The following is a 144,179-nucleotide window of genomic DNA, read 5'->3' on the forward strand; positions in this document are numbered from 1 at the left end:
AATCAACTATTCGTTTTTAGGAATTGAAATGATAACAAACATATCTCATGTGAATAGACGGAAGTAATATGATACATTAATAAGGCTACAAGACATGTTCTAATATGAGAACAAATGTTCCGTCTGCTGTTTCCTGTAGAACCCCAGTCTCACTGAGGTAACCGTTTTCAGGGAGAAAATATAGATTATGCGAAAATTATTCGAAAAGGACATTATACTAAAAAGGACACAACGAAGAAAATAAATGCGTTGTACTGTTTCATACAAGTAAATAAAAGACGGTTTAATCGTCTTAATTCCAAAACAATTATGTATAATTAGCGACAATTGACAAAAGGGTTATCTTCTACTACGGGAGTGTATAAGTTCTCGATTACCCTTAGAGGATCGCACGGCTAGTGGAGTTATCTCATTAACTATAAGTCGTTTATCTCGATACTCCTCAGTTGTTTAATTCAGGGCTTTGTCGTAAATATGATTAGACTGTACTCCGTACTATCATAAATATTCTGACTAAAGACACAAAGAACAGATCTGAGAGTACTTGTAGTTACTGAAAGCTATTCCACAGCCAATCACAATTTAATAGCTAAAAAAAATCATTTTGAACTTCCTGATACTAAATATCGAGGAAGTAGAATGAATTACATAACGCCTGTTCCATCATCTCCATTTTTTGTAAAGCATATCTATTTCCAAAAATGTGAATTTAATAGCAGCATACCCAGTCTAGAATACAGTTGCAACTTCATCATGCAATTAGCACTTACGGTAAGAAAGTAAAACAATTTGTTGATTAGAAAATTAAGTCAAGTTTTTATTGTAACCATCGTCTTCTTTTCGTCGACTATGACCTAATTGGAATTATCACCAAAGTAGTACTTTTTTTAGCAATACGACGGGTGCCACATTTGGAACAGGATATACTTACCTTTCCGGAGCACCTGAATTATATCCTGGTTTCTAGTGGGTTTCAAGTTCCGTTCAAGGTTTTTTGTTTGATATTGTAGTTAGAGAAACATTGTCTTTTGATTAGTTGATATTGAGCTTTGAACCAGTTTTTAGTAACTGAAAGAACTCCTTGGTCGATACTTTGAGCTGTTGTCCGTAAGTAACCTTGCTTGCGCTAAGGTGAATCTAGCCCTTACTCAACTCATGTTTACTGTTCTATTGTTATACAGTCCGGTAGTAGCAGGGTTGAACATTCAAAGGTATTTTGAATCAGCCAGACTCCGTATGTGCCTTTCCTAAGCCATGAACCTATAGTTCAGTAGGTATCGTTGGTTGCTGTCTGCCATTATCATTTTAGCAAACAACAACACGGTTGGTTAATTTCATATTTTGTCATCCCCGTGCTTCTTAGAGATTTATCAGATTGTATGGATTTTGCCTATTGTTTAAAAAAGAAATGTCACCTTTCTCGAATACATTATTCTGATTTATGTTGACAAAGTTTTAATATTTATCGCAATTGCAATGCATTTAGCTGATTTCTAGAAGAAAAACAAAGTTTAAAAGTCTTCGGTTTGAATAAACGGTGATCAAATGCAAGGAATTTCCTCGTAAATCAATATTTGTTGGATGTCAACTCGGTGAAGAATTCCCGAAAGAGTACTGGTTTGGTTTACATTCAAAAGTTTTGAACGTAAAACCAACCAGTACTTTTCGGGTCGTTCTAACAGAAGCCGGTTACTAGAGTGATTACCATTTGGTATTCGATACTCGGTACTACCGAGCGATACTCGAGTACTCGAATAATCGTTGACATCCTAATGTATATCATTTCACATTCTTAAGTAAAGTTTTACCAAATGATACGTCAACCGAATACAAGATATTTCTGGAATCGAACATTGAATAAATCATACAAACCTAGAAAAGGAACATCAAAGTAGTAACATGTATTCATATAAAATGCAAATCAATTTTTTTACTTATAATTTTTTGTTCATTAATATACGCTTTATAATCAAGGGTTTAAGTTAACGTTGAAGTGAATATTTTATTCTACTGATTTTAGCTTTTGATTCACCAATTCATTTTTCTTCAGCTGCTTCGTAGAATGAGTACGAAATTCGAATACGTATTTTTTCACACTTATCAATCATCTATGACATATTTAACAACCACAATTTCTTATTTAATAATGCAAATGGGAGTTCATTTTAGAATGTTTTATATATTTTTGTAGAATTAAAATTCCTAATTAACAGTAGGTGATTATAAAACACTGTGTATATCTTATGCGCATATTAGTATATTTTTATTGTTTATTATGTATTGATGATATTTTCTGATGCAGATAATCTTCTTGGTGTTAGTAGTACTAGTAACAAACTCCGCTAGTTGGTGGACTGGCAGCATAAAGCGTTACAAATGCAATGGTAATTATATATATATATATGGATATTTAGCTCAATACAAATCACACAATATTTCATTATTTTTCTGTATCATGAATTTGTCATCAGTACAATGACTTCAACTTGTTTATTGAAATGCATTAAACATCATCCAAAACGATCCACGCAATGTTATTCAGTAAAGAACAAATGCATCTAAATTGAATAAAATACTGTATGCATTTAACATTAACTGTTAATGTTTAATGTTACAAATAAATCGTCTATGTTCCGTTGAAATAAGTATGGCCTGTACTGTCAACCCAAAGAAACCACCTTGCCAATAAATTGTCACATGATCTCTAATTCCATAATTTGAAATGTTAGTAGCTAAACATTTGAAAGAGTTCTTTTTAATTTATATGCTCAATAAAATGTACAATTTTCATTATCTTTTTCAACATAAGCAAAAATAATTATATATTGTAAGCTTTCCAAATACAACTGCGTTTGAATATTTGTGATACCGACCAACTGCAACTCGAACATTCTTCGCATTTTTGGAAAGTAAACAATATTTAAACAAAATATTGCTTATAAACAAATTTAATTGATGCATGAATAGCAAGAAAAGACAGTGATATAGCCCATCAATAGTGTCTTAAATAAAGGCAACAGTAGTATACCGCTGTTTGAAATTTATAAATCGATTCAGAAAAAAAAACAAATCCGGGTTACAAACTAAAACTGAGGGAAACACATCAAATATAAGACACAACAGAAACACAACATTAAAATGAAACACACACAGAAACGAACTATAATATAACAGTGGCCATTTTCCTGACTTGGTACAGGACATGTTAAGAAAAAAATGGTGGGTTGAACCTGGTTTTGTGGCTAGCCAAACCTCCCGCTTTTATGGCAATGTTAAATATAACATTAAAATGACAACATTACATGACAGGACTACAATACAAATAAATGGGAGAACATGTAGGACAGAGAAACATACGAATAATAGCCAACAAAAGGTACCAGGTTTAAAATTTAAGACGCGCGTTTCGTCCACACTAGACTAACCAGTGACGCTCAGATAAAAAAAGTTCGAAAGCCAAAACAAGTACAAAGTTAAAGAGCATTGAGGACCAAAAGTTCCAAAAAGTTGTGCCAAATACGGCTAATGTTATATGTCTGGGATATGAACATCCTTAGTATTTAGAATAATTCATACTTTTGCAAACAGTAAATTTATACAAATGACTATATAATGGATATACATGATAACACCGAAGTGGTGACTAACTACAGAATATAAACAGATACATAAAACAACATAAACCAGCACATAAAAATTCACAGCCGAGTTAGCCAAAGAGATCAACGCCAACAAAAAGGTGACGTCACATTTGAATTTCTGAAATTTCCCCAAAATAGGATAGAATTAGGACAGAATTCAAGATTTGGTTTAAAATACTCATATAACATTTATTAATAACAATGAAAATTACAATACTAATTAATATAAAATGTGGTAGTATTTAAACGAGGAAATTATGTTAAGATGTTGGCTACGACAAATAAAACATATGTGCGGTAATCTCTGACAGGGATGTTTCACAACGATCATCCAAATTATGATTGCGTCCGTAAACCATTCGAAAGATTTACCCCCTGTTTACCATGCAGAGCCCTTTGTTTAATATCTTCTTTGCCAACAATCTGTTATCACTATTATAAAAGGAAATGACAACCCTGGAATATTTCGTCAATTGGGAGACACATACCCTATGAAGCTGGTGGTGGAGTTTTGGCAGACGAAAGTTCAAAATTGAAGTCATCTGTTTTGTTGTAAAATAATTTCTTAACCGATCCTAACAGCCAATTTAATATGAAAGCTACGATATGAAGCCAACTTATACTATATGTGATATCCTTTATTTCAAGGCGTCTAAATTTTTTTATGAGATATATGAGAATAATTAGATATTTATCTTTATAAAAAATATAGCAGACTCAACAAAATGTTGTTAAATTTGTGAATTACCGGTACTTAATGTGATCTAATATAACAAATGTCCATTCTTGTTACCGCTTTTTATGTGTTATTGAAGATCGTATACAAACCCGTATACATATGAATAAAAAAGATGGTATAAAAGTAAATATTACAACAATCAACCTACCTGAGAATGATACCATTAGGGATCATTCAAAGGTAAAAGTTTATATGACAGTACCTAACAAAAATAGTTCTTGGTTTGTTGAAATGCTCTTCAACTACAGTTCACCATTCATCTCTTTTGAATTCATATCTTTCTGACATACATTAATGTACCAATATCGCCTAACAGGAAAAAGCTAACACGAAAACGAAAATGTTATAAGGTGTAAGTGGTTACAGAATATACCCAAGATAATAAACAGTTTAAGAAAGGTATGATATTATGCAAGTTTACATGTTTACAATTGTCATGGTAGAGAAATAAAATGAATATAAATATACTTGTTAGAAACTTTTAGAAAACTAACGAAAGACATCTTTTATAACTTGTAGATCCTTCTATAGGAGAGCCATACTATTTTGGAACTACAGTTTTATCCTGCATGACGAACAATGGGAAGCGAAAGGCACCATCAAGAAGCACTAAATCTAATAAGCACAGGTGGATCCTATACAAGGGATATTACTTTGAAAGATTAAGCAAAAGCGATGTTTACAATCATGGATCCTTAACGGACTCTGACAAGTGTTCAACCAGGCGTGAAAGTAGACCAGCGGGATATAGTTCTCTAAGCGTTCGTTGTATCATAAAATGCACAAACAGTTATGAAAGAAAATACGGATCATATATAAGACGTAAAAACAACGGCCATCATTTTGCAAACCGTATCTCCGACATCTTGTGTACGAGAACAACATGCCCTTCATGGTGTTAAATTATGATCTGGCTTCAGCAATTCTCGACACTATTCCTGTATATTCTATGAAAATACAGACGCATGTTCTTTGTTGATTGTATATATGAAAACCCGACTCATGATTTATACATTGCTCATTACTTTGAAATAATACATCAATGATAAATATCACCCTTTAATGCTTCACGGTTTTGTGTAATGATTTTACATGCTGTTTGTGTAGAAACTCATTTAAGATAGTCGGCTTCTAAATAAGTTTGCCAGACACGCAATTTTTCTATAAATAAACTTATCACAGATACCAGGATTAAAATGTGTATGCCATACGCGTGTTTTGTCTTTAAAAGATTCGACAAATACGCTCGAATAAAAAATGTTAAAAGGTCAAAATAAAATTACGAAGTGGAAAGCATTTAAGACCTAAAATTACAAATGGTTTTACCACATTTAGCTAAGGTGATCTATTCCTGGGGTTTAAAATCCTTAGTATTTCGAAAAGTCTTGTAAACAGTTAACTTACAGTTTTTACAATATTAATGATAATTCAGTTGCTACCGAACCACAAAGTAACAACGACTAACCAGTTAACAAGTTGACAAGTATTAAATATTCAAAACCAAAATTACTAATGTTATGACTGAGTGTAACAAACCTTTTAAATGTTTCGAATGATTTTAACTATTTATGAACAGTAAATGTACCGGAAACGACTACATTGACCTGATGTCAGTGCGGGAACGCTAAGTACGCTTAAAGTGAGAATCCAACATGGTAGTACCTTGACAATATTAAGAGGACAAAGTCCACCAGTAGTAACAAGGGTGTTGATTGGTAAATCACCTGCGAATCATAGTAGAAATAAAACTTTGACGACTCTTGTGAAGAATGATAACGATTGACGCAGCTAATCGCAACTTGAAATAAAGCTTGCCAAAGGTCACTTGTTGCGTTTAGGTTAATTAAACATTTAAATACCCTTTAATAATAATGACTCGGTAAAAATGATTGCGTTTTATCATTATTTATCGTTATATTATTTAGGTGAATTGAGTTTTGTATAGCTTTAAAAATAATTTATCTGACATGCTGTTTTTATATGTGACAGCTGACTTTTATATTATATTCCATCTTTTTGAAACTGTTATACAAAGTATTTTAATCAATTATTTGAAAAGTTGGCTCGATGGTTTCTATGGTAATATAAATATAAAAAGATGTAATATGATTGACAATGATACATCTATAAACCAGAGACCAAATGACGTAGATGTAGGCAACTATAGGTCATCGTACAACCATCAATAATTAGCGAAACCTATACCGTATAATAAGCTACAAAAGGCCTCGACATGGCAATATGTAAAACATTTCAAACGAAAAAACCAAAACAGCTTGATCTTAAAATGTAATATACGAAAAACAAATGTTATTGACAGCGACCACAATAGCCAATGAATAGTAACTCCTGACTTTGGATATACACATACAAATATGGCAGGGTTAACCATATCAGTTGAGGGAGGTTTGACCAGATCGACACGAAACATAAAAAACAAATGACACAAATAGTAAAGACACAAGAACTTTTTCATAATGAAAATATTCCTTTCTTAATGTGGTGCTCTGAAGCGTTTGTATGAACTATATGACAAAAAAGAATTTAAAATAATAGACAGATCCATCTATGGACAACTTTCCCCCAGACAGTTTGAACCAAGATATCTTACTATTTTCTAAATGTGTCTATAAACAATTTGTACAAAGAATCCTCTACAGTCTGAGTAATACTTATAATTAGAACAAAAACTCATTTGCAACCAAGCAACACTTTTTGTTGGACTACAAATAATGGGCACTTTACCAAGATAAATACCATTGATAATTAAGGTGGTACATAACAATACAGGGAGATAACTCTGTAAAAATCAGCTGAACGTTTTAGTCAAGTTCTATTGTTAAGGAGGCCCAAGACCACAATTTATGACCCCGCTTTTCGTTGCCCACGAATATAGTTCCTTTTAATTAGAGTGTATATTTTCTTATTTTTTTTCTTTCCCTTCCTCTTTCATTTCTTAGTTTTTTTTGGTTGGAAAAGAAAGAAGAGAGGTGAAAAAAACTTTTGGATGTTGTATTTTAACTGATTTTGATATGGAAAGAGGGATTAGGCCAGGTGCAAAAAGGTCATATTTACAGTTTTCGGAACATCTCTTGACTTGTCTATAGGGGTATGGATGTGTATTTGCTAAATTTGTAAGAGTGATTGGTTCAATCTTTCTGAATTTTGGATATATTTTTGGACTAGTACTATACATTACACACACACATAAGATTTGACAAACAGTCATGTTGCAATCTTTTTAATGAGACAAAACGTTACAAAGAACTAATAGAGGAATTTAATTGTGGTCTGTGGCCAGGAAATATTAAGCTTCTCAATGACCAAAATTAGTGTTTGTCAAACTGCTATATATCCAATGAAATTTTTCCGATAAGTGTGTAGTTCAAGTTTTTTTTAAATTTTCATTTTTTTGTCAAAGGGTCAAAGTAAATATGTTGCTAAAATTTTATGAAAATTAAACGAACCAATTTAATTTTAGTCAAGGTGTTTGGTACAACCTTAATTCATCTGGTATAAAATATGATTGATCAATTAATTCATCAATTACCTGTTACATACTTTTTCATCAAACCTAATGGGCATTTATTTTAATAATTTTAGCAAAATTGAAATTCTGTATCAAAACGATACATTGCGAAATAAACATATTTCTTTAAAACCGGAATTCAAGTAACTTATTTTTGAAGATTAACGGAACTCGACGGACTATTGTTTTATCAGTGCATTTAAATGAAAAACAGCTTATAAATTACATTTGTTTTACTTCTTTGTTTAATGTTAATGATAGAATAAAAATAAATCAATACTAGTAGTTGAAATTGAAATTCAACATGGCTTTTTTATTTATATACAAAGAGTGACGGTAAGATGCTCATTCTGAAAAAATCGTCCAAGCAGGCTAAATACAAAAACGAAAAGAATCCCCCCCCCCCCCCCCCCCCCAATACAATGAGTAAATCCAAGGATGTTTCACTTCTCGTGTAATGTGCTATTTTATACGATATTTTCTTTACAGTTAATGGTAGATAATCTTATTTAAATCATTTTCAATAACCTAAATTATTATAAAGAAGTACGTATAAAGTATGTCGTAAGTCTAGACGTAAATAATATGAAATTACATTTTATAGAAAATAAAAATATTCAGATCAACACATATAAAAAATATCCAAAACCAATAATTATCATCATCATATAAGATCCAAAGAAAAACAATGAGTCCAATGCGTCAACTACGTCGTTCTTGGTAACATATATATTCTGCTCAGAATCAAACTTCTTATTCAATATCCATCCTGTCAGACCTTTCAGTGGTGACCAAATATCATCAGCTTTCTTTTTATAATGGTATTTAATAGTTACTGTTGTACCGTATAGAATTATTCCACTTACAGTGATAATGACAATCATAATAATAAGTAAAGCGCACATTGGATTCGATGTAGCTGGTACGGAGGCAGAAGCAAGGGTAAGAAAAATAGCATATGACAACAACAGTGTGATGGCTAGGCCTATACGTTCCCCTGTTTCAACAGGAACGATAAACACCAATGGGTTCAAAAATCCAAACAAAAATGTAGGAAAAACTACCATTATTGTATAATAAAGCGGTTGACGTTTAATTTGTACTGCTACGTAAAAAACACTGTGTTCTCTAGAATTGTCGACCTTTGGAGTGCACTCTTCCAAAGTCCAATCTGAATTGGGAATGAGGTGGATCAAATCACATACATTAAATAGTTGTGTGAATGAAAGATGTTTGTTTCCCATTCCCCATGGAACTATTTCCAGAGTACATATTTGTCTATCAAACGGAAATTTAGAAATATCTGGGGTACATTTGACATCTGCTACTACCCCTGGATTATATATGACTAATCCATTACTGTTCACAGATGCAGGAAATTTTGTACCGTCACCAATAATTTCCATTTTGTCAACTCGATTTATGAGAACCAACGGTGGCAGCCATAAATCTTTTGGGTCAATCATTAACAAACTCAAATTTCCATTTGAAGACGGAGTCCACTCCAGACGTTGATCACGCCAGGCTAGTATAACGCATCCTGTGAGAGATATGCTCTCTTCCACTTTTCTGAAATAATTAATAGATACAATAAGAAAACTTATACTTAGGTGCAATGTCTCTGTAAATGGTGTTGGCATCACCTCCTTTGTATAATTCACCACCAGATCTTTGTATAGTCTCTGAACATTCGTGATTGTTTGAGCATAAACATAAACTGATAGCATTAAATAGAAAAGTAAAATCCGCTTCATTCTGAATCAAGCGCAATACATATTATTCTCTCTCTAAATATCAACTGTTATTTCAACTAATATGACTGAGTCAATTCTGAAAGAATCGTATAAATCATTAGAATAGGAATTCACTGTCCATTACATGATCGAATCTATGCAACTGTATCAATTAATGGAATGAAATGTTTGTATATATAATTATGTTGGTCAATATTGAGTCATTAATACTAAAGCTAGATAACTTGTAATGTAAACAGTGACAATGATTTTTTATTTGTTTTGAACATATTTTGTTTATTGCATTCTAAGCCGTCTTTGATTTTAATAGGCTTAAACGTTCAAATGACAGGTTATGTAAACTAAAATTAACAAGACAATGGGTAAAATACTTTATGTTTGACAATGATAATGGACTTTTATTTTTATGAATATAAACGGTCATCCCTTCTAAAGAGTAACTAGAAAAAAACAGGATTTCGTTTGAATCGATGAATTCACTCACATTTGAAATAAAAGAAAAGGCAAGCATTGTTCGAATCTTACTATTATGAATACGCTGTCCATTACAAGATTGGATCTATACAAACTCGTCAATTAATGGAACAAAACGTTTGGATAGAAAATAATGTCAATAAAATAGCTAATTGTTTCTGCAATATAAACAATGATAAGGTGATGTCATTGTTTTCAGCCTTATGTTTTTTCTTTTGCATTCTAAGTCTTTAATCTTTTATCGGTTTAATGGAACATTAGCTGTCAAATCCATGTTAGACGAATCGATAAAAAATCGTCTTATTTTATTTATAACATACTATGAGTGACTTCATCGATTTTTCTGTTTAATCGTTTCTAGAGAATCGAATTAACCCCAAAAAAGCGAGATCGGGTGTGTCTACAGTGATACCATCTGCTGCTATGCATGAATTACCCGCCATGCAAATGTACATACAGTAAAATGTCGGACTGAGTTGAAATATTTCCTCGACTTGTTACACATGTTATAAAAAAAATAAGCTCTCAGGATTAATGTTGTCAAAGCTAAGGATACCAAACTCATAAGAAGAAGACAAACTGAAAACGCCTTGACAAAAATGATAATCGAGTAGAAGACAACAGTATCAAAACAAGCATATAATTATATTGAATGAGCTAAACGAACCCCCCAAAAAAAAAACCAATTGTACGCATGTTGAGTGATTACATAGATGTGCGATAGCTTTCGAAATAACAACTGAAATAATAAGATAATGTGGTTTGATTGCCAATTAGACAACCTTCCACCAGAGTCCAAATGACATAGAAGTTAACACTTATAGGTGTATATATTGACATAACGCATTAATTTGACACATTTTCTTCCGTTTCGAAAAATAATTGACTAACAATGACAAACCGGCAAAAATGATAATCGAGTTAAAGACAACAGTCTTCAAAACAAGCATATACTTATACTGAATGAGCTAAACGAACCCAATGTTGAGTGACTACATAGATGTGCGATAGCTTTCGAAATAACAACTGTAATAATAAGGTGATGTTGTATGATTGCCAATTTGACAAATCTCCACCAGAGACCAAATGACATAGCAGTTAACACTTATAGGTGTTTATGTTGACATAACACATTATTTTGACACATTTTCTTCCTTTTCGAAAATCAATTGACTAACAATGACATAATTTACAGAAATATTGTGCAGTACCACATGTTCATTATATGAATATATTACTATGCACGAAAAACACTGATCCTCAAAAAGATACCGTCTTGTGTAAGACGTACCGGTCAATCATGTTTAAAACACGAAACTATCCATCTTAGTCAACGTTTTCTTGAATTTGAGTTGTTTAGTCAGAAAGCATTCGTAATAAAATTATAAGCTGTTAATCAAAGATAATTAGATTACAAATGGATTTAGATAGAATATTAGAGGCAAAATATTAAAAATAATAAGTGAAAGAATCCAAGGCTTTAATCACTGTTCAAAACAGTTGTTTTATAACTTTTCGAATCATCATGATGAACTATAATCATTATCTACATAGCGAAAAGTGATCTTAAAGGATATTGCTAGCTTCTTTTCATATTTTCTAAGAAGATCCAGTATAAATTCAGACTCATATAAAATAAAGGAACAAGTTGGCAAGAAAACGGTCACTGTTGGTTCCCATGGGCATGCTTAATTTTTGTTTAAAAAGCGCGTCCTCTAAACGTAGCAAATATGTTGTCCATTCCGAAAACAAGATACGTGTATCTACATTGGCAGTTCTTTTTTGTGAAACAAAACAGGACCAACTACTAGTATGTCAATTTGTCTTATAGTTCGGAATAGGAAATACCTGTGTAAAAAGTAAAAAAGTCAAATGATTTAATACCATTGAAAGATGAAAGCTTAAGAGTCTTATATTGTATTTACTCTTACATACCTTTTGTATTTTTAGTATCCACATCTGATTTACGCAGCCTCCAGATTAGGTAGTATCAGATTCACTTCAAAACCTGGCATTGATTGCTGATCAAATTGATGTTGATATTTAAGAAGGAGGTTCGTTGAGCACTAGGAAGACACAGCAGGATAACGTTATTTTAAGGACACTTGTGTATTTAAGGTATCAAATACAGTGAAGGAAGATCATGTTCGTCATCTTTGGTTAAAATTCAAAAAGGAACATAGGACATACCTATGATTATCTTCGATTTCCTCCTTGGTAAGTGTCGTGGTGGTATATGTTGAGTTTCCAAGTCAATTGTCAATACCTAACTCCTTTAACAAGCAGTTTATGTAATGTAATGTACACATAAAAACAATGCAATTCGGGGCTTTATCTGCGCGGAAAACAACATATTTGTCATAGAGATAGAACAGGTACGTGCTATGCAACATTTGGGTCTATAAAGACTGATGTAGAATGTATTCATAGACCCATTAGATGTTTTAATTCTGATTTGTATCAACAACCTCACAGCCTTAATCTATTCCGAAAAAGTATCTTCGTCTTCTTTCGCGCGTTTAGCCCATTGCCTGGCATAATCTTTGACAGAATCCATCAGGTTTTTAAAGTTGTGTTTCCTTTTGATGTATAATAAATGTTACAATAATGATTTTGTTAATGTGTAATCTTGCTGATTTGGAATAAATTCGGCTATATATTTCAAATGTTTATTTGTAAATAGCATATTCAGTACCAAATATGCAATTACATTTGGTATGGAAATGTGAAATATTCAGATCAACACATGTAATAAATATCCAATACCAATAACTGTTATACGATATAAGGTCCATAGAAAACAATGGTTCTAATAAGTCTACTACTTCGTTCTGTGACATTGACAATTTGTTATACTGAAAATACTACAAATTGCACTGTTGTTATTCTTATAAAGTTTTTATATTTTAATGTTTAAACATGTTAAAATAGAGAGAAGATATAAACAATTAATGTGCCATACAAACCTTTTATCGATTGAAAAACAACACCATTGCCATAAAAAAAGAACGGCAAAAAGATGATCAGTGTCCGACGAAACACGGCAAATGTACACAGTTTCTGTAACACCATTATTATATTTTGGTAGAAAATCAATATATGCATGTTGCTTAATAATTGGTTTTCTGTTATTGTTGTGGAATGTTGATTCTTTTTTCGTAGTTTTCCCTCAGTTCTATGGTGGTGTTTGTTTTTTCTATATTGATTACAAGTGTCTCATTGAAAAGTCGATGATTATACTTAACATAATGTTTTTTTTAATGAAAAGGTAACCACAGTGTAATGAATTAAGTTCTTTTTTCACTTTTGTTTTATAACAAATCATCTTATGAATTAAGGTGTAATACCACAAAATCATAGTACGTCACATCCGGTTGCAAACGAAAAAGGATCGAAAAAAATATTCCCTTGAATTTGACAGTTGTAGGAAATAAATCCTACATTTCATTGCAGTAAATAAATTATGAGTCATAAACATATATCTTGGGTGTTTCAAAGCACCATTGTTTTTGTTTGGTGTTTCTATAGAATATTTTGGAAACTTTAGGTTACATGGTTACTAAAGCTTGTACACAGAAAAAAAGTGGTGAAAATTTTATTGGTTAACTTCCAGTGATGGTTATTTTATTATATGCAATGAAATGTTATGTGAAATTTTGTCTATAGTCCTGGACAGGATAAAATTTTACTCATGCCAAGAATTTCTTTATTTGAAACAAATATAAATTTTGCACAATTTCTTGAAAAGTGCACATTTAACAAAGACTTAATAGGGGAAAATCAATGGTGGTATTACACCTTAACCAATATAAATAACATTGTATATAAAAAAAAAAATATTCAGATCAACACATTTAAGAAATATCCAAAACCAATAACTATCATCATCAAATAAGACCCAAAGAAAAACAATAAGTCCAATGCGTCTACAACGTTGTTCTTTGTAACGTAAACTTTTTGTTCGGAGTCAGCTTGTTCTACATATCTTAACTTCTTGTTCAATATCAATCCTGTAAGACCTTTAATAGGTGACCAAATATCATCAGCTTTCTTTTTATCATGGTATTTAACAGTTACTGTTGTACCGTACAAAATCATTCCACTTACTGTGATAATAACAATCATAATAACAAGTTAAGTGCACATCTTATTCGAGATAGCTGGTACGAAGGCAGAAGCAAGAGTAAAAAAAATAGCATATGACAACAACAGTGTGATGGCTAGGCCTAAACGTTCCCCTGTTTCAACAGGAACAATAAACACCAATGGGTTCAAAAATCCAAACAAAAATGTAGAAAAAACAACCATTATTGTATAAAAAAGCGGTTGACGTTTAATTTCTACTGTTACGTAAAAAAACACTGTGTTCTTTAGAATTGTCGACTTTTGTAATGCACTTTTCCAAGGTCCAATCTGCATTGGGAATGAGGTGGATCAAACCGCATATATTGAATAGTTGTGTGAATGAAAGATGGTTTTTTTTTCATTCCCCATGGAACTATTTCCAGAGTACATATTTGTCTATCAAATGGAAATTTAGAAATATCTGGGGCACATTTGACATCCGCTACTACCCTGGGATGATAGATTACATGTCCATTACTGTTCACAGATACAGGAAATTTCGTACTGTCACCTATATTTTCCATTTTGTCAACCCGATTTATGAGAACCAACGGTGGTAGCCATATATCTTTTGGGTCAATCATTAACAAACTCAAATTTCCATTTGAAGACGGAGTCCACTCCAGACGTTGATCACGCCAGATTAGATTAAAACATCCTGTGAGAGATATGCTCTTACACTTCTCTGAAATAATTGATAGATACAATAAGAAAACTTATACTTAGGTGCAATGTCTCTGTAGATGGCGTTGGCATCACCTCCTTTGTATAACTCGACACAAGGTCTTTGTATAGTCTATGAACATCCGTGATTGTTTGAGCTTGAACATGACTGATAGCATAAAAGAGAAAAGAAGAATCCGCTTCATTCTGAATCAGACGCAATACATAGTATTCTCTCTCTAAATATTGATTGTTATTTCATCTAATATGAGTGTGCTAATTCTGAAAGAATCGTATGAATGCTTCGAATAGGAATTCACAGTCCATTACATGATCGAATCTTTGCAACTGTATCAATTAATGGAATGATATGTTTGTATATATAATTATGTTGGTCAATATTGAGTCATTAATACTAAAGCTAGATAACTTATAATGTAAACAGTGACAATGATTTTTTATTTGTTTTGAAAATATTTTGTTTATTGCACTCACGAATCTATACAAATGTATCGTATAATGGAACGAAGCGTTTGTATAGATAATTATGTTAGTCAATATCGAGTCAATAATACTAAAGCTAGATAACTTGTAATGTAAACACTGACAATGAAATTTTATTGTTTGAACATAATGCTTTTTTTCAATTCTAAATCTTTGATTTATAATCGGCTTAAATGATCAATGATAGTTGATGTAAACTAAAATTAACAAGACAATTGGCAAAGTACTATTTGTTTGACAATGATAATGGACTTTTATTTATATGAATATAAACGATCATCCCTTCTAAAGAGTAGCTAGAAAAAAAGAGGGTTTTGTTTAGAATCGATGAATTCACTCACATTTGAAATAAAAGAAAAGGTAAGCATTGTACGAATCCTTCTAATATGAATAGGCTGGCCATTAAAAGATTGGATCAACTCATCAATTAATGGAACAAAACGTTAGTATAGAAAACAATGTCAATAAAATCGCTATTTGTTTCTGCAATATAAACAATGATAATGGAATGTCAATGTTTTCAGCATACTTTTTTTTTTGGCATTCTAAATCTTTAATTTTTTCATCGGTTTCATGGAACATTAGCTGTCAAATCCATGTTCGACGATTTGATAAAAAAATCTTATTTTATTTATAACATACAATGAGTGAATTTATCGATTTTTATGTTACTCGTGTCTAGAGAATCGAATTAAACCCCAAAAAGCGAGACCGGGTAAGTCTACAGTGATACCATTTGCTGCTATGCATGAATTACCCGCCATGCAAATTTACACACAGTAAAATGTCGGACTGAGTTGAAAATAATAACTGAAAGAATGCAAGGTCATAATCACTGTTCAAAACAGTTGTTTTATAAGTTTTCGAATCATCATGATGAACAATAATATTGTTTTGGCAAGCGGTTTGATATGCTATATCTAGATTGTTATTTCTTTCATAAATTAATCTAATATATTTTTTTCAAATAAATGATGTCATTGTTTACTTTCATTAATGAATAATATATAAATTTACAAATTACATTAAACTTGTTGAAATGAATGATTTCTTCGTCCAAAAATATTTTGTTTGTTTACTTTTATTCAATATGTTTCTTCTATTTTGAAGAAAACTGGATTCCGATATACTGGTTTATTCTGTGAATGAATTAAGATGTGTCATGTTAGTAAGTAGAGAGTAAACCAACAACGAAAAACATCTTTTAATTTAACTTTTTATAATATTTTAACAGTAGTCTAATAGTTTAATTTGGTAAAACAATATATAAAAATAAAACTTGAAACATATGATTAAATTTAACTATTCAAGGCTTTTTGAATTTAACATTCCTTGTTTTCGGATCAAATTAGCTGAGAGTAAATTTGACATGGAGTTAGCTGAAAATTCCACTCATATTCATTTTCAGGTTTGTCAAATTACTCTATCTCCCTAGAAAATCAGATTATTATCGATTATAATGAAGGCTTGGTTTATTAACGTTTTAGTAAGAGCTGATCAAGTATGGTTAAGATTAGAGTCGTGTATGGTTCAGACTCCATAAATAGGTGAAAAATTGGCAGGGTAAAGATTACGTACAAAGTACGACTGTTTAATATGGTTACGACCACAGTCGAGTAACACTGAGTAAAATGCAGGTCAATTTAGAAAGATTGGATGAAAATCAAAACAGTCGAATACAAATAGTGTTCATTCCAGACGTAAACTTGTTTCTATCAGGTTTGTTTGCATAAAAATTAAAACGAGCGCTATGTCCAAAATAAAATTAATACTCTGTCTTGTGCATGTGAAAGGCATTTTGCTCCTTAAAAAAGTGAGACTGTCTTATTCTGAGAAATATTTTAACTGCGCTGTAAATGAGGTCACAAATTAAATGCAACGTTATTTTTATAGATTAAGATGTAGAAAGTCGAACATTGTATCATAGATACTGTATCTGCCCTGCCTTTTCGATAGCAAAACTTCATAACTATATATGTTATAAGAGCTCTTCTTCATTTACAATCGCAATACAATGTTAGGATGTCCAGCAAAACTGGATTATAACAGACAACAGATTATAAATACAAGTTATAAATTAGTATAAGCACCAATGATAATCCTATACAATAAGATCAGCAAGGCTGAATATGTGCTACAACTGCTTAATTGTTATCGTCCCAAAGTGGACTATAGGAAGTTTTATATGATTTCATACAGATCTTTTGAATTAAAATCAAACAATTTGTCAGTTTTCTCTGACTCTTGACTAAAACGAGTGAAAATAATAAAACAAAACTATCGTCCTTTGTTTGCGTGTAACAACGCTCCTTGTAGACTTATAAAAAGGGGCAATAGTAGTTTACCAATTTCAAAAACTTGTAAATCCATTTGTGATGTATGCAAATTAAGAAAAAAACTCAAGGAAACAGAGCGAAACAGGGTAAGCATGCATAAACCATCTTGTATATCCAAACTCAGTAAAACACAACAGTCGGGAGTATGACACGATTGCTATATTCACAGACAGAACAGTCGGGAGTATGACAGGATTGCTATATTCACAGACAGAACAGTTGGGAGTATGACACGATTGCTATATTCACAGATTAGACGACGATTCTAGTTTCTTATGTTTAAAAAAAGTAAATACAGTATCACCTGGGTTCCAAAATTCTTTTAAGATAAATTAAGGTCTAGCATTCTTCGAGTATTCAAGTATTTATAGATCCTCGGCTTTCATATTTTTGTTAAGGAACTCCTGATGAAGATAAATTAACAAAAGTGCTCAGAACGTATCAATCTATTCAGTGTTATTCTCATCAACGTAAGTTAAAACACATTGTTACACACAATTTATTCGCCAAAGTGACGTAAAACTTGTGAATTATCGATTTCAACCGCTCTTCTTCATGACCCATTATCAGGTCCAATTTGTCATTACCGACCGGTATATGATTTCTAAGTGCCATCACAGCTAGAATTTTTACTGTGCACTGTGACTTTGAGATGAAGAACAACAATAAAAGCACTAATCCTTTGCTTTTTGTGTGTTTTTTGCTGTGCATGGACTGATTTTGTGTCATGGATGGATACCACATATCCTTTGTTTGTCTTTTATAACAGTTTCCATAACGTCAACACATTTTCGGACTATCAAAATTAAACTTTTCTACTGATGCTATTTACATTTTAAAAGCCAAATGAAGGCTATTATTGTACTGTATCATATTGAATTTTCGGAAACTATAACGTGAAAGAGGAATTATAAAACGAACAGCGTTAAGTGGAATAATATCAGTTAGACATTGTGAAAACGGTTTTACTAGACCAGCAGCGTGAAAGAGGACTTACCAGACTTGCAGCGTGAATTGATGAATACAAAAAAGGCATGAGAAAAAAACCAGATACCAGATATGTAGTCTAAAACTGGAATACAATACAAACAGCTTAGAAGAGGTAATACCAGACATGTAGTGTAAAATCGATGAGTAGCAGTATATTACTACTGAAGGATAAAAGTATTAGAATCAGACTGTTGAACTGTAATATAACCACCTAAGGATATGAGTATCAGAATCATATTGTTGAGCGGGAATATTACCACTGAAGGGTAGGAGTATCAGAATCATATTAATGAACGGGAATATAACCACCTAAGGGTAGGAGTATCAGAATCATATTTGTTGAGCGGGAATATTACCACTGAGGGGTAGGAGTATCAGAATCATACTGTAAAAGGGAATATTACCGTAAACGCAAAATCTTTGAGAAAAGCTTTAACACGTTACTCCACCCTATCCAATGTTTCCACAAATCTAGACGTTAACACGGAAATATTATTAGTTCTTCGTTCTGCGAATGTCCATCGTCAATGGGATATGATTTTGACAGTAATGAAGGGATGAAGACTAGAGATACAATAAACGTAATTATTTCAATTCCCAATATTGAATCCCCCTTTTACATTTCTTTTTTCATTGATTTACTTTAAACAGTTTATTTCCTAGTGATATATTTTTTGGTGATCGCAATTTAATACTTTAATACTGAATTTTTGATTCATCACTTTAACATTACCTGGACACCTTGGATTAATTCTGTTATGAAACAGTGTAAACATTTGTCAATGCACTAGGATAGTTTAAACCGGTGATGTGATAATTTCTTTAGTGTTAAAGAGCTTATCATCATTTTGTCGAGACTTGTAACTCTGTGATTGGTATAACACAGTTGTTTTTTTGCTTTCACATTTACAATATTGTATATTTAAGGATATGTATCTTTAAAGCAGTGAACACGGTTAAAGATTATTTAAATAAATCTTGTATGCCAGTGAAGTGCATATACAACTGTTATTCAAAAAGGGTTTTTGAAACGTCTGTCATAATAAGTTTCACAACATATTTAGCTTGTACGCATGTCTTTCTTGATAAAAACGCGCGTGTGCCTTAGCAGAAAGTTTTTGTAATCTATTATCATTCAATACAAGTTCAAACGAAAGCAGTGAGTATATGATCTTAAAATACGACCGATCTTCCTATTTCTGATCATATATAGCAAAGGTGAAGGTTTACGAAGGGTCAAAATTGGCCCTTTGATTTTAATATTTTGAAACAAGTACCATTTTTAATAGAGCTAGTTATTATAACTTTAAATATAAAATGACTTCTTTTTGGCACATCGCATTATGAGATACAAAATGATAACATGTTAATAATGTAGAATTTGTGTTAAAACGTCAGGTTTAGTCCAATTTTACCATGATTCAAAACTGTTTTCAGAATATTCTGTTTTAGCCGTCACCCCTCATCCACACAATTGGAATCAATCTAAACATTCACAGCTTATGATGACAGAAAAGTTTGGATTATGGGTTGCTGCCAACGTTTTCTTAAAGCTTGTAGGTTTGAAAAATGCACAAAATCGTCGTATTATGACAATATCTTAAAAATGTGCTGACTTTACAGCCTATACAAGTGCTCTTGCGTAAGTTATGTTTAAGTATGACCGATCTGCATAGTTTTGATAATTTACATTAAATTTGATTGGTTTCACGTAAAAGTTACCAACTTCAGAATCTATAAGTATGCACTATCCTGTAAGTATATGTACTGGGAAAAATAGGTGCAAATACTATTGAAAGATATCACTTATAATGGATCCAGTTATCACCTAATGTTGCATAAACATCTTAAATGACAAACATGAAATAACTTTACATGTGCTAATTAGTTTACAGTACACTATATATATAATCAGATTCATGGTAGGTCATTTCATTATTGGAGATAGGGATCTCGACTCATTTCAGGTATTTTTAAATCCAGAGTAACTAATAATGATTTCAAATTTTCAACTGAACTCAGAATAACTGAAATAACAGAAATAACCTAATAACGTAAATTGCCTTAAGTTACACATATTCACGTTCTCTTTTCCTTCTGGCAAATCTGTCTTATTGGCAATCATATAATATGGCCTTAATTATCTTTATATTAAATGATATAAATGATATATAAATTCGAAAACTAGGATTTGAGACTTCTTTATTCTTTTTCTCAGTTTGAAAAGTGGGGCTTCATTTTAGAGGGAACCTAAATGTGCATGGATCACCCGCCAAATTCTTTTCTAACTTGTCTGTCATTATTCAGGAGTTTTCGATGGTAGTCATTGTTTATCAGCCGAATTTTATTTTTGTTTATTGTTTTTAGCGCAAATCATGTCGTTAACACCTTTTTTTGAAATGTGCAATCATTTGTAATTGCAAGACAACCAATAGATTACTATACAGTATGGCTCATTGTCTACATTCGTTCGATATTCTATTAATGTACTTACTCCCTTGTCTATTTATCCATGAAACAATTGAAATACACTGACCGAGTTAAGATTAAGTCGAGTATGGTTCATACATTTAAACAGTTTCAGAATTTGTTTTATACAGGCAGAGTACAGATTAAGTATTTGTTTAAAACAGGTAGAGTAGAGATTAAGTATTGTTTTTAGAACAAAAGGAGTGGAGATTCAGTATTTGTTTAGAAACAGGCTGCAAAGAGTTTAATATTTTTTACTTGTTTATAGTGAATGTAGACTGTTTTTTTTAAATGTAGACCGGTTACAAAGGAGACGTTATTGCAACTAATCGGAAAATTAAATCTATCTTTTTCAGCTTCTTGGAAGGCGTCAACGTCACTTCGACAGAAATAGTCAACGAGTCAGTAGCTATCAATATCTCAAGTAACGAAATATACCAGACAGAATGTTTATCTTAAGTAATGCAAACAGCAATAGGAATTGTTATTTCTTTGTTGTCCATATTAGGTGTACTATGTAGTATTATATTCATGAAAATAGTCTTATAAAAAAGAAAGTTTTTGAATACTTCGTCTATGTTCATCCCAGCACTGTTAGTTCTTAGTTTTATGGTTTCTGGATTGATAATGCCATTCAATGTAGCAACAGCCTTCGGCAAGAATGTTGTTATAGATGAAACTGAATGTAAGCTCTATGGCTTTGCTATAACCTGGATTGGATTTATGTCCATATCATTGATGTCAGCGTTGGCAGTCTAGTCATTCAAAATAATATGTGTTTCGCCGTTACCGGAAGTGGGATCTGAGATGAAGAGTTTTTACAAGTTGTTGATAGGATTAGTTTTACTTTGCGGGATTGCTTCGGGTACAGTATTATAACTTCATTTAATGTAGAAATAATTTTTCAGTAGTTATTTGAGTTTACTATCATTCATGGCAAAATATCCATTTTAATGGGAAAGCATAAAATGTTATGTATTCTCAACGAATATACCGAAAGAGGCTATAGTAACCTTGAATCAAACAAATATTATGTAATTGTACTATGCCTTCTGGTGGTAGTTCACTGATTTTGGCTAAATTGATTGACCGAATTCAAGATTATTTATTTATTATTAATATTTGCAAAAAAGTTTAAACGGCAGGATTCGTTTGGCCATTTATTCCCAGTTCATACACGGCCTTCTCGATAACAGATTCAGTAAAATTTACAACGTGCAAGAACAACAGTTGCGGCGTGTGCTCAAGGTACATATGTACGTATAAATTAATTGTTAAGATCTTTTTAAATCGAACCCAAATTAATTATTTCACGAGTATTTATTGGTGTCTGGTTTTAACACTTTTGACACAGATGCGTAGTAATAAACTTTAATGTATGTCAACTTAGTATAAATGTCCTTTTATATGTGTACGGTGCACTCTAGTATTACTTATGTTCAATTAAAAGTTTCTGATAGATTAATTTAGCTTTGTAAAATATGAAATTGAATTTGATCTCACAAAACGTGAACTGCGACAATGGGAAGTGCATTTGTTTAAATTCGTAAGCATTAACTATATCAGCGTCTGAATTAAAAAAAGAAGAAAGAAGCAATTGACATCCCGCCCCACTACTAGTCCAAGAGCCTGTTATGTAGTTGTTTTTGTACATGCAACTAAAATTGATCGTTGGTTACTCTTTAATGTTCGACAGATGTAAAAGTTTCATATTCAAATTGAAAACTGCATGTACATGTATGTAGTTTTTTTTTCGATAATAAATGTTAAAAGCTGTAAAAATAATTTGAAATAAAACTGTTGGAATTGATTATCAAAAACATTATTCAAGCTACTTCCGCTAAAGTGTTATGATCTGTTATTGAAACGACTTCTATGTTATGTATTTTATGAATGGCATTGTGTGTTAAAATTGGATATCCGCATGGCCTCTTCCGATACTAATAACGTTTTTTATCGATAGCCAATGAAAAAACGATAAAGGTTAGTCGTTCGATAATTTGATTGAAATATTTGATATTCAATTTTTCCTTCAAGTTCTGCCAACATTACCACGATAATGTTATGTATATTGAATGAATACAAAAGAAAGTAGCTGTTAAAAAGTAATATTCTAATAAATTACTTTGAAATTTGTAGCATTTCCGTTGTTTGGAATAGCAGAATATGAACCTTATGAAAGAACATCACTGTGTCATATGAGATGGGCATCAGTCAGCCTGATTGACAACGTGTATTATATTGTAATACTGATATTGTTCTTCGTGGCACCTTCAATTGTTGTTATAACTCTTTACGCCATTATATATATCAAGGAACGTTTCTAAATTGTGTTTTTGCCTCTGCAGGACTGTAAAGAATCACTATAATCGGAGTACAGTGATCCGCCTGTCTGCTTCTTACATATTACGGGTTTTTTATAACCTAGTGGAGATATATGTAGTTAAACAAATACATATAATGGGGGTATTGCTTCAATTGAGAGGAAATGTAGGAAATTTTTCAAACTGTTAGCAAGCTCACCAGGTTAACGGGCAAGTTTGCTTTTTAGCTATTGTCTAGTAGAAGTGTACAGCACGTTGAACAAACAATTCAGCATGACATAACTTAATAAAAGACTCGTTGCAGGACTCAGACGATTAATTACTATGTTTAACTTTTTGATTTACATTTATGGCAATCACATTGAAATCCAGCTTATAATTACATTGATCATGTTAAAAATAGCGATGACAAGAATAAATAATTAAAAACGACGAAAAGACAAACAAGTCCCAAAAGACTGTCATAAAACTAACGACTGAGCAACAAGAAGACACATAATAACCGTGGGTGCTCCGGAAGTGTAAGCAAGTGATATGTGACATTAATTGAAAAACACAACTTTGAGTTGATTTGAAATGTGTGCCTTGTTTTGTTGTTTATATTTAAAACGAAGATGCCATTTAATATATTTTAGGCGAAAGACTCGTTTGTGAAATGTAGCAATTTAAGAAATCGAGTAATGACCATGCTCAAGACCTTCGTTGTCACTAGCGGTAAGTGGTATTTGTGTATTTAACAACCTTGATTTTCAAAACATAGCAACAAAAAAGTCATATTACAAATTGTTTACATTAACAAACGGGGTGGGGGGGGGGGGGGGGGGGGGGGGTGGGGGGGGGGGGGGGGGGGGAGGTAATTGTCTACAAAATCAAGTGAATAACTGGAAATATTCATCTAAATTTAAAAAGCTGACTCCATGTGTTTTCCCTTAGTTTTCTTATGCCTACTGTTCCCATTTTCCTTTCCATCTAGAAGTTATAAACTCACCATTTCGTATCATATACTATTAACCTAAAAACGTGGTACATTAATATTGTTGTAGTTTATATAAAATAATAAAATAGTAACAAAATGATTAATTTGAATTTTCAGGCACTTTTATATTAGCATGGACCCCGTACATTGTATGTGTCATAATGGATTTATTTGGAATTGACTACCATTCTAATAACGTATATCTCATGCATGTCCTCGATGGTGGCAAACGTTTTTTTGACTGTGATTCCAATATTACCTTTGATGCAGCATAGGAAAATTGGAAATTGTCGCTACTTACGAGTTTGACAAAATCGAAAGAAGGACAACTTCATCAGGAGAGTATTCCGTAGACTGTACAAAAAGAAATGTGCATGATTACAAAACATTAACAGATAAGAAGGACGCAGGGCCAGTACAACTAATTTATGACATTCACGCAACAAAATGAACAATTTATCAATTTTTAACTAACTTCCCCAAATATGTTGAATGCTACCAAACTTCATTCATTATGGAATAATAAACCACTACTAAAATGAAAACAGAAGCAGTTTACGGAACATTTGTTGTTTAATTCTAATTGGTTCTTTAGAAAATATTTGTATAATTAGTACTGGCAATCTGAGCGTCTGCACTGGTGTAATTATATAATTTCTACCCTATATACCACTTTGTGTCATATTCGTATTAAGAAAAAGTTCACACATCTAAATAAATGGGTATTTAAAAAGTCAGAATGCGAATATATATGTTGAAACTCTTTTAGGTCATTTTTTAGTAACAACAAACAAAAGTACTATGTCAATTGGACATGCTTTGATACTATAACTGCCCTTGAATGTTTACTAAATAACAGTTTTGTTCGCTTTGGAGATTTCATATATCGTCAAGTTATCGGAATTCCAATGGGGAATAGCTGTGCACCACCTATTGCGAACCTGTTTACAATTTATGACTAAAAACAGCAAAGACCCATCGAAACAACATCTGATACAAAAATTTAATAATACTTTTAAATATTTGGATGATATATTGGCTCTCAATAATGACGACTTCAGTGTGTATACTAAAGAGATTTATCCTGTTGAACTAACTTTAAATAAAGCTAATACTATCAATGAACACTGCCCTTTCCTGGATTTTGATTTCTATATCATTAACGGGAAGCTTAATACCAAAATTTATGATAAAAGAGATGATTTTTCATTTCCTATTGTTAATTATCCATTTTTAGATGGTGACGTTCCCTTGTCACCATCTTATGGTGTTTATATATCTCAGCTTGTACGATTCGCTCGTGTATGTAACAACGTATTAGATTTTAGCGAGAGAAATCTATGTATTACTGAAAAATTATAACACTAGGGTTTTTGATATCACAAACTAGTCAAAACATTTACTAAATTTTATCATCGGTACAAGGACGTCATTCGTAAATATAAATCAACATGCAGACATCTTATACGTTCAGGTATTTCACATCCAATCTTTGATGGTAATATTCTTCACCTCAAAAGCTTACAAAACCTTTAAACAGACTTATTAAGAAGGGATATAGTTACGATACTGTTGTCAGGTCATTTAAGATGGCATATTTTGGATTTAATATTGATTCACTTATAGGGTCTTTGCATCGGAAATAAACACATCTGTTCTAAAACCAGTTGTTGGCATGATACGGTTTATGTTCTTCTCATATATTTTATGATGGTATGATACTAAACCCCTAACGGGAGGGATTGTGCTTGATATTCATATGATGAAGACATAATCTTTCAATCAGTTAAATTGAGGTCTTGAGCTAGCATATCAGTAACTGCTAGTAGTCCTTTGTTAATTTATGTTTATTGTCATTTTGTTTAGTTTCTTTTGTTACCTATTCTGACATCGGTCTCGGGCTTCTTTTAAACTGAGTTTTACTGTGCGTTTTGCTGTGTGTTTGTTTTTTCTACATTGACTAGAGTTATAGGGGGAGGTTTGAGATCGCAAAAAACATGTTCAACCCCGCCGCATTTTTGCGTCTGTCCCAAGTCAGGAGCCTCTGGCCTTTTTAGTCTGGTATGATTTTTAATTTTAGTTTCTTTTATATATTTTGGAGTTTAGTATGACGTCCATTATAACTGAACTAGTACATATTTTTGTTTAGGGGCCAGCTGAAGCACGCCTCCGGGTGGGGGAATTTCTAGCTGTATTAAAGACCTATTGGTGGCCTTCGGCTGTTTTCTGCTCTTTGGTCGGGTTGTTGTCTCTTTGACACATTCCCCATTTACATTCTCAATTTTAATTGAACTGAAACTTTAGTTATTTTTCTGTCAAATTTGTGCAGCATAATTTTTGACTTTCCTTTAAATGCCTTTTTTGGCTTTTCTGGTTTAAAATGGTTTGCATCTTTTGTTTTATTCAAACAGCCTCAAGAGCATGATTCATTATTAAAGAAAAATGAATGATTGTTGTTTATTAAACGTCAAGTAGCATATATTTCACAAACATTCAGGCCTAGGACGAGTGCAAACTAAATTCAAATGTTTATGTAGGTACGGTAAATTTGGTCGACAAGGATGAAGGAGAATAACATTACCTTCCAATAGTTAAAAGCTATGTTGGATGGGGTAGTAATTTAATCTTGCAACACGCCACACTAGGTTCCTCCATCCCTTCGTAGAGCTGTTACCAGGGTGGTTTAAGATAATATATAGAAGATTGGACATATACATAAACTAGGCTCATTCTTGATGTCGTTCAGAATAATTCAGTATCGAACATTAATATCTCCAACGGGAAACGTTGCGTATTACTGTCTTTATTATATTTCAGGTTAAAATGTCAGCTATCAAGTGTTAATACGTGGGTAACACTCTCTCTCCTTTAACACATATATATTGTAATCTTTCAAAACAATGTTATTATGTTTAAATGTTTTAACAACAAAAACAATGCATATGCACACAGCTGAAAAATGCTCATTAAACTCAAAGTAAGGGATTATTTAAAAAAAAAAGTCGAAAAAATAAAATTGAGAATGAAAATGGGGAATGTGTCAAAGAGACAACAACCCGACCATAGAGCAGACAACAGTCGAAGGCAACCAATGGGTCTTCAATGCAGCGAGAAACTCCCGCACCCGGAGGCGTCCTTCAGCTGGCCCCTAAACAAATATGTATACTAGTTCAGTGATAATGGACGTCATACTAAACTCCAAATTATACACAGGAAACTAAAATTAAAAATGATACAAGACTAACAAAGGCCAGAGACTCCTAACTTGGGACAGGCGCAAAAATGCGGCGGGGTTAAACATGTTTTTTTGAGATCTCAACCCTCCCCCTATACCTCTAGCCAATGTAGAAAAAACAAACGCACAACAGTTCGCACTAAAAAAGTATGTTTCACAGTACTTTGTGTATGATAAGACATATTTTAAACACGCAGAAGAAACGCGCGTCTAGCGTATAATTTTAATCCTGTTATCTTATTCTTATTTCCAATGAAGTTATTGTTTAGCACCAACATGAATTTTCCTCTGATGGGAACAGCTTTAATTGATAAAGTGCTACATTCATTTCCTGGAAATTAAATTTGGAATCAAAGTATACCTACAGAAAATATTGAGTTGATTAAATTCTAAATATATAAATAATTTTAAAGCAAAATTTAAATTTGAAAGAGATTCGCTAGCCTTTGGAAACATATGGTTCAAATTCATTGAAGGGCAACAGAATTATAAATCTTGATTTTGAAATAAACAATTTCCTCAAAGTTTATCGAATAATATTGAACAAAAAACATCAACTTTCAAATAAGGAATGATGACTTGACTCATCAGACCGACACGAATCATAAAACCATCTAAAACGCTAAAACGAATAAAAGACATAACGTACTGATCTACCAGTACTTGAAGCTACTAAAAGCTAGTTTTTGATATTAGATAGTAGAGTTTGCTTAATTTTTAGTTTTTGTCTGTAGTATGTTGTGGACGTTTTTTTTTTTTTTTTTTTTATCTTTTTCTGCTATTTCTTTTGACAATGATTTTATCGGGTCTTATTTCTATGTGTAATACAATGTAATATGCATCTTTATTGCATTTTTTAAAAATATAATTTACATTTATTTTTATAACCATATAAAAAGAATTTTTGATTGTCCATTTATTGTTTTCACCCTTTTTTTTCTTTCATCAATGATATTTGAATGTATAAACAAAGGTCGTATAAATGACACAGAAATAAAATGGCTGTACCATATTGTTATGCATGGAATTTTCTAAAAAGAATGGTTATGCAATTAGGAAGTTGCTTTTGTTGACAGAAAATATTCTATCACAATAAATAACACGGCTGTAATTCTGTATATCGAGAAACATGGTCGTGAATGAATAAGCAACGGATGTCAATTATTCCGATTGGACCTGAAAAATCTGGTATTGGATCGCGATGGAAATATTATCGAGACATTATTTTAACACATTTTTCCCCATGTGATATTGAAAAATCGTCTAAAAGAAATACGCCACAATGCTTTTCAATATAAAAATGATAGCATACGCTATAAATTTATTCCTTTGGGATACCATACGGCATATTTTCTTAATAGTGAACAAAAAGGTAAAACATGCTTCAGATAGGAACAAGTGATTAGTGCGCTTGCGTTTCTTATCGACAACATATTTGTTGAATTTGAAGGTAGAAATTTTCAACAAATGTTCAGCATTCCTATGGGAACGAACTGTGCACCTCTTCTTAATTTCATATGAGTCGGAGTTCTTTCAGACATAAAAAAGGGAAGATCAAGAAAGCCAGATCATTTAATTTCATATCCAGATATATTGATGTTGTTCTTTCCATTAACAATCCAAACTTTTCTGATTGGGTTCCATTAATATATCCTCCAGAACTATAAAATTAAGGAAAAAACATGCACGCCTTCCTCCGTCTCATTTTAAGACTTATACATCGAATTTGACATAAGCGGTCATCTTAGTACCAGAATCTATGATAAACGAGACGATTTTAATTTTGAAATTATAAATTTCCCCAAGCTTAGCAGCAATATACCAACTTCACCTGCATGTGGGATATACATTTCCTAACTCATTCGGTATTCAGAGCTTGCAGCTGCTACTCAGACTTTAAAAAACGTCACTAGTGCCTGAACAGAAAGTTGATGAACCAGGGTTTAGCTAAAGAACGCCTCCGTCCTTTTCTAAAAAAGTTCATCGGAAGATATCAAGACCTTGTTGATAAATATTCCGTATCAACCTCACAAATATTACGTGATGGTTTTGAAGTTTAGATTGTTGGTACTGAGGTTGATTATCATCTTAATTACGTGTTATAGTGCTCTTTTTATTTGTTTTTGTATATTTTCAATCTTTACTGTTTAGTCTATTTTTGGTCATATAATTTTGGCGTGGCTCGGTATTTATACATCCCGCCATTGTGCTATTATTCTATGGTAATTTTTTGCATTCTTGTCTTTCATTTTTGCTTATGTACTTTGTCTATAGAGTGCCTATATGGACCGTATCCGTGTATATTTGCGTCCATTCGTTTTTCGTTTTGAAATATCAAAAACAAAAAACGAAAAACGAAAGTGTTTTCATTTTTCGTTTTTGATTTCTAAAATACCAAAATGAAAAACAAAAGTGTTTTCGTTTTTCGTTTTTGATTTCTCAAAAACCAAAACGGAAAACGAAAGTGTTTTCATTTTTCGTTTTTGATCTCTCAAAAACCAATATCAAAATCAAAAGTGTTTTTGTCTTTCGTTTTTGATTTCACTAAACAAGAAAAACATCTACATTTGGATTCAATATCTGTATTTTGTTCTATCTAATTCTCGTTTTACGTTGTACAATGTTTTCCTATTTTTTTTTATCTTTCCTTTCTTTTTACATAGCCATTGGAACCCCGGTGTATTATCTACTTAATGTAGACAGAATAGACCGCCTGATTTATGATTTGAACTAAGGTGATTAATGAACCAAAGACTTTCAAATTTTCTTGTTTTTATCTATAATAAAATATAAAATTACTATATTTAAATATTAAATGAATCACAAATTAAAATAATACAATGAAATATTGTATAAAGATGGTAAAAATAAAACGATTGATTACAACATCACATTAACAAGGGAGGTTACTACTTATCTGATAAGAAAACTAGTCCTGTCGTTAAAGTTTGCACAGCGGTTATCAGATCAATAGTATTTAAATCGGAGATAATGTCGACGAATGGAAAATACTTTATCAATCTGAACAATAAGGATGCATGATCTTTACTTTTAAGATTATCAGAATTGCATTATGACTGAGGCCAATCAGCCAATATTACACGAACATTCAAGCTCAGCATTCAAGAAGGTAATATGTATACGCTATTTAGATTATTTTTAAAAAGTTCACACTCGAAGTCGAGGTTTAGGAGGCCATCTTAAGAGTCATCAGGAAGCAGTCAAAAAGAAGATGTCTATCACGATGCTCGGCACATTATTGTACTTCCCGCCTTACTAGATTTATATCAAAATATAAAATATGTAATAAAATTGCTACGACTTTTTTTATCAAGTCTCAAATCACAAAACATAAGGTTGTAAGACTAATTGAGTTTGATCAGTTTCTTATTATTTTGCCTCAATAATTGGTGGTTTATTTGGTTCGTTTTGATTTTGCGTGATGGCAATAAAGATATTCTGATAATCATTCATAACCGTGAACTTGTTGGACCATTTTTTTTCAAGCAGTAAAGCATCGAAACTTAATTGTTGGCAGCATGTTGGGTCAACCACAGAAATCGCCAAAAGCACAGGCACTTGAGAAACATGTGGCTTTCCTCCAATTTTCAGGAAAAAAAGGGGAGGGGGGGGGGGGGGGGGGGGGGGGGGGGGGGTGGGGGGTCTTTGAAAGTGACGAGGCCAATTTTCTCTGGACTTATTTCACTCATAGGGTCAAAATCTAAAATTGGTCTGCACATTGTAAATTGAAGATGACGTTATATATTGTAACAATGTTTTACGTATTCCCCTGAAATCAAAATACTATTCAGTGTCATTTATTTCTGTTGAAGGCATTGTAATACAAAATTGCAAAGAGTTAGAGTTAGAGCCTAATTCTCAAAAACTTTTGTTTCACTCATAGGGTCCAAAATATGTTTTTCATATCTTTATCATACTTGAAATGTAATATAAAAAAGTTTCAATTATATATTTAAAATATCTTTTTGTAATTTTAGTTCATTTATATGTTTAGGAGTTTAGTGTGACGTCCGTTTTCACTGCACTAGTACACATTTTTGTTCATGTGCCAGCTGAAGCCAGTCCGGGTGCGGGATTTTCTCGCTGTGTTGAAAATTCATTGGTGGCCTTGGTCTTTTTTTTCTGCTCTTTGGTCGGGTTGTTGTCTTTTTGACACATTCCCAATATCAATTCTCAATTTTTTTTAACAATTTTACACATAAATTTCCATAAACTCAAAATGCTATTCAGCGTTACATCTTGCATGCTGTTGAAGATACAAATCTGCTTTTACATGTTTTTGTCAAATTTGGCATCGAAGGCCGTCGATAGCCAAAATGAATTAGTGTCCGAAAGACAATTAATAGCTTTACTTCTAACACAATTTTTGATTTGGTTAACGATGACCTTCTTATACGTTTTAGGAATAAATACGAAAAAGCAAAAATTTGTAAAAATCGCGATTTTGAGCTATCTTTAGGCGTTTATAAGTTGATGATATGTTTAAAATTAAGCGATCATGTTTGAAATCCTTAGAGTGTACACTTTGGGATGTGGTTCTATGAATCTAAATAATCTTAAAGATTGAAAGACTTTTTGTAAATGGCCCTGGTTTGAAATAAATAAAGAGTTTTGGTTTGGTTAACTATTTTATTTTTGTTTATTCATTTTGACGATAACTACTTAAACGTTGCAAAAATCTTTTAAAAATTTTCCGGTTTTGACTATTTGCAGACCCTTTTGGCGTTTATAGTTTTGTAATCTGTTTAACAATTATCATTATATTGTTAGAACCATAGAGAACATACATTGGGTTGCGATACGTGTACTAAGAATTTAGTTAAAGATTGATATACTTTATAACTAGAAACTCTAAAGAGCCGGTGTCGCTCACCTAGGTTTATGTGCATATTCAACAAAGGACACTCTCCAACATAGAAGACGAGAATAAAACTGATGACAAAAATCTCTGTTTTGTTGGTCTTGTATTGCTGATCATTTAGTCTGCTTAGTTTCTCTCTATCTTCTCTAGTTTTTGCTCAAAACACAAAAAAGGATATGAAAGTGACTTGCTAGTAGATCTTGCCTTGCTGATAATTTTTGTGATTTAAAGTGTCTATTTATCTGTTATAATTTTTATCATGTAAAGCAAAACCCCCCAAAAATGATTAAAAATCGTCATTAAAGGGCAATAATTCCAAGGAAAAGTCGGACGATTTCCTCAATATTGTTTTAATTGTAGATATGTCTTGCTGATCATTTTTGCTTATTAAAGTTTCTATCTATCTATTATAATTTTTAAGATATACATTTGTAAGGCAAAAACGCAAAAAAATGGTAAAAATCATCATCCAAGGGCAATAACTCTAATAAGGAGTCAGCTGACGATTTCGACAATTGAACTTATTTGTAGAACTTGTCTTGCTGATCATTTTTTCATTTTAATGTTCCTCTGTATCTATTATAGTTTTCAAGATAATAGGCAAAATGAAATAAAAAATGGTAAAATTTGTCATTTAAGGGCAATAGCTCCTATAAGAAGTCGTCTGACAATTTTGACATGTATGGACAACAGAGCTCAACATTCTGAACATATTTGCTCATGTCAGATTTTCTCTATTCTTAACGGTTTTCGAAATAATAGACAAAACTTGCATTTTTTCCCTACGTTCTATTTTAGTCTTCGGACACATATTTCGAACTAGATACCCCAAAAACGATTGTGGCCAAGTTATTTAAATTTGGCCAAGTAGTTTTAGAGGAGACTATTTTTGTAAAGGTTAACGGACAACGACGGACGACAGTCGACGACGACGGACGCCAAGTGATGAGAAAAGCTCACTTGGCCCATTGGGCCAGTTGAGCTAAATATGGCCATGGTGTGAATAAAATACAGGGAGAAATTGGCCAATAGTCTTCCTTTTGTAAAATTATTTACAATTATTTAATGCGTTCTTTTTGTACAGTAGATACGTGTTAAGAACATAGCGACATCAAATATATACGGAAGCGAATATGGACCTCGTCTTAGCTTAATATGTATTTCGGACAAGTTTTAAAAATCAGTGCAGATCAACTAAGATTGAGTTGATGAGAGTAAATGCGATTATATAAGTTAATTTAAAATGGAGGAAAAGAGTTTACGTGTGCTATTAGCATTACAGATGAAATATAGTTTAAAGTCTTTTCATTTACCGTAAAATTATTCCTATTCAGCTACATGACAGTGGATATTCTGCACGTATTAGCTTTTTAAAGCGCTTTTTTCTTCAGTGTTCTTTTCACACGTAAATTGTGCATGGCATGTTCCCTTGGTGCCGCCTGGAGTCAAATCACAATGTAGAGTAACCCCTCTTCATCAGATACGAGGTATTTTAATCAAATTATAAATACTAGTATGTATACAATGTGCGTCTAACTCCCACTTTGCCATGCACCACCGTCCCTTGGAGGCTTTTGCAGTTAAATTACATATCCAATGAATTGAAAATATAAACAAAATGCTCAGCGGGGCGCAGAATGATACGACCGCAGATGTCGAACCATGAACAGTTGGGACAAGTATGGACACTCCATTTAAGCTTGATACAGCTCTGAATCTGAATTTTGATTAAATATTTGACACAGCATAGGTTTCTGACACAGAATAAAGGTGGTGTAAGACCAGAAAAATTTGAAATTGGACTTTTATAAAATAAGGAGATGAAGTATAATTGCCAATGAGACAACAATTCACCAAGGTTCAAATAAAGTTGATGTAAGCAATGAAAGGTAACCGTAAGGCCTTCAACAATGAGAAAAACACCATACCGTATAGTAGGCTACAAAACGCCCCAACATGAAAAATATGAAACAAATTCGTTCACCATCGATTGCGGGTTTCAACAGGTAATGTACATTTCATTGTGTTGTATATTTCTCCGCTGCATGATATGAGGCCTTTTCATAAAAGGGGGAAGTTTCCCAATATTGAAATCAAATAATAACATTAACACATTAAACAACAATTGAAAATGTTTTTTTTTAGATTGCAGTATAAAGACAATAATAGTGCATTGACTTGACATATCAACGATATAAGGATTCGGACCGAAACGGGGAAAAAGCTCGGCAGAGCCTCGCATTTCCCCGTTTCTAAGCCTCATCCTTATATCGTTGATATGTCAAGTCAATGCACTATTATTGTCTATATATATTTCTCACGACAAAACATTTTCATATCATTTATCTATGTTCTTAAAATTATTTACATGAATATTTATTGATGAAATTAATATATAACAAGCGATAAAGAGTGTTATTTTGCACTCCATGATATCCGCGTAATTATACGAAATACGTTCGGTTATCAGACAAAAAAACGCAAGTCACGTGGGTAGAAATGTCTGTGGCAACATAACACCGGAATGCCCTCACGGTCATCCGATGTAAAAAATGAAATTGAATATTTATCTATCATGATCCAATATTCAATATACAAATACATGCGTAGATTAAGCAATTAAAAGACCCCTTGCATTCAATTTTTGTTAAAATCAAACTGATTATGAACGCTTTGGACCTTAATGTTGACCAATTTAAAAATCGGGCCCAAAATCAAAAATCTATAACACGGTTAGATTCATCAAAGCAAAGAACCCTAATAATCTATTTTGTTTGTTAAAATCAAGCAAAGTTTAATTTTGGACCCTTTGGACCTTCATGTGGACCAAATTGAAAACGGACCCCAAAATAAGAATGTGAATACACGGTGAGATTCTGCATAAAAAAAACCCCAAGAATTCAAGACTTTGAATGAAACCCCATTGAAATTGGTCAAGAAATGAAAAACGTATGAAAAGTATAAGAAAAGTATTGTTTTTAAGTCTTTTTTCCTAAAACGATTCATTTTAGACTTATACTTAAGTTATTGTCCGGAAACCAGGAAATCGTAGGTTTTTTTTACCGATTTTTTGGTCAGTAATTCTTGGACGTTTTGGACCATAACCCCCAAAATCAGTCACAACATTCCTTATGAAGTATGGAACCTTGTGGCACAAATTCATTGAGATCCATACACTTATAATTAAGTTATTGTCCTGAAACAAGAAAAATGCTTGTTTTTGGTCCTTAATTCCTACAAAGTTGGGACAATAACCCTCAAATCCATTCTAACCTTCCTTATGTGGTATGAAACGTTGTGGTACAATTTCATAAAGATCCATACATCTACATGTATACTCAAGTTATTGTTTGGAAAAAAATGTCTTCGGACGACGACAACAAACGTCAAACCATTATACGACCGCAAAATCACTCTTTTATGCAAGGTTGTGCCTGATATGGTAATAATGGATGGCTTTTTAATGTCCAGTGGCAAATTAAATGCATATTCAGGACGAGAACATGTTATTGTAAAATGAATTATTAACTCTGCTTTGGATTAGACCAACACGCTGAGCCGGACGTGCTAGTTCGTGATGTTATATTTCGCAGGAAGACATGTTATCATACGCGGATTCAATATTTTGACTTCGAGCCGACCAGTCTCTGCTTTTACTTATTAATGCCGCGTGCTTGTAGAGAAGTAGCAAAAACAATTTTAAAATCTTTGGTTTGACCAGACCGAAGTTCCCATAACCTCCGCAACTTCATGCACATCTTAACATTACAGGTTGCAACACTATGCAATGTCATTCGATTTCAAAAAACGTTTAGAAAACTATGTCAACGTGCTTTTCCATAGGGTTTTATGCAGAACAATTATCGGAAATCTATGGTGATTTGCAAAATAATTGTCAAAATCAAACTCTAACTGAACAAAGTGACTGTATCCAAGTTGTAGTTATTGCATGAATACTGTCTTAATTTTAATATTTGTTTTGATTTTACCTTCTTAATTTCTCGATAATTTATACCGAAGTAACTATTTACCAATGTTTTACGTGTTTTCATATGAAAGACAACTCTGTTCTTATGACCACCCAGGTATGAGTTGGGGATTATCACTCGAATATTTTGGCCTGTTTGAAGTCAGGAGCCTTTAATTCTGTTGTTGTCGTATCGGTAGCTGTATGCCATCTATGTTTTCTTTTTCAATTATTATTAATCATAAGGGGTCACCATTAGTAAAATTATATTATTTTGCACGGGGGAGTAGTGGGGGATAGACAGGTTTTGAAAATGAAAAGTCTAACCTGGTGTAAATAAAAAAAACAGGCACAAGAAAATGACCGAAGAGTGACGCTACAGTACCAACAGGTGAAATATACTGTTGTTTTTCCCCACCTAACCCTCCTGATAATGATAAAACCAGAAAAGTGCTTTGGACGCAATAAATTAATAATATTTTCCCATTTTGTCACCAGGAGCAAAAGAAGTTAAGTAACTATATATATATATGCTGGCGAATTATTGAAGCTCACGTCTTAACTGATAGTAATAAAAATAAAGAGAAAACGTATGATTACCAATAACAATCTACTGGAGACAGAAAACATTGGTATAGGCAACTAGTATAATGGTCTGGATTGGGGTCCTTCATTTCTGTATTCTTTAATGTTTTAGGCCATTTTTCTCTAATCATTATACTTTTTGCCAATTATTCTCTATTCTTTATATTCCAACACCGCATTATTCTCTTTTCTTTTTTTTTTTGTTACATTTTCTCTATTCTTTATATTTTTTTGCCCATTATTCTCTATTCCGTAACCTCTAGTATAGGTCACCATATAGCCTTCACAAAGGAGTAAAAGTCATCACGAATAGGCTCCGAATGGCAAAATGATTGAATGCGAATCCCATTTTGAATTGTGAACTTTCGGAAATTTGTTTTTCAATCAAACGATCTTAATAAAAAAAAAAATAGATTATCGTCGTGATTGTTCGTGTTTACACAAAAGTACTAATACTGACAGATGGATCTAGGTCATCAGTTCTAATCATTTTAGATTACTAACCTTTCAAAACTGAAAAGTAAAGATCATGCATCCTTATTGTTCAGATTGATAAAGTCTTTTCCATTCGTCGACATTATCTCCGATTTAAATACTATTGGTTTGATAATCGCTGTGCAGGGCTATTTATATTATCAGATAACCTCCCTTGTTAATGTGATGTTGTAATCAATCGTTTTATTTTTACCATCTTTATATAATATTTCATTGTATTATTTAAATTTGTGATTCATTTAGTATTTAAATATAATAATTTGATATTTAATAATAGATAAAAACAAGGAAATTTGAAAGTATTTGATTCATTAATTACCTTTGTTCAAATCATAAGTCAGGCGGTCTATTCTGTCTACATTAAGTAGTAAATACACCGGGGTATCATTGGCTATCAAAAAGGATAGGAAAACATTGTATAACGGAAAACGAGAATTAAATAGAGCAAAATGCAGAAATTGAATGCAAATGGCAATTCTTTTTTGTTTAGAGAAATCGAAAAACGAAAAACAAAAACACTTTCGTTTTTTGTTTTTTGTTTTTGATATTTCAAAATGAAAAACGAATTGACGCAAATATACACGGGGTCACACTTACACGGCTTTTTTGTTTTTTGTTTTTGATATTTCAAAATGAAAAACGAATGGACGCAAATATACACGGACCGCAATATCCTTCTGATTTGAGATCCAAAATATGTTGTTTAACTAACATGTGTAGCGAATCTTGAGAAGTATCGAGGTGGAGGAGGGGGGACAAGACAACGTTAGGAGTGATAGTTGTATAAATATATGCATTGACCATATATGAACTTCCATACGAGACACGGTCCTCTGGTACCCCTCGTCCCCCTAATCAGCATCTGTTCATTTCAGACACTTTTCTAAAATTGATATAAATTTACAATCAAAATCAGATTTTAGATTAGATTTTAAAAATCAAGTCAAGTCAATATTTATTTAAATATCCTTAAATGTTGAAAATTAACTGGTGGGGGTCAATTTGATATAAAAAAACAAATATTATGGAGCAATAAATTTATCAAATTTGAAAATAAAGCTATAGTTTTAAAAAGTGGGATTAAAAGCGATCTTATTAATGTAAATGATATCATAGATGAAAAGTAAAATAACAAAAACACAGAACTCCGCGCAAAATTTAAAACGGAAAGGCCGTAATAAAAAAGGCTGCATTTCACAAGTTATCATTTTAAATAAACTAAAACATAAATCAAACTAGATATCTGAAATTAATTTGATAAATAAATCGATACCAAAAGACTTGGCAGCAATCTTAAAGTCGGAAAAGTCTATAAAAAGCACTGTTATATGGAAATTTTTACCTATAAAATTAGAATTACTATCAAAAACATTTTTATATAAATCTCTGATAAATAAAAAATTTGAACCAGCTATTGGACCAAAAAATGGCTGCGTATACTTGATATAGATGATGTGTTATATCAAAACAATTTATATGAATTTTTATTCAGATATCTAAAAGAAAATAAACTTGAAATTTTTAGATGGAAATTACTACAACATATTCTACCTACAAAGAAACTTTTATTCAGGTGGAAAATTGTAAACAATAGTTTTTGTAAATTTTGTACACAAGAAGAAGATTATGATCACTACTTTTCACTGTGTCCGTATTTAGAACATTTTGGAATAAAATAAATGAGGTTTTAAAGAGGAGTAAAATAAGTTTTAAGATAAAACTAAGACATTTAGTTTTTGGATATAAAATTTCTGACGAAGAATATTTTGACTTTAACTATTTTTTAACAGTTGTTAGTTTTTTTTTCAATTTATAAAGCCTATAACATGTCTGATCAAAAGACAAAAAATGGCAATGGTTTTCTTAATTTTTCTTAATGAATTCAATAGAAGAGTAGGTTTGACAATTCAAAATATTTTTTTAGTAACCATTAGAAAACATTTGAAGAATCATTATGAGTGATATTATTGAATATATATTTGATGTAATATGAATTTTACAACTAATTACTGCTCTGGGTTATTAGTGGAATGTAACAGGGAACATCAGGAGGAGCTTGGACTCCTGAATGATATTGTAACAAGCCAATAATTGAAAAAAAATATTTAATTATGATCTTAAGAAAAAATCAAGTCATCGTTTCAAAAGAAGGACACTTTTGTTGATAATAATCTTTCCGTAAATTGAATTAAATTTCTCCAAAAGCTATTTTCAGATATCTTGCTGGTTTTGTGTTATTGTTAACAAATGTAAACAAGAAATTCAGAAGAGTCAGGTTCAGATTGAATATATGTTAAAGTCTCACCACATAAAATACATATAACACAATTATCATACTATATATTTATTGTATACAACAGAAATTTGAATAAGTTACAATAAAAGTACCATCCCATAAAGAATTATGAGAGACTATAGAAATTCCAATGAATTATAGTTAACTATATATCTATCATGTCTATAACACATTTTAGTTCTGTAAAACATATAACTATATTTTTAATGCGCCTACCAAAACCAACAACAACAAACAAAATGTACATATAAAAACGCTTTCTTCTACTTAAAATATTTAAGCAGGTCTTGGCAACCATATCATAACAATCAGTAGTTTTTAAACGATATGAAAACTTATCATCATCAGATAAAATATTCAAATAAACAGTACTTCTTCTAACTTCGTAAGAAAAATTTGCACGCAAATCTGCATACTAAAGAAGTATTTTTCATCTTTAATCTGAATATAACATAAAAAGAAAAATGTTTCATTTGAAGAAAATAGGGGCGACACTACACCTGAATTTAGCACCATTTTCTTAAAGTCGTTAATGTTTTCCGAAATGTGAATAAAATACTTGATTAATGATTAATAACAACATCTATTATTTGGGATCAGGAACCGCTCTGCATTCTATAGGACATAAATAATGCTTACTCCCATGGTTACGAATTTTTACTAGACAATATTTGACTGAAAAAATACATTCAAATTTCCAATAGTTTGGAACACATTTTCACTTTTTCTGCGTAGTCAATACTTTACTCAACTAGATTTAGACGATTAACCTATTTATATGATATATTTCAGGAACGTCTTTTTCGAATATGGACGATGATAAATGAACAATGTACTCAACGTGCGAATCATTGCATGGATGTTTCTTTACTTTAACATTTCGTTTTAAGGTATTATATACTAGTAGATATAAGAAGATGTGGTATGAGTGCAAATGAAACAACTCTACCTCCAAGTCACAATTTGTAAAAAATAAACCATTATAGGCCAAAATACGGCCTTCAACACGGAGCCTTGTCTCATACCGAACAGCAAGCTATAAAGGTCCCCAAAAATAACTAGTGTAAAACTATGGAAACAGGAAAACCAACGGTCTAATCTATATTAAAAACGAGAAAAAAGAAACATTTCTGAACCACATCAACGAACGACAACCACTGAACAACATGTTCCTGACTAAGGACATGTGCAGAAAAATGCAGCGGGTTTAAACGTTTTAACAGGCAGCAACCCTAACCTGAGACAGTAGTGTAGCATTACAATATAAAAAGACACATATTAAAAAATTACAGACAGTCTACCCTCTCGGTCTTAATGATAATATCATGGGAATTGGTAATATATCAAACACCGATTCAGTTAACATTTTGGATATAGTTTCTAAAACTGTTCGTAAAAACCATTCTCATGGGCGTAGAAAAAATCGCAATCAAAGAAAATTTCGGACCAACTATACAAATATTTCGGACCTAATTTCTATTTCAAAAAACAACGGCAGACATTATCTATTAAACAAGCTCTGTTCTTTACCTATAAATAAATTAAATAAAATTTTAGAGGATTGCAACACAATTTCATATTGCAGTCCTAAGTATGAAATCGTTCAAATTATTAATGGCATATTGTTATTCTAAACTGTTTCCCAAAATTGATCGCCCTGAAGATCATAAAAAACATTTTATTAAAATAAAGTATTTCAATAAAGGTTTTGATTTTGTAAATATTGCCGGTATTTTTAACGACCATTCTGTTAAAGAACAAATTCCTGGATATTTTGATAATACTGAACTCCCTCTTATTTGTTATATTTACAAGCAATCTACCCGAAAATTTGTGTTTAATTATAGCCAAGTCTGTAAAGATGTAAATATCAGTGAAAATACACCTACGTCATGTAATTGTAGTAATTCCGAATACACTTATGGCCCCATTTCCCATGTTATAACAGGAGACCTTAACATCGTTCGCGACCGAGAGTTAAAATCATTCCTCAGTAAAGGACCTAAATATCGTCCCCCGTCAATTATTAACTGGAATGAGTGTCCTAATATCATCCACGACTCACTTCGTGCTTACTGTTTGAAATGGATAAAACGGGAAAAAGCTGACAAAAAATCTTTGGACTCTTTTTTTAATTCAGTAATGAAGATAGTTGATATACGTATACAACATTTTAAAGAACATTTCACTCTTAACAACAACCATAAAAATCCTATTTCTCGTATCAAACATAAACTAAAAGAAGTAGCCAAGGAATTTGTTTTTGTACCGGCTGATAAAGCTGATAATAATATCATTATAGTTTGACGTAAATTTTACATTGAGGTTCTGCAAAAGGAAATCACGAATTCACCAATATTCGAACTGACTTCATTTTCAGAAAACGATATCTGTAACAAACATAAACTATTAGCTACTTCTTTACAAGCAGAACCAAATACAATGAAAGTCCCAACTATGTACTAGCTTCCGAAGCTACACAAATCACCTTACAAATATAGATTTATTTCGTCTTCAAGTCATTGTTCCACTACTAAATTGTCTGTTCTACTTACTAGTACACTTGGTACAATCAAAAACCTGATAATAAATTGTTCAAATAAGGCCTTTGAAAATAGTGGAATTAACTACTTTTGGAGTGTCAAAAACTCGTTGGAAGTACTTGATAAATTGCATGCATATATTGGTGATTTTGAATCTGTTCAAAGTTTTGATTTTTCTACCCTATATACCACTTTGCCTCATATTCTTATTAAAAAAAAATTCACACACCTAATTAAATGGGCATTTAAAAAGTCGGAATGCGAATACATATGTTCAAACTCTTTTAGGTCATTTTTTAGTAGCAACAAACAAAAGAGCTATGTCAATTGGACATGCTTTGATACTATATCTGCCCTTGAATTTTTACTTGATAACATTTTTGTTCGCTTTGGAGATTCCGTATATCGTCAAGTTATCGGAATTCCAATGGGGACTAACTGTGCACCACTTATTGCGGACCTGTTTTTGTATTGTTATGAGTTACAATTTATGACTAAAATCAGCAAAGACCCATCGAAACAACATCTGATACAAAAAATTAACAATACTTTTAGATATTTGGATGATATATTGGCTCTCAATAATGACGACTTCAGTATGTATACTAAAGAAATTTATCCTGTTGAACTTACTTTAAATAAAGCTAATACTAACAATGATCACTGTCCTTTCCTCGATCTTGATATCTATATCATTAACGGGAAGCTTAATACAAAAATTTAGATAAAAGAGATGATTTTTCATTTCCTACCGTTAATTATGCATTTTTAGATGGTGACGTTCCCTTGTCACCATCTTATGGTGTTTATATATCTCAACTTGTACGATTCGCTCGTGTATGTAACAACGTATTAGATTTTAGCGAGAGAAATATATGTATTACTGAAAAATTATTACACCAGGGTTTTCGATATCATAAACTAGTCAAAACATTTACTAAATTTTATCATCGGTATAAGGACATCATTCGTAAATATAACTCAACATGCAGACATCTTATACGTTCGGGTATTTCACATCCAATCTTTTATGGTAATATTCTTTACAAAGCACAAAAATGTCAGTATTCACCTCAAAAGCTAACAAAACCTTTAAACAGACTTATTAAGAAGGGATATAATTACGATACTGTTGTCAGGTCATTAAAGATTGCATATTTTGGCTTTAATATTGATTCACTTATAGGGTCTTTGCATCGGAATTAAACATATTTATTCTAAAACCAGTTGTTGGCATGACACGGGTTATGTTCTTCTCATATATTTTATGATGGTATAATACTAAACCCCTAACAGGAGGGATTGTGCCTGATATTCATATGATGAAGACATAATCTTTCAATCAGTTTAATTGAGGTCTGGAGTTGGCATGTCAGTAACTGCTAGTAGTCTGTTGTTATTTATGTATTATTGTCATTTTGTTTATTTTCTTTTGTTTCCTATTCTGACATCGGACTCGGACTTCTTTTAAACTGAGTTTTACTGTGCGTACTGTTGTACGTTTGTTTTTTCTACATTGGCTAGAGGTATAGGGGGAGGGTTGGGATCTCAAAATCATGTTTAACCCCACCGCATTTTTTGCGCCTGTCCCAAGTCAGGAGCCTCTGGCCTTTGTCAGTCTTGTATCATTTTTAATTTTAGTTTCTTGTGTATAATTTGGAGTTTAGTATGACGTCCATTATCACTGAACTAGTATACATATTTGTTAAGGGGCCAGCTGAAGGACGCCTCCGGGTGCGGGAGTTTCTCGCTGCATTGAAGACCCATTGGTGGCCTTCGGCTGTTGTCTGCTCTATGGTCGGGTTGTTGTCTCTTTGACACATTCCCCATTTCCATTCTCAATTTTATTTTACACTATAAAATATCAATTGAAATGGCTTAACTCCATCAAAAAGACATTTAAACAAAAACAAGTAAACATACACTGAACGAATAAGTTTGATCAATGACACAATATAAAACAATATTTGAACGTAGGTGCCTATATAACATAGACGTTACAGGTAGTTATAAAAAAGATGTAGGAAGAGTGTCCATAAGACAACTCTTACCTGGGACAAAATGGCACTCTTGTCGAAAATATCTATTCTTTTATTTTTAACAGCATTTAGTTATTCCAATGCTGTATAGAGACTTTATTTTATTTTGCACTGCTTTCAATGGTAAAGCTTTTTTACAAATATTTGCAGTTGAAAAATAGATTGTTTTATTTGCAGATAAATCAAATGAACAGCATTCCTTAAATAATTTTGTATCAATCCATGAACAGAAAGTTTTTTATAAAGTACTGTTCGGATTGTCAATAACATTCATTTTATTCAAAATGTGTTCGTACTTAAAATATGCTGGTTTATTCTATATTGTAACCACTGTATTTGGTATTTGTTGTGACTGTAAAAGACAATTCGAAAATTACTTTCCATATACCATTAATTCTCATCTAAATTTAAAATTTCATTCCATGCTTTTTTTACCATATTAACTATAAATAGTAAATATATGATAACAATTACCAAACTAAAATATTTTTTGTCTTGATTTATTATGCAAAATAAAACATTTTTCTATTGATAGTTAGATTGAAAAAGATTTCTAACCAATTTGGATTTGAGGGCTGTCATAAAGGAGCTAAGTTGGTCATTTGCAACCCAACTCAAGGGTTTCCTGTATTTTTCTTGAAATGCGTTCTTCTATATTTTTGTCGACAGTTCTTGTTTTCTGTACCGTCATATCTTGCATTTACAAAACATTAAGACAAAACACATGCAAAAGAAGAAAAAAGATGTCAAATATATCAAAATTTGCAGTTCGATTTCTTTACCCCGAACTTCCGTTATTGAATTTCGATGTCAGCTATCTTCTTTTCCACAAATTCTATTTCCAAATCAAGCCTCTCTATGTCGGCTTTCAATTGGTTGTAATCCTCACGAAGTGTACTCTGATAATTTTTGAGCCGTTCTCTTTTTCGTTTTAATTCTTTCAACAACCATTTCTTATCATCACTGTAACACAAATACACTATCAGTTAACATCACTATGTGCATATAATACAACTGCATGCAAATTTACTGGAACTTAATAACCCAACAATAAATTTTTTTAACATTCTGAACTTTCATTGAATTCACCGACGTGACATTATTTAAATGCGCTCTTAAAAGAAAAGTTAAAAGAAGCAAAAAAAATGACAGGCGCCACCAAGTTTTTACATCAAAGATAATAAATTTATTTTCTACTGCCCTATTTGATAATTTGAAAAAAACTTGAACTAGTGAGAATGAATGATGTCGGCTATTGGCGTAGAAATAGCGAGACCTTTGGAGGAAACTCTATGTGATGAGCAAACGTTTCTGTGCAAAATTAAGCAAGGGTTGTTCTTCATTGATACTATTTCAAAAATTGCGGCACCATATAGTACCCTTACAAATTGTCATTTTTCTATAAAAAGGCTGAGGCACCATATGTGTTTTGTAATTTCGTTCACAACCAAATGTATTGATAATTCAGAATCTGAAAGTGTTTTCAACGAGTTGTTTTTATAGTGAAATTGCAAAACCACAAAAGGCTACCATTGTCGGCTAGGTAAATAACTACTTCCTGATGAATTTTGCATACTTCTTTTTGATAAACAGGAGACAATCCAACTCATCATAGATACCAGGATTGAAATTCTGTACGCCAGACGACCGCCTCGTCTACAAAGGACTTATAGTTTTGCCAAACACAGCCAAGGCAATCTATATCTGGAGTAAATATCCTTAGTATTTCGAATATACAAATGTACTGTGTAATGAAATATGTTCAGTATACATTAAGTAAAAGTTTGGTCGATTGTGTGCTTTCTTCTATTACACATTGTATTTCTTATTTTAACGCTTAAATTAAGGTTCTATAATGATGTTATTTTCGGTACAGTTATATGCAATAAGATAACATTTTTTATCAATTTTCGATAACATCACACGTGGTTACATGTAAATTATATGTATGTGTGTTGTTTTGGTACAATGAATAGACTTATAACAGTCATTTATCAATTAAGTACTTTATCTATTTCCCGATAAAAGAAGGCAATAGTAGTAAACCGCTGTCCAAAAGTCATAAATCGGTTTAACTGAAACAAATCCGGGTCACAAACCAAAACCGAGTGAAACACATCAACTATAAGAGGAAAACAACGGAACAACAGAAACACTGAACTGCTAGATAAACCAACGTCAACATACACAGAAACGGACTATTTGATAACAACTGCTTTATGTTAAGTAATGAAAATCGAAGTTCTTCAAAGAAATGAGCTGACAAAATTTTCTTTTCTGTATAAAATATATTCAAGTACTTGCTACTACTTTTACTTCGTTCAATTGTTATGATAAAACATGCGATTTAATTCTATCCATCAATCAGACCCAAAATCCTTTCTTGGATCTCCACTGAAATTATTTGGACATTTATTCCAATCTTTGATACACAGACTAGCAACGTATCAACAAATGTGCATATGTACGACATGTTGGTCTTGACAATATTTTATGTACAGACATTTCTTAATATTCTATTAAAAATAATCAAAAAGTCAAAGTCATACGTAATACATGTACATCCAGCATTGCAGTAATGTTAGAGCAGATACACGTCTTAAGGTTATATATACTTAAAGAAGTGAAATAAAAAATAAAATCAACGTTTCATCGGAGTCATCGAGACCTTACTGAGGCCTCATAGTATTATTTTTTTAAAAGTCTAAATTGCTCTTAGTATGACATTTCAAACAAATGCGTATACATACTCATTGATTGATTTGGTATCAAATTCTGGTTTTTCTTTTGTTGTAGAGGTATCATCTGATTGCCTTTTCTCAGAGAGTTTCTTCTGTGAAATAGAAATAATTCAACAATTGTAAAAAATGAAAACACCGCGTTATAAATTAAAAGTAATTATTAAATCAAGGTACTATAAATTCAGATTATTCGCGTGTCTTTATTATTGCAGATAAATGCAAGATTACAGCAATTAGAAATCGATAAACGCCATGTCAATATCATTTATACCTCAGATACTTTCAGTTAAAATGCGTGGAATAAATATATAATTATATAAAGATTACGTAAAATTGCCAGTGAAATGCTTTTTTTAATATTCAACGGTTACTTCTAAACAAAAACGCTATAATAAGCATTTTGTAAAGACATAGCTTGTTATTTTTATAAACATTTCCCTTTTGATGATATGAGGTTCAATATTCAGTAAAAATAATGATCAGTTAGCTTTGATATGAAGTCAGCAAAGTCGTCAAAAAATTCAAAAAAGCGTTTCACCGAGACTACGCAAACCCATGGTTTTTCATTAAAAATATTAAATGTGTTATAATTTTTAACGAGACAACTTCGCTATAGTCGGTTGAAGGAGCTTTCTAAAGCTCATGTTCATTGTTGACTGTACATATCTGCAGATTATAATATCAGTATAACTTACTTAACAGATTTCGTTACCATCTCAATGTACCAAAAGCTTATAGTTATAACTAGCTGAATTATATTTCAGTTAATTTTTTAGGGTAAACGTTGGAGAGCACATAAATCGAAGAGCCTAAACAGAACAGTACAAAACCCAAACAATGCCTGTATCAGTAGCAATACCAGCTTTTCATACGCAAATTACAATACTACGTGTATTTTAACTTTTTTTCAAATTGAAAAAGTAAATAAAGATGTACATTTACTTTTTTTAAGGAGTCTAGTTTGTTTATCGTCAGATCACATGTTATATATTTATTTAGTAATATTCGATATTTCGTTACATACAATTAAAACAGCTTAGCATGTCCGTGTGTGATATGTTCATACATCTAACTGGTAACATTGACAAACTTTTGACTGTTATCAAAATATAATCAATTGGCGCCTTTTATTATAAAAAATAATAGGTATTAAATAATAAAGAGTAAGAATTATATCTAATATATATATTTTTTTTTTTATATTTGGTAGAAGATACATTTATATAAACACTAATAGTGCATACATTGTCACTTGGCTGCCACTATTTAATTTATAGGTAATCTGTTTGTTAATGCTATATATTTATATGATTATTAACGTTTACGGCACTTAAAATATTTGCCGTCTTTTCCGCCCGTCTTAATGACGTTAAGTTTTCCTATGATGATGTTATTTCAATTTGTTTACGGCAGTTTATTATTGAGATTGTATTTGGACACACAAGATGATTTTTATAAGAGAGCATAATCGGTAAGCATATGTTTAATTCCGACTTTAGCATTCATTTCTTCAGCAAGAATTGTAATATTGTTCCGTAAAGAAAATATATTGATTTAATCATTTGTGCAAACTTTGTACTTTATTAGAAAACATATGTCTTCATTTTGTATTAAGACTGAGAAATAATTAATGCACTGTATATAATCTTTATGATTAGCGAAATTTAGTTTCACTCTTATTTATGATTTATAATTTATGTATTTGAAGAGAATCGTATCGTATATATCGTATTCAACTTAATTAAAGAACTGATCTGATACGCATACTTGTCTTTTTTTATTGACTGAGTGGACTAAACATAAAGTATTACCAATGCTCTTCTACACGGTCACAAAAATCATCAAAAGTTACAATTATGCGATACACAGATTTCTTACACCCGCCGATTTAGAATGTATTCTGTTTGTGTGCGTAATAAAATGATTCTAGTGCTCACTCAACATACGATTTTGTAGCAAACAAGATGAGTTTCTTCGGGAAAACTCACCTCAGATCAATCAGGCAGATTTTTGTGTATGTACTACAGATCAGCATTAAGCCGACTTTGTATAATCGTTGTTTTTTGGTATAAATTATTATGTTTTTTATTTAAATCATACTTTAAAACCAGAAAATAACGCTACCTTCTTGTTTACATTGAAAATAATTCCATATATAAAATTAATAACAATAGGACCAACATCGGATACGTTTCCGTAATCAGTTCTTTTTTCACCACACATTCTACTTGGATTTTTCTATACATAACATTTTTTGTTTGTATACACAAGTCTGCTGTTAACGGGTTATTGTAAAGAATTATAAAGGTTTGATGACTTCGTTCCTTTTTACAGGTAACACCTGCCTCATATTACCACTTTACTATGCTTGAAATTTATAACATATGTACGTCATACTAATCGTTAAATGTGCTTACGTACTGGGTCAAAGTATTGAGCTGAAAATGGAATCTTAAACTCACCAAACAGCTATCAATATCTTCTATCACCTCGTCAAAAAGAGTACCAGTTTCTACCAATCGAAATCGATGCTGCATTTCCTCCGACAGTTCCTTCGCCTTATGCAAGTCTTTCTCATTCGGAAACTGAATACAACATTCAGCAAAATGAATGATTGCCTTTAAATGAAAACGGGTAATTCTTGTGTTATTGCTTTCATATTCTCGGTCGTAGGCCTTTCTATAATGGTGTTTCGCTTTCCGAATGTTCTCCTCTGTTTTTGTTAGTTTAAACACTTTAGCAATTTTCAAATGGATTCCTGATAAAGCTTTCCACGATGTCAGGTCGTCAATGTTCTTTTCTAGCTCCTCTGCAATTGACAATGCTTTCTTTAAGTTTGGATTTTGAAGAGCAATTTCATTGTCTGATCTATTTTGCTTCTTTAAATTTTCACCTTTTATTGACCCTTTTATGTTTGATAAATCAGTTTCGCACAAGCTTTTACTTTGTTCAATACTTTCTTCTGTTAATGTGCTAGTCTCTTCGACGATTATTCTCTTCTTTGTATCTTCCTTTAAAGATGTGTCTACATTTAGACATTCTATTTTATATCGTTTTTCATAACATTCCATTTTAATTCTTTCTATCATTACGGAATGAAAAAGACTTGAATCACCAATGCGTTTTACGACACCAAACTCAGTGAAACCTATTCCGTCAATATTATAATCAAGGCTGGCCAATAAATCTATAGATTCTTTAAGTAAAGATGATAATAGAGTAGGGTCTGAAAATGATCTCAACATGTATAATACACCACTGCGATGTGTTACTGGACTGAACACAGGACAAAAGGATCTCACGACATTTTTTGTGGGTGTCGTTTTATTGTGCTGCATCGGTAAAGAGCTCAAATGATGCTGCAATAACTTTGTAAGACCGTGTGCTAGCTGATGTTCCATTAAGCTTTCTGAAGTAACAGGGAAGAAAGTGCTGGAAAGTCTATGACGCACATAGCCTGTTTCCGGTTTTGAGAAGCTGTCTTTTGAAATTTCCATAAGCCATTTGTTCTTACTAGAATTGTAAAGAATCCTTATCATCAGTTCGACTAGAAATGTTTCTGATGTATATTTACTCTCCATGATCAAGTTCTTACTTCTTAGTGTGCTTACTATCTTTGTCGTTAATTTGTTGTTGCGCAAATCGTTGGTAGAAAAATGGCCATAATTTCTTAAAAGATCTATGATTCTTGCATTTCTATATTTGTTTTCGATGAAAGTGTCTACGAATTCTCGAGGGAGCTTTTTTCCTTTTTCAATCAAAATGTTGAAGATGAATTTACAGTGCTCTTGAAGTATCCCGCTTCCATTTAGATAATCATTCATAGTGGTATAAGGATCGGCATCCTTGATTTTGGATAGCTGATGTTGCTGACCACTTAAGAATGCTTCATACATTGTACGTTTTGCCTTTTCTAGATAAGTATAAGCAGATAACTCAGTATTTCCATACAGTCTATAAGTGATTCCTACTGCACAATATATATAGCAAAGTTTTGCTTTTGTTTCGTTAAACAAAGACTTAAACTTGTCGTCAAAATGTAATAAGAAGGCCTCTGCATGTTCTAATAAGAGAACGTTTCTATGAATAACTTCCAACAATCTTGCATCTAGATCAATATGACACATAAAAAAGTTCAGAAGTTTCTTGAGATGAGAATTTCGTTTGTCGGAGGACTTAGAGGCTTCCAATATCATGAAAATAAATCCATGAGCAGTTACTATTCGTTGCTCATTTGTACCTTTGATAACAACCAGGGAGTATTTTTCTAAGGTTCGGAGGAAGCTGTCCATTATTAATGTCTTTTTGTCTTTGTTTAATATGTTGGGCAAAAGACTTTCAAAAATTAGGATAGGTATATTATCTGTGTTCAGATATGGCATGAGGTGAAACATAGTTTTTTCTTCGGTTGACATATTCTTTTCTGCTTGCGAAATAAGCATTTGACAAGCTTTTTTAGATGCAGAATCACTAATGCTGGTTCTGTTTTCACGTAATCTTTCAAAATAACTGTCTATGCTTATACCTGTTGTGTGGATATGAGTTCTTGCAAAAGCAAGGCCATCTGGCAAATAGCCCAATCTCTTTGCCAGTTCTTTTGCCTTCTCATCCAATGAATCATCAACGTTTAGATATTTTACAGCCTCCATTTCTGTCATTCCGTGCAATTCGATTACCATATTATCGAAATCGGGTGATAACGACTCACTTGTAGTTACAATAACAAATATGTTATCATTCTGTTTCAATTGCCTCAAGAACTCATTCATTAGATTTTTCTGAGGGGATATTAAACCAAGCAGAATAAAAATGTGCTTTGTGTCCTGGTAATCGTCGCTTTCCAAAACCTCTATAGCGCGCAATAACATGATGTGAATTGACTGTTTAATGCGCAAATCTGAGTTAATGTATTGTATCTTTAGGTAGTTCATTAAATGAGAAAGAGAATTATAAATATTTAATTCAGTATTGCAATCTATCCGCCAAATCAATGAATTATGGGCATTCTTTATCCTTTTTGAACAACTGTGTGCATAGTTGAATGCATGCTGCGACTTCCATGTTCCAGGTGGACCTGAAAATTATCAGTAAGTCTACAAAGAGTACATGTTGAAAGATCCGTGATAGATACCAAAGGGATAATCAAACTCACAAGTCGAAAACAACTGACAATGCCACTGCAAAACCGAAAACCAAACAGCAGAACATAAAACACAACATAGAAAACAACAAAACTGAGCAACAATCAGGGGTGATCTTATGTGTTCCGGAAGGGTAAGCAGATCCTGCTCCAAATGTAGTACTCGTAGTACTCAATTATCCAGTGCCTTAAAAGTCTCTTAAGAACACTTTGCAACAATTCACCACACTATTGTTTAAAATGATCAGGATGATACTAATATCGATACTTCGGTAAACTTCGTCGTTATAAGGACATCTCTAAATTTATCAACCTAGTTGATAATGTCATATTATAAAAAAATTAACGCTTTTATATTCAAATCCTATGATACTTCAAGTCATGTAAACAAAAACGGAAACAAAATTGTATAGATAGCCTTTACATTGGTATTTGCACCTATTTTATGATGCATTTGTAAAAGATTTTTAGTTTAAAACTTGTACTATATTCTTTCAAGTTTTTTAATTCTTTAAAACAAAATTGAGGCAGAAATATAAGGTATCTTTGTCTGTTATGTAAGTTCCAATTATATTTTGATGGTCACAAACAGTCGGAAATGAGTCGTCTGTCGGCAATAAATATTTTCATCTGAAATGTCTGAACATATAAATGTATTGTCTACTTTTTTTAGTTTCTTAGACATTGCATAGAGTTATATTTAAAACTTAACCGACAATGTTCATGCAATTAACTCAGTCCCTACTGTTCAGTCCCTTTTATATTGTTGCAATGGTGAATATTATTTTAAAACAGGACTGCAAAGATCCTAATTAACAACACTTAATTAACTACAGTGGATAATCTAAAAGTTTACTGAAACTGAACATACATATCTTATTTATTGTTCAGTTCAAAATAGCCCTTCGGTTAAAAAAATCATTAACAGACATTAGATATGACTTCAATAACATATCAAAAGATAAGAATTAACGTATGTTTTCGGCTTCAAACATTTACAAGAACATATTATTAAACACAAACCTATTTGCTAGCAGTCACATTGGTTCTATTTCGTCAAACTAACATAATAACAAAAAAACACTTAACTATTGTATTATTTACTTATAATTTTGCCTCATTTAGAGATGGTCCATACTAACGTTTTTAGACCTCGGTTGGAGATTGATTGCGGATGAGCTCAGAATATTTGGTTATCAAGAAGAATATCGATATAAAAGAGTAATCAAATATGTCAGTAGGTTTCGTGACTGGTTCATATGATTTATATCATGTTTTTTTTAATGATATAATACTATTTCATGCGCAAACTTGTGTATTTATATTGATTATCATATTTAATACAGAATGAAACGTCGATCGGCAATCTTTTGAGGTGATGCCAATTGTTAATAAGATGGCGTCCATTCCCTTTACATATGAAATGTTGATAGTCTATCTGCTGTAGTAAAATTCGTATTGTACATGCCATTATTACCCCACGATCGATAACTCTGCTGGTAGACTATTTTAGATCCGTTGGTATCATCAACCCAGTATCCAGTAATTCAGTACTGGTAAAAATACGGAAATTGTCTGATTAAAATTTAATGCAATAAAACATCGAAATTAATTTTCAATTTAGTAATGACCCTTATGCAACGCTTTGATTTCTTGTCCGAATTCTGCTATTCTTAGTCCTTTTTTAAGTTTTAGATTCACTGCAATGATTGAACTAGGTTTAAGATATTCGTATATTTTAGTCTCTAGCATCACTGAAGAGACTAAAATTGTCGAAATGCGAATCTGGTCATTAAAGTTGTTACTGCTGCTTGCACTGGTTTTTGTTTTTATTGGCATTATTTGCAATTCTGATATACAATTTAGTAGGTTATTATTCAAAATTGTTATAATGATTCTATCTGGGTGGTATCAATTGAGAAAGAAATGCCGCGTATCTCGTGAAAATATTATGTGTTTGGATACCCACTAGTTTTGTCTTCAGTATTTCAAATGCAATTTATTTCCGATATACGAGCTTAGATTAACGTTTGATGTTTGTGTGGAGACATTATAAATGTATTACAAAAATACGAATTTTCGGGATGATATATCTTTATTATTTTCTCAGTCACTCATTAAGGCAATTCAGAATTAAAATACAAGAACTCTGACTTTAACTGCAAACAAGTACATTAACATTAAATAATAAATTAAAACAACGACGTTCATATTGATTATACTGATTTATTTGTTACTTGTTGACAAGCCATTTTAATCGGTTCGGATAAAATGCGTTATGTCAGTTCAAAATTTATATACTTTTGTTGATTGAGAAAATAATGGTATTTTTCGATATTAAAGACACCTGAAAAAAATAATAAAATATTCCAGGGTTGTACCGAGCTTATCTATTCCACTCCTCGATTCTGATGTTTTCCAGTTGAATTAATATTTCAGATATCATTTAAATATTTCAAATGTACATAATTTGAATGACATACCTTTCAAAATAACTGCATTGTTTCTTGACATATGTTGACATAATAATTGGTATTCTGTTGTTTCTATATAATGCTCAGTTACATGCATTCCACACAGCCCGTAGTAGTCTAGAATTATTTATTTATAATTATATTCAAAAATCGATTTTAGCACAATTAAAAAGCAAAAGATTTGAAGGTGGGAAGAATGTTTAGAATTAGCATTTCTGATGAAGAGACCAATTATGAGTATGTCTAATTAAGTTTAAAGATGTAGTTTTAGATGGTGTCCTCGTAAATTACGTGAATTCGTAAATTAAAAAGATCAAAATTGCCTTATCTCCATTTTTTTGGATATAAGAAATGTAATATTATTTTAAATGGACTTACTAAATTAAAAATATAAATACTCGAAAAATCAACAAGATCAGATAATCTTTAAACTCACCATGATTTGACAGATTTCTTGAAATGGCAGATTTTGCATATAGCTGAACCTTTTTATCGAGATCGTTTCGTCCTGCAATCTGCAAATATTTAGCCAGTTGTTCAACGTTTTCAGCTGACAACATACATCTTTCTTCCAATAGTTGTAGAAGATCTGTTCCTGAAACAATTTTTTCCAGAACACCCTTTCCAACATCATCTCTTATTAAAAATTTAACGATCGTGATATCATCTATCAATATAAAAAAAAATGTATGGCATTACCAATGCGAAAACAGATTCACTTGCACCTATGAATGTATTGTTTCATCAATAAGACAGCAACACCTATATGGTTATCCTCAGTTTCTTTATTTTTACGAATGTATTGCTATGTTCGAGGTCTAATCCAATAATCGGAAGCAAAGCGTGTCATGACGCTATATTTCAAAGAATTTTAATTATAAATTGAGACTATTCATTTCAAATATGAATGCTTGAAGCCAAATTCAATTTAGTTATCAACTATAAGTTGTTTGTATTCTCGTCGTTTTCGGTTGATGAGTTCGTATGTCCGTTTTTGTATCTTTCACCTCTTTTTTTCAGTAATATTCCTATAAACAAATTAAATTTTATACTCTTAAATAAGGCTCAAGATTCAAATAATAGTGATATCATAAAGGTTTACCTGGCCTTATATAAAAATAAGAACATGTGGTATAATTGCAAATGAGAAAACTCTCTACCAAAGACCAAATGACATAGAAGTTAACAACAATAGGTCACCGTACGGCCTTTAACAATGAGCAATCCCCATACCGCTCAGTCAGCTATAAAAGGCCCCGATATGACAAATATAAAACAATTCAGTCTAACGGCTTGATTTATGAAAACAAAAATATTTGAAGAAATACAAATATGATATACAGCAACAAACCGACAACCACTGAATTTCAGTTCTTGACTTGGGACAGGCACTGATACAGAATGTGGATAGGTTAAACGGGTTAGCGGTGCCCAACCAATGCACCTAACCTGGGACAGTGGTGTAACTGTTCAACATATGAACAAACTATAAAAATCATTTAAAAGGCCTTTTCTCATCAGATCGATGCAAAGAAGAAAAACAAGTAACAAAAACTCAGATCGGACGCAAACCTGATCATGTCTACTAATCATTTTATTATATCAAACGTTGCATGCAATTCTGAATACTAGTATGTTTATGCGCTATACCAATTTCACACATGCAATAGTCTTTCCTCCTGAGTTTTGTTAATGTTCACAATAAAGAAGTTTCCAATCATGAACATAACATCTTGTAATGATCCTATGACGTTATGTCTTCTAAATTTGATTTCTATTTGTTTCCAGTAAGTGATCTGGACTTGTTTTTGGAACACATCTTTGAAGTGATGTACTTTTTTGGCAAAGGACCATGCAGGAATTATGAGAATGGCATATATTTATTCAGTTGACTTTTCAAACCATTACACCATCAACCCTTTCAACCCCATCCTTCAATATAAAACAACAACAATAACAATAAAACAAAGGAACAAAAAAAAATATAACTATGAAATTTAGATAATTTAAAAACTCATTGAAGAAAAGTATATATTAAATGTCGGGAAGAAAAAGGAATGCAGTGAAATAAGCAACTATGCTTTATAGTGTTGGTAGCATTTTTTTTACCGGTTGATGATATAAAAAGACAAACATATACCTGCACATAGAATTTTGAAAATAAATTGAAATTTCAAGCATTTTGTCTGAAAACGTTTAGGTCAGCACTTTCAATCCATTGCATTTTCATTTATGTTCATTTATTTTGTTTCCTACAAGCTATTTGGAAGTGCATTGGACGATATATGATTGCACGAAGTAATAATTTCAAAATCAACGGTATTCATTATCTTCTGTTTGATTCAATACATTGAAATATCGATAAAAATGTACCTTTTCTAGTTATGAGCTGTTGCACTTTCAAGTTTCAATATGAAAAGGGATAGTAGGGCAGGATACTCTATTAAGTATGATGTTATGCGAGTACAAAATTATCTTTTCCTTTATCGAAACTTCGTGGAATTTGATTATATTCCATCATAGTAATAAAATGAACGTGCATAGATTAAAAATAAAGAGTCATTGTTTAGTAATATAAAACAACATAATTCATTTCTAACAACAAACTTGTTAAAAATACAGTTAATCTATTAGTCGACCGTTTCAAATTTGAATAATAATGTTTTATATCACAAAACTTTAGCATAAAAATATAAAAATAAAAAACAAGACATCAATTGTTTGTTTTATAACAACACATTGAATGAAACGAGTAAAGCCAACATAGCTATGTACGTACGTGTTCTGGTGCAATGCATTTACCTGTAGATAATCCTTGTGCTACTTCCGTTGTCAAAATCCGGTAACTGTCGCAAACAATTGATTCCATGACGTATATATTCCGGAAATGATGTTTACATGTAAAGGTAATGGTCGAGTATGTCTAGGCAATCTACTCTAGATGCTGATGAACCTTTAATGTAAAATCCGGGTTAATCTTTCGACAAATTTTGAACATAAAGACGTATAATTGGTTTTATAATCTACTGCATGTGTTGCATTGTCTATGTAATAACAATCACAATGTTTTGACTAAGTTATGCATATTTGACATTAGAAGGATATTCTTATTTCATTACAATGAAGCATTCCAGCAGTTTCAGTAAACATCTCATTTATGTTTACTCATTTTTTGTACATCATTATTTATACCGCATGCTAAGAAAATATAGTTGTTTTATAATCACAAGTTAATTATTTGATTAATCAATTATTCACTAACTTTAATGGTTTTTAGTATGTTCTGGAAATCATGTGGCTGATCAGAAAAACGTATTTGAAAATTAACCTTTAAGAGCTAAAATAAGAAAAAAGGACCAAATGTGAAGGTCAACTCTGCTATAAACACATAGCTACCTATCTACGATACATGAACATATAAAAAAAATTGGTTATATAACAAACTACATACATTATTCTCGAGGCAATGACTTTCAATTATACAATTTATAGAACGTTTTGAATAGAATAATATGTTCATATAAAATGCAGTACAAACCTACCTTGTACAATAAACATCCAATGAATGCGACATTTCACGTGAAGGACCCCCTCAACTGATTGCTTCAATTAAAAAAAATGATTATAAAAGATACTTACTTCTTTCAATGTTTAAAGGAAGAAGGAAGTATTTGAAATTGTGAATATGACCGTAAAAGAAATCAAACAATGCTTACTTACATATGTTAGTGTCATTAAATCCAAACATTATTTTTTTTTCATTTCGTCAATTGCATGATATGCTGATAAGGAAGTTGGCAAAGGTGTATTTATTATTACATTTAAAGGTTTGTAAATAACACTAAAGGAACTTAAAACATATATAAATGATGTTTACTTGTAGATAAAATCTATGTAACAAAAGATATTGCAAATCAATACTAAAATGTCGGTGAAGATGCTTATTGGATTGTCCATTCGTTCACTTGGTTGATATAGTCTATATTTCGATTTTGTCAGGAAACATTGACTTCCCCCTTTTGAATTTGCCTTGGAGTTCGGTATTTTTGTTAACACTTTTATGCATATATGTTTGTAAAGAGTTGTATCGGAAGATTTTTTTCGCGTCATATTCCAAAATGCTTTCTAATTCTTATTGGCAACATTGTTTTCCTTGATTTCAGGATTTAAAGGATAGTGTCTAGTACTTATGTTTCCATTTACGTTTAGAAGTATTAAGCTGAAATTTAGGTTTTTTTTTTTCGAAAAACGTGAAATGAAGATTGAAAGCAGATTAACATTACAGAAAAATGTTTTGCTGTACATAAATCTATAACTATTGCCATTTCTTCAGATATTAAGACGTTGTTGTATTCAAACTAGCTTCATTTCAGGATTTCGGTTTATGACGGTTTGTTTTGTGTAAATATAAAAGTAAGGAGATATGATATGATTACCAATGAGACAACTATTCAGCAGAGTTCAAATGACGAAGAATAAACCAATCATCGTACGACCTTCAACAATGAGAACAACTAATACGGTATAGTCAGCCTAAAAAGCCTTTGACATCAAAAATTTGAAACAATTTAAACGAGAAAACTAATGGACAAATTTATACAAAACAATATATAAAATTGCAAATATGACAGACATAAAGCAATGCAAGCCAACGAATTACAACTCTTGACACTTGACGTGGGACAGGCACATACAGAATGTGACGGAGTTAAACATATTTGTGAGTGCTCAATCTTACTTGAGACAGTGGTGTTATATCATAACATAAGAACAAACTGTAAAATTCATTTGAAAATGGCTTATCTCAATACATCGATACGAAGCACAAATTAACCAATAATTAAAAAAGAACAGACATAAAACCGGTTTAGATTTACCAGTAGTGACACAAATCAACAGTTTGGTTTTTAAATCGCATAAACAACGATAGGAGGTTAAATAAGTTTAGGAACCAGGAAACAAATATAGGACCAGTTTCTTTTAAACAAGTTTGGAATTGTTTCGTTTAAGCAAAAAAAAAGATGATTTATCAAACCTTCTTGATAAAACTAGTTTATAAGCCGCTAATACACCTTTAATTCAATATATTTTATTCACCAAATACAAACTGTTCATTCCCGTGCAGTGGTCCTTATAAGGATAAAAAATATATATACCTGGAAATTCTTCTGTATGCCAAAATTATGTATATCTTGGAGCTCCGTCATCAATTTAAATCAAATCCCCAAACTTTCTTGTAGGAAGGAAGGAAGAATTTTAATCAATGAATATGAACTGCTAACAAAACAAACAATGCTTACATAATCTGGTGATTAACTTTCATATTGTAATTTCCAAAATTAGAAAATGTCATGTTGGGTATTTTACAAACAATCCACTAAAACATGGTATTTTCAGATTTATAGATTTAACTATTCTAATAAAAAAAAAAAACTATATCATGGTCCTAGTGAAAATTGAAACTTATCAAGTTAATTAAACAAAAGTGAGAATGATATACTTAAAAATAAAAAAAAAAATAACTACAAAGATACATATAGTTTCAGACCAAAACTATTTGATTTAAGACATGCAAAAATGTATAGGAATCATCGAATTCGTCAGTGTTAATTAAGTTTGCTATCTTTTATATTTAAATTCATTTTCCAATTGTTAGGAACATAGAACAGTCCAATTTACAAGAATGTGTGTTTTTGAAGCTTTGCGTATTAATGCAAGCATATTTTGAGTATATGTTAACTAGACATACGACTTTTGTCCCGCTTTATGTTAGAAGTACAGGAAATCACCCAGTTATTTCAAAACTACAAACTGATGCAATAATCAATGTGAAATGAAAATAATAACTCAACAGCATGGATATTGATATAAGATTGACAAGGTAAGCCTTTAAAAATTTAGCGATATGAGACAAGTGGTACCTGATGAGACGACGAAGGTTGTTGTTGTTTTTATGAGTAGAATTTGCATATTTTGTTTTACTTAAAGTCAAACGTTTTGGTATCTAGATATTATTTAAATTTGCAGAAAAGTCTATGCTCATAAGATTCAAATTTGAGGGAACCAAACGCACCTTTATCATGTTAACGATGTTTCATGTCATGAACAATGTAAAGTTCATAGTGAAAATTGAAATCTAATTAAACATTTTCTCTATGACCATGACATTATGTGATCTTAAAAATTAATTCCGAAATTAGATTTTTATCATCGCCATAATGTTTTTATTACAAGACTGTTCCGGTTCATTATTTATAGACCTAAATGGACCATTCTATTATTTATATTCTGGAGCATATAACTATTTTTTCCTTTTTTTAAATTCAAATACAATTTATTTCCAATGTCCTGTTACAATTACCTTAGTAGCCCAGGAGAGCATAATTAGGGTCCCTGTGTTACAGAGAAAACAGGCGAGATAAATGTCCACTTTACTTATAAAATTACATATTGTAGTTTTCTTGTATCAAATTAAAACCAAGTCAAACACACCCAACATAATGCATTAAATTGATCACACCAGATCCATAAACAGTGATACCTGTCTACAACAAGGTAAGTTTTAATCAGGTTATATACATTGCTCTATTTCTGTTGATAAACAATGGAAATGTATTAAGAAGGTAAACAAAATCACCTTTTTTGTCTAATTGAATGTATCGATACGTTAACTTAAAAAAGTAAAAGTACACACTTGACCTAATTATTACATATGTGATCTTATAAGTGTACCAGATCATTATTGATATCTGGTTCTTTATTTTGTAAATGATTTAAACGTAAAACGATATTTTATTTTAGTTCACAATAAAATTGTCTAATAATTAGGTCTTTCCACCTTTCCGTGGAAAGACCTATTGGTTTTCTTCTGATTATTTTTTTTTTCTTCCGCCTAATTTTTTTCTTGCGGTGTATTTTTGTTTCAAAAGATGTCGCTTAGTTTTTTGGTATATGATATGATACAGTCTATACGCTTTTGAAACTGACCCTGTTTAACCGAACACTTTTCTTTGTAAGAGTTATCTCCCCAAACACTGTTTTTCTTGTTATGAGATCTCCTCCGCAACCGTAATAGAAAGTGACAAATTTATTTTTCCAAATTGCTCGTTATATTCTCAGGATGTTAGGTTTTATTTAGACCGAAGCTTTACGAAGACTCCATATGAGAGTTATTTCCCCTTTTGTATTGATATAAGTGAAATTTATTTGTAACTGGAAAACCATAAGTGATAGAGGCCTAGGGTCTTTTGATTTGAGGTCCTTGGTCCATAAAAATGAAAATGAGGTCAAGGTCAAAGGTCAAGGTCATGTTAAAAATTTGGATTTTGGCTTGTTATCACTAATTTTCAGAAATCTTATAAGATATCGACAAAATACTTTTACAGAATTGTTAGTTGCGACATGTCGTAACACGTAAATTTGAGTTGAAAGGGTACGGAGACCTTTAATGGGAGTTTTCTCCCCTTTTATATTCAAAATTACATGTATGGTAATATAACTCATTCATCTTATATAATTGAGACCTAGGGTCTTTTGATTTGAGGCCCTTGTTTCATGACCTTTAAATTGGGGTCAAGGTCAAAGTTTAATTTGACGTTCTATTTTTTTTTTTTTTTTTTCTTCCGCCTTATTTTTTTCTTGCGGTGTATTTTTGTTTCAAAAGATGTCGATTAGTTTTTTGGTATATGATATCATACAGTCTATATGCTTTTGAAACTGACCCTGTTTAACCGAACACTTTTCTTTGTAAGAGTTATCTTCCCAAACACTGTTTTTCTTGTTATGAGATCTCCTCCGCAACCGTAAAAGAAAGCGACAAATTTATTTTTCAAAATTGCTTGTTATATACTCAGGATGTTAGGTTTTATTTAGACCGAAGCTTTACGAAGACTCCATATGAGAGTTATTTCCCATTTTGTATTTGATATATATGAAATGTATTTGTAACTGGAAAACCATAAGTGACAGAGGCCTAGGGTCTTTGATTTGAAGTCCTTGGTCCATAAAAATGAAAATGAGGTCAAGGTCAAAGGTCAAGGTCATGTTAAAAATTTCGATTTTGGCTTGTTATCACTAATTTTCAGAAATCTTATAAGATATCGACAATTTTTTTTACAGAATTGTTAGTTGCGACATGTCGTAACACGTAAATTTGAGTTGAAAGGGTACAGAGACATTTAATGGGAGTTTTCTCCCTTATCATATTCAAAATTACACGTATGGTGATATAACTCATTCATCATATATAATTGAGACCTAGGGTATTTTGATTTGAAGCCCTTGTTTCATGACCTTGAAATTGGGGTCAAGGTTAAAGGTTGATTCGACGTTTTTTATTTTGACCTTTGCTTTAACCTCATATATATACATGATAAAGCCATGGGACTTTTTGCATTAGGTTGCAAGCCATTTGACCTTGAAAAAGCCAACCGGAAGTGACCTTTTGTAAACCGGAAGTAGCTATTTATTGTACTAAATTAATGTAAAAGTATATAGAACTATATATTTTTGAATCAGTGTCAAGTAAACTATCAAACAATACCGGAAATGACATTTTTTTAAACCGGAAGTCAAAAATTATCTCCCTTATTTATCTTTTTTGTATAGAAACCATATATTTTTGGAATAAGCGTACATTAAGCTGTCATTTGACGCTGGAATTGACATTTAAAACCTAATTTTAATATTTTTCATATCAAAATAGATCCTTACTGGTGGAAAGACCTTCAATTGTTCTCTGAACAATTGGTTTTTAATTCTATTATTATTGCAAGTGATGTTTTCAAACTTTATTAGATTTCGAAGTTTCCATATTGTCCATTTGGCTATGCATATTTGAATATTACCAAATATAATTTCCTTTATAGGCTTGTCATAAATACCTAGGATCATATTTATCTCTTGTAGAATTATTTTATGTGTCAAGTGTACTTTTGTGAATATAGTTTTTAATTCTAATATTAATAGGTAGATCTTTTTACAATTATAAAAAAGATGATTTTGTGTTTCAATGAGATTTTTGCAAAAATGGCATTTACCTTGAACCAAAGAATACTGAAATCGATGTAGTCTAGATTCGGTGTAAATAATGTTACGAATGGACTTACAATGGAATTCACTAATTTTATTTTTTATACAGAGATTTCTTAAATTACCCCAAACCGATTTCCAGTCGATACTAACAGCAAACTCAGTTTCCCATTTTTATTGTGCCTTAGGTAAGGTATTTTGATTAAGTACGTGTTGATTATCTTTCGGTTTTAAATTTTTGGGAGTTATTTTAATATCTGTAATTGTGTACAGATTTAAGTTGTCTAATTTAATTAACAAATTGACCTGCTGGCTCGAGCATATAACTAGTAATAAAATCTCCTGTAACAATGTTGACAAATGAAAAAAACAAAAAACAAAAAAATATTTCTATTTTTGCACATAAGCATATACTGTTAAGACAAATATTCATCTTATTGTTGTAGTACTTGCTGATCTTTTTCTTCTGATTTAGTTCACATACAAGCTTCTTCGGTCCAAATGTTTTATCATTTTGTTCTTTTTCACATTGACTTATGATATTTGACATGAATGTGTAATTTGTAAGTCACATGTCACTTTAAACTTTGACTTCAAGTTTAAAACAATTTATTTGTTTGGATATTTTCTTGTCCGGGTCCTAACTTTATTATCTTTGCATTAGACGTTTGATAATTTTGATATATATTTGCATCAATTCATGATGATGTGTCACGTATCATGTTTGTCTTCTGAGCTTAACCTTTTAAATCAAAATACTTAACTATTTAGGAAAATTTTGATATCCACCCAAAGACTTATATATGCTTGCATACCGTTGTAATTCCTGACAGTGCAACTAAGTGTTTAGACTGGTGTCGTGACTCACCCCATATGTCATTTATTGTCAACATCTAATAAATGAATCAAACCATATCCCTTAACCGTATATATTTTTAAGATTCATGTTAAAGGCCTTATCAGTGCTACTGGATGTTGTCCTGGGGGACATTTCTCGCCCGTTCACATTAATTGTTAAATTTCTTGTAAACTATTCAGCTCCTAATTTTTAAACAAAACTGAGTTGTTATTGTTATGAAGAGATCTTTACACTGAACACCAGTAATTGTCCTTCTGTGTCGTTTTCTGTCCTTATTTATTGTATATTGTAATATATATCAACTACTGGTTTCAATGAGCTTGTATTGATTACTTATTTAATACTAGTCCTTTGGATGAACTTGATATAATGTAGTAATAATATTTTGGTTAAATGTGAATGGTGTGGACCAACACTTTGTCTTGCTTGTCATTTTACAGGTCAGAGTTTTGGTCTATATGTTACAATTTTCACGATGAATGTCAAAACTGGATTGACAAAGATTGAATTGTTTAAGATATTTTAAAAACACGCATACCAAGTTGACTATCGAAAATATATTAAAATGAAATAATTTCTAAGCGAGCTTAAAAGTCATTTAAAATGATGCGATTTTTAATGTTAAAAATGCTGTATATCTGTCCTATGCTTGAGATAAAGAGAGCTAGTGTACTACAATAAAGAACGTCATCTTAATCACAATGTCATTCATATTAGAAAAATGGTGGCGTATTTGAAGATTTGAATGTTTTTTGTAACATCCTTATTGTTTTTATTAGCACTTTCAGCTGTACAGCAACTAAGTTTTAGCTTTCGTAAATCAACACAGGGCACAAGCTCGAAAACCGTGTCTCCGATTTCTAATAGAATAGCACTAATATGTACACGTTCCTTTGACCGTTTGAATCACAAATGTTCAAAATAATTTCATTTCATGCCTGGACATTATATAAATATAAAACATCAAGGAATTGTTTTTATATTATTGTTTATTGTATATGGCCTTGTTCAGGAAACATATATATATATATATTTAGTATCTATTAAGCTGACAACGCTTATTGTAGAATTAGAATGGTGTAATAGTCTTCATTTCTCTTCCAAATATGGACATTTAGAACCATCCAGATCAATGTGGTTTTACCGACTTTAATGTTTTAAATGCTTCCTGTGACCCTTTCCTTCATTATTGTACGTCATTTGTCCTATATTTTTTAATCGACAATGCTAAAGCTATTTAAATATGATGTCCTTTGCATTTTCTAAATAATGATCTACGATAACATGCTTAAGATGTAAAGATAAAAAATTTTAAGTTCTTTAACACGCAAACTCAGCATACACGTTTCAAAATTCATGGTGTATACGTCATGTATATATGAATAAATTAAGGAAGTTCGTATGTATACATATGCCTAAAAAGTCAACCGTAAGACCGAGTTTTTACTATTATAAGTGTTTTAAAATGTGTGTTTTCATATTAATCCTGTATTGTGTTCAAGTACAATCGAATTGGGTCGAAGTTAGTTGTATTGGCTCGAGGGCCAATACATCTTATCGAATCCCAATACGACTGTATGAGAACATAATAAGGATAAGTATGAAAGCAACCATTTGATGACACCTTTACTAACCAATAAATTAAAATAACCATCTGCTGACTGATGATAAACACGGCTGAAGAAAGACTCATATACGATCAATATGAACTATTTTAGTAAATTATCATTTTAATGCAGGGAATGTTAAATTTCCCTACAAATTAATAATGTGCGATAAACTACCCTTTTATTAACTGGTAAATGAACCCTTTTAGCCTCTCGATTTATTTTTACTCGAGTTATCTCCCATCAAAATGACGTCACTGTCGTATGTTGAAAAAAAGGCCAAAAGCCAGGTTTAAGTCCGTGAACTGCTGTGACGAAAACAAAAGAATTTGATATCCATCTGGTGCCGAGGATAGCTTTCACAAACAGCCCTTTTTTAGGGCCACCAAAATTTTGCAGAGAGAGTCATCATTTGTTGTTCATAGGAGGCATTTTAAGTGACAATAGTATTCTCTAAAGTAAGTGCTTTGACAATTTGTTACTACATAAATGCAACAGTAGTTTACCGGTGTTCAAAACAGTAAACGTAAGACATATACAAGAGCTTCTTTAAGGATGTATTCTTCTGACGTTTCAGTCTCGTTGAAATCTCGTTCTGGAATTATTTCCAAAACATGTGATACAAGTGGAAAATATCAATGAATTTAAAAAATATTATATTCAAACTTAACTCTGTGAAAAAAATGTGAATTTACAATAATTAGTTTTTGAGTTATAAAATTTTCAAATTTTTATACCAATTAAGTCAGTCTCATTAGCCAAAATGTTGAAAAAATGGGTGAGGGGTACAAGAAATGATTTTACCAGAAACATGTACATCCCATAACAATTTTTCTTTTCAAATTTCTTAGATAAGAATTTTTTCAATCATTTATAATAAAGAAGTTGAAATAATTTGCTTTTTGTTCTAAAAAAAGAGAAAAATCCCAAATTTAAAAAATTGACAGCATGGTAAATTTAACACGAAAAAGCAAACAAATTTTATAAAACTTTCTTATATAAACACCTACCTATAGTTTGTTTTAAGTTAAATTTATTCAGATTGGTCAACTTCATCTTTATTGAAAGTATGAAAAAAAGTTTAATTGTGAAACTGGGATTTTTTTCATGATAATAGCCCAAAAATGGATAAAAACTGATGAATAATGGGAAAATCATCAGAATTTTTTTACTTTCAAATGGCCGTAGCAAAAAAAGAAGTGCACCACCATATGATTTTTTCTTCACCAATTATTTTTTTACAGTCATAAAAACCCAAAAATCAGGTTAAGAAAAAAAGTTTAATTCTAGAAATGTTTGCTGCTCCTCAGAGGTGTACATCCTTAACATGTATTTTAAATTGTTCGAACTTTGGTACAGTTAAACAAATGTGGCCCATTTGAAGCGATGCATACCAAATATTGTCAACCTACACATTTGTCTAACTACGGACTGAGCCTTCAGAGAAATAATCTTATACAGTTGACAATTCTTTGTGTTCACCCATTTTATTGTCCATAATTGTATAGATTCAAAGCAATAAATGCATAACATATGAAAAATAGCAACAATTCCAACATCAAACTTGTCAAAATCTTATATTTCGCGTAATACACGCATCTATTTTCTGACACCTTTTTGAACCAAACACCGGAAAGGAAAAATTAAGGTTTTACCGGTTTGTCCGTATTAGATAAATAAAGGCAATAGTAGAATACCGCTGTTCAATACTCATAAATCGATTTAACTGAAACAAAACCGGGTCACAAACCAATACTGAGGGAAACACATCAACTATAAGAGGAAACAAAACGGAACAACAGAAACAATGAACTGCTACAAAAACAAACGCCAACATACATAGAAACGGACTATGTGATAACAATTGCCATATTCCTGACTTGGTACAGGAAAATAATTTGTAATAACGACTAGTTCACAGACTCATGAAATTATATTTACTGGACAATTTATGATATATTTTAAGCCATTGCTTGATATTTATAATAACAAATTAAGAAGTCTTTATTAAAAATAATTATGATAATAATTATAATAATAATAAAGAAATCAACTCGATGAAGACTTACTAATCGAGTATTCGTTAGATTCACAGGCGATACTGAAGAACTCGCTCGGAAAAACATCTACAAAATGGAATGTTGATGGTCGTTGTCTTATGAACGTAAAACCCTCAACATTAATACGTAAGACTAGATAATAATTCCAGGACATTATGATATAACTAATTGCTCATTTCTACAAGTACTAATTATGTAAGCTAAAATTAATCTGATCAATTACTTAATAAACATCTTTGGAAAAACTATTACTCAAAAAACAGTATTTGGGAAGCGTAATACATTTAATAATCAACAAAGGGGTGATAATAAGAACTTACTGATGCCTTTAACCATTTTCTGAGGGTCGACACAGGGTGCAACGAGTTTGTTTTTTGTTTTGAAATATCATCTTGTCAACTTTTTTTGGAACGAAGCGATTTCTCAACTTTGTTACGAAACTAACAGTCCTGCTGATGAAGACATTTGCTCTGATGGTACAAAGGTGTAGTGGAATGACTTAAACACAATTAATCAAAAGTGAAATGTGCTCTTGTTCATAGCCTTCTTCCATTCGGGGGAATTTTAAATGACACATTAATTAAACGCAAACATTCGGAACGTATTTTGATATCGATTAAATTTCGATTAATATTCAATTTCCCGGGAGGCGCTCTTAATAAAATAAACCTTTTTCTTTAAGAAGGCAACAACATTCTAACAAGAAACCGTTTAGTCGAGTATCATTTTGGTATTCGATACTCGGTACTTCCGATCGATACTCGAGTATTCGAGTGCTCTTTCACATCCCTAACTAAATAATAACAATATTAACAATAACTTTATTCTAAGACGGTGACTTAACTAGCATTCACTTATCTGCCTGCAAGCCTTCACAGAACAAAAGAAATAGATTATAAACAATACACAAACATTATAAATAGAAGCGACATGTTCCATATCATTTATTGTTACAAAAGATACACATTTTATTTATAAGTTTCAACCTAAAAACAATCTACTGTTTTTGATTTTTGATAAAAATTATCAACGAAGTTTTTGTTAATGCTGTTTATTTCTTTTGCTGATTGATTCATGTGAGATTGCGCAAACGTTAGAACTAATTTCTTTTCGATCATAAAACTAAGTGAGAATCGCCAAGGTTAATTCTATTCGTGTTGCAAGGCAATAGAAAATAGAATTGTTCGTCACTTGGTAAAAGCTAATAAAATACAGGAAAGGAAAATGTTAAATTCAGATAATGTGTTCCGGTTTATATCGTTATCTCATAGTAATATCTGATAACATGATAAGTATGTTTCATTGTGTTATTATTTCAACTAAACAAATGCGGGTCTGAAACATATATTCATTACTAGGTTGCTATATGATTGAAAGTCGATGTACATGTTAACAAGTGTCAACGAGACAGAACATTAGTATCACAAGTAGGCATCAAAATGTCACCAAACTATAAATTTTCGACAAACAAGCCCTTCATGCTGAAGAGACACTACCGATATTCCTGATTAAAGACAGGACTTTTATCACCATGAAGCAGGATTCATCCTGTTTTATATGCCCTCAAACCTTTTACTTTTAGTTCGATCCGTCATTGGAAGAATAAATGCAAATCAACATAAGAAAATCAAGGAACAAGTGCCAAATAGACTGAATTTGGCTACACACGAGTCGTAACTGATTTCGTATATTTTTTGCAATTACGAGTTTTATTTTTCCGCATAAAATATAGTACGTTAAAATATTGCATGCTTCCTCAAATCAATTTACCAGGTTATTTTCCTACAAACTTATAACATTGTTAGAGTAAATTTTAGGTGTCAGGTGACATTATAACACAAACGGTTAAACGGTACCGATTGTCTGCACCATATGCGCATTTCGACAATCAATGTCTCTTTAGTGATGATCGAGGCCAAAACATTTGAAAATCCAAACGCTTATTAAAAAAATGAAGAGCTATAAACCAAAAAGGACAAGGAATCAGAGCTTTGCATGAGGGAGATACATTCCCTAATTTCAATTTCTTTTTCTATATCGATTAGTTCAATGTGAGGGTACACTCCTGTGGTCTTTGACTGACTGGTGAGTTCTTTTTTCTTCAATCATCAAAATAGTCATGCGTATATTTATCAGTTATTCACCACTTAGACGACGTCATGGACCTTAGTGATGGAAATGTCATCAGAAGTAACATTTTTCATGACATTACATTTACTATAAATAATATCAAATATCATACATACCAATATTAAGCATGTTAAAATTGAATACGACCGACGTATGGTTCGTCTACAAAAGACTCATCAGTGACGCTCAAATCATGATATTGCAATTATTATATTGTCACCTAAATTACGTTTATCTGGACATTGAAGTTATTATAATTGCATCAAATGTACCATCTATCATGACATTGTAATTATTACAATGACACTAAATGTAATATCTATCATGCCATTGTAATTATTATAATGAAAGCAAATGTAACATCTATCATGAAATTTTAATTATTAAAATGACACCAAATGTAACATCTATCATGACGTTGTTATTATTATAGGTAGCACTTCTGTAAATATTGACAATTGAATTTCCCATAGGAATTCCCTTTACGGCTAAAACTGTGCCACTTTTTTATGAAGTTTCGTAAAATATTATATCCTAGAATAGAAAGTTGATATGCACTACTAATTCATTCAAAGGTCAAAACATAGGGCTGTGCGGCATAATTTTAACATTAATATGCCCGAACTTCTAAGAGTTTCAACTTATACTAAAATTCTGTACTACCCCTCTCTTCTTTTTGGGTCTTCCTCAGAATTCAATTTCGCCGCTATCGATGTGTATATATACTGGTAACATTCCCAAGCTATGTCTCTATGAATGAAAAATAGAGATTCTATTTGGAAACCAGTACGTAAAAAAATATCATTGAATATTATATATCTCCCCAAAAGAGGCGTGGTTTGTGAAACAGCTGTACAACGTGCAACCTATAATGACATCCAATATAACATCTATTATTACAGTAAGCAGGAAATTATTCAGTTTCAATATTAAACATACTGTACTATATTTGACAATTGTTAATAATTATAATTACATTGCCGCATTTCCTTATCTCCTGTAGATATTTTACTAGTTTTTCTTTAGAGATTTAAAAATCAAAATAATTATTCACAGATTGTATATAGGTATAGAAATATACGTTATGTTCAATTCTTCATCTTCTTTTCATTTATTTTTAGACATTATTCATTGGTCCGATGTATAGTTTATCTGTTGTAATTCATTTTCGACTTCCTCAATTTCCCGAAACAATTCTTTGTAGTTCAGATAGGACTCTTTTCTTATTCGGTATAAGTCGATCTTTCGTTTTTTGACAGAAGCGCTTTTGATAGTCATACCTATAAAAAAATGAATGTAATAAAAATCATAATAGCAATAATGATGATCGGTCATTATTATAATTTGTCACAGTGAAAACAAAATATTCATACAAAGTAACAATAAAATTAAACTGATAATAATGACTAAATTACAAAGCATATTCTTAAAAGACTATCACCAACATTTAATGTCAAATATTTCCCTTTGTATCTTTTGGTCTTTACAATCTATGTTGTAAGCTTCACGTTGCCTTTCAAATGAAGAACAACAACGAAAGCCTTGTTTCTTTTCTTGACTTATTTAGACAAGTTCGTGAAAAACTTTTGTATCACACATCTATCAGGACATCCCTTCTTTTCTTAAACAGGACAAACTGAATCAAATACAAAAAAGATTGATAGAAACAAGAATTAATCTCAACGCGAACAGTTCTCCGGTCCTAAGCAGAAACTATCAAAGATCAGCTTGTAATGAACAACCTATTTTCATTTCCATGTACTCATTCATTTATGGTTATAAAAAGATTTAGAAGGTCGTTCGATTACACCTTATGTATGTGTACATTCGAAAATATTAAAGGTTTTTATGACAATGTTAACCTCGTATCTCGTATAAAGATTTTTTTTACTTCCACGTGCTCTTTTGTAATATGTTTCGAATGACCGTCTCTTGACATATTCAAAGTGCTCCTTTACAACCGGGTTCTGAAAAACTCACATTTTTTTTACTTCTACGGCAATTTTTCAACAGGTTCTGAATGATTGTTTCTTGACAATTTTCAAAGTGCTCATTTGCAATGCGGTTCTGAATTACTTACTGTGAAGATACAGTCTGCACTCCTTTATCTTCCTTTGTTGTTGTTTCATCTTCACATCGGATAGTTGAAACAGTCTTCCCATTCCTTGACAGCTGTCCCTGGTACAAAAAAATAAAATAATTGTCATATAAACATAGAGTATAATAACTTATATTATCAAACGTAAATGAGTTATTCCCTTAAAAGTTTAGTCTTGAATACATGATTTTTTATCTGTTATTACTGTCTTTAAACTAGTTTTTAGTAACGTACTCTAAGATCTGTACGTTCTGTCTTTTGTGTTTTTGTTAGTTGTTTTTTTGTGTTTTACATAGATCTGATGAGTAAAGCCCTTCTCAACTTATATTTTACAGTTTTGTCTTATATTATGCTGTTACACCACTGGTCAAGGTGATAATACGGTTGGACACCTATTTAAACTTGTAGCCCCGCTCATACTGTATGTAACTTACCTAAGAGCAGGAGCCTGTAATTTAGTGGTCGTTGTTTGTTAATGTATATCATATTTTGCTTTTCGTGTTTTGGGTTTTTACATAAGGAAGGACCTTAGTTTTCTCGTTTGAATAGTTCTACGTAATGTTGTTATCTGGGGCCATTTATAGCTTGCTGTACAGTATGAATTTATCTCATTGTTGAAGGCCGTACAGTGACATATAGCTGCTACGTCTACGTCATTACTTCTCTGATGGAGAGTTGTCTCATTGGCAATCATACCACATGTTTTTCAATAACGGATTAATTGATTAGGAATTTATATTGGTATATTCATTAAGTCTTTTTTGAATTATGATAGATAGTATGAGACTTGCAAACAGAAGGTGGCATGTAATTATCACACCGGCAGTAGTTGATTTTATTTCAATGTGTCCAGCAACCACATATATGAAAATTTGCAGAATCCTTGTATAGTAAAGTTTCTATTATCTCTTGAAAATACTCGATGGAAACTGGACCTAATATTTTCATTTCAATAAAAGTTCTTATATTTATAGACTAAATTTTAGAGTAGCTATCAGATGAAAGTGAAAAGGACATTCTATAAAACGGGGAAAGCTCATATCTAGATATTTATGATTCATGGACATGCACTCAATACATCTTTTTAATAGTGAAACACACGAATCTACTATCAACAATCCGTCGTTACTTATTATCACACTGATTTCTATGAAAAAAGTAAAATAACAAAAATACCGAACTCCAATCAAGATTCAAAACGGCGATCCCCTTGCAAAGTTTTTTTCAACAAATAAAAGAGTATATTTATATCAGTATTGTAATATTTTAATGTTTTGTAAATATTGACCTCTGGTTAAATTGGCTTTATAACTGTTTATTTGTGTACAGCGAAAATTAATGACGCAAGGCTAATTTGACAAATGGCTAGTTTTATTATCTGCAGTTAAAGATGAACTGTCAGATGTAATTAAGACAAGTAGCGATGTCTTGGGGTGTAGGGTAATAAAATAAGTTATGCATATTTGTTTTGTCTAGAGTGAAAGTAATTAAACTCTATGATAAAGGTTAGTTAGTCAGAGACTGGCAGATTGTGTATCAGCTGTGATACTGAAAGGATGTGTATTCCTTAAGTCTTGAATCAGTAAAGATTCTGGAGGACTTGTTTTTTAAGTTTATATGTTTAAACTTTGTAGCTAACTTTGTCAATAAGTCGGAAGTAATGTACATTTGTTAATAAACTTATATATATATATACCGTATTATTTAGTTACTGGGAATTTACCACAGGATACATTGTCGTGCCATAGATGGCTATGTCCGTCCGTCTGTGTCAGTGTTGACCTCCCCTCGGTCACGTTACAATTTTTGGTGGCAGCGGTGGGATATTATTAACATGGATTAGTTTATTTCTATTATAAGGATTGATGTGCTATTTGGAATTTAACAATGTATTTTCACAAATTATATTCTGTGGATTTATAGTAATATTCAGATAATTTTGTGTGAGAGGATTATTGCAAATGGAATAAAATATTTTATGTGCGTAAATAAAGCAACTGTAATTAAATTGTTATAAAAATGGATAAACGTGATTCTTCTGATAGAGAAATTTATTTCTAAGGTGCAAGACCTTAAGTATCAATGGATACAGGGATAGGATTAAGTTCAACCGTGTTATCAGCTTCAACGCCTAGAATGATTGAAACCCAAAGAGAAATACAGCGTTTAACTAAAGAGTATGAAACTCTCCAGGATGAAATTTCAAGTGCTCCGACCCCGAAAAGATCATCAATTCCATCTGTGTTCCAACCTTCTCGTAATCAAGGATCGAATCCACATAAGCATATGGGATCTGAAAAGCCAGTTGTCCGACCCCCTAAATATGATGGTTCTGTTTCTTGGGAAGATTATAAAATTCAGTTTGAAATGATATCCGAATTAAATTGTTGGACGGATAATCAGAAAGCAATATTTCTTGCGACAAGTCTAAGTGGGAATGCGCAAAGTGTTTTAGCCGATATTGATCCGATAAAGCGTAAAGATTATCAATCGATATGTGCAGCATTAACAAGTAGATTTGGAACCGAAAACAGAACAGAGCTTTTCCGTGTGCAGCTTAAGAATATCCGTAAAAGAAGAGATCAAGAATTGCCTGAATTGGCGCAACATATCAAGAGACTAAGCCGTAAAGCATATCCCAAAGCTCAACTGGAACTACAAGAGATGTTGAGCCGAGATCATTTCATTGAAGCATTAGATGACGCGGATACACGGTTGCGTATACATCAAGCTCACCCAAAGACACTAGATGATGCAGTTAAGTTGGCTGTTGAGCTTGAGGCTTTTTATATTGCGGATAAACAGAGGGACAAACCTTCAAGTGTTCGAAATTTTGCTATTTCGGAAAATTCAGAAGTGTCTGGTCAAATTAAAACACTGACTGATGTGGTAGAAGAACTTCGACGTGAGCTTCAGTTTCTTAAGCGCGATATGAGTCAACAGAAACGCAGATTTAACAACAATAACAACAAGACGGGAAAAAAGAGGATGTTGGACTTGTGGCGAGACAAGTCATATCAGAAGAAATTGTCCGAATGATGACAAAAGTAACAGAAATTATCAACAAAACAACAGAGTTAGAACCGGTCGTGTAGCGAGTGGCGATGGAGGAATGTATATTCCTGGTAAATTTCAAGGTACAAACGTTCAATGTTTAGTAGATACAGGTGCAAATGTGACAATTTTGAACGATAAGGTATACGATTCTCTGTCCGATGGAAACAAAGTGGTGTTGCGTCCAACACATAAAAACATGAAACTTGCCAACGGTAAACCACTTAAAGTTAGAGGAATAGGTAAAATGAACGTTGAAATTGGGAGGACACTTCTCACACACGATTTGTGGGTAGCTCATATAGATGAAGATATAGACTGCATTATCGGTTTTGACTTCATGAAACAAAATATGTGTTGCATAGATGTGGCTAACAATACAATGACTGTTAACAAAGAACAAATATCTTGTGCAGTAGTAAATACACAAGGTGTGCGATGTTGTCGGGTTGCTGTGTCAGAGACAACAGTTATTCCGCCGGGTGTCGAGCAGATTATTCCGGGGAAAGTTATTGATAATGGTTATGCTCCAGATTGTAGCATGTTAGTAGCTTCAGATAAATTTGTGGAGAAACATCAGCTCCTGTTGGCTAAAACAGTAGTTAATTCATCATCAAATGTCGTTCCGATTCAAGTTTTGAACGCAACAGATAAGTCTGTTTAAGTGTATGAAAAAACTATTGAAACGCCATGTGAAGCAGCAACAGTACTTAACAAGTCAGCTTGTTCTCTAGATGCGTCAAAAGAAGATATTCCAGAACATTTATCTAGTTTATCATGTTTATATGCAAACAGTATTAGTGTCTTGGTTTACCGTATTCAAAATTCAGAACCAGCAAAATCAAGAGTTGTTCATTACAACAGATCTGGACTAAAACCGTATTATGGAGATTTTGACAATTGGTTAATTAAAACTGTAATTCAAAAAGACACCGAGTCTCACGCTACCGCAATCGAAGAAAATAACATTGAGTCTGACATTGAATTGAGTGAAAATGAACAGTGCGATATGTCTTATTTTCCAACTAAAAATTATGAATACGGTCGCGGACACCGTGTGAAACGTCCACCCAACAGATTCGTACCTGATTAGAACTTTTTTTCGAAGCTTATAAACTATGAACATTTAAAATGAACATTGAAATTAACATTGCATGTTTTCATGATTATGATTGAATTATTTGACTTATTTTTTTTTTCAAATGTTGAAATTGTTTTTATTTTATTGTGCCAGAGTGTAAATTGTTTTTGATACATTTTGATTTTTCCTTGTATATTATTGCGTATTTTTGTTTTATTTTTGAAAAGTGGTCTTCCATACTTTAATAAGTTAAAGATGGTTTTTTTTTATAACATGTGAGACACATGTTTTTCAAAGAGGGAGGCAATGTAATATTTTAATGTTTTGTAAATATTGACCTCTGGTTAAATTGGCTTTATAACTGTTTATTTGTGTACAGCGAAAATTTATGACGCAAGGCTAATTTGACAAATGACTAGTTTTATTATCTGCAGTTAAAGTTGAACTGTCAGATGTAATTAAGACAAGTAGAGATGTCTTGGGGTGTAGGGTAATAAAATAAGTTATGCCTATTTGTTTTGTCTAGAGTGAAAGTAATTAAATTCTATGATAAAGGTTAGTTGGTCAGAGACTGGCAGATTGTGTATCAGCTGTGATACTGAAAGGATGTGTATTCCTTAAGTCTTGAATCAGCAAAGATTCTGGAGGACTTTTTTTTAAAGTTTATATGTTTGAACTTTGTAACTAACTTTGTCAATAAGTCGGAAGTAATGTACATTTGTTAATAAACTTATATATATATATATACCGTATTATTTAGTTACTGGGAATGTACCACAGGATACATTGTCGTGCCATAGATGGCTATGTCCGTCCGTCTGTGTCAGTGTTGAGCTCCCCTCGGTCACGTTACAGTATTGAATAAAATACTAAATCACATCAAATGTAACTGCGTGAGGAAAGTCATTATGTGACACTCGAATTGACTTTCAGTAAACGAGAAGTAGCTGTTTAGATCTTTTAGTACTTATAGAAATACCTTCAATTACATGAATTAGTTATATAGTATTAGAAAAGTAAATATACGATTATTTACGTAATGTTTCTAATGCAGAGGTGGAAGAGTAGCACAGCTTTTTCACTGAAAAGTTGTACCTGGAACCAGTTGGAATCAGGGTAACGGACTCTACTATTCACACCTGAAACGACCTCTGTATCCAGAAGCTGATAGTTTTATTTATTTGTTTTTGTCTTTTTGTTATATGTTTTTTTGATTGCTTGTGTATGTATGTTGAGTGTGTTTTACTGCACTTGTTAACCCAATTCACAACTTAATATACATCTTCATAAACTCACTAAGGTATGATCTATCTTGTTTATCTCCTCAAACAGTGCATCAGCTCCTATCCGACGTTTTATATCAACCAATGTTTGCCTTGCAACTTTAAATTCAACAGACTTAGGAAATTGTATGCAACATTCAGCATAATGAATAACAGCCCTTTGATGGAATCGAAAGCATCTTGTATTATTACTTTCAAATTCGCGATCGTATGCCTTTCTATAATGGTGTTTTGCTTTCTTTATATTTTCTTCTGATTGGGTTCTTATTAAAAGTTTGGCAATTTTATAACATTATAATAAATATGTATCATGTTATATATAGATAAAACAATCTCTAAATAGAAAATTAACGTGGATGTGTATTTATATGGTTCCAAAAACCATTCGAAAAGAATACAAATTTAGTTATGTTTTAATTTGTTGATGACAAAATCGATGTAAGTGCCAATGTTAACAATATTCAAAGATCTTATAACAACATTAATAAGATAACCTTTACTAATAAGTTTGTTTAAAGGGTCGATAAGTTTACACGGATCACATAGTGATTTCCGCGCTTTTAGTACAATATTACCGTAAAATTTAGGATGTGAAATACCGTTTTTAATAAGTTTTCCACAAGTACAACCAAATTTACTAATCAAATTAATGTATCTATGAAAGAATTTAGTAAATGTTTTAAGTAATTTATGGTAACGAAATCCCTGACTTAATAATTTACCACTGATTCATTGATTACGTTCGTTGAAATCTATGACATCACTACACACACGGGCATAACGAACGAGTTGGGATATAAAAACACCGTATGATGGAGCCAAAGGAACATCGCCATCTAAAAAAGGAAAATTAACAATAGGAATGAAAAATTGTCTCTTTTGTCGTAAATTTTAGTATGTAGTTTCCCTTTCGAAATTGAAATGTCTAAATCTAGAAAAGGACAACTACTGCTGTTTGTGTTAAATTTATTTAAAGTAAATTCCTTAAGATATATTTAGAGAACTCTGGATTATTTAACGAAAAAATATCATCAAGAAAACGGTAGGCATTATTGAATGTGTCAACCAAATGTAAAAATGACGTGTCTTTACTGAGTTTGGCCATACATTGTAATTCATAGCAATACAGATATAAATCTGTCGATACACTTAATTGCCGAAACGTACATATATATGTTGTCCGGGAGAAAATTTAAAGTTCAATCATACCTTCACATTCCCAGTAAATGTATCTAGCATACTTTCCTTTTTCGTTACAGAAGAAAGCTTTAAACGAGTTACAGCAAATAAATTTGTGATGAGATTTTTCAAAAGACCATTTAATTAAATATGAAAACTTTTTCTTGATAAGATTGTGTGGAAGTGTAGTGTAGAGAGTAGAAAAATCATAACTGTCAACAGAAATAAAAGGACCATCAAAAGCGCGTATTTCATCTAAAACCTCTAAAGAATTTTAACACTCAAAAAATAATTAATACCATTATTTTCATAAAACTTTATTACAAAAGTTAATAATAAGTTCTTTGATTAGAGTAAAGGAGGTTGTTAGAAGCACTGACAGATTAGTAGTAGAACACTTACTAGATGCGGAGATGAACCCAGGTCCGCATATAAATGGGTACCAGAAATATGTACTAGAATCATAAACCAGATCCAAATGTCACAGGGTACCAGAATACTATACCAGATCCACATATAAAAGGGTACCAGAATCATATACAAGATCTAAATGCAAATGTGCAAGCAATGTCAAATAATTGATAAGTTGGCTTACACCTACTCGGGCAAAACCTTCCCAGATGAGCATGCCACATATGCATAAAATCCAAACTCATAAAGACATATCCATTCCAATTGCCACCCCCCTACTATACGAACAGGCAAAATAGTAAAATAAGGCAAATAATCTGATATTGGAACAAGTCTTGATCAGAAACCACGAATACAAGCAGACCTCAGTCACTACAATAATGTTACAAAAGTTCAATGTAAAATCTTTTGATAGGCCACCCAGTACATCTAAATTCCCCCCTGCTTAACATCTGTACATCTAACCCACAATATACAGTGGACGTTGAATGCGAATATTGAACTGTGGAAATGGAGTATGCAACTACCGAAACTAAACACCATGTGGAAAACAGACATGAACTGAAATCCATATCCAATCTAACTGATAAAAATATCACTACGTCAACTGCCGATCGTTACACAGATCCATGCTAAAAAAAAATGTGATGAGAAATAGTAATCAGAGTAATCAGAATTGTTTAGGAATAACCAAACCTCAAAAGGAATACGGATCAATCATGTCACTAAAAAAATTCACATTTTTTCTTCCAACTGTAAAAATTACTAAAAATGTACGAAATAATATATGAATTGTATAAAAGATATTTTATCTAAGAAAAATGCTGACAATAATTTTGATAATCAGTTGATGAACTTAACCCAATTAAACCAAAGTATCGACCACGTGGATATGGTGAAGACATAAAATTGAGAATAGAAATGGGGAATATGTCAAAGAGACAACAACCCGACCAAAAGGCAGGAAAACCGCTCAAGGCCACCAATTTGTCTTCAACACAGCGAGAAAATCCGGCACCCGGAGACGGGCTTCAGCTGGCCCCTAAATAAAAATGTGTACTAGTTCAGTGAAAATGGACGTCATACTAAAGTCCAAAACATATATTAAATGAACTAAAATTAAAAAAACCATGCAAGACTAACAAAGGCCAGAGGCTCCTGACTTGGGACAGGCGCAAAAAATGCAGCGGGGTTAAACATGTTTTGTGAGATCTCAACCCTCCCCCTATACCTCTAGCCAATGTAGAATAAACAAACACAGAGCAATCCGCACAGTTAAACTCAGTTTAAAAGAAGTCAGAGTCCTATTTCAGAATAGGTAACACAAGAAACTAAGCAAAATGACAATGATACATAAAGCATTCTGTGAGTATTGCATGGCAATACATAGTCCACTACCGGTTAAAAATTCATTGTATTGGTACAAAATTCTAACTTGATCTATAACTTGTCATAGTGTAAACTGTATAACAAATATCAAGTCATTATCTTCAAGCATGACGAAAAAAAAAGTGTTGAAAACTGATTATTTTAAGTGAATTTTCTAAGTCCAAGGACCATAACTCTGCACAAAATCATCACACCGGAACAAAATTATAATTTGAACTGTAACTTGTCATGATAAAACTATATACCAATTATCAAATCAATATCTTCAAGAATTACATAAAAAAGTGCGGAAAACTGATTATTTTAGTGCATTTTCTAAATCAAAGGACCATAACTCTGCACAAAATCATCAGACCGGAACAAAATTCGAACTTGATCTGTAACTTGTCATGATAAAACAATACATTAAATATCAACTCAATATCTTCAAGCATGAAGAAAAAGGTGTGGAAAACTGATTTGCCGGACTGACGGAAGGACAAACAGACAGACAGACGGACGGAGTGCGAACCTAAAGTCCCCTTCGACTTCATCGGTAGGGGACTAATTAACAAAGGACAACTAGCAGTTACTGACATGCCAGCTCCAGACTTCAATTAAACTGATTTAAAGATTATGTCTTCATTATATGAAAATCAAGCACAATCCCTCCCGTTAGGGGTTTAGTATCATACCATCATAAAATATATGAGAAGAACATAACCCGTATCATGCCAACAACTGGTTTTAGAGAACAAATGTGTTTATTTCCGATGCAAAGACCCTATGAGTGAATCAATATTAATACCAAAATATGGCATCTTCGATGGCCTGACAACAGTATCGTAACTATATCCCTTCTGAATAAGTCTGTTTAAAGGTTTGGTTAGATTTTGAGGTGAATGCCGACATTTTTGTTCTTTGGAAAGAATATTACCATTAAAGATTGGATGTGAAATACCTGAACGTATAAGATGTCTGCATGTTGATTTATATTTACGAATGATGTCCTTGTACCGATGATAAAATTTAGTAAATGTTTTGACTTGTTTGTGATATCGAAAACCCTGGTGTAATAATTTTTCAGTAATACATAGATTTCTTTGGTTAAAATCAAATACGTTGTTACATACACGAGCGAATCAAACAAGTTGAGATATATAAACACATAAGCTGGTGACAAGGGAACGGCACCATCTAAAAATGGATAATTAACAATAGGAAATGAAAAATCATCTCTTTTATCATAAATTTTGGTATAAAGCTTCCCGTTAAAGATATAGATATCAAGATCCATGAAAGGGCAGTGTTCATTGTTAGTATTAGTTTTATTCAAAGTCATATCAGCAGGATAAATCTCTTTAGTGTACATACTGAAGTCGTCATTATTGAGAGCCAATATATCATCCAAATATCTAAAAGTGTTATTAAATTTTTGTAACAGATGTTGTTTCGATGGGTTTTTGATGATTTTAGTCATAAATTGTAACTCATAACAATACAGAAACAGGTCCGCAATAAGTGGTGCAGAGTTAGTCCCATTGGAATCCCGATAACTTGACGATATACAGAATTTCCATAGCGAACACAAATGTTATCTAGTAAAAATTCAAGGGCAGTTATAGTATCAAAGCAGGTCCAATTGACATAGTTCTTTTGTTTGTTGTTACTAAAAAATGACCTAAAAGAGTTGAACATATATATTCGCATGCTGACGTTTTAAATGCCCATTTAATTAGGTGTGTGAATTTTTTCTTAATTAGATTATGAGGCAAAGTGGTATATAGGGTAGAAAAATCAAAATTTTGAACAGATTCGAAATCACCAATATAAGCATGCAATTTATCAAGTACTTCCAACGAATTTTTGACATTCCAAAAGTAATTAATTCCACTATTTTCAAAGGCCTTATTTGAACAATTTATTACCAGGTTTTTGATTGTACCAAGTGTACTTAATGGACAGTTTAGTAGTGGAACAATGGCTTGAAGACGAAATAAATCTATATTTGTAAGGCGTTTTGTGCAGCTTTGGAAGCCAGTACATAGTTGGAACTTTCATTGTATTTGGTTCTGCTTGTAAAGAGGTAGCTAAAAGTTTTATGTTTGTTACAGATGTCATTTTCCGAAAATGGATTCAGTTGAAATGTTGGTGAATTCGTGATTTCCTTTTGCAGAACCTCAATGTAAAATTTACGTCAAACAATAATGATATTACTAGCAGCCTTATCAGCCGGGACAAAAACAAATTCCTTGGTGAGTTCTTTAAGCTTATGTTTGATACGAAAAATAGGGCTATTATGGTTGTTGTTAGGAGTAAAATGTTCTCTAAAATGTTGTATACGTATATCAACTATGTTCATTACTGAATTAAAAAAATAGAATCTAAGGATTTCTTGTCGGCTTTTTCTCGTTTTATCCATTTCGAGGAGTGAGTCATGGATGATGTTAAGACACTCATTCCAATTAATAATTGAAGGGGGGCGACATTTAAGTCCTTCACTGAGGAATGAATTCAACTCTCGGTCATGACCGATGTTAAGGTCTTCTGTTAAAACATGGTAACTGGGGCCATAAATGTATTCGGAATTACTGCAATTTCATGACGTAGGTGTATCGTGACTGATATTTACATCTTTGCATACTTCGCTATAATTAAACACATATTTCCGGGAAGATTTTTTCTAAACATAACAAATAAGAGGGAGTTCAGTATTATCAAAATAGCTAGGAATTTGTTCTTTAACAGAATGATCATTAAAAATACCGGCAATATTTACAAAATCGAAACCTTTATTGACATATTTGATTTTAATAAAATGTTTTTTTATGATCTTCAGGGCGATCAATTTTGGGAAACAGTTTAGAATGTATACCAAACAGCAATTTAACAATATTATTGATTAATTATCTACAAAGAGGATGTTTCGATTTACAAATAAAAATCCATTTTTAAGGTTTTGCACTCGCTTGGCTTAAAAGCTACCAGCCCAAACTAAACGATTAAAAACACACAAAAAAATCCTACTGTCTCACACCCACGCTATACCCAAGTAAATGGTCACCCCCTTGAACGGGACATACTTTTCTTGGTCGCTTTAACATAAAAAAAACCTCATCTCCATTGAAAATGTCTCAACGCCTTAAGTAGCGTAAAAGTTTTTATTTAACGTAAGTGCTGTCCAAACTTTTTATAAAGCAAAAGCAATTGTTTAATATGTGTTAAACATTAACAACTGTTACTCCTTGATTTAATACCTAGCTAGGCGTAAAATTTGTCAATCTTTGTTCACACGTATTTGCTAAGTCAACGTAAAGAAAGAACAGCAAAGGAGAGCTATAATAATCCACCAATTGACTCATTACTACATGTAAACGTGTGCTACTGATACTGCGGTAAATCTACTGATGAATAAATTAAAGCATCAAGCAAGCTATCTACTAAAAGCACATACTCGATTGTTTTGAAATACTTTCAACAGATCCTAAGCTGAGTAAACCGTTGATGTCCTTTATATACAGGAAATGTTCGCTGCCAAATTCAAAGGTGTATAATACGTTTAAATTAATAAATAACACATATAACATTGCATGACATACAAGCATTTGAAAACCTATAATTCTGAAGGGAAAAACGATATCCCAGAATATTATAAATGAAATGTATCGAGAAGAAAGATTATTAAAGTAAAAGAAATTGCTGAGATAACAATATTTTGAAATTAAAACCTTAAGAGAAAGACTTATGTTTGAGATGCTTTTAATTTAATACATAACAGATAAATATACAATTTTAAAATTATGTTCTTGCGTCGTATAGGTGAAAAAGTCAAACGCGTTAAAAACATGACGTAGAAGTTGGAAATAAGAAACGACAACGACTTAACAAAAATTAAGGTGCTCCTTCCTTAATGCATAAGATTTTCCGGGTTTATGTATATATCTTCAGAATTTCTGGACTTTTCCCATTCCTTATTCATTTTCTTGTGCTTAAGCAAACGAGGAAGAATAATGAAAAACAGGATGTTCCTGTATTATCAAGCTATAATTTATATTGTTAAGTACAACTGTTTAAAAAAAAAACAGACAGGCTCTGAAAAATATTAAATCAGTTTGTTGAAATCTCTTATGTCTTATAATATTGATTTTTACATTTTACATAGATTCTGCTGTAATTTTAAGTTTACAAATCTCCCTCTTGTAATGTTTTCTATATAATTATATCTCCTATAATCAGACAGATATTCAAAAAACAAAAATAAAATGAACAAGCTTTCTGTACTCGTCAGTATTTTTTTGTTAGAAATGTCTATTGTTGAAAACTGTGCGTTGCTTTCTAGATGACTTTTGGTTATTTATGTCGTTGGGTTGCTGTGCTATTGGCGTTATCGCCACATTAACATTTTTTTCATAGCTTAATTATCTTAAGAAATGGTAATACTTGTACGTTTTGTTTACAAACACGGTGTTTATATATATCAACTGTGGTACATGTGTACAAGGGCGGACAGCAAGACCGTACAGCAGTTTTTAATGAAACTCCAGTTTTCAAGAGGACGGAAATAGAAATACGACCACAGCTCAAGTATCTATTGAGGTCAGATGGATAAAATGCATGTTGCCAAAATGCGGTTAGAATTCATGTAAAAAATAGGTAAAGGATTTCCTTGTAAGCAATTGTATTAACGATAACACACCTTTTTTCGCTTGTATATGAAAGAAATCGAAATCAAATGACAATCAAACGTCCACTGTAATCGATTCTCCTGCCAATATGAAGTTTGTTTTACGGGTATGTTAACTATATTCACAACTTCCTGTAGCTTTGAACGATTTAGAGCTGACATATTGTTTAGACACTTTTTTGAAGACTGTATGTTGCCCTCTAAATATCCATTGATGTTCTATTGTTGTTAGGTTGCTGTCTCATTGGCGTAAACCAATATTTCTTTAATTCAAAGATATGACATTTTATATTTTTTAAATTTGGAATATTGAAATATAGGGAAAATCATTTAAAAATAAATATGAAATGGCACGACAAACTTGTTGAAACTCTCGAACTGAAATTCTTAAAATTCATGTTATATCTAATTAAAATCTTTCCCAACTAGGAGATGTTTAATCTACTATAGCCAGAAATTTTGCATTAGATAACACAAATTCATTTATAACAATTTCAAATATTTTTTCTTTAATTTATAATTAATCAACAGTACGCGATTCTTATCAAAATAATTTGTATGAAAAATCCCCTGCGTAAAACTATATTGTATGCGCATAACAGTGTATATACTTTTGTATACTTACTTATTTTAAATGATGATTTTTTGCAGATAATCCTTTTGACATTGGTAGTTCTAGTTACTCGCTCTGCTGGTTGGTGGTGGGAACAAAAAAGGTTACAAATGCAACATATATTTTCTACCACTTCTTCCATTCAGTGTAACACAATATTTTTCAAATAGAGAAATCAAATAATCACAAATACGATCGACGCGAGGCTTGGAGAAATAACATATGGCTGTGGATTCGGTGGTAAAATATGTTAGCTAATGACTTTTAAACAATACAAGTATGTAAGCAAACTTTATCTTTCCTTTTCAACAATTTGAGAGCATGAAAATATGTGTTCTTTCCATAAAACGTCATAGGGCACGGTCCTCTTTTTAAATGAAGTCACAATAGCAAATTCAGAGGAAAGCAAAAAAAATAAAAATAAAAAAAATGACGCCATAAATGAATGTCGATCAATCAAGAACTGTGACGAAACGACTCACGTTTAATATTTAGCAAAAATAGTCAACCGGTCAGGAAAAGTATAAATTGGGCTAAATATCAGAGAAGGTAAACCATTAAACCCTACTGTTTTGCATTAACAGTTGTGTATTATATAACGAAAAATTCATTTCAGTTTGGGTAAAATGTCAATTCATGGACCGCTCGGTCCTCCACCAAAAATATAGCTTTCAAAAAGATGTGGCCTTTGCTCATAGTTGAAGGCAGTACGCGGAACTAAAGTTGTTTTCATTCTCTGGTCGTAGCTAGATAGTTGTCTCTTCGTGTGGTTTAGGGATCATAAGCTTAACTTGTTGACGCACCCAATAACGTTCCTTTTAGCGTTCATGTGATTACCTCAACTTTTGTTTGTTATCCTTGATTTGTCATCTTGATCACCTTGATCGTTTTTTAGATTTGAACATCGATAAACTTTCTTAATTCTACTGTTGCCTATATTTAGCAACCATACCACACCTCCTTATCTGTAAATATTGATTTGACCATAATAAATGTTATATGATGCTATCCAGATATTTGACGATATGATGTGTAGATTATAATAATTTGAAAATATGTTGTGTATGTATTTTTCATATTTGTTTGCAACATTATCAAGGGTTTATACATGTTATACATTGTATGCTTTCAAAATGGAACATCGTTTAGATTAATTGTTATGCAGACTATCAGCAGATCGTGATATTCACACTTCACATTTTTGATAAAAAGTAATATTAAAAAATATATCATGCACGTTTATGTGATTATGGTTGTCATGGTAGAGAAATCATGATTTTTACATAATAAGACAAAATGTGATTCTAGAGGAGAGCCTTACTATTTTGGAACAACTAAGTTATTCTGCATGACGAAGAAAGGAAAGCGAGATGCACCATCGCGAGGCACTAAAGCTCTTAGTCATAGATGGATCCAATACAAGGGATACTATTTTGAAAGAACAAACATCAGCAATATTTATACTTATGGATCATCAACAGAATCTGACAAGTGCTCAACCAAGCGTGAAAGTAAACCCGCTGGATATAATTCTCTAAGCGTGGACTGTATCAAACGCTGCACAAATTATTATTAAAGGAAATATGGATCATATGGATGGTGGGGAAACAACTGCCATCATTATGCAAACCGTATCTCCGAAATCCTGTATACCAAAACAACCTGCCCCTCATGGTGTGAATAATGAACTCGCCTAAATATTTACATGCATTATATCTGTTAATTCTTTAAGAAAGAAGGAGCATATAATCTATTGCCATATCCAAGGATACAAGTTTCCGATTATTACTTTGAACTTTTTTATCATTTCTTGCTCATTTGAAAATAAAAATTACATCATTTGAAAATAAACATTATTTCGTCTTTTTTTGAGAACGTCCTGAGAAAAAATAACAAAAATACCGAACTCCAAGGAAAATTCGAATCGAAAAGTCCCTGAATTTCACGTTTATTTTTATAATTTCCCTTTACCGAATTCACCGATTACACGGTTTATTTGGTAATACGATAGACACACAACTGCCCGATTTTTTGAGAAATCATAATATGTCGCAATCACAGTCAAACTCAGTCATCGTGATACAAGTTACGTTTACATTTGCTATAAAGGCTTAATTCAGACGTTAAAGAAAGTGATATAGATTGGTATCATACATTTTTATTTGTCGAATTAACAGGGACAAATAATCCACAACGATTGCGTCTCGTTTACACTGGTCGGTGCCACTGCTGATTGAGGTTTCTCCACGAAGGTATCACCACCCCAGTAGTCAACACTTCTGTGCTGACATGAATTATCATTGATAATGTCATAATTATAAATTAACTGTTTTTAAAACTTAGAACTTTTAGAAATACTAAGGATTTTATATCCCATGAATAGATTACCTTAGCTGTATTTGGGAAAACCTTTCGGAATTTTGGGTCTTCAATGCTCTTTGTACATTATTTGGCCTTTTTTTTTTTTAACTTTTTGGTTCGAGCATTTGTCCAGCGTCACTGATAAGTCTTTTGCAGACGAAATGCGCGTCTGGCGTATAACATTTTAATCCTGATATTTATGATGAGTTATATGTGATATGAAGTGCTATTGTGATAACTATCAACCCAAAATCAAAGAACGAGGATGTAAACAATTACAGATCACTATGCGGCCTTCCCTAATGAGCATAAAGTCATACAATTCAATGAGAAAAGCTAACGTCATGATACAAGTCTATTACATTAAACGGCATAGGGCAACCACTCGATTACAGGATTACAGGTTCCTTACTTGGTACAAACACATAACAAATGTTGCGGAGATAAACATGTTTTAATCGCTAAACCACCCCCTTTCCCCTGACCTGGGCCAGGTGTATAACAGTACAACATTTGAAAAACTGTTCAAATCAATTGCAAATGAGCAGTTTAACAAAGCACGACCTTTCCACAATACCAAAATATAAGAGTCGGTATGATGCAGGACCATACACCATACGTTATAATAACTGCAGTTAGCAATATATGTGTAGTTTTATAATCTTGGCAATAAAATTGAATGTTGCTCTTGCTTAAGTTTTTAGTGTTGTTTTTTTTGGGTGCTTTTTCAAGATTTCAATGTCTGTGTTGTTTTTGCCGGTAACAGTCTTGTCTATCCTTTGTCATGAAAAATGTGTTTCGATTGAATTTAAAAATTTCACATTTGGTCAAGTTGCAGGGTTAGCAAATTTACATGATCGATGGTTTACGAGTTGGATGATGTCTTCGAGTGAGACGCGAATCAATTACCAATCCGCGACTGTGTGATACCTAATCACTCAATATAAAATATCAACGTATGTTATAGGAGTAACACGACGAGTGACACATGAGTAACATAATCTATTAACCTTCCGAAGCACCTGAGATCAGGCCCTGTTTTTGTTGGGTTCGTGTTGCCGAATCTTTGGTTTTCTGCTGTGTGTCTTCTTTGTCGTTTTCGTTTTTGTGCCATAGCGTTGTCAGTTTGACTTCGTCTTATGAGTTTGAATATCCCTTTTTTGGTATCATTCGCCTCTCTTTGGTAACCGATAAGGCATGTATGCAAAGATCTTGCTACAATTTTCAATCGGTATTCTTTATCTTTTAGTCTGCTGACATCTTTAAATTATATTTATACATGCATTTGAAATAATATAATTTCAATTTAATTACAAGAACCGTTCGCGCTATCGTAACTATGTCCATTTCAAGTGAACCGAGGAATAAGGGTCACCATCGTAATTTGTTATATAATTTTAAAAGTTCACTTCACAATGAACAAGTGTACGGAGTTTACCGTGACCGCACAATAAACAAGTGTACGGAGTTTACCGTGACTTCACAATGAACAAGTGTACGGAGTTTACCGAGACCTCACAATGAACAAGTGTACGGAGTTTACATAGTATGGTTGCCATTCCATTGGAATGTACCCTAAATGAGGATCTGGATGGGGGTCCTTCATTTCTGTGTTCTTTTATTAGTTTATTAGTTTATAAGATCTTTTTTCTCTTTTCTTGGTATTTAAAAAAAAACATTATTCTCTACTCCTAAATGGTTAGCCCCTTTTTCTATTTTTAATCTTTTTTGGTCCATTTTACTGTTTATTTGGTCCATTTATCTCTTTTCTATAACCCCATCCAGCCACTCCTACATTCCCCCTTAATTCATACCGAAAATATACACGTAACATGTAAATTAAACAGAATTTTCATACCTTTTTTTTGTGAGGCGGTCATTTTGATCATTTAGGTATACATGATAACAACACTTTGATAATTATGTCTAATAAAATCGGGAAAATATTTTTTTAATTGAAATCGATGTGAGTTGAGGAAATATGAAATATTTTAGAATAAATATATGCAAATGAACATGTGTTACAATTACAATGTTGTTTACATATTAATTATTTTTCACTTCTTGGAAACAATTATTTATGGAACGACATTAACTACATAACATCTATTACCTCATAGACATGACAGATATATATATGTTTCAAAAGTAATAATTTTAACATTAATGTCGATACAGAATACAGCACAAGGTTCGAAATGAAATACATTCTAACGGTAAGACTGTAAAAATAGGTGTAGGATATAAGAGCAAAGTTTTGGAATGATGTGATAGTTGGTGGTGGTTATACTGTCCAGCGGCCAGTATTTCTTGAAATTACAGTTACATTCATAGTATTTTCAAATAAATAAACCATGCCTTAAACAGAATTTAGTATGACTAGTCAGAGTTTTAACGTGTCAACTATCACCATACATGAGGGGGATGACAAAATTTTGAGATGTGAGATAAAGGAAGTAAAACGGTGGAAATTTTGGATATAGGGATAAAAAAGGGGATCTAGGAAAAAAATGAAAAAAATAATGGGAACTAGAATAAAATTACAAAACAGCTGGATTTGGGAAATCAAAACTCCAGTTTCACCCCATATTACCTGGTTATTAATTTATTCAAAAAGAAAAATCGAAGTTGAACTTCAAGTTAAAAAAGATGGAAAAAACACAAATACTAACACATATATACTATTGATAAATCAAATGCCCATAATGTAAAATATATATGTTTAAATTTTATATTTAGTGATTTTTGATTATCCATAAAAATTTGTGGTACTATTGATGCTATCATCTTTAGTCTTATAAAAACCTGAAATATATTATCAGGATGATAGTTTATGTTTTCAATAGTTTAATAAACCTATCCCTAACCCTAATGCTAACCCTAACCTTAACGCGGCCTAATGATAACCCTTACCATAACCCCAACCCTAGCCCTAACCCTTATCCTAAACCTAACCCTAACAAACGAAACAGAACTTTGGAAGCTGAATACGAAAACAACATTGTTTCTGAGCATAACGCTAAATAGTAATTTTAATTTTACAGTCAAATTGATAAGACCACTTATTCATCGGTGGATTGCTATCTTACTTTAAGAACTTCCATCCATTCTAATTCAAAGACGTATTATCTCAATTATGCAAAGATACTAGTTAGTGAGCAGATGGTATCCTTTGGAACTAACATTCAACAGAAGCGACAAAGCGGCTATTTGGTAGTGTGACTATTTGGGAAATGCAGTAAATAAGGGAAAGAGTAGTATACCGCTGTTCAATAGTCATAAATCGATCAAGCAAAAACAAATCCGGGCTACAAACTAAAACCGAGGGAAACACATCAACTATAAGAGGAAAACAACGGAACAACAGAAACACTGAACTGCAACAAAAACAAACGCCAACATACATAGAAACGGATTATTTGATAACAACTGCCATATTCCTGACTTGATAAGGACATTTTAAGAAAAAATGGTGGGTTGAACCTGGTATGATGGCTAGTCAGACCTTCCGAATATATGGCAATGTTAAAAATACCACTAAAATGACAACACTATGTAAAACAAGAAGAAACCGAACGGTAATTTAATCGAAAACTTTTTGTAAAAATGAAGTCTATTATCATGAAGTGTAGTTAATGTTTAAAATAGTTTAATAACCAAAATCCTAATCCTAACTCTAACCCTTACCCTTACCCTAAACTCCAGCGTTAACCCTAACAATAACCTTTAACCCTAGCACTAAACTCTAACCCTAGATTACCCTCCCTAACCCTAGCCCTAATGACTAACCCTAACCCAAACCTAACCTTAATCCCCATAAAACAGAAATTTGGGAAGTTCAATATACAAATAAAAACAATGTTTGTAAGTATAACACTCAATAGAAGCTAAAGGTTAACAGTCAAGTTCTCTACGACTAACTATGCATCGGTGGATCATATAATAGTTTTAATACAAATTTCATAATTTTTGGCAACTTGACGTGTAACAGCCATCCAATCATTCATATATTCAATCCATTCTTCCATTCTAATTCATTATACAAGGATGGGTTAAATATTGCGAGTATAAACCCTCCCATAACATTGAAAAGTGCAATATATTTCTAAAAAGATAATATAAAATATACATTACTGTCGCTACAGAATACACCACGAGGTTCACAATGAAACAAATTCTAACACTGAGACTCTAAAAATAAGAGTCGAGTTTGGAATGATGTGATAGTTATTGGTGCTTATACCGTTCAGCTGCAAGTATTTCTTAAAATTACAGATCATTCATAGTATTTTCAAATAAATAAACCATGCCTTAAACAGAATTTGATATGACTAGTCCGAGTTTTAACGTGTCAACTACATGTATCATCATACATGAGGGGGGTGGATTTTAAAATATGGGATACAGGGGGTAAAACAGTGGGAATGTGGGATACAGAGAGTGAAAATGTGGGAATATGGGATACAGGGGGTAAAAATGTAGGATATAGGATAAGTGGGATAAAATTATAAATAATCGGAATAATTGGAAATCAGCACCAAAATGTCAACCCCCTCATACCTGGTTATGGAATTATCCAAATAGAGAAAACTTTATTGTACATCAAGTTTAAGAATATGGAAGGAACACACATAATTACAAATAGCTACTTCTGATTAATCACATTCCCATACTGTAAAATATGTTTACATTTCATTTTTGGTGATTATTGCTTACCCGCAGGACTTTCGTGGGATTTTGTGGTACTATTCTTATAAAAACCTAGAATATAGTATTAGGTCGTATAGTTAATGTTTTAAATATTTTAATAACCCGAGCCATAACATTAGCCCTAAATCCTTATCCTAACCCTAATCCTAATCCTAAACCCTACCATTATCCAAACCCATAGAACAAAAGTTTGGGAAGCTGGTTACGAAAACGTTCGTGAGTATTACGCACAATAGAAACGTAAAGTTTACAGTAAAAGTCTCTACAACTAATTGAATATCGATGGATTTCAATCTTAGTTTTAGTACAAATGCCAAATTTGTCGACACCGGACGTGTAATAACTATCCAACCATCATTACACCAAATCCATCAATCCATTTTAATTCATGAACTTATTATCTCAATTTTGCAAATAGTATCTTTCGGAATAAACAGTCCATTAGAAGCGTTAGTCATTTTGTAATGCAGTAAAACATGGATAAACTGAAACGTAAGTTTAACGAAAACCTTTCGAAAACTGCAAAAAAAAGAAGATATGGTATGATTGCCAATGAGGCAACTACCCACCAGAGATCACATGGCGTAAATGTGAGCATCTATATGTCCCCAGACGGCCTTTAACAATAAGCAATATCAATACCATTTAGTAAGCTTTAAAAATCCCGACATGACAAAATGGAAAACAATACCAACTAGAAAAACATATTTTTTCATACAAAACAATCAACGAAATACAAATATGATAGACAATAACTAATCCCAAACCACTAAATTACAGGATTCTGACTTAAGACAGGCACATACAAAATGTAGCGGGTTTAAACATGTTTTCTAGCGCTCTAGCCTCTCCTTAACCTGGGACAATGGCGGTACATAAGAACATTTGATAAGCTATTAAAAATTTACCTAGATCTTACTGTAACTTGAAATAATATATTGAATGAAAAATTAAATGAATTAGAAAAGATCAATTGTTCCAGAGCTTAGAGTAACTTGTACTGTTCATCTTCTTTGTAGTAAGTTATCCAAAAAAACGATCTAAAACAGTTCCAGAAATAATTTTATTCATTCAAAAACTACTGGAGCTAAATCCCCGGTCACACCTTACCGGATTGCGCGAACGGACGCCGTTTATGTCCGGTAGACGTCCGTTCTTATCGGTTAGACGTCTGTCCATATCCGTTTCATGTCCGTTCAGCGTTTGTTTTATCCGACGACGTCCGTTTTGTCCGGTGAAAAATTTTGAGCATGTTCAAAACTTTGAACGGACGTCCAACGGATGAAGTGTCCGTTGAACGTCCGGTAGACGTCTGTTTTTTACGATACTCGTCCGTTCCGTTTCCGTTTTGTATCGTTACTTGTCCGTTGGAGGTCCGGTAGACCAATTCACCAACGGACTTCTACCGGACGTATAACGAATAAAACGGATGATGAACGGATGTGAAACGGACATGAACGGAAGTATAACGGATAAAACGGATAAGTACCGAATGTAAAACGGATAAAAACGCTTCCGTTAGGTGTCCGTTTTATGCGGTACTCGTTCGTTGGATGTACGTTCGACATCCGTTCTGTCCGGTACGTTTCCGTTTCTCGTACGTTGCATATATCCTGTGTGTGTCCGTTAGGTATTCGTTACGCATCCGTTTTATTTGGTCAGTACACCAACGCACTCCCAACGAATAAAAATTTTGTCAACGGAAAATTTGTGTTTCCATCCATTCGGCGTCCGTTCGAACTATCCGGTAAGGTGTGACCACAACTTAACAAAAAAACATCAATATGAATTATAAAATTTCACTTTAAGATGTTTCATTTGGACATCAAGATAGCACAGACACCTACTAGTATTCGAATTTTATGTCATAACGTTTGTCAAGTTTTGTAATTGTAAATCTCCACATATCATATGATGTGTAGGAAGGTTATAATGTAGAATGTCGGAAACCGACAATACACATACGATATGTCTGTGCATTAACTGATATGTTTTCATATTCTTAGATCTATCACATGTATTAGAAATACAGTATACGATTGTATCATTTCCCTAGTAAAGAATAAACAAAATCAAGATAAAAAAACAAAAACTAAGGAACAATAAGAAATAAGTAAGTGTCTCGTGCTATGCAACATTGTTCCCTCTAATTTAAGGATCCTACCAAAAACATTTACCTAACAACAAAGGTCAAGATGTCATCCATATAAGCAATATCCTTCCTCATAAATCAGTCAAATATAAAACACCTCCCTACTTAAAATATCAGTGTTTTAAGCAAACGGTGTAGAATCCTGTAATTCAATAATCAATTGCCTAACATTCTTATTTGACCAACATAAGTATTCTATTGATATATCATCATAATGAACCTCGTTACAATTGGTGACCGTTACAATCTCAACTGTTCTCTCTAAAAAGCCTACATACTGCGTGCATACAGTCTTTTACCTGAAAGGCAACTGTAAAATGCACATTTTCATACTAGTATTTCAACAGTCAATAGAACAAACGTGAAAGAGGGGGCTTTATAATATTTCGGAACGGCTTAGGGCTTCGAGGACGTGGATAAAAATAAAGACGGAATAAGTTTATAAACACCTATCTATACTACTAAAATAACGAGGTCCAACTTGTAAACCGGCATGACGTAAAAATGACGAATCAAAGAATTCAACTGTATATAAAAAAAAATTTTTTTGGTGTTGAATTGAAAATTACACCATTCCAGGCCCTTTTGTTTTCCACATAATTAATATTACCAATAATTAACAAGTTAAATAAAAATAAAAAAGCGTGCAAATATAATGAAAGCAAATTATTTTTGATATATGAATCTCCAGGGTCAATGCTCATGCGGCAAACACCTCTATGTGCATTGAATGGAGGAACTAGCAATAATTGAAATATCATAAAATACTAACAAACCATAAAAAGATAAATTAATTAAGCACAGCTGCGAAAACTGTATACCTTCAATTGATAATAAGCATGACTTTATTAGATGACAATACGAATACTAAATATCCAGGTTGAAAATAAAGCGTAGGTACTTTAATTCAGTCACGGTGCTTGGTCTTCTAGTTCTATATATATCTTCAAAGACCAAGTGATGCTAGACACATGTCCGACTCTAATGCAAAACATATTGTTCGATATTCTTGCAATTCTAAACTTTGATTGGCAGCATTACAGCATACAAAAGACCAATGGAAATACTGATATCTGCTTGTTAGAATGGAAAAAACGTTTTTTTTTTTGAAAACTCGCTTAAAGTCAAACAAGATGTTCTCTGAAATTGATATGATCATTTAAGCTTCACTGATAAGGTATTTCTGTTCCTTCGTTTATCGCCAGCTTGTTCCTTTTATAGTCGGATGCAACATACATTAAAGAACCTCATGAAGGTATAAGTTGACCATTTTTCTTTATGAAACAAAGTAAGATAATTTTTTTTCAAGTTTGGAATGGGGAATGCTCGTTTCATATGGTGAAAAGGTCAAATGTTTTATACTATTGCAAGAGGAAAGATAATTATTTAATGTATGTGCCCTAATAGATCTTTGATTATTTGGGTTTGTACTTACATGAGTAACACGACTGGTGTCACGTGTGGAGTAGGATCTGCTTAACTTTCCGAAGTATCTAAGATCACCCCCGCTTTTTGGTGGGGTTGGTGATGTTCAGATTTTAGTTTTCTATGTTTTGTTTTGTGTACTGTTGTTTGTCTTTTGGTCTTTTCTTTTTTTTGCCATGGCACTTTTAATATATTTTCGACAAATGAGTTTGAATGTCCCTTTGGTATCGTTCGCCTCTCTTTCAAGTATCAGCATCTTCATCACACATCCCCTAGAATAAGTAGTTTCACAATAACTTTGAATTCCGGCTGTAATTGCTGATATAGTTTATGTAATAGTTTAGAAAGAGGTTTTGTGGAGGACATGGAAGACCCAGCAATAATAATAATTTGTGTATCCAAACAACAGTGAAAGAAGATCCAGTTCTTCATCTTTTGTTGACATTCTAAATTAAATGAACAAGGAATTACCTATGAATATTCAGGAGTTCCTGAAAGTAAGTGTCATGGGGGTATATTTTGAGTTTCCAAATGAATTGTAAATACTCAATATCTTTATCAAGTAGTTGATGTAATGTGATTTACACACAAACAAATATGTTCTTTTGTGGCTCTTTTCACAATAAATCTTTCGAATAAAATTAATTGTAAATTAAAATGAAATATTCATGAATTACGAGTGGTTTTAGTAAAATGAGTCGAAGGGCTTTATCTGCGGGAACAACAACATAGTTGTCATGGTGGTTTGATAGGTTCTACCCATGATTCTGGGTTTTTAAAGATCGATGTTGCATTTGAAGTCATAGACCCATTTAATTTTTTAGGTCTAATTTATATCAAAGAACTGCCTTAACACATTTAGATAGAGCATCTTCTTCTTCTGTTGTGCGCTTAGTATATTGCCTGGCATCATCATTGACTGAATTCATCAGTATTTTAAAGTTTCCAATTGATTGATTAAGGATCAGGATATTCGGGACTTTGGATAACATATTTTGCAGATAAGTGTCATTGATATGTCCAGGATACCTGTACAAATGTGGCCAGCTGTGAATGGGAGATAGCACAGATGCAGTCAGGCGTTTTATACTTGAAGACGTCAATATTGAGATTATGAAAAACTTGTTTGTAATTGAAAATTTAAGTTGCAATTAGTTGTGTATATGAATGATAGGACCATACTGATCCTTAAAGTAAGTAGGTGCTTTTAAGATATTGCCTAAATTGATTGCATGGATACATTTGTTGGCAAAGAATAGTTTTAGAAAGGATGTTTTCTTCTGTTCATCTTCCCCAATGCGGTCTGAAAAATCGTTTACTAACATATCCAAAATGATAGCTGCAAGTTTCTATTGGATTGGATGGGGATTTGTAACAATGGTTTCCAAACACAAGCTGTAGAGAAAATGCTGTTTTAAACAAGGAGAAGTGAGAAAATCTGCATGCGGATGTGATGACCCACGAACCATTCACATTAAAGATATATTAATTATTTTATTAACAAAGAGTTATTTGTAATAAAGATATTAGGAATAATTGTAGTTCAATTAAGAACAAATCAAAACTTTATTTTTGTGTGACTAATGCAGAATGATAAAATTTAGGCATAATCGGGAAATGACAGTTTACACATGTAAATTTGTTACAATTCCATCTTTATTTTCATAATGATTTTTCAGTTTTCCTGGAACTAAATATCGGTGAAGTAGAATAAATTACATAACACCTGTTTCATCATATACTTATTCATGATACATATCTTTTTACAAAAAAGTAAATTTAATAGCACCACATTCAATCCTAAATACAGTTCCAACTTCACCATGAAATCAACTCTTACTGCAAGAAAGTAAAACTAGTTACTAGAAAATAAAGTTACGATTTCGATTGTAATCATTGATAGGGGCTACTGAAGCACATATGACATGATTGTCAAGTCACAGTCAGTTTGAAAGCATGTTGTAAAATTCAGATAAATTATGATTTTTTTTTATTATTAATAATGTTATTTATTGCACCTTTATCATAGAAGATTCCAGTATTGTTATGAATACAATTTAATGAACAAAATCAACAAAGATCCTTCTAAATTCACAAAGAAAATAATCAATAACACTGACGATACATTGATCATGATATCTTTGAAATTATCAGGAATACACTTACCATACTGCAGACATTTACAACGGGGGATTGAATCTAAATACATCTTATTGATAATAGTTCTTTTCTTGGTTTGGATATTTAAGCTCACAAGTGAAACACAATATGAAAAGTTACGACAGAAGAGACGATTTTTCGTTTCCTTTGCATTACATTTTAGCATTTCTTTGGCCATTTCTTATGGTATATAAAATTCACAACACGTTCGCTTTATCCGTGTCTGTCATAAAAGTTTTTGATTTATTGGAGCGTTATTTACACTTCAAACCAGTAAAAGTCTGAAAAGAGCACTTTTTGTGCTCGACTGTATTGATTTTTTATTCTACCAGTGTGAATTGGCATGAATTTTACTCGACCTTTACAGTGACCGTATTGAAAATCTGCTACTCGATCTGACTGATACAGTCATAAGCTATTCTCGACTTGTACTTAACCAGTTCTTGACCTGTTTTTAAAGTATGCACACAATTTGATCAACGGAATTAAAGGTCTGAACCATACCCTACCAAGTCTTAACCCTACTCGACCAATTCTGAACCATACTCGACCAAAGCCTGAAACTTACTCGACCACAAATTCTTTACTTTATCGATCATCAATGTATAACTATAATTCGGCCGACAATAAACCTCTTATTTTAACACTGAGTTATCCCCTTTGCTTTAATTATTTCTTATTTTCAGTTGCTAACAAATATGACAAATCGCTTTTTTATTTAGTACCTCTTGGTCAAATGTCTAGCCAAGGGAAAGTAATTTTGTAAAGAAAAGACTCTAAATACAAAAAAATAAGAGGTATATATTACAAATGGGTCGAGAATTGTTGACTTGGTTGAGTATGGTTCATACTTGATCTATTAGGGTTCGGACTTAGTCGAGTACGGTTTAGACTTGGTAGAGAATGGTTCATACCACATCTCCTTATTTTTATACCGCAGTCAAAGTTAATCTTAGTAAATTAGGATATATTTATGTCCCTTTTGGTCAGATGTATCGTTTTGTATTTAGTTTGATCGTTATCGATGAAAGTAAATCCAGAAATGCATTTCCGAAGCACCATAATTATAGTGTTATGCTTAATATAAGGTCGATATCGGTGCTGGTTGACTGTTGGTCCCTGATTGTATCATCAGCTCAGACGCGAATGCGTGGCACTGGCATAATTGATAACATATTTGTATTTTATTCACCGTAGAATATAAGGTTCCAACAACCCCAGTCAAGATTTACCAGAAGTTGATTTGACCATTCTTGTAGGTCATATGTCTCCTCTAGTAATCAAGTATTTTTTCTTGAAATGTCCTGTACCAAGTCAGGAATATGGCAGTTGTTATCAAATAGTCCGTTTCTAAGTATGTTGGCGTTTGTTTTTGTTGCACTTCAGTGTTTCTGTTGTTCCGTTGTTTACCTCTTATAGTTGATGTGTTCCCTCGGTTTTAGTTTGTAACCCGGATTTGTTTTCTCTCAATGGATTTATGACTTTATAACAATGGTATACTACTGCTGCCTTTATTTACATCCTTGGCTTCAAAATTTTGGGTTTGAATGTTTCTGGTGAAGATACATACTGAAAAGAGCTTTGCACGCAACATATTTGTTGTGTTATTATCATTAAAAACCTACACTGATGCCTTTCATATTTGCATTCACACATTTTGTTGGGGAGTTTGATGTACCTTAAAATAATTGTTTACTAACTAATATCATCATTGTGATTTAGATCATAGATGTCTTAAACTATGTATGATTCATGCAACTAAGTGGTCAATGGATTATTTTTTCTTACAGGTTATCAGTTCCAAATCGTAGTAAGATCGTCATGCTCGTTGATTATTGCCTCTATAATTACTCACATAGACTTTATATTGCTAAATGAATGCACAATTTATCACTCAGTGATATCCGATTACATGAAAAAAAATCATCAAAGATGGTTAAAAGGCCATATTGAGTACGAAGTGAAGAGCATTGAGGACCCAAAAATTCCGACAGGTTTTGCCAAATTAAGAAAAATAGTCAATTCTTGGTGGTAGAAATTCCTTAGTTTTAAGACAAAATTAAAGTTTGGAAACTTAATTTATATATATGACAACATCAGTGATATGGCAGTCAAAACAGACTTTTACTAGGGGAGAAATAATCTTGATCACGAAAATACTTATATGTTGGTATTCCAGGAAGTTATTTATTCTCAAGGTGCGAGTGACATTTTACGCTTGTTTCATTAGAGTTTTTTTGTTGATATTATATTGTAGTTAGGGAAACATGATGTTTTAATGATCTGAAATTGGGCTTTGAACCAGCTTTCGGTAACTGCAAGAACTCCTTGATCGATATGTTGAGTCGTTTCTCATCTGTTATTTGTTTTTGTTTACATTTTTGCTTAGTACCGATCTGATGAATTTAACCAATACTTAACTGATTTTACTGTTCTATTACTGTATTGTCAAAACCACAGTCCAGGGTATGGGGAGGTTGGAGCATTCAAAAACATTTTCACCCGCCAAATTCTGTATATGCCTGTCCTATGCCGTAAACCTCTAGTCCAGTAAGTGTACTATGCTTTCTTAATATAATAGAACAAACATAAGTTTGGATACTGAATGGCGCAGTGACCACCTCAAATTTTATTTCTCTAATACAATTTGTATCTGCCTTAAAAGTCCATCAAACTACAATATTAATTAAAGTCCATCGAAACAACACAAGATCCATTTGCTGGCAGAATCTTGAACAATGTCATGTTCTGTAACAAAATAACCTACAAAATAAATACAGCACATTAAAATACTGTACTATATAATAACAAACATACAACTTCAAATACTTTTATGAAAAATACTACTTCTACGTATATATACTTAGTGTGTTCGTGTGGTCACTACCCAGTCCTCGATAACTAAAATCCTAGCAATTAGTTTATATACTGACCGCCAAACTGGTTAAAGGCAATAGTTACACAACCAATATAAAATCCCCATTTTCAAATTATTGTGCAATCTTTCAAATTCATTCCGCATGTATACCGCACATGAATTCGTGTATTGCCCATTAGTTACGAAAAATATTACTTTTCTAGGAAACTTTATTCTGATTTAAGTGGACGAAGTTTTGACCTAACTCCTAAATGCAATATATTTAGCCGTTAAATTTTGTTATAAGAAAAAGAAATTAAAAAGTCTTAGATTTTACCTTTAATAGGTTCCAATGCAAATAATTTTATCTAAACTCAATATTTATCAGTACAACATCCCTTAGTAAGTATTTATCGCAAGAGGAACTAACCCAATATACAATACTTCTGGATTCTTATGTCCTTTATAAGGTGTTGATTCTTCCAAGATACAATTTTGATGTACAGGGGGGACTAGTTATACACATGGAATACAAATAACAAGTCGTCGAATTGAAATTTGCTTTATTTTAGAAGTATACAAACAAAGTTTCCGCTATCTTGATTCCATGCTAAAACAACAGTAATGTTAAAATACCTATTGATATCACAGTACATTTGTTAGTCCTCTTCGCGGTTTACGTTTAAACCATGTCGAATTCTCTACAATACTTAACGACTTGGAAGTTGTTTTTTTTTAAACGGGTTTTGGGGAAATCAGCTTTAAATTGTACAGTTTGAAAAAAATATATATATGTCTACTAAGTTTTGATTTTTACTCGCTGTGACACAGGAAAATGCACAGAGTGCCTCGCTGTTAGTTCTGTTTTTACAGCTCTTACATATATTTTTTTTCAAATTATTCAACAACATGTTAATATTGTAGTTTGATGAATAAAGCATACATACATAAAAATCCAAGTAGACAAACTTGAAATACTAAACAATATTCCTACTGATAATTATATGTTAATCCTTATACGCATTATTGTCAAAGATTAATGTTTATGTTGACATTTATTCATTATGTAAATATTTGGAATAATATATATTGTTTTTCAATTTGTTTTAGTTGAAGTAAATTTTTCATTCGACCGAATTACATTTGATTCCTTTCACCTGCTTGTAATTCGTAGATTTGAATTATATAAAGAAATTAAAAAGTCTTATTCACTAGCATGGAAGACTAAAATTATGTTTCTACTACATAAAGTAATATGTTAGTTCCAAAATACACTTTTTTAACCAAATAAATCATCTAGGACATGTTTTATAGAGGTAATCTTTAATTTGAATTTGCAATTATAAGTTCACATTGAAACATTTCATATACTTTTCTACAATTAAAATGTTTTATAGCCAGCATGGACAGTATGTGATTCTTGATGATTGAAGTTTTTTATGCAGATAATTTTCTTTGTGTTAGCAGTCCTAGTTACTGGCTCATCTGGTTAGTGGTGGGGCAAAGCAAGATATAGTTGCAGTAGTATTTATATATATATATATATTATTTAATTAAGTATTATTTATTTCTATCACGTTCTAATAATTATACTTAACTGACATACCTGAATATTAATGTAGATAATGTTAATGTACAATCAATTCCACAATTGATTAAAGGAAAACGGTAGTATTTATTCTTCCATAGGCAACAATACTAACATTTTCTAAGTTTACCACTTTTTAAAATAAAAACCTGTGATATTAGTTCTTTATAATTCTGTTCGAGAAATTGAAGTCAAATGGTATCATGACCATCTTCAAACGGAGTTTGTTAATGGTTTACATGACCATCGTCATTTTATATCAAATTTATGAAAATTTGGAAGTCTTTTCGAATAATTCTCCAGAAAATATTTCAATGTTTTTCAAAATTTATATTCTAAACATATATACTGAAGTTATTCATAGATGAATAAAAACAAAAAATATATTGTATCCTTACATCCAAACACAGCGCTCCTAAATTGACTTTCTTCAGGTGATTTCGGTACACAAAAGGCCAACATAAAGCCGGAATATTTAATACTGCTTTTCCCCCAATAAACAACTGATAACCGAAAACACTATGACATTGATAATGCCTGATGATATAAATACATTAAAATAATGACATTATTTATTTATTGATGTTATATTTTGGTAAACGCCTAACAATACGTAGTTCATCTACCTCAAGAATCCCTGAACTTCTGGTACTAATGAAACGGGCACCTTCACTGAGATAGCTGTGTCAGTGGAGTAATTGTTAACAGAGTGTGCAATATTGATGTTGAATAAACAAAATATATATATTTTACCCAACGTTATTACATGTTTATCAATAAAGTAGTTTTTTTTTCTATGAAGATTTTACTAACGTAGAAGTCGATCACATCATTGTCCTATGGTGTTTGGTGGATATTTGTCTCATTACAAATCAGACCATATTTCCTAATGTTTATTACATGAATTTGTTTTTAGTAAAATGACTTCATGTTTAACTAAAGTTTTAGAAATCCTTCTTCACTTTCCATGCAATGTTATTCAGGACAATGCAAATACATTAAAATTGTTTAAAGTATTTTATGACGTTTTCATATAACACTGATACATAAATACGGCTTACGCAATAAATATATTTCGAATTCAGGGTACAACAATTAAACACGGTTTAGTTTAAAGGACATATAAATCGTTTCTATCCGGTTAAACTTGGCGTCGACTGTTAGGTCACCTCCAAAGAAACCTTAAATCCAATAGATTGTCATATGACCCACAATTCCATGATTTAAATGTGTTAAACATGTTGCTATCTAGAAATTTGACAGAATAATGCTTCATTTTTATTCCTTTCATTGGAAAATATACATATTTTATTATTTATTTCAATATAAGCAAGAGTCATCATTAATGATTATGCAATATTTTATTTTTTTCGAATACGACTTCCATTAAGTCTATTGAAATGCAAATTGATTACATCATGGAAATATTTCTCATTTTTGGAAAATAAACAATATTAGAAATGATCAGTGCTTGTAACCAAATGTAACTAATTGAAGTAAGGAATGTCTTTGATCATGTCCATATAGACGAATATGCTTTCCGTTTTGTAGTTTTTTTTAGTATTAAAGCATTTATTAGAAAAAATGTTCTGCCTTTTTTGATAAATCTTAACTTATTTATTTATAATTTCGCTTACAAATATATATTCTCAAGCTTTCTCCACCTGAAAAAAGCTAAGTTTTCCTTCTTTGTGCGATTTAATTATAACTTGTCTCATGCTTTTATTCGTTACAATTTCTAAACAACACATTGTGTAGATGGCAAAAAACCAATTTATCAGCGTTTGAATGGAAATATTTTAATGTAGAAACTCTTAAAAGTAAGGCGAGACTAAATTGAAAACACGTATGAATAAAAAGATAAAGTTTATACGTCAATCAAATAACAACCAAAGACCCTTTAGAAATCATTCTGCCTCATTGACGTTTACTCTTTATTTCACTTTATTATATCTTTCTTTCACTTATGTTTACTTTTACTTAACAGAAAAAACAACGAAAACAATTTTGATTTTTGGTGTTTTAACGCCACTTTTAAGCACGCTTTTGGGCTATTTCGTGGCGGCCAGTTTTTATTGGTGGAGGAAGCCGGAGTGCCCGGAGAAAACCACCGACCTTCGATAAGAAAACTGACAATCCTAGTCAATAAAGATTGTAGTACGAAAACGAAAATGTAATAATGCATATGGGGTTACTGAACACTACCCAAAATCATTACCAGTCTACGAAAAATATGATATTGTACACGTTATGTGAATATATATGATTGTCATGATAGAGAAATCGCGTTTTTTTTTTAATAATAAGATATTTGCTAGTTAGAAAAAAAAAACCTTTGCAATCTCTGGTTTCTTGTAGATCCTTCTAAAGGAGACCCAAACTATTTTGGAACAACTGATTTATTCTGCATAACGAAGACAGGAAAGCGAGATTCACCATCCCGGTACACTAAAGCTCATAGTCATAGATGGATTCTATACAAGGGTCAGTACTTTGAAAGTTTAAGCAACGGTGATTTTTTTTTTACTACTAATGGATCCTCACAAGAGTCAGGCAAGTGCTCAACCAATCGTGAAAGTAAACCAGCTGGATACAGTTCTCTAAGCGTGGATTGTATCAAACGCTGTACAAAGAACTATAAAAGAAAATATGGATCATACGGATGGTGGGGAAACAACTGCCATATATATGCAAACCGTATCTCCGAAATCCTGTGTACCAGAACAACCTGCCCATCATGGTGTGTCTAATGAACTAGAGTCAACATTTCCCTACATTAAATCTTTTAATTTGTTGAGAAAAAAGCATATCCTACCCTAAAGACATAACTGATGCTTTCGTGAACAATACTTTAAACTTTACTTTTACTCTTGATTATTTTGAAATTTAAGTCATATATTTATAATAAGTAAATAAAGCTTTAATGTTGTTTGACGAACTTAATTTCTTATTTTTACTTTCAACTGTTGACGAAAATCTTGTATTCAATACCTGCAAACTGAAGTTCACCAATAATGTCTATCAAGACCGTAAGAATATTGTCAGAGGAATTAATGTTTTTAACTGTAATATTAATGTAACCAAAATAAAAATGACATTTTTTCAAGTTCGTTTGTCCGACAAAAATGGATGTGTTTCATTTGTTTTGGTAAAAGTGTTACCCCTTTTCTGCAATGTGAGGACACTCATCAAAGATGCTGCTAATGTAAAACGAATTACAAGATCCTGACTTGAGAAATGCACATAAATATGGCGGATTGAAACGTGTTTAGGAGTGTTAAAGCTTCTCTCTAATCGAGATAAGTGGTGTAAGAGCACAACATTTCATAAGCTTTATATTAATGATTTTTGCTGCCAATATCAGCCACCTTCATCTGACTGCTTCTATAAATAGAATATCGGACCAACTAAATGATCAATTTTTCCATAGCATTTGGTTACTTGTACTTTTTCATCTAATTATTGTAAATTATCAAACAAGGATAAAATAGTTCCAAAAATAATTTTATCCATTTGAAACTATTAGGTCTAAGGAAATCAATATACATTGTACAATGTTGCCTTTAGACATTTCCTACATACCTGAAGATTGCAAATATTCGTAATTCATGTAATAAAGGTTTACAGAATTTTGTAAACATAAGCTAATCTAGATCTGCTTGTAGCTATGCTTCTCCTCATTTCACATGTTCACACAATAGGGAGTTTATTGACAGGGATGAGCAGCAGGTTTTTAAAAACGAACGACGGACTATACAAAATTTATTAATTGGGTGACCAATACGATATGTATGTGCTTCAACTGATAAGAGACATCTTTTCACATCCTTAGATCTATAACTAACAGAAAAACAGCCTAGTTCCCAGCAACGTCTTCTCTGTTTTTTTGTTACTTGCGTTTTTACTTTGTATCGATCTGATGCGTTAAGCACTTTTCAACTGATTTTTATAGTTTGTTCATATGTTGTTCCGTTACACCACTGTCCCAGGTTAGAGGAAGGGTTGGCGCCCGCAGACTTGTTTAACCTCGCCACATTATGTGTGTAAGTGTCCTAAGTGAGGAGCCTGTACTTCAGTGATTGTTTTACTGCGTTTGGATTATAGAATATTCCCTCAGTTTGTGTTTTTTGTCCGAGATTACAGCATCAATAACCTTTTATTGCGTTTAATTTCGTCGATTTCAAAATTCTTATGCCACCCATAAGGAAAATGAGAAAAAGACATTCTTATGCCACCCATTTAGGCAATATCCTTCCTGATAAATCAGTCAAATCTAAAGCACTTTCCTACTACAAATATCAGTCTTTTCCAATCACCTCTTATACCACTTATGCGGCGTGATCTACAAGTACATGTTGCAGCATCTTAGAATTCAAAACTTTTCAAGTCCTAACCTACTCATTTGACCCACAAGGGTGTTCGCTTTAGATATTATCTTAACGACTTATCGGTATAACTGGTGACATTAACAATACTTGTCAATTGTTCTCTATAAATAACCAAAATACTGCAAACGTAAATTCATAAACTGGTTAAACAACTATAAAATAAAACAATCACACGAGTATTTCGCCAGACAATGGAACAAACGTGACAAAGTCAGTAGATTTATAATCTTTCCAAACGGGTTAAGGCTGCGAGGACGTCGATAAAAATAAAACAAGTAATAAGTTTTCAAAAACTCATCTTATATATATCTTCAAAGACCAAGCGATGCGTAACATATGTCCTACCCCAATGTCTAATATGTTGTTCTCTTGTAGTTTTAAACGTTAATCGAAAGCATAAGTTCAACCATTCTTGCAGTGGAAAGGCCAGGGGAAATACTAATTATTACTTTTAAGAAAGGACAAATGTTTCTTAAAATATCCACTTAAAGTCAAACAAGTTCTCTGAAACTAACCTGATCAGTTAAGTTTTACTGATGACGTATTAGTGCCCATTCGTTTCTCCTCGGTTTGTTCCTTCTTTCGTTCGATGCAAAACCAATATGACCTCAATATAAGCTAGCATTATCCTTTAAGTTAAGTTCCTTCAGCTTAATAATCCCGTCTATTGCATTGAACGTACAATACAGGATATTTCTACTCCCCAACGACGGATGTCGTAAGGAAAGAGAAAATTGTGAAACTTCACGTTCTTCCCACAAATTTCAGTGGGGTTCGTGTTGATACATATTAAATTTTCTTTGAAGTTTTGTGGATTGATGTTCGGCTTTGTGTTGTTTTTAATTTCATTTATTTTCAGGGCCTACTTAAGACTCAAAGGGTAAAAATCCTACCAAATATTTCCATGCAATTACCTAACGTATAAAGTCATCTTTAGAACTCTTTCCAAATTTTTGCAATTCATATTGATATGACTAAATAGATTGACTTGAATATGATTAACACAAAAATGCTTTTATTTATGAAAGCAATTATTGACATTTCAAACGACGTAACTACTTATATGTAATGTGGTCATGTTTTGTGTTTGCACTAGTTATATGTATCAACGTTTATTTGTTTATGATTGTTTTTGAAAGGGTTTATTTAACCGGTGTTAAATTATTAAATTTTTGGTATTGTCAGGAAGATAATTGAAATCATTTTTTGGTTCTTAGATATGATGAAAATATATCATTTTGTTGATTAATTAAGAATTGTCATAATAAAAAACATATCTGATGTGAATAGACGGAAGTAAAAGTATAAATTAATAAGACTACAAGACATTGTCTAATATAAGAATTAATGTTCCGTCTGCTGCTTCCTGTAAAACTCTCGTTTCACTGGCATGGGTAATCGTTTTTTTAGAGAAATTATAGATTAGGCGAAAATTATCCGAAAAGAACAACATACTAATAAAAAAGACACAACGTACAAAAGAAATGCGTTGTACTATTACATATATAAAAGAAGGGCTTATTCGTTTTAATTCCACAACATAATATTTATGTACTATATGCGTCGATTGACGAATGATTGTCTACTACTACGGGGTTGCTTAAGTACTTTGACTACTAATGAGGGTATCGAACAGTTAGTGGAGTTATCTAGTGGTTAAATTCAGGGTTTTGTCGCAAACCAATATGACCTCAATATAAGCTAGCATTATCCTTTAAGTTAAGTTCCTTCAGCTTAATAATCCCGTCTATTGCATTGAACTTACAATACAGGATATTTCTACTCCCCAACGACGGATGTCGTAAGGAAAAAGAAAATTGTGAAACTTCACGTTCTTCCCTACCAAATATATCCATGCAATTACCTAACGTATAAAGTCATCTTTAAAACTCTTTTCCAAATTTTTGCAATTCATATTGATATGACTAAATAGATTGACTTGAATATGATTAACACAAAAATGCTTTTATATATGGAAGCAATTATTGACATTTCAAACGACGTAACTACTTATATGTAATGTGGTCATGTTTTGTGTTTGCACTAGTTATATGTATCAACGTTTATTTGTTTATGATTGTTTTTGAAAGGGTTTATTTAACCGGTGTTAAATTATTACATTTTTGGTATTGTCAGGAAGATAATTGAAATCATTTTTTGGTTCTTAGATATGATGAAAATATATCATTTTGTTGATTAATTAAGAATTGTCATAATAAAAAACATATCTGATGTGAATAGACGGAAGTAAAAGTATAAATTAATAAGACTACAAGACATTGTCTAATATAAGAATTAATGTTCCGTCTGCTGCTTCCTGTAAAACTCTCGTTTCACTGGCATGGGTAATCGTTTTTTTAAAGAAATTATAGATTAGGCGAAAATTATCCGAAAAGAACAACATACTTATAAAAAAGACACAACGTACAAAAGAAATGCGTTGTACTATTACATATATAAAAGAAGGGCTTATTCGTTTTAATTCCACAACATAATATTTATGTACTATATGCGTCGATTGACGAATGATTGTCTACTACTACGGGGTTGCTTAAGTACTTTGACTACTAATGAGGGTATCGAACAGTTAGTGGAGTTATCTGGTGGTTAAATCCAGGCCTTTGTCGCAAGTATTGTCAGACTAAACACTGTACCCCGTACTATCAGCAATATTATTGATGAAGCATTACATCATGCATTGACTAAATGTGTCAAGTTTCTATGAAGAATTTATTTGAAACACATATGTAGCAGGTCGGCTGTCAAAAGGAATCATGCATACAGATTTCCTAAGAGATTCTAATCAACATAATACAAATGCACCATTCATTAAAAAGAAATATTCTTAATTATACAAAAAAAGTGATTTCGAGCTTTTTGATATACACTTATTATCAATAATGCAATTGAAAAAAATAACAGTAGTTCCTTGTAATAAATATTTTGAGATTAATGCAGTAACCGGGAACATTAACAAATTATATTTCTGTGTGACTAATGCAGAATGAAAAATAGGCTTAAAAGGAAAATGACAGTTTACACATGTATGTTTTACAATTCAAATGTTGTTTACATTATAAAAATAAGAAGATGTGAAATGATTGCTAATAAGTCAACTCTCCACCAGAGACCAATTAACATAGAAGTTAGCAATTTAGGACGGCCTTAAACAATGAGAAAACTCCATTTAAAGATAAAACAACTAAAACGAGAAATCTAACGGCCTGATTTATGTGCAAAACAATAAACAAAAAAGTAAATATGATACACATCAATAAACGATAACCACTGAAGTACAGGCTCCTGACTTGGGACAAGTATGTACAGAATGTTGTGGGGTTCAAATTCAAATCTTATTAACTTTGGGTTAAACATATTAGCGGGCGCTCAACACTCGCAGTAGCCTGTGACAGCGGTGTAACAATTTAACATAAGAACAAACTATAAAAATCAGTAGAAAAAGCATTAACCCATCAGATTGATACAAACGCTCGGTATACAGATATTGACAAATATAACGCCTACCCATGTTAAAATGAGCATAGAGCATGGCATGAAAGAATTATTTCTTAAATACACAAATAAAAGATCTGACAGTACATATAGTTACTGAAATTTATTTCACAGCCAATCACAGCTTGATAGAAAAAATACAATTTTACATTGATACTAAATATCGATAGAATGAATTACATAACGCCTGTTGCATCATATCCATATCTGTAAAGCATATCTATTTCCATGACATGGTGAATTTAATAGCAGCATATCCAATCTAGAATACAGTTGAAACTTCATCATGAAAATAGCACTCACGGTAAGAAAGTAAAACTATCTGATGATGAGAAAATTAAGTTAAGTTTTTATTGTAATCATCGTCTTGTTTTCTTCCGACTGCGACATATAGCTACCTAATTAAAATTATCACCAAAGTTTTACTAACATGAGCAATACGACGGGTGTCACATGTCGAGCAGGGTCTACTTATCCTTCCGGAGCACCTGACATCAACCCGGGTTTTGGGCGGGTTTCTAGTTCAGTTAAAGGTTTTTTGTTTGATATTGTAATTAGAGAAACATGGTTTTTTAAATAGTTAATATTGAGCTTTGAACCAGCTTACAATAACTGCAAGCTCTCCTTGGTTGATACGTTGAGCCGTTCTCCGTGTGTTATCTGTTTTTTACGCTTAGTGCCGATATGATGAATGTAGCCCCTATTTAAAGGATTTTTACTGTTGTATTATTGTACTGTAATACCACAGTCCGAGGGTAGAGGCAGGGTGGAGCAAGCAAACGCATTTTGAACTAGCCACATTCTGCATAGGGACTAGATATATTATATGTAATACATTTTGATTTTGCAATCAGTAAATTATTATACAAATAAAATGTCTACTAATTAATATCTGCTTTATTTGTGTATCCTGTTATCCTGAATATATGTTAATACAACAGTTATGTTAAAATAACTATTGATTTCACAGTCCATTTGTTAGTCCTCATCGCTGTCCGCGTTAAAGCAATGTCAAGTTTTATACAAATCCAAATGAACGATTTGAAATTGAAAAAAAAAGAATTAAAGTGTTCAAAGGTTAAATTTGATGATAAAAAAATATATGTAGATTGTCGCAAAATATACTATTTGATTTTTACTTGTCCTGTTTCCAAAGCTCAAGCTCCTACACATATTTAAAAAAAATATTTTCGACGATATGCAAATATTGTTAATCATTGAATAAAGCATACAAACCTAGAAAAGGAACAACACAGTAGTAAAATGTATTCATATGAAATGCAAATCAAATTTTCTACTAATAATTTGTTGTTTATTAATATACGCATTATATTCAAGGATTTATGTTAACGTTGACAATTACTCACTTTGCAATTGTTTTGATTAATATGTATTGTATTTCTCTTTTGTTTGTTTGTTTGAAGTGAATATTTTATTCTACTGATTTTAGTTTTTGGTTCATCAATTCATATTTCTTCAGCTGCTTGGAATTCATAATGGATAATTAAAATTTTTATGTGGAAATTTTAGTATTTACTAGCATGGAACTATAATCTAAAATCCTGAAAGTATTGATTTACTCCGTAGAATAAGTACGAAATTCGAATACGTATTTTGTCATACTTTTCAATCATCAATGGCATGTTTTATAACCACAATTTCCTATTTAATAATGCAAGTGGGAGTTCATTTTCAAACATTTTAAATATTTTGGTAGAATTGAAATTCATAATTAACAGTAGGTGATTCTTACCAAATAACATTATTAATTATAAAACACTGTGTATATTTTATGCGCATATTAGTATATTTTCATTGTTAATTATGTATTGATGATATTTTTTGATGCAGATAATCTTCTTGTTGTTAGTAGTACTAGTAACTAACTCCGCTGGTTGGTGGACTGGCAACATAAAGCGTTACAAATGCAATGGTAATTATATATATATATATATATATATACTAGTATAAGTGCCTAAGAATGTAACTTTAACACACTAATGAGTGTTATAAAATTAGTTGTTATATTTTATATTATTCACGCAATATTTCGCTAAACAAATTAGCTTCATCAGGCGCGTGCAGCCAACCAGGTAAACGTTAGAGTGTGTAAAGAAATTTTTGCAGCTCAATGTTAAATGTCTAGAAAAATATTTTTGCCGCTTATTGTACATAGCAATTCTTAAATCAAAACAAATAGTTGTTTTAGTTAAATAGAATGAAGTTCAGGATTTATTCCTTTGGTTTTGGGTAGAACTGTTTTTCATCTCTCTCATTAAGTCCATCAGGTTCAGGAGTACGTAGCTGATGCATCCAATACCTTTCTCTCTCTTTTCTCCTTTGGGAGTCCCAATTTTGGTTTACCTCAATTATTTGAAAGGTGATATTTTCAAAAGTATGCCCTGCTCTGAAGAGGTGTCTCGTAATTGGACAGTTTCTCCCTTATGTATAAAAAGACCGGTGATTGTTTAGTCTGATGTTGAATTTAGTTTCTGTTTCACCAACATACTGCAGCTTGCAAGTTCCACAAGTAAGAATATAAGTACTTTTTTCGGTTTTGCAATTAGATGTAACATAGATGTGGTATCGCTGCTTTGTTACTGTGCTGCTGAAAGAGTGGTCAGTGTTGGCGACTTTACAGCACTTACAATTGGTTCTTCCGCATTGTTTGTAACACCAAATCTTAGAAGTCTCTTGTTTCTTTACTTTAGATGTGATAAGTATGTCTTTGAGATTTTTGGGTCTGCGATATGCAATAACAGGAGGTGATGGAAACATTTCTTTTAAGGAAGAGTCATTTTCGATAAGACGCCAGTACTTGCGGATAGTAGATGAAATATTTGTCAAATCGGGATGGAAGGTGACAAACGGAATTCTATCTGCGCGGGTCGTCTTATCTTTGTATTCCATGAGGATATATCGATCTTTTTCTTGGGCTTTATCAAAAGCGTCTGTGATGTCAAAAAACAACCAATTGTAAGTGCTGAAAATCGCCAACACTGACCACTTTTTCAGCAGCACAGTCACAAAGCAGCGATTCCACATCTATGTTACATCTAATTGCAAAACGGAAAATAGTATTTATATTCTTACTTGTGGAACTTGCAAGCTTCAGTATGTTGGTGAAACAGAAACTAAATTCAACATCAGACTTAACAATCACCGGTCTTTTTATACAAAAGGAAGAAACTGTCCAATTACGAGACACCTCTTAAGAACAGGGCATACTTTTGAAAATATCACCTTTCAAATAATTGAGGTAAACCAAAATTGGGACTCCCAAAGGAGAAAACAGAGAGAAAGATTCTGGATGCATCAGCTACGTACTCTTGAACCTGATGGACTTAATGAGAGAGATGAAAAACAGTTCTACCCAAAAATAAAGGAATAAATCCTGAACTTCATTCTATTCAACTAAAACAACTATTTGTTTTGATTTAAGAATTGCTATGTACAATAAGCGGCAAAAATATTTTTCTAAACATTTAACATTGAGCTGCAAAAATTTCTTTACAGCCTCTAAAGAGTCTTTTACCTGGTTGGCTGCACGCGCCTGATGAAGCTAATTTGTTTAGCGAAATATTGCGTGAATAATATAAAATATAACAACTAATTTTATAACACTCATTAGTGTGTTAAAGTTACATTCTTAGGCACTTTTATAATTTAATGTAGTAACTGCATCAGTTTACTTACAAACTGATCCACGCCTAGATAGACTGAATGTTGATTGTTGCTATTTTTAGACACTGTATATATATACTAGTATATATATGGATATTTGGCTCAACACAAATCACACAATATTTCATTATTTTTCTATGTCATGAATTTTTCATCAGTATAATGACTTCAACTTGTTTAACATGCTGTTTGAAATACATTAAACATCCTTCAAAACGATTCATGCAATGTTATTTAGTAAAGAACAAATGCATCCAAATGGAATAAAATTCTCTATGCATTTAATATTAACTGTTAATGTTTAATGTTACAAATAAATCGTTTATGTTCCGTTGAAATAAGTATGGACTGTACCGTCAACCCAAAGAAACCACCTTGCCAGTAAATTGTCACATGACCTCCAATTCCATAATTTAAAATATTAGTAGCTAAAAATTGAAAGAGTTCTGTTTAATTTATATTGCTCAATAAAATGTACAATTTTCATTATCCTTTTCAATCTAAGCAAAACCATTATATATTGTAAGCTTTCCAAATACAACTGCGTTTGATTATTTGTGATGCCAACTAACTGCAACTCAAACATTCTTCACATTTTTGGAAAGTAAACAATATTTAAAAAAAAACACTGCTTATAAACAAATGTAATTGATGCATGAATAGCAATAAAACAGTAATATACCCTTCAATGGTGTCATAAACGAGGAAATTGGGTTGAGATGTTGGCTACGACAAATAAAACATATGTGCGGTCATCTCTGACAGGGATGTTTCACAATGGTAATCCAAATTATGATTGCGTCCGTCAACCATTCGACGGATTAACCCCCTGTTTACCATGAAGAACCCTTTGTTTAATATCGTCTTTGCCAACAATCTGGTATTACTATTATAAAAGTAAAAAGAAAACGCTGGAATATTTCGTCATTTGGGAGACATATACTCTATGAAGCTGCTGGTACAGTTTTGGCAGACAAAAATTCAAAATTGAAGTCCTGTTTTATTGTAAAATAATTTCGTAACCGATCCTAACCGCCAATTCAATATGAAAGCTAGGATATGAAGCCAACTTATACTATCTGTGATACCCTTTATTTGAAGTCGTCTTAAAAACAAATTTATGACATATATGAGAATAGTTGGAAATTTATCTTTATGAAAATTATAGCAGACTCAACACAACTTCGTTAAATTTGTAAATTACCGGAACTTATTATATACTTAGTAGTAAATACAGGTAAATTGTATGTGTAACACAATCAATGACAATTGTGCTCTATCAGCCATCCGTGATGATATCGATATCAGTCACGGTTGCAAAAGCCTTATCACACCCCTAAGTTGTATGACGTCACGTCATCGATATCAGTCACGGTTGCAAAGGCTTTTTTCAACCCATAGTCTATATTTCGTCATGTCACGTCTAAAAAAACATCTACTTTGGGTATATAATAAAGTGTATATGATATGGCTTTTTCAATATCACACACCGCATCAACCCTCAACCAATATAATCCCTCGAGCAGAGCTCTTGGTAATATATTGGTGTCTCGGGTTGATACGAAAAAGCCATATAATATTCTCTATTTAATTTAATCTAATATCCCAAATGTCCATTATTGTTATCGCTTTTTATGTGTTATTGAAGATCGTATACAGACCCATATACATATGAATAAAAAAAGATTGTATAAAAGTAAATATAAAACAATCAACTATCTAAGAATACCATTAGTGACCATATATGCATTTAAAGGTAAACGTTTATATGACAGTATCTAACAAAAAATTTCTGGGTTTGTTAGAATGCTCTTCAACTACAGTTAACCATTTATCTCTTTTGAATTCATATATTTCTTACGTACATTTATGTATCAATATCACCTAACACGAAAAAGCGAACGCGGAAACGAAAATGTTATAAGGTATAAGTGGTTACCGAATATAACAAAGATAATAAACAGTTTAAGAAAGTTTTGATATTGCGTAAGATTACATGTTTACAATTGTCATGGTAGAGAAATAAAAAGAATATAAATATACTTGTTAGAAACTTGTAGAAAAAACTAACGAAAGTCATCTCGTATAACTTGTAGATCCTTCTATAGGAGAGCCATACTATTTTGGAACAACAGTTTTATCCTGCATGACGAACAATGGGAAGCGAAAGGCACCATCAAGAAGCACTAAATCTAATAAGCACAGGTGGATCCTATACAAGGGATATTACTTTGAAAGATTAAGCAAAAGCGATGTTTATAATCCTGGATCCTCAACGAACTCTGACAAGTGTTCAACCAGGCGTGAAAGTAGACCAGCGGGATATAGTTCTCTAAGCGTTCATTGTATCATAAAATGCACAAATAGTTATGAAAAAAAATACGGATCATATAAAAGACGTACAAACAACGGCCGTCATTTTGCAAACCGTATCTCCGACATCTTGTGTACAAGAACAAGATGCCCTTCATGGTGTTAAATTATGATCTGGCTTCAGCATTTCACTACACTAGTCCTGTATTTTCTATGAAAATACATATACATGTTCTATGTTGATTATATATATGACAACCCGAATTTAAATAAAGATTACTTTACTTTACCTTGCTTATCATTGCTTGCCTCTTAACTGGTTCCAGTTTCCGATAAATTTGATAAGTCTTCTATTTGTTATTCTAACCCGATGTCGAACTAGTGCGATACCGAAATGTGTTGTTCATTTGTTTTCACCAAAAACTAGTGTAGAAAATAAAAAAAAGCAGATGTGGTAATCCGGTTTCCTAAACTTATCAAACATCCTCGTCTGGTTTGAACAAACCAGTATTAGAACTTCATATTCGTTTCGTAACTGGTAAACCGAAACGGGTTTAGAGCATTCAAAACCAAACTAAAGCCAGTTAGACTGACCCATATACGCCCTTATATAACATTTATACATGCATTTTTCGATAATTAAACAGAAGACTTAAGGGCTAAACTATTCATTACCCTTCCGTAGCAACTGACATATAACCCAATATTTGATGGGAGGATGTAGAGATAACGTTTTATTCGAAATGTACGTAGTCAGAAATATATATGACAGTTGTTTTCGATCCAATCTTCCCGTCGGTTGGTAAAGTCCAACGTTTGATTTTGTCAGTTTTCATCGACTTCTCCTTTTTGGATTTACCTTGTAGTTTGTTTTCCTTTTGTTATGCTTTTTTGACTAGTATTTTGTGAACAGCTGCTTGTTTCTTTGTCGCTTTTATTTATGCCCATGTCGCTGTCAGTTATCATTTGACAAATGGGTTTTGATTGCCCCCTTGCTTTCTTCTACCTCTTGGTACAATTAAGGAGTAACAGTACTGTATTTGAGAGTTGCAACTTTCAATTAGGGATTATATGGTCGCAAATACAGTTTTACTGGTGACGCAGATACAATACTGTTGTTGCTTTTGACTCTAACTGTCAACCGCGGAATTGATGTTATTTGTCATCCAATCAGAATTGGCGTTACATGTGTAATTGCATTAGAATAATAATAAACTATCCTATTTCTTTCAATCACAATCGAATATAGTTATAATTATATATAAAGTTATGTAATATAATGAATGTACAGGAAAGATTTATTCATAGAAGTTGTGTTCAACGTAGTGGTATTTTATCTAAGTTCATAGCATTCGGGGTTTCAACACCTCATAAGCTATAGGCAATTACAGTGTAAAACAAGCAAGGGAAAACACAATTAATTTGCTGGTTGAAACTAAGCTTGTTTGAATCGTTGAACGCTATAACAGCAGTTTTCTGTATGCTACCATGATACAGTTATTTCAATATTTGCGAATTACATCCAATATAGGAAGTTATTACATCATAAAAGAAAGGCGAGCGATACCGAAAGGACATTCAAACTCAGAAGGCGAAAATAAACAGATGACGCCATGGCAAAAAAAGAAAAAGACCAAAAAACAAACAGTTTACAAAACACAACAAAGAAAGCTAAAGACAGAGCAACGCAAACCCCACTAAAACCGGGGTGATCTCAGGTGGTCCGAAAGGATAAGCAGATCCTGCTCCACAAGGGGCACCCGTCGTGTTGCTCATGATAGTACAAACTCGTTGATAAGTCGAATTCAGTAGGTCACTTTCGGGGAAAAGGAGGACGGGATTGTGGTTACGACGATTGGAACATCGTCGTCATCTGTGAATCAGATATTCCGTTTCGACGAACCAATTTGTGAAGGCGTCCATAAAGTTTTCTGAGGAATGATTTCAACTTCATCCTGAAATTCTTGGTTAAATAGCTTCCTTGTGAGCAGCAACCCTCTATCGTGGAAATCATAATAGGAAATGCAAGCTCTAGAATATCGTTTCAATTTGGAGATATACACTCTATAAGTGCTGTTGGAATGTTGCTACATAGAAATAGAAAGTTCACAATTGGGAAACTGAAATAATTTCTTATGTCGTAAAGTTTTGTCCTAAAAAGTTCATGCATGAAGTCAGCCTTATATGAATAAAAGAACAAGTTGAAAAGAAAAGGGCACAGCTGGCACAGTTGGTTCCCAAAACGGTACAAAATTGTTGTCAATAAGAAATCAAGCATCTTGATATTCTCAGTTTGAATCAGAGTGATTTGTTTTACAAAGAACTATTTATCCCTCCCTAAGACAAGATACTTGTATCTACGTTGGCCATTTTTTTGTGAAACCAAGCAGGACCAACTTTGTCAATTTGACTGTTAGTTTGGCATGGGGAATACTTGTGTAAATGTAGAAAAATTTAGGTATCCACATCTGATTCATACCGCCTCTAGATTAGGTAGATTCACAATACCTTTTAAGCCCGGCTTTGATTGCTGATCAAATAGATATTAATAATTTAGAAGAAGGTTTTGAGGAGCACTTGGAAGACCCAGTAATATGATGTAAATACAGTGAAGGAAGATCCAGTTCCTCATCTTTGGTTGAAATTCCAAAGGAACATAGAACAGACCTATGATCATCCAGGATTTACTCCTTTGTAAGTGTCGTGGGGGTATATGTTGAGTTTCCAAATGATTTGTCAATACCTACCTAACTCCTTTATCCAGCTGTTTTGAGGTGATTTACACATAAAAACGATGTTTTTCCTAGCTTTACCTGCGGGGACAATAGCATATTTGTTATGCAGGTAGGACAGGGTCTTTAAAGACTGGTGTAGCATGTGTATTCATTGAACCGTTTTTTTTTTATTCCGATTTATATCACGACCTCACATCCTTCATCCTTTCGGAAAGAGTATCTACGTCTTCTTGTTTGCGTTTAACAAATTGCCTAGCATAATCCTCGACTTAATCCATCAGTATTTGAAGTTGTTTTTCCAATTGATGGATAATTCATGTTACAATAATGATATATTTATGTGATCTGCTGATTTGTAATAACTCCAACTATATATTTCAAATGTTTACTTGTTATTTATAAATAGCTGATCATTACCAAACATGCTATTACATTTGATATGGAAATCAACACATGTAAGAAATATCCAAACCCGATAATTTCCATTACGATATAAGATCCATAGAAAAACAATGGGTCCAATACGTCTACTACTTCGTTTTTTGAGATTAACAATTCGTTTTATTTAAAGTTTATTTAATAATACTAATAACAGTACAGAAATATGAAACTCAGATCGGATTTTCAATCGAACGGTTGTTATGCTGATAACGTTTTTATATTTTAATATTTAAAATGGAGAGAAGATATAAAAATTAAGGTGCAATAAAAACCTTTATCGGCTGAAATATAAAAAATACATTGCCAACAAAAATGAACTGCAAAAAGATAATCAGTAGTCGACGTCACACGGCAAATGTACACTGTTTCGGAAATACCATAAATATTTGGATAGAAAATCATTATATGTATTTGAATGTCTTTTTAATATGAACTTCAATTTTATTAATGCTCTATAGATTTTTATTACATGTATTCGTATTATAGTAATGGTACAGAAACTTAAAGTTATATCAGCTCAGTTATGCATTACTCTCTCGGAGCAACTGAGATCACCCCTGGTTTTTGATTGATGTCATCATGGTCATTTTGCTCAATATTTAGTATTCTGTAAAGTTGTAGAATGTTTACTCCTTTGTCGTCGTTTTCCTGCATGTCCATGATGTTGTTTATTTTTCTCTGTTGATTACAATTGCCTCATTGTAAAGTCGATGATTATACTTTATATAATGTATTTATAAAATTAAAAGGTAACCACATCACAATGAATTAAGTTTTGTTTTTCTATTTTGTTTTATTACAAATCATCTTATGAATGTACAAAACAGACACATTAGTTCTGAATTTGAAGAAGACATTTTCGCAATAGTGGTTTTTTGTCACAGCATTAGGCGTTATAGAAATAACAAACGTAATTGAATTCACCACTGTTTTTTGGGATGGGGTTCGTGATGCTGAATTTTTAGTGTTCAGTGTAACGTTTTGATATTGTTATTTGTTCATCTTAATTTTACTTATTGGCCACGACGTTGTCTGTTACTTTTTGGACAAATAGTCTATTATAATCCACTTGCTAGTTTCACTCCTTTCAGAATTGAGTTCTTTGCGACGTGGAAAGCCAAATAAAGCATGTATGTGTATCTTCCATGATGTTCAGTATTTTGAGTTTGTGAAGAAGAAGATCAAAATATTACAAAATAAGTAAAATAACAAAACTCCAAGTAAAATTCAAAACGGAAAGTCCTTCATCAAATGGCAAAATCAAAAGCTCAAACACATCAAACGAATGGAAAACAACTGTCATATTCCTGACTTGGTACAGGCATTTCCTTATGTATAAATGGTGAATGTAATCTGGTTGTATAGCTAGCTACACTTCTCCACTTGTATGACAGTCTCAGAGAATTTTATTATATTGACAACAATGTGTGAGCAAAACTAACATAGATTATAGGTAAAAATATCAAAAGTTAGGGTAAAGCAGTCAACATTGTGTTACAATCTTAATCACCATAACAACAATATACTGTTACTATAAAAAGTATTTTTAAACGATAAGTAGGAATAAGTGCAAATATTTTAATAGCACATTATAAGGTATATTGCAAAGCGTAAGTTGTTGATTCATTACCTAAAAGGATGTCTGGACTATAGTATAGCCACACGAATTATACGTATTTAAAATTCTGACCAATCGCAAACACAGGTACCAAACTTCTAATGATGTTATTTCATTTGACATTTGCTTTATAATTAACGGTAAATATACCAATTTTAATCCTTTTCAATAACCTATTTCTTTATGGAGCTGTATGTATGAAATATGTCGCAAATCCGGACGTAAGAATTACGAAATAACATTTTATAAACATATTCAGATCAACACATATAAGAAATATCCAAAACCAATAATGACCATCATCATATAAGACCCAAAGAAAAACAATGAGTCCAATGCGTCAACTACGTCGTCCTTTGTAACATATAATTTCTGTTCGGAATCAGCTTGTTCTACATATCTTAACTTCTTGTTCAATATCAATTCTGTTAGACCTTTCAGTGGTGACCAAATATCATCTGTTTTCTTTTTATAATGGTATTTGATAGTTACTGTTGTACCGTACAGAATTATTCCACTTACTGTGATAATCACAATCATAATAATAAGTAAAGTGCACATCGGATTCGATGTAGCTGGTACGGAGGCAGAAGCAAGAGTAAGAAAAATAGCATATGACAACAACAGTGTGATGGCTAGGCCTATACGTTCTCCTGTTTCAACAGGAACGATAAACACCAATGGGTTCAAAAATCCAAACAAAAATGTAGGAAAAACTACCATAATTGTATAATAAAGCGGTTGACGTTTAATTTGTACTGTTGCGTAAAACCTACTGTGTTCTTTAGAATTGTCGACTTTTGTAGTGCACTTTTCCAAGGTCCAATCTGAATTGGGAATGAGGTGGATCAAATTACACATATCAAATAGTTGTGTAAATGAAAGATGGTTTTTGTCCATTCCCCATGGAACCATTTCAAGAGTACATATTTGTCTATCAAACGGAAATTTAGAAATATCTGGGGTACATTTGACATCTGCTACTGCCCCTGGACTATAAATGACAAGTCCGCTACTGTCCACAGAGGCAGGAAATTTCGTACCGTCACCAATAATTTCCATTTTGTCAACTCGATTTATGAGAACCAACGGTGGCAGCCATATATCTTTTGGGTCAATCTTTAACAAACTCAAATTTCCATTTGAAGACGGAGTCCACTCCAGACGTTGATCACGCCAGGCTAGTATAACGCATCCTGTGAGAGATATGCTCTCTTCCTCTTCTCTGAAATAATTGATAGATACAATAAGAAAACTTATACTTAGGTGCAATGTCTCTGTAGATGGCGTTGGCATCACCTCCTTTGTATAATTCGCCACCAGGTCTTTGTATAGTCTCTGAACATCCGTGATTGTTTGAGCATAAACATAAACTGATAGCATAAAATAGAAAAGTAAAATTTGCCTCATTCTGAATCAAGCGCAATGCATTTTATTCTCTCTCTAAATATTAAATGTATTTCAACTAATATTATTCAGTGAATTCTGAAAGAATCGTATGAATCCTTAAAATAGGAATTCACTGTCCATTACATGATCGAATCTATGCAAATGTATCAATTAATGGAACGAAACGTTTGTATAGATAATTATGTTGGTCAATATTGAGTCATTAATACTAAAGGTATGTAACTTGTAATGTAAACAGTGACAATGAAATTTGATGTTTTGAACATAATTTTATTTTTATTGCATTCTAAGCCGCCTTTGATTTTAATCGGATAAAACGTTACAGGTTATGTAAACTAAAATTAACAAGACAATGGGTAAAATACCTTATGTTTGACATTGATAATGGACTTTTATTTATATGAATATAAAACGATCATCCCTTCTAAATAGAAGCTAGAACAAAACAGGATTTCGTTTGAAATCGATGAATTCACTCACATTTGAAAGAAAAGAAAAGGCAAGCATTGTACGAATCCTTCGAAGATGAATACACTGTTCATCATTTGTCCATTACAAGATTAGATCTATACAAACTCATCAATTAATGGAACAAAACATTTGGATAGAAAATAGTGTCAATAAAATAGCTAGTTGTTTCTGCAATGCCACATTGATAATGGAATGTATTTGTTTTCAGCATAATGTTTTTTTTTCATTCTAAGTCTTTAATTTTTTATCGGTTTAATAGAACATTAGTTGTCAAATCCATGTTCAACGATTCAAAAAAATCGTCTTATTTTATTTATAATATACTATGAGTGAATTCATCGATTTTTTAAGTTACTCGTTTCTAGAGAATCGAATTAACCCCAAAAAAGCGAGACCGGGTGTGTTTACAGTGATACCATCTGCTGCTATGCATGAATTACCCGCCATGCGAATTTACACACAGTAAAATTTCGGACTAAGTTTATCATTGCAATCTTTCTTCGACTTGTTAGTACACATGTTATAATAGAAAATAAGCTCTCAAGATAAATGTTGTCAAAGCTAAAGATACCAAACTCATAAGACGAAGACAAACTGAAAACGCCATGGCAAAAATGATAATCGAGTAGAAGACAACAGTCTTCAAAACAAGCATATACTCATATTGAATGAGCTAAACGAACCCAAAATAACAATTGTACGCATGTTGAGTAATAATAAATTGATGTGTTAGGATTGCCAATTAGACAACCCACCACCAGAGACCAAATGACATAGAAGTTAACACTTATAGGTGTATATGTTGACATAACACATTAATTTTACACATTTTCTTCCTTTTCGAAAATTAAAGTGTTTAACAATAACAACATTCACAGAAATATTGTGCAGTACCACATATTCATTATATGCATATATTACTATGCAAGAAAAAACACTGGTCTTGTGTAGGTGTAATACCACCATTGATTTTCCACTATTAGTCTTTGTTAAATTTGCACTTTTCAAAAAATTGTGCAGAATTTATCTTTGTTTCAAATAAAGAAATACTTGGCATGAGTAAAGTTTTATCCTGTCCAGTACTATAGAAAAAATTTCACATAACATTTCATTGCATATAAGAAAATAACCATCACTGGAAGTTAACCAATCAAATTTTCCCCCTTTTTTAACCTGTGTACAAGCTTTAGTAACCATGTAACCTCAAGTTTCCAAAATATTCTATAGAAACCCCAAATAAAGAAATAATGGTGCTTTGAAATACCCAAGATATATGTTTATGACTCAGAAATGTTTTACTGCAATGAAATGTAGGATCAATTACCTACAACTGTCAAATTCAAGGGAATATTTTTTTTCGACCTATTTTCGTATGCAACCGGATGTGACGTACTATGATTTGGTGGTATTACACCTAAAGAAGACTTTTTTGTTGAATAAACTGAATGTGACTTTTTTCCTTTGTAATACTGGTTATTTCAAGCATTCCTGTCAAGTTTTGTCATAATCAGTTCAATAGTCTGAGAAAAATCTAGTATAATGTAAGACGACATCTACAGCGATTCGAGCAAAATTTCTTCGAAAAATTCAAACCAAGCCGCATCATGATAGAATATAGTATGGACCAATAAATGATCAAATATTTATCTCATCTGCCTACAAACAGTTGAATATGATACAAAAGATGACTTTAGGATGATAAATACTACTAATGGACCTCTTATTCTTCCTTATAAAGTCTCTTTTGGTCCATTTATACCTCTCATTTCCTCAAAATTTCTACTTTTTAGGCCAATAAATAAAAATTTTGGGGTAACTTTCACTCATTTATGATAGGAATGTTATTATGAATGATTAATTGAAGTATTCAAGCTGCTTGAACTATCCGTATAAAAGTTTACTGTCTCCAAGGAGGTTTCAATTAGTCCTTGCGTAAAACCTAAATTTACGCCGCGTTCCAGAGAGGGACATAAAAAACTTCTCTTTTGGTGAATAATTTGTTGTTACTGCTTTAAAAATAATTTCATTTACTTAAAACTATATATTTATTAAAGTATTTCTTAGGAAAAATTTTCTAGTATAGCAGAATATAAGAAATAAGGAGAAAAAGCTCCCCAAGACTCTAATTATATAAGTATGGCTTGTTCTGTCAACTAATATTCATGGTAAAGTCCTATTTCAAGGAAATTTTCTCATAAAATGTATTTTGGAGACTCAATCCACTCAGAATATTTCATTATTTGTAATATTTCACTTAAATAGCAAGAAATTTTAACACATGAGAGTACTCACAAGGTCAAAGGTGCATGTACAGCTTCCCATATTAGGTGTAATACCACCATTGATTTTCCCCTATTAGTCTTTGTTAAATTTGCACTTTTCAAAAAATTGTGCAGAATTTATCTTTGTTTCAAATAAAGAAATACTTGGCATGAGTAAAGTTTTATCCTGTCCAGTACTATAGAAAAAATTTCACATAACATTTCATTGCATATAAGAAAATAACCATCACTGGAAGTTAACCAATCAAATTTTCCCCCTTTTTTAACCTGTGTACAAGCTTTAGTAACCATGTAACCTCAAGTTTCCAAAATATTCTATAGAAACCCCAAATAAAGAAATAATGGTGCTTTGAAATACCCAAGATATATGTTTATGACTCAGAAATGTTTTACTGCAATGAAATGTAGGATCCATTACCTACAACTGTCAAATTCAAGGGAATATTTTTTTTCGACCTATTTTCGTATGCAACCGGATGTGACGTACTATGATTTGGTGGTATTACACCTGTAAGACGTACCAGTCAATCATGTTTAAAACACGAAATTATCCATCTTAGTCAACGTTTTGTTGAATTTGAGCTGTTAAGTCAGAAAACATGCGTAATAAAATTGTAAGCTGTTAATCAAAGATAATTAGATTACAAATGGGTTTAGAGAGAAAAGTAGAGGCAAAATATTAAAAATAATAAGTGAAAGAATCCAAGGCCTTAATCACCGTTCAAAACAGTTGTTTTATAGCTTTTCGAATCATCATGATGAACTATAACATTGTTTTGGCAAGCGGTTTAATATGTTATGTCTAGATTGTTATTTCTTTCATAAACTAATCTACTTTATTTTTTCTCAAATAAATGATGTAATTTGTTACTTACATTAATGAATAATATATAAATATACAAATTAAATTTATCTTGGTAAAGTGAATGATTTGTTTGTCAAAAAATTTTTTGTTTATTTACTTTTATTCGATATGTTTCCTCTATTTTGAGGAAAAATGGATTTCGATATACTGGTTTATAATGTGAATGAATTAAGATGTGGGCTGTTAGTAGGTAGACAGTAGACCAACAACCCAAAACACCTTTTAATTTAATTTTTTTACATAATATTTTAACAGTACTCTTATAGTTTAATTTGGTAAAAAAAAATATAAAAATAAAATTTGAAACATATGAATAAATTCAACTATTCAAGGTTTTTTGAAATTTAACATTCCTTATTTTTGAATCAACATGACATATAATTAGCTGAAAAATTTCACTCGTATTCATTTACAGGTTTGTCATATTACTGTTTCTCCCTAGAAAATCAGTTCATTATCGATTATATTGAAGGCTTGGTTTATTAACGTTTTAGTAAGAGCGGATCAAGTATGGTTAAAACTAAAGTCGGATATGGTTCAGACTCCATAAATAGGTGAAAAATTGGTCAGGTAAAGATTACGTACAAAGTACGACTGTTTACTGAGTGTAATACAGGTCAATTGAGAAAGATTGGATGAAAGTCAAAACAGTCGAGTACAAATAGTGTTCATTTCAGACGTAGACATGTTTATATAAGATTTGTTTGAATAATAATTAAAACGAACTCTATGTCCGAAATAAAATTAATACTCTGTTTTGTGCATGTGAAAGGCATTTCGCTCCTAAAATAGTGGGACTGTCTAATTCTAAGAAACATTTTAACTGCGCTGTAAATGAGGTCAGACATTAAATGCAACGTTATTTTTATAAATCAAGATGTGGAAAGTCGAGCATCGTATCATAGATATTGTATCTGCTCTTCCTTTTTGATAGCAAAACGTCACAATCATAAAGATTATAAGAGCTCCTCTTAATTTACCATCGCAATACAGTTTTAAGATGTCCGGCAATACCAGAATATAACATACAACATATTATGAATACAACTTATAAACTGGTATAAGCACCAATGGTAATCCTATACAATAAGATCTTATGTTTAAAAAAAAGTAAATGCAGTATCACCTGGGTTCCAAAATTCTTTAAGATACATTTAGATTTAGCATTCTTCGAGGATTCAAGTAATTATAGATCCTCGGATTTCATATTTTTGTTAAGGAACTCCTGATGAAGATAAATTAATAAAAATGCTCAGAACGTATCAATCTAATCAGTGTTATTCTCATCAACGTAAGTTGAAACACATTGTTATACACAATTTATTCGCAAAAGTGTCGTAAAACTTGTGAATTTCAACCGTTCTTCTTCATGACCCATTATCAGGTCAAATTTGTCATTATCGCCCGGTACATGATTTCTAAGTGCCATCACAGCTGAAATGGTTACTGTGCACTGTGACTTTGAGATGAAGAACAGCGATAAAAGCACTGTTCCTTTGCTTTTTGTGTGTTTTTTGCTGTGCATGGATTGATTTTGTGTCATGGATGGTTACCCCATATCCTTTGTTTTTTCTATTATAACAGTATCTATGACGTCAACACATTTGCGGACTATCAATATTAGGCTATTATTGTACTGTATCATTTTGAATGTTTAAAACCTATGACGTGAAAGGGAAATTATAAGAAGAACAGCGTTAAGTTGAATATAATATCAGTTTTACATTGAGGAAAGGGTTTTACTAGACCAACAGCGCGAAAGAGGACTTACCAGAATCGGTGAATACAAAAAAAGTATTAGGAAAAAAAGATCCAGGTCTGTAGTCTAAAACTGGAATATAATACAAACAACTTAGAAGAGGTAATATCAGACATGTAGTGTAAAATCGATGAGTACCAGTATATAACCACTGAAGGGTAGACGTTTTAGAATCATATTGTTGAACTGGACTATAACCACCAAAGGGTAGGAGTATCTGAACCATTTTGTTGAGCGGGAATATTACCACAGAAAGGTAGGAGTATCAGAATTATATTGCTTAAAGGGAATATTGCAAAATAAGGGTAGGAGTGTAAGAATCAAATTGTTAAAAGGGAATATTACCACTAAAGAATTGAAGGGTAGGAGTATTAGATTCATGTATAGGGGATATTACAACTGAAGAGTAGGAGTTTTAGAATCATATTGGTGAACGGGAATATTACCACTCAAAAGTAGTAGTATCAAAATCATATTGTTGAAGGGAATATTACCACTGTATGGTAGAAGTATCAGATTCATATTGCTGAAAGGGAATATTACCACTGAAGGATAGGGGCATCAGAGTCATATTTGTGAAAGGGAATATATCCTGAATGATAGGAGTATCTGATCATATTGTTGAGCAGGAATATTACCACTGAAGAATAGGAGTTTTAGAATCATATTGGTGAGATGGAATATTACCTCTGAAGGGTAGGAGTATCAGAATCACATTATTGAAGGGAATGTTACCGTAAACATAAAACCTTTGAGAAAAGCTTTAACCCGTTTCTCCACCAAATCCAATGTTTCTACATACCTGGAGGTTAACAAGGAAATATTATTTGTTCTTCGTTTTCCAAATGTCTATCGTCAATGAGCTATGCTTTTGACAGTAATGAAGGGGTGAAGACTATAGATACAATAAACGTAATTATTTCAATTCCCAATATTGAATCCCCTTTTTACATTTCTTCTTGCATTGTATCATTGTTTTACTTTTAACAGTTTATTTCCTAGTGATATATATTTTGGTGATCGCAATTTAATACTTTAATACTGTATGTTTGATTCATCACTTTAAAATTACCTGGACACCTTGAATTAATTCTGTTATGAAACAGTGTAAACTTTGTCATTGCACTAGGATAGTTTAGACCTGTTATGTGATATTTGCTTTTGTGTAAAGAGAGGCGAAAGACACCAAAGGGACATTCGCACTAATAAGTTGAAAATAAACTGACAACGTAATATACAACGTAATATACAAAGTAACTTACTTGTCTAGACTTTTTTATATAAGTAACAATACGGTTTTCACCTGTTTATCATCAGTTTATCGTGACTTGGTACTCTGTTATGACACAATGTTGACATTTTTCATTGCAATAAGATAGTTTAGACATGTGATGTGATATTAACTTTAGTGTAAAATAGAGGCGAAAGATGCCAACGGGACATTCAAACTCATAAGTCGAAAATATACTTACAACGTTATATACAACGTAATATACAAAGTGACTCACTTGTGTAAACCTTTTTTATATAAGTAACAATACGTTTTACACCTGCTTATCATCATTTTGTCGAGACTTGTAACTCTGTGATTGGTATTTATAACACAGTTGTTTCTTTGCATTCACATTTAAAATATTGTATATCAAAGGATATGTATCCTTTTAGCAGTGAACACAGTTAAAGATTATTCAAATAAACTCTTGTATGCCAGTGAAGTGCATATAAAACTGTTATTCAAAAAGGGTTATTGAAACTTCTGTAATAATAAGTTTCACAACATATTTAGCCTGTACGCTTGTCTTTCCCGATATAAACGCGCGTGTGCATTAGCAGAACGTTTTTGTAATCTATTATGATTCAATACAAGTTCAAACGAAAGCAGTGAGTAAATGATCTTAAAATATGAATCTCCCTATTTTTGATCATATTCAGCAAAGGTGACGACTCACTAAGAATCAAACTTGGCCCGATGATTTTAATATTTTGAAACAAGTACCATTTTAATTGAGCTAGTTATTATAATTTTAAATTCAAAATGACTTCTTTTTGGCACATCACGTTATGAAATACGAAATGATAACATCTTAATATTGTAGAATTTGTGTTGAAACGTCAGGTTTAGTCAAATTTCACCATGATTCAAAACTGTTTTCAGCATAGTTTGTTTTAGCCGTCACCCCTCATCCACACAGTTGGACTCAATCTAAACATTCACAGTTTTTGGTGACATAAAATTTTGGATTATGGGTTGCTGTCAACGTTTTCCTAAAGCTTTTAGGTTCGAAAAATGCACAAAATCTTCGTATTATGACAATATCTTAAAAAATGTGCTGACTTTACAGCCTATACAAGTGCTCTTGCGTAAATTATGTTTAAGTATGACCGAATTGCATAGTTTTGATAATTTACATTAATTATGATTGGTTTCACGTAAGAGTTACAAACTTCACAATCTATAAGTATGCACTATCCTTTAAGTACATGTACTTTAGGGAAAAATAGGTGCAAACACTATGGAAAGATATCACTTATAATGGATCCAATTATCACCTAATGTTGCATAAAGATCTTAAATGACAAACATGCAATAGCTTCACATGTGCTAATTAGTTTACAATACACTATATATATAAAATCAGATTCATGATCGGTCTTCTCAAATGTGGAGATGGGGATCTCGACCAATTGCAGGTATTTTTAAATCTAGATTAGCTGATTATAATTTTAAACTTTCGAACTGAACTGAATAACTGAAATAACATAACAAGAATAAATCATTTTAGAGGGATTCAAGATGTGCATGTATCTCCCGCCAAATTCTTTACTTATGTGCCTGTCCTAATTCAGGAGTAATTTGATGGTTGCCATTGCTTGTTATCTGCCGGATCTTATTTTCGTTTATTTTTTGTAGCTAAAATCAGTTCGTTACCTTCTCTTTTGAAAGGTGCAACAATTTGTCATTGCGAGACCTCCAATAGCTTACTATACGGTTTGGACTTGGCTCATTGTAAACGTCCGTTCGATGTTCTATTAGGTTAGTTACGTCTTCATCTGTTAGTCCTTGAAAAATAGAAATACAATGCCCGAGTTAAGATTAAGAGTTAGTCGAGTATGGTTCAGACATTTCAAACAATTTCAATATTTGTTTAGTACAGGTAGAGTAAAGATTAAGAATTTGTTTAAAGCAGGTAGAGTAGAGATTGTGTATTTGTTTAGAACAGGTAGAGTAGAGGTTAATACTTTATTTATACCATTTCATTTTGGTCGAGTACTGGTTCAGAATTTTTAAAATGACCAAAATAAGGTTCAAGTATAAGACAGTACAGTCATGATTGGCGTCAAATGATTTTAAGTTAATGTCAGACTTTTTTTTTAGTACGGTCGAGTAAAAATTAATATAGACGAAAACAATAATTGTCATTTCGAACTTTAACTGGTTTGTAGTGAATGTAGATTTTGTTTTTTTTTTTAAATGTAGACGGTTACAAAGTAGACGTCATTGAAAATAATCGGGAAACAAAATTTATCTTTTATCAGCTTTTTGAAAGGCGTCAACTTCTCTACGACAGCAACAGTCAATGATTCAATAGCTATTAATATCTCAAGTAATGAAACATACCAGACAGAATCTTTATCTGAAGTAATGCAAACAGCTATAGGAATTGTTATTTCTTTCTTTTCCATATTCGGTGTAAGATGCAGTATTATATTGATGAAAATAGTTTCATCAAAAAGAAAGTTTCTAAATACTTCGTCTATGTACATCCCAGCACTGTTAGTTCTTAGTTTTATGGTTTCTGGATTGATAATGCCATTCAATGTAGCAACAGCCTTTAGCAAGAATGTCATTTTAGATGAATCTGAATTTAAGCTTTATGGCTTTGCTATAACCTGGATTGGATTTATATCGATATCATTTATGACAGCGTTGGTAGTCCAGTCATACAAAATAATATGTTTTTCGCCTTTACCGGAAGTGGGATCTGAGATGAAGTGTTTTTACAAGTTGTTGATAGGATGTGTTTTACTTTGTGGAATTGCTGCAGGTACAGTATTAAAACCTCATTAGATATAAAAATATTTTTTCATTAGTTCTTTAAATTTATTATCTTTTATGTGAAAATGTCAGTTTTAATGGGATAAAAGTTATGTATTCTGAATGAATATATCGAAACAGTCCATGGTAACCTTGAATCAAATACATATTATGTATTTATACTATGCCTTCGTGTGATAGTTCACTTATTCGGCTAAATGAATTGGCCGAATTCAAGATTAGTGATTTATTATTATTATTATTTGCAAAACAGTTTAACCGGCATGATTCGTTTGGCCATTCATTCCCGGTTCATACACGGCCTTTTCGTTCACAGATTCGGTAACACTTACAACGTGCAAGAACAACAATTGCGGCGCATACTCGGGTACATATTTACGCATAAATTAATTTCAATGCTCTTTTGTATTCAAACTCAAATGAATAATTACACGAATATTTATTGGTGCCTGGCTTTATACACTTAGCCACAGATGCGCAGTAACAATCTTTAATGTATGTCAACTTAGTATAAATATCCATTCATGTTTGTACAATGCACTCTAGAATCACTTAAGTTCAATTGATAGTTTGCTCATATATTTATTTAGCTTTGTAAAATATGAAATTAAATTTGATCTAAAAAAACGTGATCTGCGTCAATGGAAAATGCATTTTTAAATTTGTATTCATAAATCATATAAGCTTCTGCGTTAAAATGGAAGAAGGGGGAAATTGACCTCCCGACCTACTACCAGTCTTGTTGCCTGTTATTTAAAGATTTTCGTTTGTTGTTTTGTATATACTACTAAAATTGGTTACTCTTTAATGTTCATATCGTGCAATTTTTTTCTTGTAATATATTTTATGAAATTACCGAACGTTTATCTTTGTTGTAAGTACACGAGGGTATCACCAGCTCGGTGACCAGTACTTCGGTACTGACATTAAAATGTGGATATTGTTTGATTAAAACTTGCTGATATAAGTTTTTTTTGAAATTATTGTAAAAAAAGAAGCGAAGGATACCAAAGGGACATTCAAACTCATAAGTCGAAAAAAAAACTGACAACGCCATGGATGAAAAAGAAAAGGACAAACAGACAAAATACAGTACACAAAACACAACATAGAAATCCAAAGACTGAGAATCCCGAACCCCACCAAAAACTGAGGGTGATCTCAATTGCTCTGGAAGGGTAAGCAGATTCTGCTCCACATGTGGCATCCGTCGTATTGCTCATGTGAGTACAAACCCGGTGATGTCTTATTCGGTAGGTCACATCCAGGAAAAAGGGGACGGGATTGTAGTAACGACAATTGGAACATATTCGTTGTCATCTGTGAAACGGATACTCCATAACGGTCAACCAACTAGTAATGGCGTCCGTAAAGTTTACAAAGGGATGTTTTCAACTTCACCACTTGAAACTCTTGGTTTAATAGCTTCCTTGTAAGCATCAATCCTCTATCAAGGAAATCATGATAGGAAATACAAGCCCTGGAATATAACAATCAACTGTGAGATATAAATTCCGTATGCAGACGCTGCTAGGAGGTTGCTACATAGAAATGGAAAGTTCACAATTGGGAAGCTGAAATCATCTCTTTTGTCGTAAAGTTTTTTTTTTTCAACCGAACATCATTGTCAATTTCTAGATGTAAGTCAAGATATGAGGCAGACCTTATCTTTATCTGTTGTATCCTTTATCTCATGTTCGATGGGATAGATTAGACGGGTGCCACATGTGGAGCAGGATCTGCTTACCCTTCCGGAGCACCTGAGATCCCCCCAGATTTTATTGGGGTTCGTGTAGCTTAGTCTTTAGTTTTCTTAGTTGTGTCAGCTGTACTATTATTTGTCTGTTTGTCTTTTTATTTTTGGCCATGGCGTTGTCAGTTTGTATTCGATCTATGAGTTTGACTGTCCCTCTGGTATCTTTCGTCCCTCTTTTAGTAAATTAAGAAATATATTACCCTCATGCAACGCTCTGATTTCTTGTCCGGATTTAGCATACTTTAGGTCCTTGTTGGATTGATCCGCTCTTCAACATTTGTGTTGGATTTCGGATATTCAAATATGCTGGCCTCGAGCATCACTGAAGAGACATGATTGATTGTCGAAATGCACATCTGTTGCATTGAGATTGGTACCTTTTATGTTATTCTTAAAGTTTCATTTACAAAATAGAAGCTATGATATTTTCTATAATTGATGATAATAGCTGTGAAATATATCATAATCCTAAATTAAACTGTTGGAAGTGATCATCAAAATTAGTATTCAAGTTACTTCCTGTAAAGTGTTGTGCAAAAGACTCCTATTTTAGCAGGATCTGCTTACCCTTCCGGAGCACCTGAGATCTCCCCCAGTTTTTGGTGGGGATCGTGTTGCTTAGTCTTTAGTTTTCTATGTTGTGTCATCTGTACTAATATTTGTCTGTTTGTCTTTTATTTTGGCCATGGTGTTGTCAGTTTGTTTTCGATCTATGGGTTTGAATGTCCCTCTGGTATCTTTCGTCCCTCTTTTACATGTATTATGAATGGAATTGTGTGTTTAAATTGGATATCTGCATGGCCCCTAACAGAAAGATGTTGAGTACATTTATTTTTATCGATAGCCAATAACAAAAGCGATAAAGGTTACTCGTTCGATAATTTGATTGACTTATTTGATACTCAGGAATAAGCTGCTTTGCAATTTGTCCTTAAAGTTCTGCCAACATTGTCATGATTATGTTATGTATATTGTATGAAGACGAAAGTAAGTAGCTGTGAAAGGGGAATATTCTAATAAATATATTTTTTAATTTTGTAGCCTTTCCGTTGTTAGGAATAGCAGAATATGAATCTTATTAAGACCATCACTGTGCCATATGAGATGGGCATCAGTCAGCCTGATTGAAAACATGTATTATATTGTTATACTGATATTGTTCTTCGTGGTACCTTCAATTGTTGTTACAACTCTATACGCCGTCATATATATCAAGTTACGTTTCTAAAATGTATAGTGCCTCTACAAGGACGTAAAGAATCAATATAATGTTCTTTAAATATTAAGGATTTACAACCTAGTAGAGATATATAAAGGTAAAAAAATACGTATAATGGGGGTATTGCTTCAATTGAGAGGAAATGTAGAAAATACCATTCAAACTGTTAGCAAGCATACCAGATTAAGCGGCAAATTTGTGTTTTAACAATTGTCCAGTAGAAGTGTACAGCACATTCAACAAACAATTTAGCATGACATTACTTAATGATAGACTCCTTACAGGACTCAGTTTTCTTAAATTACTATGTTCGCCTTTTTTATTTTACATTGATGGCAATCCCATTGAAATCTAGCTTATAATAACATTGATCATGTTAAAAAAGCGAGGGCAAAAATAAATGAAAAACGACAAAAAGATAACCAAGTCTCAAAACACTACTCATAAAACTAACGACTGTGCAACAGAAACCCACCAAATAATCGTGGGAGGTCCGGAAGGATTAACAAATCTTGCTCCATATCTGACATTAATCTAAAAACACAACTTTGACTTGATATGAAATGTGTGTCCCTTTTTATTGCATATATTTAAATATATAATGCTAATAAATGTATTTCAGGCAAAAGACTCGTTTATGAAATGTAGTAATTTACGAAACGGATTACATTTAATGACCATGTACAAGACCTTCGTTGTCATTAGCGATAAGTGGTATTTATGTATTTCACAACCTTGATTTTCAAAACCATAGCAACAACAATCATCATTTGTTAACATTCACAAATTGGGGAGGGCTGGGAATTAACTGTCTTCAAAATCAAGTAGATAGATATCCACTTTAATCTAAAAAGCTGACCCAAAATGTTTTCCCTTCGTCTTATTATGCCTACTGTTCTCCTCTTTCCTTTCCTGTATTTGAACAGTGAGGTTTAAGAAGAGAAAGTGAGTTACACAGTCATGCTATAGGAATGTAAAAATTCTATTATGAATTATTATGAAAATAAACGATCAACGTCAAACTGTGTGTTCGTATAATCTCATCAATTCATATCATATAATATTAACCTGAAAAAGTGATAGTTTAATTAAAACAAGAACAAACATGATTAATTTAAAATTTTCAGGCACTTTTATATTAGCATGGACCCGTACGTTGTATGTGTCATGATGGATTTATTTGGAGTTGACTACCATTCTAATAACGTCTACCTCATGTCCTCGATGGTGGCAAAAGTTTCTTTAACTGTGATTCTAATATTACTTTTGATGCAGCATAGGAAATTCAAGAGAGAATTGGAAATTGTCGCTACTGACGTGATTGACAGAATCGAAAGAAGGACAACTTCATCAGGAGAGTATTCCGTATAAATTTGCCTTGTTTTGCCTCAACTATTAATAAAAGCGAAATACTGAAATAACATTCGCTATTAGCAGTCAGTTTGGATCATTTTCGTCATGATAAGCTAATATACATCTTTGATGTATTATTGGCTTGTAAGTCTATAGTTTAATCTATAGTTAAATCTAATTTGAGTTCGTATTCATGCGACCATTCATTTAACCATAAGCTGGAGATGAGTTACGCAACGCATGTGCTAAGCATGTGAAAAGGACATGAAGAATGCCAACATTGAAAAGTGAAACAAGGAAGCAAACAGGACGAATCTTTTGTTAACTGATTTGACCCAATAAAAAGCTTTCTGATACAGGGTAAAGGTGGAGTCAGTCATGCTCATTCTTTAGTATTCTGTAAAACGTTTTGTTATTTTTTTGTTTTCTGTCTATTTAATTATTGGCAAAAATGTATGCTGCTTTTCGGACTAATATTGTTTTTGTCCCCTTGGTATCATTTCTTTTATCTTACTTAAAATTTAGTTCTTTTCGACGTTGAAAGCTAATAAGGCATTTAAGATTATTACCATGATCTTAATAATTTTAAATTTGTTAATTGGGTCTTAATATTAAAATGAACTTTTACTAAAGAAAGTTTTATATCATGATGAGTAGGAATAACTGCAACAAATTTGATAGCACAATATAACACAATTTTAGTTTTATTTACAAAGTGCAAGTCGTTTATTAAAAATTTTACAGAGATGTCAGGACTAGCGACATGACTTATACTTTTATTAAGCATCTGGCCTTTCGTAAATACATTTATTGCATTTGTTATGTTGTTATTTTTAATTAATTTTTCTTTATAGTTATCTGTAGATAATCCTGTTTAAATCATGTTCCATAACCTATAGCAGTAGAAGAAGTATATGTATATGTCGCAAATCCGGGAATAAATAATACGAAAGTGTATTATGTTCAGATCAACACATATGAGAAATATCCAAACCCAATAAGTATCATCATCACATAAGATCCATAAAAAAACAATGAGTCCAATACATCAACTACTTCGTTCTGGGTAACCTGTACATTCTCCTCGGAATCAGTCGGTTCTACACAACTTAACTTCTTTTTCAATGTCCATCTGGTTAAACCTTTCAATGGTGACCAAATATCATCAGCTTTCTTTTTATAATGGTATTTGATAGTTATTGTTGTGCCGTACAGAATTATTCCACTGACAGTGATAATGACAATCATAACAATGAGTAAAGCGCACATCGGATTCGATGTAGCTGGTACGGAGGCAGAAGCAAGGGTAAGAAAAATAGCATATGACAACAACAGTGTGATGGCTAGGCCTAAACGTTCTCCCGTTTCAACAGGAACAATAAACACCAATGGGTTCAAAAATCCAAACAAAAATGTCGGAAAAACTACCATTATTGTATAATAAAGCGGTTGGCGTTTAATTTGTACTGTGACGTAAAGTGTGCTATGATCGTTAGCATTGTCTATCATTTGAGTGCAATCTTCCAAGGTCCAATCTGAATGCGGAGTGAAGTAGTCATATTCACATTGATGGTCTTTGTATAGGTGCGTAAATGAAATATAAGGTATTGGAATTCCATATGGAATAAAATGTAGTCTGCATGTTTGTCTATCAAATGGAAATTTAGAAATATCCGTGGTACATTTGACATCCAATACGTCCCCAGGAGAATAGACGACAATTCCACTACTCCATACAGTTATGTAGAATTTTTTCCCATCACCAATATATTCCAATTTGTCAACTCGATTAATGAGCACTAACGGGGGCAACCATATATCTTTTGGGTCAAGTATTAACAAACTTATATTACTATATGATGAAGGATTCCACTCCAGGCGTGGGTCATGCCAAAGGAGTATAAAGCTTCCTGTTAGTGATAGGCTTTCTTCTACCTCCCTGAAATAGTTGATAGATACAATATAAATTCCCATTTTTAGGTCCATTGCCTTTGTAGATGGCGTCGGCATGACTTCCTCTGTATAATTCGTTAACAGATCCTTGTATAGTCTTTGAACATCCGTTATTGTTTGAGCATGAATAAAGACTGGTAGTATACAAAAGAAATATAAAATCTGCTTCATTTTGAATCAGACGCAATGCACATTATTCCCTCTCTAACTTTAAAATGTTGTTTCGACTTATAGAATTCAGTTAATTCTCAACTAATCATACGATCGCTTAGAATTTAAATACATTGTCCATTACAAGATCGGATCTTTTCAAAAGCATCGATTAATGAAAGACAATGTTTGTATAGATAATTATGGTTGGTCATTATCGGTTTATTAATAAAATAGCTAGCTGTTTTTGCAATGTAAACAGTGATAATGAACATTAATTATTTTCGGCATACTTATTGATTCTTAGGACTCGGAGCATGCACAAAAAAAAATTAACATAAGTTTGATTTTGAATGTCATCCCTTCCCTTCTTTAAAATTGTAAATTCCTCAATTGTAATTGGACTGGAAAATTTCTGACAATTGGGTCATTAGAATAGGAATTGGGAAGATAAATTTAAATATCTCTTATATCCAGTTTAACAATACGCTTTTAACATGATTCTAGAGATGTATTCAACAAATGAAATATATTTGATTGAAAAGATATTAGCTAGGTGATTTTCAATCGGCCTTTCCAAAACATTAGGTCTTAAAAATTACTTATCAAGTGCTTCAATTTAACAGAAAAAAAAAGAAGCGAGACCGATAAAATCATGCCTAAAATACGAAAAGACAAACAACAGTCTACAAAACAGTACATGTATACAAATCTAGAGACTAAGCAACACGAACCCCATCAAAAACAGGGTGTCATATCAGGTACTCCGGAAGGGTAAGCAAATTCTTCACTAGTAAGATAAATCTCAGCAGTTACTTTTTTATACCAATTTATCGTCAATTAAATTGACCACATGTCTCTCAATCTGTATAAAGTGATTTAAAATGAAACAAAGAAGACCTATAGAAACTTTGAATCCTCTCTAGCAACATGGGACGCCTCAAACTAGTTCACAGTTGTAAAATTGACCTGTTTTGTGTAAAAAATGAAAATGATTTTTGATGTGATAATTATTCCTTAAAGTGCTAAAAAGGGGCCTCTGTGGCAAAGTGGTCTAAGGAGTCATACTACTGTACCACTAGCCTGTCAACACTGAGGTTGGGAGTTCGAATCCCGCACGTGGCAGGTGTGCTCAACTCCAATCTTAATAGACTAGAATTGTTAGTTTAACTACTGAAGGTCCGTGTTTGTCGTCTCCGGGCACTCCGGCATCTTCCACCAATAAAAATGGACCGCCACGAAATAGCAAAAAAGTGCAAAAGTGTCGTTAAACACCAATCAATCAATTAAAATACTAAATATACAAAGATAGTTCGTCTTGATATTTGGGATGTTAAATTATCTTTATTCGCATATTCCACATTAAAACGAATGGCATGCACTTTTTAGTACCGGTAATACAGCTCCTCTGCACACACCATACAGTCAAATTTGTGCTAAAGCAAGTCAGAACTGTGAGTTTTAGCCAATTTTTTGGTAGTTTAATGGATGCGTGTCTCTTAATATGTATGGAATGATGAACGAATAAAAAAAGACGACTTATAGAGCTTTTAATTTTTTGTATATCAGCATGGGGAGCCTTAAACTATTTCAAATGTTGTAACGTTGTCACGGTTGCGAGAAAATTGTAATGACAATGTTATTTGATAATGAACTGATTTGGAAAATATTCATTTACAAAAAGACCGAGTTTTGTTCAACATCATTCAGAAATTAACCAGACTGTTGAAAGTTTAAACGAACTGCAATAACCTTAACGGACCATTTTTTTCTGTATCAGATGCGCATTTCGACAATTAATGTCTCTTCAGTTATGCTGAAGATTAAAATATTTCAAAAATCCAAAACTTATCAAAATATTTTGTATAGCTTATAAACTAAAAAGGACAAAAAGAATAGCCAAAGCTTGTTAAGGAATCGGAGCTTTGCATGAGGGAGAAATGTTCCTTATTTTAAAATAATTTCCTAATTTTGTAACAGCACATTTTAACAACACAATATTCATATTTAATGCCAGTACCGAAATTCGAGTAGAGATCAAAGGGAGATAACTCCGTACACGCATCGTAGGAAATTGCAGTATATTCGAGTAAAATCAATGATTGTAGTTATATTTCGACACTTTCTTGAATAACTATTCCATAATGGTGATATTCTCGGGGACTTACCGTCCAATGTTTGATAAGACGATACAATGGTGACGTGGGAATGGCAGGAGGACGGATATGTTTTTACTTCAGTTGGAGAGGTGTGTTATGTAGAATCAGCATTTCAGCCTTCTGAACAAACAATTTGATATTTGGACCACGCAAATGAGTTATTGGTCGGATTACTTGAGATTCTATGAGCGAGGAAACCTCCCATTAATATCCTTCTGATTTGAGATCCACAGTATGTTGTTTAATTATCATGTGTAGCGAATCTCGATAAATATTGAAGCACACCTCTTACAAAAAATGCATATAAGCGTAATTCTGCTTACTTATATACTTTATTGGGCAGTAGTTTGGATTGTTATACTAGTAAACTATTCTATGCAGTTGAGTTCCTGTCTCTGAATATCGGAAAATGATATATTAACATTTATACAATCGAGTGCATGTAAGCAAGACGGAACAATGCATTATTACTTTATATTGCAATTATCTCGAAATTTTCGGACAAATCCAAAAAGCCGACAAAGAAGGTATACGTATATAGATTTTATATCGTCGCTGAATGACCCTCTTGACCTACATCTAGGGTCTGATGATGATAAGAGATTGTTGTTTAACGTCGGTTGCAAATATTACATGCATATCAGGACAAAATGTGGTAATGTGAAATGAATATAGACTCTGTTTTGTACTATACAAACAATCTGAGCTGGACTTTTTTAATTGTGGATCCCGATTTGGACCAGCTTGAAAAATGGGCACAAAGTCAAAAATCTAAATAAATGTTAAAATTCGGCATATGAAAGAATTAATTCAATTCATTTTTTGTTGAAATCAAGCTAAGTTAAATTTTGTACCCTTTGGACCTTAATGTGGACCAATCTGAAAACAGGGCCCAAAATCAAATATCTAAATACACAATTAGATTCAGCAAATAAAAGAACCCAAGAATTCATTTTTTGTTGAAATCAAACAAAGTTTATTTCAGGACCCTTTTGACCTCAATTTGGACCAACAAAAAAAAAAAAAAATTCGTAAGGGTTCCGCGGAACCCAGTGTCTCGCCTACTTTTTCTGTTAATCGCAGGCTCAACAAAAATGAGCAAGTAAATCAATAAAAATATTCCTCTTGATACTATCTTTTGATTGTAAGAAGCTTCTGTCCACGTTTGGTAAAAATCCAGGATAGTTTATGAATCTAATAAATGTTTAAAAACTTTAACTGCAGACTGAATGTAATGTTAACTGGAAGAAAACAAAATTTCCTTCTAGATACTAGCTTTTGATCATAAACAAGCTTCTGTCCAAGTTTGGTACAAATCCAAAATAGTATAAGAAAGTTATTAAAATTTGAAAAACTTTAACCACAGAGTGAATGTGTTGTTTCCTGGCAGAAAATCTAAGTCCATTTAAAAGTAAAATAAGGAAAAAATGGATTTTTTTTTTTTTTACTTTTACAAAATTTACTTCCGGATACTATCTTATGATCATAAACAAGCTTCTGTCCAAGTTTGGTAGAAACCCAGGATAGTTTAAGAAAGTTATTAAAATTTTAAAAACTTTAACCACAGAGTGAATGTAAATATTTCCCGGGAGAAAAACTAAGTCCATTTATAAGTAAAATACGGAAAAAATGGAATTTGATTTTTACAAAATTTACTACTGGATACTTACTATCTTATGATCATAAACAAGCTTCTGTCCAAGTTTGGTAGAAATCCAGGATAGTTTAAGAAAGTTATTACAATTTCAAAAACTTTAACCACAGAGTGAATAATTGTGGACGCCGCCGACGACGACGTCTACGCCGACGGAATGTAGGATCGCTATGTCTCGCTTTTTCGACTAAAGTCAAAGGCTCGACAAAAAAAGGGCCAAAAATCCAAAATCTAAATACACAGTTATATTCAGCATATTAAAGAACCCCAAGAATGCAAGACTTAGAATTAAACCCCATTGAAATTGGTCCACAAAAAAATAAGCAATTTATACAAAGTATTTGAAAAGTATTGTTTTTGGACCCTTTTTCCTAAAGGTTAAGGCCATAACCCCGAAAAAAAATCTCAACTTTCCTTTTGTGGTATGGAACCTTGTGGTACGATCTCATAGAGATCCATAGACTTATACTGAAGTAATTGTCCGGAAACCAGAAAACCCATTTTTTTTTCCCCTTTTTGCCCCTAATTCCTAACGGTTTAGGCCATAACCCCCAAAATCCTTTCCAATCTGTTTTTTTGAGGTATGGAAACTTTCATAGAAATCCATACACTTATACACAAGTTAGTGTCCTCAAATAAGACAAATGCTTGTTTTTGGCCCCTAATTCCTAAATAGTTGTGACAATAACCCTCAAAATCAATCCAAACCTTCATTTGTGGTATGGAACCTTGTGGCACGATTTCATAGAAATCCATAAACTCATACTG

The 144,179-nt window shown here is 32.2% G+C and overlaps 1 protein-coding gene and 1 long non-coding RNA gene across 3 annotated transcripts; one reads left to right on the top strand and one right to left on the bottom strand.

The window, feature by feature from the left end:
* The first annotated feature begins 550 nt into the window (after window positions 1-550).
* On the top strand, window positions 551-117,346 carry LOC127719776 (uncharacterized). 2 transcript variants are annotated; one of them, XR_007990485.1, is made up of 3 exons: window positions 551-771; window positions 2,303-2,384; window positions 117,313-117,346. It is a non-coding gene; the product is annotated as an uncharacterized LOC127719776 (long non-coding RNA). The 2 variants fall into 2 exon arrangements; XR_007990484.1 differs by lacking the exon at window positions 117,313-117,346 and adding an exon at window positions 4,900-4,965 and having other exon boundaries at window positions 684-771.
* Window positions 44,717-58,535, bottom strand: LOC127719770 (uncharacterized). The gene is made up of 7 exons (XM_052226033.1): window positions 58,464-58,535; window positions 57,724-57,874; window positions 55,358-55,588; window positions 54,931-55,038; window positions 49,770-52,381; window positions 47,317-47,399; window positions 44,717-45,529 (listed from the first exon to the last, which is right to left on the bottom strand). The coding sequence occupies exons 2-7, from the start codon at window positions 57,788-57,790 to the stop codon at window positions 45,361-45,363; spliced, it is 3,270 nt and encodes a 1,089-aa protein (XP_052081993.1). The 5' UTR covers window positions 57,791-57,874; window positions 58,464-58,535; the 3' UTR covers window positions 44,717-45,360.
* Window positions 117,347-144,179: the final 26,833 nt, after the last annotated feature.

Source organism: Mytilus californianus, unplaced genomic scaffold (assembly GCF_021869535.1).
Source record: "Mytilus californianus isolate M0D057914Y unplaced genomic scaffold, xbMytCali1.0.p SCAF_11, whole genome shotgun sequence".
NCBI classification, from domain to species: Eukaryota; Metazoa; Mollusca; class Bivalvia; order Mytilida; family Mytilidae; genus Mytilus; species Mytilus californianus.

What these genes read in the sequence shown, in the direction of transcription:
- LOC127719770 (XM_052226033.1), bottom strand. Translation starts at nt 57,790, where the DNA reads ATGGAATCAATTGTTTGCGACAGTTACCGGATTTTGACAACGGAAGTA. An exon ending in AAGAAATCTGTCAAATCATG is followed by an intron (nt 55,039 to 55,357) that starts GTGAGTTTAAAG and finishes AAATAATTCTAG; the next exon opens with ACTACTACGGGCTGTGTGGA. An exon ending in GATACCAAATCAATCAATGA is followed by an intron (nt 45,530 to 47,316) that starts GTATGTATACGC and finishes TTTGTGTTACAG; the next exon opens with TGATGATAAGAAATGGTTGT.